Here is a 144,179-nt window from a genome sequence, read left to right as displayed (position 1 = left end):
ATAATTTCCCTGCCGCTTAATAGGGTTGAACCAGAGACATGATGGAGCCAGACTGAACCAGTTCTTTATAGATGACTATGTTATCTCATCCCAATTCTCTGTTCTGTACTGTTTTATTCATAGTCACGGTGGGGGTATTTATACCATGGAAATTGCCTAACAGGGCTTTTTGCAGTGGGGTGGCTAGGGAGCTTGGAATCATGATACTATTGGCTCCTGCTGCTTATCAGACAGATTTTCAATAAACTCTCCAGCTTTTAGCCCCATCTACAACCTCACTTTTAGATTTTGAAATTTCAAGGACTGAATCAGCCTGCTTCTCGGCTGCCGCTCATGTAATTCTCTGTTCTGCTAAGTCTGTTACTACTTGACCATTTGATTTCTAACTTCTCAAAATTTGTTGCCCTTTCCCCATTCTCATTGGTCTTGTGAGTTTATCCCTACATTGTTATCTTAATTGAATATTTAAAAGAAGCATGGATTGAGTGTAAAGTAAACACATATTCATGTCACCATATTTAATTGTAAGTCTCCTTTAGGTTTAAAATGTTTCTTTTGACTCTCTACACACACGCAAATATATGTGGATGACTTGTCCCATCTCTTCGCTCCCTTGGAGCAACTCTGTAGATACTTAAAAGCAGTCATTTTATGTTTTAGTGAAGGAGAGTGTGAAGAATTATGTAATGTAATGGGCTTCTTATGTTTTATTTTTTTTAAGATTTTATTATTTTATTTGACACAGAGAGAGAGAACAAGAGAGGGAACACAAGGAGGGGGAGCACCAGAGGGAGAGGGAAAAACAGGCTTCCCATTGAACAGGGAGCTGGATGTGGGGCTCGATCCCAGGACCCTGGGATCATGACCTAAGCTGAGGGCAGATGCTTAACAGACAGCCACCCAGGTGCCCTGCTTCTTGTGTTTTAAAGAACAAAATGTAACCTACTGACAGGATACTCCAAGATGTGAAATCTTAATTACCTTTGTGAGTGGGAATTTTCTTTTTCTTTTTCTTTTTTTGGACTCTCTATTCTTTCTAATGTATCTACAATAATTCTTCATTTTTTTTTAGAAATGAGAGAAATGTAGGAGTGCCTGGCTGACTCAGTTGGTAGAGCATACAACTCTTGATCTCAGGGATGTGGGTTCAAGCTCCACATTAGGTGCAGAGATTACTTAAAAATAAAATCTTAAAAAAAAAAAAGAAAGAAAGAAGAGAAAAGTAAAGTTCTTTCAAGTTGATTAAAACGCACGCACGCGCACGCGCGTGCGTGCACACACACACACACACACACACCATACCACACATGAACACACCCAAAAGAAACAAAAAACTGTTAACTTAGAATTATTTGGGGTTTACTGAGTTCAGAGAAGCAGATGTAACATTAGAACATAACCTCATTCTACTGCTTAATTCCAAGTCATATTATGGGTTTCTGTCTTGTCCCCTCATTTCTCAAGCCTATGTGTTCTGGGGTTTCTAAAAGCAGAAGATTATTATATAAATAGGGGCAGTAAGTAGAAGGTTGCAAACTCTTGTCACTTTCAGGGTCATATTTATCTGAATAAATTGAGGAAGACGTTGGTCTGCTTTACCAAGTTAGATACTCCATAAATGTTGAGCACACACATGTGCACAGTAACACAAAAACTTTCTGTTTGTCATTATATTCGACAGAGAGAGAAAGAGAGAGCACAAGCAGGGGGAGCAGCAGGTAGATGGAGAGGGAGAAGTAGGCTCCATCGTAAGGAAGGAGACCTATGGGAGATTTGATCCCAGGACTCTGGGATCATCTGAGCTAAAGGTAGTCGCTTAACCAACTGAGCCACCCAAGAGCTCCTTTATTTGTCATTGTAAACTCCTAGGGTGGCAATGACATTTCCCCTTTTTCTGTAAAAGTGTGGGATTTTGAAATTCGGGAGGTTGTTTCTTACCGTGAAGTAAAATTAGGAAGAAACAAAAAATGAAAAGGACCTTGTAGTTTCCCGGTAATTCCAGTATCCTAGCTCCTGACCCTCTCATGGATGCCCGAAGTTTTCACTGAAGTAGAGTTTTCTAGGCATTCCCTACCAGTTCTGGTTCTATGAATAGCTTGTCTGACAGCTTTCTCCTTACTGGCCTGTGTGAAGAGCACTTAATTACAGTCCATTTGAACTGACCAGAGAATGGGTCGCCAAAGCCCATTTGAGTAATAGCTTCCAAATTCTGCCAAAAGTATAAAACCCGGACAGAGAAACAGAAAGGATTTGCAGACATTGAAGAATATAGATCTACATGTCTGCTGTCCCTAGAGGATCCCTAGAAGATCTCCTCTTGAGATCTCCCCAGGAGACTAGTGGTGGACTTCGTTTCTTGACTTCCCTCCTGAAGCCAAATGCCAGGCCATCCACTTCTGGGCAGCACTGGCTGGAAGGGAAGGATGTTTAGAGGAATCAGACAGCTGCCAAGGACTTCACAAGCTGGGAGCTTGACATAAGATAATATTTTTGGTTAAAACTCGTACATCTTTTGTTTAAATGAGAGGTGGTTGAGATGGTTACTTTTATCTTAGCAGATCTCTAAGGAGAGAAAACATTAATTCATAGAATCTAAGTAGAAGAACCAAGTTAAGCTCCATGTGCTATGATTAGGGTCTAAATTATGAGTGGTCTGGCAAAGAAAAAGTAAGCAGAGAGGCTGTGTGATTAAATGGAAGACCTCCATGCTCTGAGTAGAGACCCCAAGCTTATTGGAAGCACAGCTACCATGGGGTGCATGACCTTGAGTGGACAGTGCACATTTGTGTTGTGATTACTAAAGGGCATCAATAAAGATATCAATAAGTGATGCCTGTGTGGCAGAGTCCCTTAAGGGTCTGACTCTTGGTTTCAGGTCATGATCTCAGGGTCCTGAGACTGAGCCCTGTGTTGGGCACTGCGCTTAGCATGGAATGGGCTTAAGACTTTCTCTCACTCTTCCTCTGTCCCTCTTTGCCTTAAGAAAATAAATAAATGTTAACAAACAAACAAAAAAAGGCATCAATATAAAGGCTCCGTGTTACACCAATGAATAGCTGTCCTCTGCCATTCTGATATATGAGGGCTCCTAATCTTAATCTTTTCTCTTTCCTCTGAGCTTTTATATTTCCTCAAAAGTCAATCTTAATCGAACTTCTTAATCAGGCTAGCTTCTCTTCTTTGAAATTACTTCCCTTTGACAATATCTTAATAGTAACTAAGGCATCCATGCAGAAAATTAGAAATGCATTGCCCGCCCACCTCCCATCATCTTCATCCCCCACACAGCATGTGGGCATCGTTGGCTGGAACCCAGGACTTCTAAGAGAAGCAGGGAATGGCTTCAGAAAGAAGAAACCTTTGTACAGTCACTACACCATTCTTGCAATCTATCTCCTCTTCCTCTTCCTCCTCTACCTTTTTTTTCTTCTTCATCACAAATAGATATTAAGAAACTACTGGATGACAGATCCTTTGCTAGGTTTTAGGAATACATACAGAAATCAGAGCAAGATATTATTTCTATTCCAGAAAACACTCAATCTGGTTGAGGAGCTGCTAAGACAGCAATTACAGATTCAAGATTCACAGTCAGAAAAACTGAGTTCCAATCCTGCCTTTTTATATTTTGGCTATAGGCCCTTGGGCAAATTTTATACCCTTACTATGTGTTCTCAGCTGTGAGATGGAGTTGGTAATACCTTTCTCAAACAGTTGTCGTGTAAGGACTAAATGACATAAAGCAGTGTCTGATACACATTAAGCACTTATAAGTATTGGTTATTTTTAGGGGAGAAAAGATAAAGATACAAATCATTTAAATAGTTAAGCATAAAATTAACATGATATAAGTAAAAAATAATGAAAATAAGTGGCTGCAAGAATCACTTAAGAAAAATGTAAGGAAGGCATAAATCCTTAGCATAATAGCAAATAGCATAAATCCTATGAAATTGGTAACTTTTTTGAAATTTATAACTCTTTAGAATTTGCAAAATTCAAAATTAAATTAAGTATCCTAAAAGCTTTTCCAATGAGAGTCAAAAATAATAATATAGTGCTTCATTTCTCTTTTGTTAATGCCAAAACTCAGTGTCATCTTTAATGCTGCCCTATTTGAGGTGAATAGACAGGTAAGTGTCTAAAATAATGTGGATGCTGGGAAAGACAGTAGAATCAGCACAAAGTGAAACATGTCAGAAACTGACACCCATGAGGTGAGCAAGAAACAATCAGGAGGTGTCTTTCTTATAAAACTTGGTGTTGAAATAGTATATGTGATATTACAATGCACAGATACTGGGCAATCAGAAGATTCTGTTCATAATAGAAAACAATGGCCTAGAGTAAGAATATGCCATGTTTTCAGCCTTAAACCAAGAACCCCCGGATTCTGATTCTAATCACCAGCTTCTCTTTATTCCTTATTTAATTTAAAAATATTAGCTCTGAATACCATGTACTCTTGGAAGGAAAGGAACATGTCTCATATTTAGTCATCTCTCCATGGAACCCAATAAGGTGCTGAGCACCTTAGAATCCTGGAAAGAACCTTAGAGAATACTTTGTCCAAAAGATTCCAGGTTAGTCCAAAAGCATTGAGGAAGAAAAAAATCTCCAAAAGATGTAAGACCCAACATTCTTTGTTTTGACGCATAGAGAGTCTCCTGATAGATAATTTGGTAGATTATTCAGTGCATAAAAATAAATTTTGACAATTTGTCCAGGTATATTTTCCAGCATATTTAAAGAAAAAAAATGGAATCTCTTTTATTTGTATCCTGGAGCTCAGTTCACTGGGACTCAGGTAAATAATGAAATTAAGTTTTCTGCCCAACCCATCTGGGAATGGGATCTTAGAGCTGAAATAATCTCATCAAGTCAATAGTCATAATAATTGCTAATATCTATACAATACTTTATAGTTAGTTATCTTCAAAAAAACATTTATTTAGCTATCTGCTATGTTCTGTATTTAGCTACTAGTGTTACAAATAAATCATAAATGTCATATGTTGAGATGTTCTTATGTCTTATATTTTCTTCTGAGCTTAACTATTTATACACATTGGATCCTTACAACAACCTTCCCAGGTGGGCAATATTACCTGCATATTTTAGGCATGAAATTGAGGCATAGAGATGGAAGATCTTTTTCTATTTTTGGTGGAAGACCTGGAGTTTAGAGTAAGTTTGAATGACTTAATCAAAATGATCAGAGTGATAGAGCTAGAATTTGAATACAGGGTTGCCAGGTATCAAAAACTATACCTTCTACAGGTTCATGAAGTACTCAGAGTCTGTTGGGTGCTATGAGATGTTGGGAAGTGTTTACTGAACCTTGTCTGGGAGAGTTCTGGTTGACAAGGTAGCACTTGGACCATGGTTTGCAAGATTAGAAGTCCATTAAGTGAACAAGATGATGGAAGGCATCTCAGGGTGGAGAGCCAGCATGAGCAAACAATCCCGGAGAGAAAAGCAGAATGGGTCTGGGGAAGAGCAAGTCACTTGCTATGACTGTTGACAGTCAGTGGGATGTCTGGTGAGCTCTGATTTCCCACCGTATGAATAAAGCAGCAGCATTGTTCAGAGAAGGAAGAAAATAATATTGACTCTAGGGAAATTAGATAAGATCTCATAGGATTGACACTTGATCTTGAAGAATGAATGAGAATGGGACAGATGAAGACAGAGAGGAAAAAGCATTCTAAATGGCAGGAATCTCATTAGAGAAGGTAAATAAATAGTTTGTGAACAAGAATCATGAATAATCATTCACTTTGATGAGATTCAGGGAAATAAGATTAGAAAAATTTGCTCTGCCAAATCTGGAAAACCTTGACTTCCAGGTAAAGGAATTTTATTTTACTTGTAAGAACCGCTGATGGAGAGACATTATCAAAACAGTGATTTAAGAGCACCTGGGTGGCTCAGTCAGTTGAGCGTCTGTCTGGCTGCTGGTTTCGGCTCATGTCATGATCTCAGGGAGCTGGAATCGAGCCACATGTTGCTCTCCTTGCTCAGTGGAGAGTCTGCTTGGAGATTCTCTCCCTCTGCCTCTCCCCTCCCCATCTCAAATAAATAAATAAAATCTTAAAAACAAAAACTAAAACTAAAACCTATGCTTTAAGAAGTTGGCAGTTGATACAGAATTAATTTTTAAGGCTTTAATAAAAACTATTGTCAGATTAATTTTGGTAAAAATCAACATTATGACAAATAACCAAACCGACTTTTGTATCATGTTTTTCATTTTACAACAAGTTTCAGCTAACAGTTTATTTGGTCTTTCAGCATTCAAGGCAGGAAGATGAGGAAGATCTTGAGAAACAGACTTTAGGAGACGTTCCCAAGAGCACCCTATTCTTACAGACTGCATTGAGATCTTCTGATTGCAGGCTCAAATTTTCTGAGTATCCTCATGGTAAGTCCTGGAATTGTACATTTCTTTGTTTTCTTCCTTAGATCACGTTGTTCATCTCCCACAATGAAACAGATGTCTGTTTCAACATGCATGATAATAGCTAGCATTAATTATTATATATCAGGCACAGTTCTAAGTGTTGCCTATGAATAAAATAAATTAGTGGTAACGATTATCCAAAGTGGGAACCATTACGTTTCACAGATAAAGAAATTAAGGCACAGTTTTCTTCAAGTTCTTGCAGCTGTGACAGAACCCAGATATGAACTCACAAAGTAGTGCATGCATACGTGACAGTGTAACTACCAGGCCTCACCATTTTCTCATGAGCAAGAGCTGTTTTGGAGTTTGGTTAATGTAGATGCAAAATAAGCAGCCTTTTCAAGACAACAGAATTATTTTTGGGTGTGACCAGAAAGCTGTAACAGTGCCTTATAAACGCAATCACAATATAAATCTGTATGTGATTTATTTGAAAATAGCAATTCAAACGTACAGGTTTCCCAGCAGCTATTAAAATGGTCTTTGTAGCGTTTGGATCCTTTTGTGAGTATCTATAGTTGACCTAGAGATGTGCATGGTGAAAGCAAGTCGAAGACAATGAGTTGTAGGATCGACTCTCATTGACTTTCGTCAGCCAGTGTTTTAAATTCCTCACTTATGAAATAAAGCAAGCAAAAATTATCTCCAAGAAACTTTCTGATCGTAAATAAGAACAACCAGTGTTCTCTCTTTGCTTTCTCTTTACATCATTGTATCAATAGGTACATCTACCCACTGATGTGATATTTGCCAGAGGCATCAGATCCAGCCTGTTGAACCATTTTCCTAGAGAGACTTACGTACATCATCAACAGTTCACAAATCACAAGGTCTTATGGTCTGGTCTTGCCCACCAACAAAAAATTAAATTTTGCTAATAGAATACATTTGAGCCATGCCTGAGTGATGGTCTCTAATACATGATTTTAAAAAGATAAACGGAGGCAAATGACCAAGGTGATTTATGGAAATGGATTTGAAAAAAAAAAAATGTGTCAGATCTTGGAAATCTGGGAAAATCCACAGTTTTTGTTTGTGCTTTTTCCTGTTCGTTTTGCATTAGCCAAACCTTATCCCTTTCCCTCTAATCCTTTCCCCTCTGCTTGCCTGCTTTAGTCAAGAAAACCACCAGAGTAGGTCAAGTCCTTTGTAGATATCACAATAGTTAGGACAGGCCAATTTGTACTCAAGAAGCTTAACATCTACCTCTGGAGGGAGAATGCAAGCTTCTGTTTTTCAAAGGCAGCAGTCTCTGGGAAGTAGAGCTTTTTAAATGAAGGTGTTAATAGTCCAGGAAGTCAGGAGTCAGAACTCCAAACAAAGGTGATCTTTGCAACAGCTGGTATCCCATTAAAAAGGAAGGATGGCCTTCTGGGGCTTTTGTCGCCAGTGACTCCTGAACTGTAAATCAGAACAGTCCCCACATGCCGCATGGCTTTTCTTTCATCTATCAAAATGAATACACAATCCCACCCCAGGGGCTCCTCCTTTCTAGGCATCATTTGTTTAGAAGGGTTGAGATTTTGCCTGAATGGAAAATGGTGATATTTTAGGAATTCAGTTTCTGAGAATAAGTACGTGTGTCCTCTGGGTTTGTCCTCTTGCCCAAGAATGAAGAGCTAAATTCACACATTGGAGATTAGCTTCAAGTGTCATGATTTGTGTTGAGGTTAATAGGTTTTATTGTCAAATAAATTCCTATGCTGCTCTTCCCCAGCTTTAAATTGGGCAAGTTGCTAAACCTTGATAACTGTCATTTCTATCTTTAAAAAGAGAGTAAGATTTCTTGGCCTTCAAGATTCCTGTGGAGAATATCTAAGTAGGCTTGGCACAGTGGATAGGATAATGCCTGGTCTACACCTGATTTCCTTCAATGTCCTCTTCCTCAACCCCCTCCCTGCAAATACCAAGTTTCACCATGAAAAATGGGAAAAACTTTAAGATAAAATGAAGTGGTTAAAGTTGTCGGTCTGAGCACAGTGAACACAATTGCATACATATTGTGAACAGTCATTGAAAGAATAACATGTCTATGTATTTGCTTTTTGGGCATTTCTCCTTTCTTTCAAACATCTGTGTTTTATCTGTGAACTATTTGCATTTGTGTTAGGTGTTTGTGAAGACAGAAAGGAGAAGAGAGGTAAATAGTCAATCCAAGGCTTAGAAAACCCACCACATTCTCTTACTCAAACTGGACCGTGTAGTACCGGTTTCTAGAATCAGCCTATGTTCTGGAATGTGAAATCTAGATTGAAGTAGGAAGCTCAAGCGTTAGAGCTGATTGTTCTGACTCAGGGAAGCATGACTTTTTTCTTCCCTGTTGAAGGCAAGCTACCTCACTATCTTTTAAAAGTATTATCCTCATCTTCCTAAATTAACCCACGTGAGTTCTTTGACACTTTTTATAGAATGATTTAAATTGCAGGAAAATTATTTTTTAAAAAAGCATTTTGTTGGGCTTCCCCCCGCCCCCAAAGGGTAGTGTTGATCCAACAAAATGGAGTGGAATGCCAGAATTCTGGTTGTATGTTCCCCCTAGCAAGAAATTTTTGTCCAAAATGTAACCGATCACTTGAAATAGCCCTTCTGGTTTGGAGACTTGGTTCAGTGTTTTTTAGTGAATAAATGTGCTACCGATTGATTTCGGGTGTGCCTGAGTGTCACGAGTTTCTTCTATTCTAGTGTGTAAAACCCAGTGCCAAGCATATGTCAACACATATTTCTAGGTATGTCTCTCCTATTGTAGTTTTTACTTTTATACATAGACGAGAGGGGGAAAGAGTAGAGAGGGATATTTAAAAAACAAAAAATAAAAAACAGAGTGAAGGCATGTTGGCCAGGAGTGGAATTTTTAATATTGTTTTGGTTATTGTAGATATACATACGCCTGTTGAAAACTAGAACTACCAAGTAAAGAGAAGTGCTTGTAAAAAACTTAAAAAAAAAAAAAAAAACCCAATTTTGGGAAACACTCTCCCAGTACATGGGCTCTGTAGCAGAAATGTGTTCTGCCTTCTATAAGAATAATCGACTAAATCTTCAAACGGAATGAAAGTGCTGGAAAGAGACAGGACTTGGATGGAAAAGCCTGGACTGGAGTTCTGGCTTTGCTGACGTATCACAGTGCTTTTCCAGGCGAGGCTCTGGCTCTCTTCTTCACTTATAAATGATTGTGCCTTACCAAATGACCTTTAATATTATTTCTAGCTCCAAAGACTCTATGACCTTAGCCAAGGATTCCTCTCCCAATCCCATGAATAGGGCCTTTTCAGTTCTACGTTTTATGATGCTGAAAGAGGGTCTGACTTCCACTTGACCGCTGTGGAAAAAGAAGAGAGAGGTTTGGAAGGGGGCTGTGTGTAGTTAACCGCTCTACCATGCGGCACAAAGAACAGCTGTCCTAGAAGCATGTCTGCTTCCTAAAAAAAATAAGAGGTTCTAAAGTGGACAAAAAAAGACCAAGTAGTAGTAGGGCAAGAGCCTCTGGAATGTTAGCTTTATTTAGCCCCAAATGATTGGCAGCTGGTTGTGACATTATTACTCAATGTGTCTATGTTGCCATTCAAAACAGTTGTTGCAAGTGCTCAAGAGAAAACAGTAAGCCTGTGTGGCTCTGTTTTTCCTCTTTCCTAGTGGGGGTGGAGTGGAATGCATACACTGCTTGCTTTGAAGAGTATTGGTGGTTAGAATCAAGAGTCTGCTGATGGTCAGTAGAATTTATCTACTTCTCATGTGGTCTCACTTTAAGAAAAATGCTTTCTCCCTTCGGATATATAATACATACTAATTGCGGAATATGCCATAACCTCAACACCAAGATATAACTGCATTTTTGAAAAGTATCTTGTAAGAAATATGTCAATAAGAAGCCAAAGGGGCATGGGAGGTAGGGAATACAGAGGTATGCATATGGAAATAGGCACTGGAGAAGTTAAGAAAACTTGCAATATCTACAGATTCTTTTTACTACCTCACACTTCCTTAGGGGCCCAGCTAACCATTTCAGGAGAGCGAAAGCACTGTTGACATTCAAAAGCTAAAGTAAGGTCTTGGGATAAGGCAATCTTTTTCTATTTCTGAAGGAAGAAAAGAATCACAGTGCACACCAGGATAATGATTTTGGAAGCTCAGTTAATTGTGAAGGTGAGGTTGATCCAGCTTCTGGTTAGATACAAAGGAAATATTGTTCTCTTCCCGTAAATGATTTCCCATATGTAAAGTGGGGCTGATCCTAGCAGGTGACTTCAGATTTGTGGAAACATTTAACCACATATGAATAAATCTTGCAAACACTTTAAAAAAATGCAAAGTATAACCTTTAAAGTAAAATCGCAGCTGTCACATTTTGAGACTGAAAGCTCTAAAAGCAGCGCTTTTATACCAACCACAAAGGCCAGGGACCCGTGGTTTTATTGGATTTCTCATCCCAAGAAAATATTTACACTTGGAGGAAATGATGCGTTTTTTAACTATAAAAGCCAAACAAGGGCATATTTATGAAGAATATTGCAAATAAAAAAATTTTTTTTCCTTAGCCTGGCAAAATTGACAGCTCTGTTTAAGTTACAAAAAAATTGGTAAAATACAAATTCTAGTTCCTATTAAAAAAAAAAGATTTTATTTAGCACAAACAAGGGCTGGGGGAGGGCAGAGGGAAAGTGAGAAGAGAACTCCCCACAGAGCAGTGAGCCAGACCTGGGGCTCAACTGCCTGGGGCTTGATCCCAGGACCCTGAGATCATGATCTGAGCCAAAGGCAGACACTTAACTGACTGAGCCACCTGAGCGTCCCAGATTCTGTTTCTTTTAAATGGGTGCAGCTTTTTATTCTTAGTAGGGATATTGAAGGAAAAAAGGTCTTTGGTGAGTGTCCTGCTTTCTCCTGCTAAAAGGTCCTAGTTATTAGAGTTTTTGGAAACTAAGATCCAGTTATATGAGAAGAGAAAAGAATAGCACAAGAGAAAATGAGGGAAAAAAATTAACGTAGATGCAGCTCAATAGACCAGAGGCAAGATGAAATAAATTAGCATTGTAAGAAAATAAAGGCATTTTGGAGGAAATTTAACAATGTTTGCCATTCAATCATTGACAGTCCACAATTTTTTTTTTTAAAGTTATTGATTTAGGGGTTGATTGGTTTGGGGAAAAAACCCAACCCAAACTAAGTCTTTGTCTCATGTATTAGCCATTATGCCATAAAATAAAGCCCCTGTTTTTAGCTGAAGCCTTCTGGCTTCTAAATAACAGAAGCAGAAATAAAACAAAAGCTGGGTAAAGTGATCTAGAAATGGATGTGGTGACACGCTGGGATTTTCTTCTAACAAAAGTCATATCCAAATGCACTAAAATAGAAGGGGCCAGGTCTCATCCTCATGATTCCCTATATTTTGCTCATTTCCAGTTTCTGATTGCCTCTTTAAAAAATATGTCAATCTCATGACAAAACTACATAAAGAACTTTTTATTAGACTGAAATTTACTTCTAGCATGTATAGGAAATATTGCTTAGAATATAGAAATGAGTGACCCCGAGGATTTAGGATTTTTATAAGTTTATACTGATGTGAAGTAGTGAGACATATCTATATTGGTCTCTGGCCCCTGCCTGACACAGAGCTCCTAAAATCCTTGTCACTTTCAAGATTATAGGAGCAACTTTTGCTTTAGCAAAGGCAACTCTTGGTGGGCTCCTGGATGGGGCTGGTTACAAGAAGGATCCAGCCATGAGGAGGTTTGGAACTTTCAACTCCACCACCCCCGCCCTATTCTCCAGAGAGGGTAGAGGGGCTGGAAGTGGAGTAAGTAATTGATCATACCTCCATGATGAAGCCACCATAAAAATTATAATTGTAGGAGGCTCAAAAGCTTCCAGGTTGGTGAACACATCCAAGTGGGGGATGGAGCACCCCAACTCCAAGGGGACAGAAAGTCCTGCACTAGGGACTCTACTAGATTTCATCTTTGAATGTCTTTATTGGGCTGTGCATCTGTGTCCTTTTTCATATCCTTTATTATATAGCAAACTGATAAACACAAGTGAATGTTTCCCTGGAGTTCTGTGAGCTGTTGTAACAAATTATCAAACAAGGAGTGAGATTTGGGAACCCTGATTTCTAGCTGGTTGGCCGGAAGTACCAGTGATGACTTGGGACTTTTCAATGGCCTCCAAAGTACTACTGAGCATGTAACTTGTGGGATCTGATGCAAACTCTAGGTGGATAATATCGGAACTGAATTCAATGGTAAGACACCCTGCTGGTGTTGGAGAATTGGTCAGTGTGGGTAAAAACTCACACCTCGGGTGTCACAAGTGTTGTGAGTTCCAGGGGTGCCTGGCTGGCTCAATCATTAGAGCATGTGACTCTTGGTTGTGAATTTAAGCCCCATGCTGTGCGTGGAGCTTACTTTAAAAAAAAAAAAAAAAGTGTTGTGAGTATAAGAATATGGAAGACAGTGTGTTTTTTCTGGATAGCTGAGAGATTTATTTTCATAGTGTTTGTTGGATGACACTGAGTCTCAGGTGGAGTAAAAAATGCAAAAGACCACACGTCCAGCAAAAGTGGGGGCGCCTAATACTTCACACTGCACTTTGTTAAGAGTTAGCAGGTTGCGTTTTTTCCATACATGTGACTTTTGTTCTGACTCAGTTCCTTTGTTGGATTTGTCTAAAGAAGAGTAGGTACTTGTAAAAACGGGAGAATGCATGGCAAAGGAGCAGTGTCTACTGAGAGAAGCCATTCCCAAGTGGGAGGCTTGGGAAAACCCTGCTCCCGCACACCCCGTAATTGTCTGCTGTTAACACGTTCTCTGCCTTCCACCTGTTCCCCTTCCACTGCCAGGTGAATCAACTTAGGGAACTGACTTCTTTTAGATGGTCTGTTCTGCAGAAAAGAATTCCTGCCTGAACTTGCAACTGCCCTTACGGTATTCTGAGACTGCTATTTTGAACAAATGCAATGTCTTACCCATGACTGTTTTTGATGAAGTGTATCAGTTGTGGGCCTGGCACTTTCCACAGAGCTTCACATATTACATCTCATTTGATCTGCACAACAAGCCCGTGAACTAAGAGTGAGGATCCCTCCCTTGCAGGAAAACTGTTGTTCAGAGAGGTCAAGAAATGTATTCAGAGGGGTGTCTGGCTGGCTCAGTTGGTGGAGCTTGCAACTCTTCCTCCCAAGGTTGTGGGTTCAAGTCTCACACTGGATATAGAGATTACTTAAAAATATAATTAAAAAAAAATAATAAGAGAAATGCACCCAAACTTCCATATCTAAGAAATGCATCGAAGCTTATCTACAAAAGGCCAAGCTGTGCCTTTCATGGGGCCTGTTGGTTGACACCCAAGCCCACAGGCCTCTTCTAAACTATTCTAGAAAAGAGGTGTCACCTGTAGTTGAAAAATACTCCATATTCCAGTTTCCTTCCCAATAAAAATGTTGAAGGCAAAGCTAGTCAATGTCTTCCTTACTGTTAGAGTACACCTAAGACAGATGGGGAAATGACAGGTTGTATGTGGGTTTAAATGGGGGAAAATAATGATCTAAGACAGGGCTTCCCTGGTTTCAAACGTTGGGTACTGCCTTTATAATTTTTGCTGTCGCTTTGTAATACCTGCATGGCTACTTACTTTACATTGCCCTATATGTTTTTTTATTTATCTATTTTTTTAAACCAAAAATGGATTTATAAATGTATTTATATCATGGCAGTATATAGAAAATTGTTATCTTGTGTTATAAGTAAAAGGTAGCCAGAAATATGTATAATGAGAACATAGCAATTTTATTAAGCTTTGGCTTTCTCTGTTTTTGGATTTTACCTCCTTGTTTTCCAGTCTCCCCTCCTCCATCAGACTTCTTTCCTTGTCTCCCTTCTGGCCAGAGGACAGGGGGGTGTTCTGCTGGAGTTCTATGAGGGGTGTCCTTCTGGTAAAAGCCTTTTAAAAATGGGTCGCACTCTGGTTCACTTCCCTTCTCCGATGGTTTAAATCTTCCCCAGTATCTACCCACCTTTGCATTATCTTCAGTTGTCGATGGTGTTCTATTTAGAGTTTACAATTGGAATTGGTAACAAGATAATTCAGATAGAAGCTATTCTGCCATTATCAGAAGCTAAAGGTCCGTTTTTATCACAGTTATAATTTGATTTTTGTGGGTTTTTTGTTGTTTGTGTGTATGATGTCTGTCTTTTCAATGAAGCTCAAAACACATGAAGTGAATGTTATAAAAAGAGGTTTTCAGGAAAAATTCTCATCTGTCACAAGTGTCTTCTTGCTGGCTTGAACTGTCTCAGCATATTTTGATGACTTCTCCATGATTTCAGGAACAATATCAATGTATTGCTCATGCCTTATACATTTTGATTGTTATATATAAAGATTACAATGCAAGAAATGATTAGAATACAACCACATAAAATGCACACATGAAATGAAAATAATCTTTTATAATTACTGAAAGTGAGCAGACTAAAATTTTAGCTCTAAATGTTATGAACCAAAGCAGAAGTGGAGTGCTAGTGTTATGCCATGCAATACTGTTCAATGCGGGGATTCCCAAATAATGAATTCAGTACAGCCTGCCTATGAAAGACAGGGAGGTGGGGCTCCCTGGCTTGGTGCAGAGGTTGAGAGATGCCTCATACCATTAGTATACCAGATTTGGCAGAAGGATTATTTTTATGCCAACCACTGTAAGACCAGGAAGCTTCACGGATAGGCTTTCTGGTGCAGTGCTCTGAGGAGCCTCCTTATTGTCTGCTTCCTTGGGCCTAAATCCTAAACCCACTTCAGGCAGTGGTCCCAGAGTGTTCCTTTCTCCATCCATGACCCCATAGGCACAATAGCATCCTGTAATTTTTGGTACACTCTCCCTCTTCCCTACCTGTCTCCTTTTACTACTCTGAATCTATAAGGTTGTTGGGGGAGGGGGAAGTGGCAATAATACACTTAGGAAAGCTATCGGTAACTCTCTGCTTAAATTCTTTGATTCTTTCCCGAGTAACTTAGGGTAAAAATACGATGCTATTAAAGCGAAGTTGAAGAACTTTAATTAGCAGATTGGAAGATCATTCAAACCCCGATGCTGCGTTGGTTGGATTAGTTTACCACTTTTCTCCAAGGGTTTAGAATGGTGGCTTCCTCATCGTAAATGCTCATTATCCATTTGGTGAGTGAATTGATGAATTTAGGGAAAAAATTTACCAAATGAGCCTTTCATTCTTAGCTTGCCAGAATAAGGTAAACTCTATTCTTGGAAAGTTATACACCGAGTGGGAAGTCAGACAACTAAACATTTAAAATAAATGTTTTAGAATAAAATGGCCATGAATGTGTGATAAGAAGTCCACAAGGTCTAATGGGAGCATGGGGCAGGGGGACCTAACTGGTTCTGGGGAATAGGTCCTTAAAAAAGTAGCTTAAAGCTGGCCAATGGAAGAGAAGTGAGAGTTAGCCCAGACAAAGGGAGACCATGTTGTCTGCTAAGAATTAATGTTGAGAAAGATGGAGCATGGTAGACTTAAAAAGCTGAAAGAATTAGAAGAGTGTATGAGAGGAACACTGGTGTGGATGCACGTGGAAAGGAAACAGGAACCAGGGCAATGCAGACTTTGCAAGTCTGAACTTCAGAGGCAGGAGACAGCTGAACCATTTGTGTTTTAGAAAGATGGCCCAGCCTACAGTGGACTGTCGAATGGGAACAAAACTGGATGTTGGGACTTAGTACAGTTTGGAACTCCACAGGCTTGAGAAGATCTCTGTGGACTTTGCATAGAGAAGAGGCCACAGGGATGAAGGTGAAGAGATATGTGTGGGACATGTCAGGAGTTGCAGTCAGTGATATTTGGAGGTGGGCTGCATGTGGCAGGAAAAAGGAGGAGGAGGACAGGAGAAGGGTTCCGAAGGGTGTCCGGGCTAGGAGGTAGTCTTGGAGTAAGGACCCAAGAGGCAAAGGACTGGGTAGGATCTCCTAGACCGCCACGTGGTCTACAGAAGGCAGTGCTTGCTCTTTCAATACAATTCACTGCAAGTCATTTTATGATCACTGAAATTGTTCCTTTTCCCTCTTGTCTTACATTTTATTGGGCTTGATTCCACTCGTTTACTCTTCCTTTTCAGATTGTGGGCCTCCGGTGCTTTGCTTTATTCACTGTGGGAAGAAAATGCTTTTGAAATTCTAAACCCCAATCCCTGAAGCAAGATGAATGATCAAAGATACTTTCAAATGTGCAAATGCTCATGGGCCTTGGATACATTAACGACAGTCTAGTCCTGAGCCGCACAGCATAACTGTGCATGTCAACAGACAGTTTAGAAGGAAATCCAGTTCGTGGTCTGTGGCAAGACCCTTGAACCGAGGGATCTGTTTCTGATATTTAACACGAGGACCAGGACGGAGAGTAAGTTCCTCCCTCAGCTGGGGTCCTAGGCACCTCACTTGCTGTACCCTAATTTCAGCTCAGTTTAACACTTCTCCAAATAGTCCATAGGTATATAAAAGGAGTTTAGATTACATTGGTGGTGGAGTTTTTAGGAGGATGATCTGAGTGGCTAAACCCGAGATTGTGGAATAATAATTCTGGTCAATCTGGGCAGAGTCATGGGCAGCTGCACTATAAATAATGTTCTGAAATGCGCTGCTACTAGAATCTGATACCTAAAGCTATGGGTATTTGCTGGAAGGCTCCCAAAAGGTATCCCAAGGGTGCTCTCTGACTGCCTTTTATTCTTAGAGCTTCTAAGCTCAAAGATTGAACTTTGAGTGGTATTGAGTGGTTTTTGTGATTACTTGTATGCCATCATTAGTACCAGCCTGTCAACATCGTAAAGGACAGAGCATCATTTTGTTTGTTTTGGAAATTACTCAGCAGTAATCCTTAATTATATAACAGTATGACTTTTGGAAATGTTGATTGATGCACGGCTGTTGTTTTATATTGCATTCATACTAAATCTTATGGGGTGTATGGCCTCCAATAAATAAATGCAAACAATGTAATTGAATCCCATTTCAGTGTGCCATTAATTATCTCACATATATCTTCATTTCTTGGCTGGGGGTATGAGCCAATATTCAAGATGGCTAGAAAAAAAAATCCCGTAAATTTCCTTTATTTGGAGGGGAATTATACACAGAAACTCATATGAATCATGTATATGTACACACATCTACTTTGCATGTATCTGTGTCTGTACTCGCTTATATACCTCTATGTCTACATCATGCCACATGCATGGATAAATATAGATAAACACATGCATATATGCATTACACACATATACACACATGCATCTATAGGTATGTATACGTGGAGATAGATATAAGCATGCACACACACCCTAAATATATATGTGTACTATATATGAATCTTTTGGTTGCAACTAATAGGAAACCCAACCCAAATAAGCCTAAACCATAAAAGCAATTTATTGGTTCTCAAAGATACAGTTCCTTCCATTTGTCTTCCATATCCCAAAAGTCGTACTCTTTATGTTTTTGAAATGGCTGCCCCAAACTTGCATATTCATATGTAGCAGGAAGAGGAAGTCTGTTCAGGTAGCTTCTGTGGAAGAGTTAAAAAAAAACTTCTTTCTCAGAACCCCTGAAAGTACCTTTTCTCACATATTATTGTTTGATTGGGCTTCAAGCCCACATATAATCCAATCCCTTGGTCAGTGAGAAGTGTGAGGATGGCCTAAAATTAATCCTTAGAGCTGGTGAGTTAGTGGGTGGGGTGCAGTGTCAGCTCTTCTGGGAGAATGTGGGTTGCCCAGAGGAAAACGGATAGTCAAAGGAAAATCACATTCTGTTACTGACAGAAGCCTGAGAGTTGATTGAATCATGGGTGGTCCATATTAATAAATGCCCCTTCCCCCTGTCTCCTACACATGTGTGTTCACACATCATGGTCGTTAGGAATTTCACAATCAAAGTTTCCTTTTATAATGGATTTGCTTTCTGGACTTCATGTTTTGACAGATTCTATCTACTAAGAAACTGAGAGCATTGTTATAACAAATTTGTCTTTGCATTTTCATGTATGAGACACTGGTATTACCATGAGGAGTTCATGTAATTCCAACCTAAAAGTAATAAAATTGATCTTTTAGAAAGACTGGGAGACTCGATAGGAAGTAAATGTACAATTACAATTAGAATTATTGAAATATTAAAAATAGCTTGATGACTCTCAGGAATCAAGGGCTCTGTTTGGAAGCACTCTTGTAAAATGTTTGTCTATATCTTTCTTGACAAATGGAGAAAGTCAAGATGAATAATCCATTGCACAAACAACCTGGGGTAGATTTGCCCTTTGGTGTCTCATACCAGCCCCACCCCCTACACGCTCCCTGTCACTGCCTTTTTCCTCCAGCCATGTGATACCACTGAAGAGTCTCCCTGCAAAAAGAAAAAAAAAAATACTTTGAAGTAAATAGGCTTTTTCCTTGACCTTTTTAAAAACACAGTCATTATTCAGAAAGTGTGTTTATCAGTAACTCCTCAGTCTCAGTGGCTTAGCAAAGTAAACATTTATTTTTCATTCGTACCACAGTCCGAAGTGGGTTGCTCTTGGAGTCTGTAAAGGCCCTGCTCCATGTGGTGATACAGGGAACCAGGCTCCTTCCATCTCAGGAGTTCCTGGGACCTCAGTTTTTCCAGTGGAGCCTGTAGAATGATGGCATGTGGATGAAACACAGATGCTTGTGTGGGCAGATCTCAGCAACCTGGCCTGGAAGAGTTGCACTTTATTTCTGTCCACATGCCTACATGCTACTGGTCAAGACACAGTCCTGTCCTCATGTAACAGTAAGAGAGCTAACAAATGTGGTCTGATCATGTGTCCAGATGGAAAAGCATTTGGCTAATGCATAGGAGTCTTTGTTACAGACAGAAAAATATTTAGGGTGGCTCAGTGGGTTAAAGCCTCTGCCTTCAGCTCCGGTCATGATCTCAGGGTCCTGGAATGAAGCCCTGCATCGGCTTTTCTAGTACTTACTTGGGTGTTTTAAATTGGGAGGGTCATTAGTAATGAGCTAAGCCTTATTGAAGAACAGCTTGTTTTGCAATTAACAAAGAGAAGAGTCTCTGCAAGTTGTATTTTTACCCCAGAGGTCACTGGATATAGTCTCTTGGCCCTCCTAGGACTTCTAGTAAGAGCGTACATTATGGTAGCCATTATTCGAGGAACCATAATGCAAGTAACTAATTTTCTCCAATTGCAAGGTGGGCAGTGGTTTGGAGTACTATTCTGAGGCTGTTCTCCAAGAAGGGGGCAGGATCTCAAAGGAATTACTGTGTGGTTTTGAGGAGGGAAATGAACCTAAGGTCTCAGATTTACACCCATAGAGAGGGGTTTCAGTGCCTCAAGAATGAGAGTAAGTGGACTTGAAGGACCCATGGCAGGCTTGGATAGTGGAGATCTTGGCACTAACCAAAATGGCTCAAAACCAAGAGAGAGCCATGGAGAGCCATGGGAGAATGGAGACACTAAGCGTCTTTAAATTTGATCTTCATATGATCTAAATGCTCTTCAATGGCCCTAAAATGGAATGGAGGGGATCCATAGCATGACAAATTAAAATATGGGCCAGCTTTGCTAGTTAGGGCTATACAATCAGAATTCTTTTTGCATAAAGAAAATAAACAGGATAATCCTTTGTACTCAAGACTGTGGCTGTGTATTTACATGTTTTATAACCATTAAGACTTCGGTGCAGGGAAAGTTAGAGTGAGCCCTCTGTAAAGGCAAAAGAACACAAAGGGACTGTAAGTAGAAAAGCGAGGTACTAAGAGAGAGGAAGGAAGAGAGTGCTAGGAAAGCTATGGACCCTTGGGAGCCCTTGAGACTCTTTTGGAGGTACAAAAGGTCAAAACTATTTTCGTAATACAAAGACATGATTTTCCTTTTTTATTCTCGTCTCTATGAATGCACAGTAGAGTTTTACAGAGGCAACAAATAGAATAAGAAGCAGATATGAATATCCAGCTATTTTCCCTTTAACCAGGCATACAAGAATTTACAAAAATGTAAAACACTCTTCCCATTAAATATTTTTTGTTTTGGATTATATAATTATTTTTCATAAAATATGTTATTTATGTTCCCTGCTATTTATTGCTATGTTAAATAAAGTCATCAGTAGTTTTTTAAGTCACAGTTTTAATTCCTAAAACAGTAAATATTAATGAATATAAACCACATTTTAGAAAGTTCTTTAGGGGCCTCAATTACTTTTAAGAGTGTAAAGAAGTCCCGACACCAAATTGTTTCAGAATGCTATAGTAGAGAATTAGATCAGAGGCGAAAAAAATTAAATTTTGCCATTTGTGGTCAAGTAACCTCCGAGGCTGTGGTGCTAAGAAGGTATATTGTTCTTTCTGGAGGAAAATCCTTAGAAGAGCAGTAGCAATTAACTAGGGGGTGCAGGGGTAGGTGGTCATTGTTGGGATAACTAAATGTTAATAACACTGCATACAGCAAGGTGTATATCTAAAATAATTGCAATACTGCCATCTAGTGTATCATAATGAAAATATTTTAATATTTACTTTTTTCATTCAATTTATGATGATTGCTTCAGAACTGAATGAGCATAGGGACTTATTTGAATAGTATGCCCTGTATTTTTTATGTGTATTTCACCAAGCACGTACCTTTAAATATTTTAAATGTCTTCTCTCATCTCTTTCTATATTTAACCTCTTTTTTTCTTTTTTCTTCTTAGGGTTAGAATAACTGGACAGGGTAGGATTCCCCTCTATTTATATACCATTATCTAGTCTTGTGTTTTTGTCATGACACAGTGTAGGATGATTTAAACACTGTTTTAGGGGAACTGAATAAGTAACTTTACACACCATGATTTTGCCTAACTCCTCTCTCCACAGGAGTTTTAAAAAAAAAAAAGGCTGTTAAATTTGCCCCCATTTTTTTTTTTTTTTTTTTTTACTTTTTAAAGTTTTTACTTTAATCTTTGTTAACATACAGTGTTATATTAGTTTCAGGATCAATTTTAGATGCGCAGAAAGGTTGCAAAAGATAGTACAGAGCATTCTCATGTCCCCCCTTACCTGCTTTCGCCTATTGCCAGCATGCCACATTACTATGGTATATAGGCTGCCTGCCTGGCATGATGGAGGAAAGTCCCACTTCAAGGCACATGGCTGTGAAATTTCAGAAATAGAAGCTTGGGAAGCAGTGAAAGTGGGCTGGGGCACGAAACAAGTTATATATAAAAGATGAAGACTTGGATTGTCATCAAGCTTCTCAAGAGCCAAACCAGAAACCAGAAGGCCATGAACCTATGCCTTTAAAATTCTCAGTGAAAATGACTTCCATCATAGAATCCCAGAGTAGTCAAACTGCATGTCAAGCGCGACATTAGAATAAAGACAATCCCAGAACTACAGAGTTTCCAAAAAGTTACTTTCCGTGCCCCCTTTATCAGAAAGTTATTCAAGGATTTGCTTCTCTAAAAGGGAGAGACAAAGGGGAAGAAAACACAAAGGAGAGGGGATATAAGGTGCAGATTAACTGACGCTCTGTTTGCCTAAAAAACAAACTGCAGAATAAGCAGGGAAACAGAGGCGTTTGGAAGCCAGAGACTTAGAATTCTATTGGACTGTTTGGAGATGAATTAGTGATAGGTATACTGAAAATTCAATACAAAAACCAGACAGTTGATTAACCCCAGAGAAAATAAAAGGTTGCATGTAAGCATGGACTACTATTACACGCCTCAGTGTTGGCCATATGTAGTCATAGTAATGTAAATATAGAGTATTTATTTAAACAACAAAGGGAATCTCATTCTGTTGTGGGAAGAGGAGCGAGAGCAAGAGGGGGGGGGGAGACAGAGAGAGTGAGTTAGATCTTCGACCTCTATATCCAGAATTTAATAGTTATTACCTAAAACTGAAAGCAAATTAAGAAGTAGTAATCTCAGGTTATTCTTTAAATAATGTGGGAGAAAATTCCAGAAGAAACAGTTGCAAATGGTTATCTCTAAGGAGTGGGGATTAAGAATTGGGAGGAATAGATGAAGGGAAAATTCTAGTAAGATTATGTGTCTTTTAAAAACAATGTCCACGCATTTTATTAAAATGGATAAGATTAGATGAATGGATGTCTTGTCAAAGCATCCAGGCTGGTCCAGCTCTGTTAAGAATCTGCAAGTGCCCAGAGAAGAAAGTGGAAATGCTTGCCTTTACAAAGTGTCTTGGATTCATATCAAGGCCATGGCCAGTCAAGTGTGATCATTTAATCTGGCTGCCTTCTTGTTTGCATACACATTTGTATTCCGGACTTTGGTCAGAGTGAGTCCACTGACTGTTTGCACAATTTCTTGGACTCCACTAACTAAAGGGCACACAGCTCCTGTTTGGCTGAATGGTCTAGCTGGCCTTCTTCTGAAAGCATGGCTTTCCCCAAAGGATTTGGATGGGGGGCATCCACGGCAGCTTATCAAGTGGAAGGTAAGAGAAGTTCCTTCGCCTTTTCTAGGGCTGGGATGGAAATGACCTTTTTGGGTCCTCTGTGCCAAGAAAGAGGGTGAGGGTGAGGAAGCCAAAGGAAAAGAAGGAAAGGGATAAATGAGCCCATAACTGTATCAGTGAAACTGTCACCTTACACATAGAAGAAGCTCACCTTCCCTTGTACCTTTCCTTACACAGGAGTGGTGGTAGTGAGGGGTGGACCACCAAGCTGAACCTATAATTTCAGTTTGTTCAAGTTCATCTGAAACATCAGTTTATGTTGGACTAGCTGCCTTTGTTGTTGGTTTCTTGAACACATTTGTCCCAATTCCACCAACAAAAAACATAATTTCCCCTACTGGCTGGAAAAATACTGGGTAAATTTCTTCAAAGAATCCAGGAGACTTGATTGGAGGATGTTCCTCTCTAGGGAATGGTGTCCTGTTCTATTTCTGGTGGCCACAAAGCAGAGCCTAATCTCATGTGCTGTCCCATCTCCTGGGCAGCTGAAGAGTACAACAGCTGCAAGATGGGAGAGAATGGAGCTGGAGGGCTGAGTCTGGTCTCTGTCCTACCACACATGAGCATGTGAGTGCATTCTCTTTCCCGAGTCTCAGCTTCCTCATCTGCAAACTGGGAAGATTAGGCTAGTTTTCCCAAAACCTATATATTTCCCACTTAAGGAATTAAGGGTTGTTCATCTCTATCATGGGAACAATATTTATTTGGTCAAATACATGTGGGCAACCCTGGCTTAAACAAAGCTTGGAGAGTTTCTTGCAGTAGTTTCCTAGAGCAGCTGCGGCAGATCATCATGAACTAGGAAGTTCCTTTCCTCGCTGTTCTGGGGGCCAGCACAAGTCACTGGACTCCCTAGACTTGGGGTCCATCTGTGAACTCTTTACTAGTTCTGTATGACTTTGAGCAAGTTATTCAACCTCTCTGTACTTCCTTATCTGCAAAATGGGGATAATTATGGTATTTATATTATAGTTGCCATGAGGCTTAAATAAGAGGATGTGTATCAAATGCTTGGTGCTTAGTAAGTGCTCAATGCATGGTCTTTATATGGGGATGGTCACAAAAGGATTTCTGAGGATGACTCTGTAGGACTCAGTGGTTAACTTGGCATAAATCTGCAGTCGGTTACATAAGACAATATTGTGGATTTCCAGGTCCTGTTCACTCTGGACTCAGGAATGACCTCATTGGTCCATTCTGAGCTTCTGTCTTCATGGGGTCTCCAGGTTGCCATACTTCTTCTGTCAGTTTGTTTCATGCTTTTCTGCACCAGGCTTGCTGCAGCCTTATTTTAAGATTTTTATTTGTGGCCTCTAACCTGCTATTGTGCTGTTAACTCTATATCAGCAGCTTTGAAGTAGGGAGACTTGATCCAACATGACTTCTCTCTTTGTCAACTCAAAATTTTTTTATGTTTGCTGTTTTCCACCTAAGAGCCCTTATCTAACTTTTTGCTCTGGGTTTGAATCCTAGGTCATGCACTTACTGAGTGACCTCCGCTAATAACTTAAGCCACAGTTCCCTTATTTCTAAAATTAGGAAAATGATTCTGCTCACTTTGTAGGTTTGTTCTGGGGATGACAGAAGTTAACATATGTAACCAGAGGGAGAGAGTGCCTGACACATAGTAACAGCAACGATAATACTATTATCTGTTCTTTCTCCTGGCTGTATTCTCTTCTACTGAGTTACATTGTCTGCAGCACATAGTGGGAATGGTCATTTCTTCTTTGTTCTGCCTGTTGGAATATATTCCCTCTTCACTTCTTCTGGACTGGTTCTACCAGCAGCTTCTGAGAGAGTTCCCATTTAGCTACCCCCCCACTGTTGTGGAGATCACATATGGGGGATGCCAATGGCTTTGTTCTATGGCTTTGTCAAGTCAGTGTGGCCTGGGATTTAAAAGCTGAGGTTGCCCTGTCACTTTGTGATTTTGAGAATCTTTGAACTTTAAGTTTGCCCTGGTCCTGAAAGTCTACAGAACCACTGAAAATCACATACATTCAGAACTGAGGACTAAACATGAATTGTATTTGGAAAAAAAAAAAAAATCTAACAGTTTGGTGATTTGTTATGAAGCATCACCATGTATACCATTTCCCCAGGTTTTCAAAGCACAGTTGTCTGTGTAGGTATCTTTGTTTTCACATATCCTGAGAATCCTGATAGATAACTAGCTCATCTCTCACCTCCCCACTGTCCTGCATACCTATGCCTCACCCCCTCCCCCCAGAAATGGAGATATTTTGGCTCTGTTACTTGGAATAGAAGGCTCCTTAGGGTCTCTGCAGGTGGGGCTGATGGAAAGGGGCAGGGCAGGACTTTCTGATCACCGGGCTTGCTAATATATTGATTACTCGGTTGCCAGTTTCACCGGACCCCAAGGTTCTTTCTTCTTCCTGACCTTGTTTATATCCCTTTTGCCTCCACTCCGGCTACTTCCCCGTTTATGGTTTTTAAGAAGAGTTTAATGAAATGTTTATTATATAAGAGTTGGCTGTGTGGTGCTTCGAGCCTTTTGGAGGAAAGCACAATATAAATCTAATAAATAAATAATAAACAAGTGATATAAGCAGGAGGAAAATTATGTGTTTTAGGTGAGTTGTAAAGAACGTTGTAAAAACTGTAAAATGTATTTGTTAGATGAAGAGGCAGGAAAAAAATGCAGATAATCATCGCTTGTACAGGAGTGAGTCTTATACAATATTTTAAACTACAAAAACAATTCTCATGAGTTTTAACCCTTTGTGGAGCCACCTCTGCCTCTGTTTTCTGCTAGAGGGGATATGAAACAGAAAACAGCAAGTAGCTTAGTAGCATTTTGTTTATTTCCTCGGTCGGCCACGGAGGAGCTATGAAAATGACATTTAGGACCCAATTCTACAGCTCTTATGAGCTTATAACTCCCAGTGATTTCAGGGAAGGCTCTTAAGGGATGAACATGTTCTGCAAAATCCCACAAATCCTAAGCAAAGTCTAAACTACTCCATTAACACTTCCTGGTGGGATCTGAGTCTATGGTTCTTAGAGAAGCAAAGGCCTCAGTTTTATGAATGCCATTTTCAACCTTTGATGCTGCACTGGGTACCAATATAATGTTTGGATTTTGATTTAACTTTGATTTTGGCTTTGTGTTGAAAGAAATTAGGGCTGGGCTCAAACTTTGGCCTTCTGTTTGCCTTTGGATGTTAAAGATGGAATCCTATAGCTAAGAAATGTGGAGTTATTTTTGCATTTATTTTATTTTATTTTTGTAAAGATTTTATTTATTTATTTGACAGAGATCACAAGCAGGCAAAGAGGCAAGTGGAAAGAGAGGAAGGGAAGCAGGCACCCCGCTGAGCAGAGAGCCCGATGAGGTGCTCGATCCTAGTACTCTGGGATCATGACCTGAGCCGAAGGCAGAGGCTTCAACCCACTGAGCCACCCAGCTGACCCTTATTTTTGCATTTAAAAAGTAGGAGAGTAAACAGTGTAGTTGCATTAGTTGGTTTTAGATCCCATTTCTGGTGATTTTATTCAGGCTTAATCTTCTCTAGTCCCTTTTAAAAACTCATCTAATGTACACACCTAAGCTAGAGGTACATTTCTTCTACCTGCTTTAGATGTCAGCACAGGCCCTATATTTCATTAGCTCACTTCCTCCCTCCCCAGTACTAACCAGGCCCGGCCCTGCCTAACTTCCAAGATCAGACTCGCTGGAGTGCCTTCAGGATGGTGTGCCTATAGACTCATTAGGTCACTTCTTGTTTACTTTCTCCACTCAACAAATTTGGCCTGTTTATCTTGGTTCCTGCTTTCTGCTAAAGCCCTTCCATTAAACATCCAAGTTTGGGATGACTGCCTGTAGAAATTTCTAGAAAAGGGCTCACCAGGGATATCTATGCTTTGTCTGGAACACTTAGAAAAGTAGGAGAGAAAATAGACATTGAAGCATGGTTATTCATTTCTTAATACGTAAGGAGAAAGGAAAAACAGAGGGAATCATGTATTCATGAAATTTTTCATAGCTTAAAGGTTGATATGACAGAAACTACCTTTCTTTCCCCCAGGTTCAAATCTGTTGTCCAATAGTCTTAATTAAAGCCCCTGCCTTTAACTTTTATTTAAATTCCAACTAGCTAACATACAGTGTAATACTAGTTTCAGGTGTACAATATAGTGATTAAACACTTTAATACCGTACCCAGGGCTCATCACAAGCAAGCAGACTCCTTAATCTTCATCCCTAATTTAACCCATCCCCCTTTTTTGATCGTACCATGACATTTTGTAGGCATCATTGAAAGAGTATGGGCTTAGGAAGGAATGATATTCAAATATTCATCAACTCCTTCAACACCCAAGCAGATACCAACTGTAAACAACGGGTATAGGCTAGACTGGCACTTGCATTGACTAGTGAGAGTGGATACCAGCCATAAACAACCAGTATGGAACCGTTAAGACCATGAAGAATAGAGCTATAGAAAACTGATATTGACTACGCTGGCATCCACATGAACCAATCAGAATGGATACCAGCTATAAACAAGTATGGGGACCACACTGACATGTACGGATTGAATTTCAGGCTTGGGCTTATCAGTGGGACACATCTGGAGTATATCTGACTCTATTGGTGAACTACTGAAGAATTACGTCACTTAATGTCTCTAAGCCTTAGACTTCTCACCTAAAGAATTTTTCTTTTTCTTTTTTTTTTTTTTTTTTAAGATTTATTTATTTACTTGAAAGAGAGAGCGAGCACATGTGTGTGTGCATACACACAAATTGGGGAAAGGGGTAGACGGAAAGAATCTTCAAGCAGACTCCCCTGTGAGCTCTGAGTTTAATAATGCAGGGCGGGAGCTCATGACACATGAGAAGGATGAAGTGGAACAAAACCAGGCTTTGGGGGGCACCTGGGTGGCTCAGTGGGTTAAGCCGCTGCCTTCGGCTCGGGTCATGATCTCAGGGTCCTGGGATCGAGTCCCGCATCGGGCTCTCTGCTCAGCGGGGAGCCTGCTTCCTCCTCTCTCTCTCTGCCTGCCTCTCTGCCTACTTGTGATCTCTGTCAAATAAAAAAAAAAAAAAACAAAAAAAAAACAAAAAACAGGCTTACTTAACTGACTGAGCTACTCAGGTACCCTTCACCTGTAGAATTTCTCATGCTTATCTCTTTTTTTGAATGTTCACTGGATGAATATGGGAGGAATTTTTCTAACTTTTATGCTTCTTTGGATCTGGGATGATTTCTCAACTTTTTCTTCCAGATTACTAATTTAGACTTTCGCTTCTTTCATTCTATTTTTCAACTCCAATGTTAGATATTTAATTGCGGCAATTACATTTTTAGGTTTTCCAATTATTCCTTGATTGTTTCACTTTTAGGAAGCTGTGTTTTGTTTTTGTTTTCAAATGTTTTTAAGAATGCTAGTTTAAAAAAGGGAGCTCTCTTTCTTGCTTTCTGTCTCTCTCTCTCTCTCTCTTGCTTGCTTTCTGTATCACTTTGAGATTTAGGGGTTATTTGCTTTTTTGGGACCTTATCTTTCATGGTATTTGTTTTTGTCCAAAGTCTGGTGACCCTTGAGAGTCTGTTCATGTTTATGAATGAAAGAGTATGTTGACAATTTTCTTATGGTTTCACTCATATCTGGAATATAAGAAACAGTGCAGAGGATCATCAGGGAAGGGAGGGAAAACTGAATGGGAAGTAACCAGAGAGGGAGACAAACCATGAAAGACTCTTAACTACAGGAAACAAACTGAGGGCTGCTGGAGCCGAAATGGGTGGGGGGAATAGGATAACTTGGTGAGGGGCATTAAGGAGGGTACATCATGTGATGGGCCACTGGGTCTTATGTAAGACTGATGAATTATTGAATTCTGTATCTGAAATTAATGATGTACTGTATGTTGGCTAATTGCATTTAAATAAAATATACAAACAAAAAAATCAGCATCTGAATTAGGTTGTTTTTTAAAGTTAAATAGTTCTATTTAACTGAAACAGGGCTGATTTTGTAAGAAGCAGTGTTCTGTATAAGTGAATGGGTCCTATTGACAGATCTTTTCATAAAAGACTATATATGAGGGGAAAGAGCCAAGATTTAGAGCTCAATAACTGCCAGATTTCAAGGATTTTAAGGAAGAATATTTTTGTTTGCTTTTTTTTTTTAGGATTTTACATTTTTATTAGGTCAATTTTATTGAAATGTCATTGACATACAGTATAAGTTCAAGGTGTGCAGCATAATGATTTGACTTACACATATTGGGAAATGATCACTACAGCAAGGCCAGTTAGCATCATCTCGTATAGGTATCCACCATCCCCTAAAAAAAGGTCTTTTCCTTACGATGAGAAATTTTAGGATCTCCTTCCTTAGCAACTTGCCAGTGCATCATACAGCAGAGTTAGCTATAGTCATCATGTTGTCCGTTGTGTTCCCAGTACTTACTTATCTCATAACTGGAAGTTTGTGCCTAGTGAGCTCCTTCCTCCAACCCCTCCCTACCTCCTGCCTCTGGTTTCTTTTTCTATGAGCTTTGTTTGTTTTAAGATTCCACGCAAGTGAGTTCATACAGTGTTTGTCTTTCCCTGTCTAACTGTTTGCTTGTTACTTTTATGACTCTTGTCCCTCCTCCTTTTTGAGTTCTTGTTTGGCTTGAGTTTGTTCAACTTCTCTTGACTATTTCAGTACTGTTGATAAGGATCCTTCCTAGCACATCTCTCACTTTTATTAAGCATTTTTTAGGATTTCAACATAGGCTAAGGGAGTACCAACTGCTCTGTTTATGCGGGAGAAGAACCAATCAAGCCAGCAGTATGATAGATAATTCTTTAATTAATTATCTTCATGATCTCTCTGAGACCTGCTCTGCTCTCCGCTTGGTTAAAATGGAGATTCCCCAGAGGATCTCCTCTTAATCCTTTAGTTTCTCAGACCATTTAGACAATTCCGTTTTCTTTCTATTATCTGGAAATACTTTAGTAAATGTGGTATTCTATTGGGACAGGTCTTTTTTTTTTTTTCCTTTTGTTTTTAGCTCAGTTGTGAATTTTCTTATTTACTATCATTTCAGTGAGGTTGTAAGGGAGAGAAATTAAATATGTATACTCCATCCCCACCTGGAAGTTGAAATCTGTTAACATGAATTAATATATGGAAGTGCCTCATAAACTATGAAGCATTGTTCCAAGTTAGCAAGTGAATTTCTCTCTTCTTCTTACCATTATCATTTTCCTCCTCATCACTAACGCTTCCAACCTTCAGACATTGTCTAGTCTTGTGCTTTATAGAAAGAAGATGAGATAACGTGGAATTGGTCAAATTTCAGACAATGTAATGGGAGAAAGTGAAATATTCAGACAATGTGAGAAAGGCACAGTGGACGAGGAATACTATGACCTACATGGGCCCCATGTTCAGGCATCTGCTTTTGAGGTCAGCTGCTCTAAGCCATTTGCACTTTGCATCATTTCTTACCTCCTTTTTTTTAAAAGGATTTTATTTATTTATTTGACAGAGATCACAAGTAGGCAGAGAGGCAGGCAGAGAGAGGAGGAAGCAGGCTCCCCGCTGAGCAGAGAGCCCGATGTGGGGCTCAATCCCAGGACCCTGGGATCATGACTTGAGCAGAAGGCAGAGACTTTAACCCACTGATCCACCCAGGTGCCCCCTCTTACCTCTTTTTATTCTCAACACACAGACATTCCATGTACAAAATTTTCCACACCTCCATTGGCTTCATGGACACTGTTGAAAGGTACCCACTGGCATCACTATTGACATATGTGGGTTATGTATAGGTAAGTACCTGCTTACCTGTGTATTCTTTTGTGTCAGCATTGTTCCAAATAGAAATGCCTATCACATATGCCTAGAAAATTTTTTTGTGTGTGTTATGAAAGTAATACAAGATAATTGCAGAACACTTAAAAATCATGTAAATAAGCAAGAAATAAAAGAGTCATTCAGAGAACTGTTTTCAAATTTTGAGTATAGGCTTCTAGCCTTTTTTATATATCCACAGATTTTCATGTACACATACCCTTTTTATATTTTTCATCCTAATAGGAATGTTCTATAAATGGTTTTGGCTTTTTTAATGACCCCTACAACTATCTTGATAAACTATAATATGTCTGCTTCTTTCCTCTTCATGCTGGGCTTTTTCTCTCTTATCTTTCTTTCTGCTTTCTTTTTTTTTTTTTTTTAAGATTTTATTTATTTATTTGACAGACAGAAATCACAAGTAGGCAGAGGGGCAGGCAGAGAGAGAGGGGAAGCAGACTCCCTGCTGGGCAGAGAACCTAATGCGAGGTTCAACCCCAGGACCCTGGGATCATAACCTGAGCTGAAGGCAGAGGCTTTAGCCCACTAATCACCCAGGTACCCCTCTTATCTGTCTTTCTATAGCGGCTTATGGATGTTACATGAAAAGCGAGATGTGAGTTAATATATTTAACCTGGAAAAACAAGAAAAAAATCTGCTGTACTTCAATCATTTGTTTGGAATATGGGTTCCATATATTAGCCTAAATATTTGTACATAAGTTCTTTTGTTTTTGTTAATTAGTCAATTAATTCATCAATTAAGATGGGACATTTGTTTATTTGGATGAGTATGTGCCAGCATTGCACTGGAAAACAAAAAGCATTTCTTGTGCCATTCCTTCTTGGGCCTGCCCATCTGGTAAGGATCGCTTTCCAGTGCATAAAGTCTTTAAAAATTATTAGGCCATTACACAGTGGCCAGGTCAGCACTCTGGAACTCCTGCTAGACTCTCCTCTTTCCTTTATTTAACCAATTATTATTATTATTTTTGATTCTAGCTACTCTCAACCTCTTGGTTACCCCCTCTTCTCCATTATTATTACCTTTCCGTTAGCTCTGGGACTCACTGGCTCTTGTCTTCTTGAAATACCCTACCCTCCTCTATAGTCCTCCAGTCCCTCCAGCACATTGTTTATAGTGTGGTCTGTTAAAATTCTGATGACATCCTTCCATTTCTTGAGAGACGGCAAGAGCTCTGAGCAAAAGGACCAGGTTGGAATCCTGACTCCAGCAATTATCAGCTCTGCGATCTTCGGAGACTCCTGGGCTTTGCCGTCTAAGGTTTCCTCATCTGTAAAATGGGAACAGCGATAATAGTTGTTGCAAACATTTACTGTGTTTATTAACATCAAATGCTTAGAGCAGTCCTGGGCAAACTGTGTTCAGTAAGTTTTAACAATGATTAAAAACACTTTTATTGTCCTCCTACCTTCCATGGAGTAATTTCTGAACTTCTGGCATGGCACAGAAAAACTCTTTGTACTTTCACCTCTGACTACATTCCCAGCTTTACCTCTTGCTCCTTTCTTCATTTGTATCTTCTTCTTGGACCAAGATAAAGCACATGCCATTCTTTAAATGTGCCATGACCTTCATGTCCTGCTGAATGCTGTGTTCCCTCTGCTTGGGTGCACACCTGACTGCTGGCATGAGCAGAAACCAACAGGGGACAAAGATCCAGGCCTCCTACCTTCCAAGCTGGAGTACTTCCTCCTCCCACACACTGTTTCCTTCATCTCTAGCCTTTATATCCCTCTTCTGAGTATGTCACCCATGAACTTGGTAGAGTAAGAGGCGAGGGAGTGGCATGGGGCAAATGGAACACCTAAAAGAGGTTTTAGTACATGTGAAAAGTCCATTCTTACATTAACCGTTTGAAGCAGCATGCCTTTTTACCTAGGGGCATTTGGACATAACTCTATGATTCTTCTTCTTCTTGTTTTTTTTTTTTTTTTTAAGATTTTATTTATATATTTGAGAAAGCAAACAGGAGTCTGGGGTGGGGAGGGAACATAGGCAGAGGGAGAAGCAGACTCGGCACTGAGCAGGGAGGCTGATGTGGGGAGCTCAATCCCAGGACCTCGGGCACGTGACCTGAGCTGAAGGCAGTTGCTTAACTGACTGAGCAACCCAGGGGTCCCGTAACTCCATACTTCTAAAGATGACTTCTCTCATGAGAGGGGTTGGTATAGACACTGTAGCTGTATGTTGGTATTTTGAATGACGTGGGTGGTCATCGTAGGTAGTAGCTGGGGCTCTGTTGTTTTCCTTCTGCTATGCTCCATGGGCCTCTGCCTCGAGATGCTCTGAACTGGCTGAGCACATCTATATTGGCTTTGGATCTTTCTCAAGGTGCCTGTTCTTCCATTCATTAGTGTGGATAATCAGAGTTTGATTGTAAAGTATGCCCAGGCCAAATACAAGGGCTTTTAAAATTGTCTGCTGTTTTAGATTATCCAGGCCACTGATCCCCCTTCCTTAGCATGGATAATTGAGAGTGGACTGGGCTGAAGAATGTTAAGCAGAACCAATTGACAAAATAAATGAGATTTTAAAAATCCTTTACATTTTAATAATAGGAAAAAAAACAAGTTAAGTTTTCTTTTCTTTTTTAATCGAAAAGGGCCTATTTTATATTTTGAAACTATAAATTTATTTGCTTTTCTGTTGACACAAAATAAGAAAATACTTTCTATGGTGTACCCATTTAAAGCCCATTTCAAATGTATGCTAATTATAAGAGGCACTTAATGGATTTAGGGGAAAATTGAAAATATAGAGAAGAGGTTGGACAGTTCCAGAGTCAATGTCAAATCTTTTTATAACTATGTTTATGTTTCAACCAGGTAGCTAGGAGAGGGTAGTAGTCACTTCAAATTCTGAAAATCTCTCTCTTGATAGTAGAGGCTATAATTCTTTGCCCCTAATGAGCAATAATCATGTAGAGAAAGGCATTTTTTGAATGTATATATAAGATTAACAGGGTTTTGATCCCTGTCTGAATGTCTGTGCTCATTCACTTCTCATTTTCATCCCCTTGTCTTTCCCCATGTGCCTCTGAATGCAGGCAGAAATGTATTTACATGTCACTTGACTGGGAATTTAGAGGACATTTTCTCAAAGGAACAATGTTGTAAATAGGGGTAGGTGTCACTGAATACCCTTCAGGTGTGTAATGAGATAAATAGATTTTGGGGGTTGGCCTGGGAATTTGGGACATAATGTAAGAGGCAATAGTGAGTTTCTGGGCAGGTGACTCATAAACAAGGTTTTTGAAACATTACCCATTTTTATGTTGGGAATTGCCAAGCTAAGGCTTAAAGTCTCCCACAACACCCATGAATAATCATTTAAATACAGGCTTTGAGACTTGGGGGGAAAAGAGCATTATTTACTCTAAAGACAATAATCTTCCTTTGGAGTCATTGTAGTCTATCATACAGATGCATACTTGGGGATCTTTGAAAGAGCAACATTTTCTCTTGATGGTCCATTACTTCATATGTTTTATAAATTATTATCCGGGTCTAGATTGCAGGCACAGGTTAGAGATGCACATCAACCACTCTGTAACAGAGTGTGGGAGACTAAGGTTCTTTTACAGGGTGAAATATTGCAAGGGACTTTGGTCATTGCCTAATTTATTTTTTAGTGTGAAGAACAGGGTATGGGAATGGAGGTGATGGAGACCATAATGTATCCTTTGGTTCCCTGCAATGTTGAGAACTTGGGAAATATTGGTACACAACAAATTCTTGATGTTCAACTGACTTGCTAAAGGAAGAGCTGAAAGCTTCTCAAGCATAGATATTGTACAGCTGAGGCCAGACATCTGCCAGGGTCACCCTAGTACACTCTCTGTGGCTCAAATAAAGATAAGGTACAGCCATTCTGAAACTGTGATGTAGTTGGCTTGATGTTGGATGATGACTTGGGAGAGAAAATGTGCCAGAAGAGTCAGAAAAGATCTGTTTCCATGAGGTATTGGAGGACCCAGGTGCCTCACGTGAGTTAATAATTAAATTAAATTGAATGAATATTTATTTGAATCCCTGCTACATAGTTCCTCCCAGTTAGACATTGACTCACTGTATTAGAGCTTCCACTGTAAAATTACTGTAAAAAGGTAATAAAACCATTCGAATCCCACATTTTAGTGAGGGAGAGAAGCAGATGCAGAACCGCGATGTGATGTGATGATCCTAGTGGCAGAACAAACCAAATGTTAGTGGAGCATTGGTGGGAGGGGTGGGGATACAAGAGTAAAATGGGAAGCACTTTATGGGCATTTACATTGGGCTTTTAATAAGAAGCTTGTTTTATTCTGTTTTGTTTTGCTTTGTTTTGTTTTCAGGATGGGCATATCAGCAGAGAAAACATTTTGAGCAAAGGCATGAAATTATGATTATGTAGTTTTTGAGGAATAGTATAGTCACATCTGGTAAAGTAGGTAAGTGGTGTAGGATTCTAACATTTTGGAATCACCTAGAGTTCTTGTTAAAATGTAGGTAAGTGGTGTAGGATTCTAACATTTTGGAATCACCTAGAGTTCTTGTTAAAATGTAGATTTGGGGGGCCTATACAACACCACTATTTATAGATAGGGTCCAGGAATTTACATTTTTTTTTTTTTAAAGTGTTCCATATGATGGCTCATGCTTTGAGAAAGCCGCAACAGTCTGTTTTCTGATGATAGGTAAAAGGCAGGACCTGAAGCTAGAAAGGTAGGATAGGCCCATGTTGTGATGTATATAAGGTACCAGGCTAAGACATTAGTGTTAAGATCATGGGCAATAGGTTCTTGGTAGCCATAAAATATTCTTAAGCAAAAGGAAAAATGTGATTAAGTCTGTATGTTAGAAGGAGATTTGACTGTCGTGTGGAGGCTGAACTGGAGGAAGGAGACATGGGCGCTGGGGAGCAGCCAGTAGGCTCTTGCGGTAGGTGAAGCAGGGGAGAATGAAGGCCTGAATTTGGGTGGAGGGAGCCGAATGGAGGAGAAAGCATAAAAAGACAACAATGAGGGAGAACTGGAAGGATATGTTCATGAATATAATGCAGGGCACGAAAGATGTAGGAGAACAACTAAGGTGATCCTTTGCATTGTACTTGAGGTGACCAGTTGCCTTGTGGCACTATGAATAGAAACACAGTACAGTGGAGGAAGAGCAGGTTTGGACTTGGTGTGGTAGCAGTCAGATGGGTTCAATGTGGGCTTGAGATTCCCTTAGGTTATTTATTTATTAATTAAATATTTTATTTATTTCAGAGAGAGAGAGAGAACAAACACACACAGTGGTGGGGGGGGGGGCAAAGGGAGAGGGAGGAGCAGATTCCCCCCCTAAGCAGGGAGCCCGTGCTAGGGCTTGATCCCAGGACCTTGGGATCACAACCTGAGCCAAAGGCAGATGCTTAATGGACTGAGCCACCCAAGTGATCCCCTCCTTCCCAGAGTATTTAAATGGAAATCCTGGAAGGTGATTGGAAATTCATATCTCCTCTTCAGGTTAGATTTGCTGGTAATCACCGACATGTAGCTGATGGTTGAAGTCATAATGGATGAGAGTACTTGAAATAGTTCTAGAGGGACGTGCAAAGATGAGCAAAGGTTGCAAGGTCTGGATCAAGTGCTATAGAGGAGCTCATAAGCTCAGAAGGAGCCCACATGGAACTGACATTCTCTTAGGAAGTCAGACTGACTAGAAAGAATTGTAGAAACCTTCTAATCCAGTGGTTTTAAAACATATTTTAATGCAGCAGAACTAGGAAGGCCTAACTCAGAACTCTAACAAAAGAGATAGTGATGGAGCTTCTCTGGTTGAAGGGAAGGTGGGTGGACTGTTCCCCCAGCATTTCCTTCTGGAGTGTTTCTTCCCCAAATGGCGACTCTTGACTCCATTCTCGGGAATGTGGTTTTTAAAACATGTTACAGAAGCCAGAGATGGATTGATATGATCAATGTTGCATAATGCCTTAGTGACAGGCGAGGAATATGATGGGATAAGGTCCACAAGAAACAAAGCAACAGAGGCTATGTGGAACTCATGGCCACAATGAGTGGTGCAGACGATATGAGTAAAGGCAGAGGGTTAATGTTCTGCGTTGTGATAGTCAGGGAAGGAGTTGCAGAGGTAGTAGATTCTTTTTTAAAAGATTTTATTTATTTATTTGACAGAGAGAGACCAAGCAGGCAGAGAGGCAGGCAGAGAGAGACAGAGAGCAGGCTCCCTGCTTCCTCCCGAGCCCAATGCGGGACTCGATTCCAGGACCCCGAGATGATGACCTGAGCCGAAGGCAGAGGCTTAACCCACTGAGCCACCCAGGCGCCCCGAGGTAGTAGCTTTTTAGAGGCTAAGAAAGTATTTAGGAATTTAGTTTCTTGCCCATTTAAAAGTCAGAGCTTAAGAGTTGTGTTAGGTTGGAGAAAGTTAAAATGTGAGTCTTTCCAGCTTCTATAAAATCAAGGCAATTGTCAAGCACCTGACATCATAATTATTGCTCAGACCCCTTCCCAGTTCCAACAGAAATGAAAATTCAATGATGGGACAAGCTGAAGAGTCAGAGCAAAGGGCAACAGTAGCTTTCCTCTTTCTCTGTAGAAGGGACTTCGGGAGGGGCAGCTTGTTTGGAAGGCAATGTCTTGGTAACTTAATTTGAAGTTATATTTGCAAGGCAAGCATGCTCTTCTTAGTAGAAGGGATATTGACTTCTGAAGGCTATTTTGGGGGAGTTACCAATGGAATATCCCTTTACACTGCCAATTGACATACTGTGGAAATGTGGCAGCTACAATCAGTCCTTAACATGAAAAGTCTGGAAAACTATTCAGGGAGTTGTTTTGAGACATCGACAGAAATCTGTCAAGACTGAAAACTGACCCAGTGATTCCTGGAGGACCTTGAGGAAAGTCAATTAGTATATGAGTCAAAGAAACCTCAAATTATTCTAAAAGGCATTTGCTGCCATCAGAAAGATCTGTTCTTGAATTAGCAAGCTGCTATGAGTTCCAAGCTGGTTTTCTTTCTTAGAAAGATGCTTATGGGGTATAAATCTTGTTAAGTGCATTTTTTTGGTACCAATTGTTTCATTTAGAAAAAGCCCATTAGTTTGTTATTAAGTGATCTATTTAATAGTGTCAATAAATTCTAAAATTGGAGACTGGGTATTGTTATTTTGGATGTTTTAATGGTCCCAATTGTTTAAATTCTTGGCTTTGACTCATTTGCTTGACCTTTGTTTGTTTTAAGGGTTTGGGAAAACTCTCCCAACTACTCAGAGTTGATGTACTGGCTCTTCATATATGGGATACAGATATGAAAAATGTTTGAATAAGTTAACTAACAGTATCAGAATGATTGGGTCAGGTCTACACAACCAAAGTGAAGTAAATAATTGCAAATTTTTAAGAAATCAAAAATTTTAAATAAAAATTCAATTTCTTACCATAAAAGGTTTAACTTCATGCATTATTATTTTGAGTGTAATGGTAACTGTAATACCTATCCAGAAAAAGGGCTGGAAGATTATACTACAACATATTACTTCAGAAAAGTGATATAATATAGCTGTTGCTAGCACCAGTGCTTCTTTGCTCTACTGGTTGAGGAAGAACATGAGTTCATATTTGACTTTCATGAGCAATGTGATCTTGCTTTTGTTTCTTAACCTTTTTAAGACTTATGTCCTTCAGGTGGGTAATATCTATCTTTTGGAGGTTTTGGGGAATAGTACATGAAGTAATTTAGGCAGCCTCTTAGCACGTGGCCTGGCTTTATTTTTAAGATCAATTTATTTTTTTCTGAGGTGGGGTGGCCAGAGGGAGAGGGAGAGAGAGAGAGAGAAACCTAAGCAGACTCTGCACTGAGCACAGAGCCTACCGTGGGGCTTGATCTCAAGGCCCTGAGATCATGACCTGAGCCAAAACCAAGAGTATGGTGCTTAACCGAGCCACCCAGGTCTGGCATTTTTTTTTTTTTTTAAAGATTTTATTTATTTATTTGACAGAGAGAGATCACAAGTAGGCAGAGAGGCAGGCAGAGAGAGAGGAAGGGAAGCAGGCTACCTGCTGAGCAGAGAGCCCGACGCGGGACTCAATCCCAGGACCGTGAGATCATGACCTGAGCCGAAGGCAACGGCTTAACACACTGAGCCACCCAGGCGCCCCAGGTCTGGCATTTTAAAAAGAACTCAGTAGATGGTAATCCTTATCATTATCTTGACTACTATCAACACCACCGCCATCACCAGCATCTTGATCTTCACCATCATCATCACTGCCATCAGATAGCACATGAGACTGGGTCCTGCAGGGAGCAGAGGCCAGGATGGTGTTAAACATGCAAGAAGTTTGTTCTTCATGACAGAAATGAGTGAGAGTGAGAGAGGTTGGGATGCAGGTCTGATGAGTGAAGGAGAGAATGAAGGAAGAAGGCGGTTTGAGTGAAGCATTTAGACTGCAAGAGAGCAAGGGAGAGCTCTGCCAAGTCTTCAGGGAAGTGCTAAGTCTTCTGTCGGAAAGTCCCACATCTTCCATGGACAGGCTTGTCATAGTAGCCTGGCCATAGTCAGCACAGCCTGGGATCAGCTCGGGAAGGTATGGCCTCGGTGCAAACTGCACCTATGATGGCCCTTCGTCAGCTAGTCAGCTATGCTCCCTGAGGTTGGGCATTTGCAAATGCGTTAACGACCATCATAGTTGTGAGTCATTTATTGTATTTTATTTTTTAAGATTTTAAAATTTATTTGTTAGAGAGAACAGGAGAGAGCATAAGCAGGGGGAGGAGCAGAAGGAGAAGGAGAAGTAGACTTCCACCTGGCAGGGATCTTGACATGGGGCTCCCCGGGACCCTGGGGTCATGACCTGAGCCTATGATAAATACGTAACCTTAACCAACTGAGCCACCCAGGTGCCCCATTGTAAGTGATTCTAAAAATCTTTCCTTTTATTTATTATTTATTTATTTTTTTTGGATATTTTATTGTCTATATTAAACTGCCTTACTTTAACATAAAAGAGCTGTAAAATAACGAATTTAAGGTATTTTCTTTTGCTTGCATAATCTGAAAGTGTTTGAGACTTGCCCAAATCTCACAGTAATTCCTTTTCACTTCACAAAAGCTTTTCACTTTGCTCAAGTATTTTGGTACGGCCGTGCTGTTACTGCAACTGGACTTTCCGTGAAAAGTTTTGGTGTTCTGCTCCAACTTTAATTTCTATTTAGAAACCTGATTTGATTAAAGAGTGAAAGTTTAAGTGTTTGTAACAGAATTCAATTAAAATAGGTCATACTTGGGGCTCTGAAAATGGTAACTGGCCTTGGGCAAATTAGAACAAAAGTTATAAAATTCAATTGGATGCATCACAACATTTAACATCTTTAAGGAGGACGTTTTGCCTAATAGACTCAATTTAGAAATATTTAGTGTAGGTCATCAGCTTAAGCACCTAAAAAATGTGTTTGTTTGTTTTTTTTCTCCCTTTAGTTATAGCTAGGATCAGGACACCTGGACTCTAATCTACAAAATAAACAATTTGTGGTGGGACCTTGAAGAAAGTCAATTAGTTTCTGTGACTTTACCAGTAGGTTAAAGAGGAGATTGTAATATTGGTGAATAATGTGCTTAGAGATGTTTGCATAAAAGATGCTTTGTCATTGTAAAGTGTTATTGAATATTTATGGTCTACCAGACTGAGCCAAATGGCCCAGAGGAAAAAACAGTCAGATTTATGTAAACCTTGTTCAGTGTCCCAGATACTTCAGGATGGGTGCTCTATATATGAATGAATAAATAAATGGTATAAACATTATTTTAAATTTTGAAGGTACATCAATATTATCTGGGGTGTTAGCCAACGTGCCTGACCTCTGACATTGAAAGGAAGTGTCTGCCTCCTGGTAACTATGTCGATCTCATAAATATTTTTAAAGCCTGAGGCATTGATGGCAAGTAATGTTTTCTTAGAGTTTTGTGTCTGCAAATAAAGCTAAATGATATCTTTACCTAAAACCTACAAGAAATTATTTTCTCTCACCCACAGGGTTGCTCTGAGAATTCGCAGACTGAAATCGCGAATCTTATACAAACTTCTTTTTTTCCCTTTTCTTTTAAGAAGTGTTTTACTCACTGTCTGTACAGTAGTTTTCTATCACTTTATGTGAGAAATCTGAGCCTCAAAGAAATTATAATAAAAACAGGAGCCGTAAACACTGCCCAAGGACTTAATGGATCTCACTGAGCCACACAATGCAGATGTATTGGGACATAAATAGGTGTTAAAAGAGAAGAGACACAGAAGCAATGTGTTTGGAGGGGGTCACTGCTCAATCCAAATGCGTCCAGCACAAAGATTCATGAAACGTGACAGTGGGCCAGGAGGAGCTTGCTGTGACATTTCAGATTCCCCTACCTCTTCTAATTAACCATTTCAAGTACATAACAAAACCTAGATCGCATACACATTTAGGAAGACCCGCCGGTACCAAGTGCAGCCCTGTCTGGGGAGGATGGATGGTTCTGCTCTCCTAGGCAATGGACTATGACTCAGTAATACCTCAAGCTGGGCTTTTAATTTCTGAGATACATTGGTTCTGAAGAGCACCTGTCCAAAAGACAAAAACTGTAGCAGAGCTGCTGTATGACCTATCCTGTCATCAGATGCATTTGGGTATATTGCATGAGTCTAAATATACCTTAGCAAGTCTAATGAGATATTTGAAAATATGCAAACCACAGATAGAAAAAAACTGCTATCACAGGAACAACAAGAATAATAACAGTAACAATAATAGCTTCTGTTTAAAATATTTTATTTATTATTTTAGAGACATATTGTATGTGTGCAAATTGGGGGGAGGGGCAGTGGGAGAGGGAGAGGGAGAGAATCCCAAGCAGATGCCACACTGAGTACAGGGTCCCACAGGGATGGAGGACCTCCATCTCATGACCCTGAAATCATGATCTGAGCAGAAACCAAGAGTTAGATGCCTCGCTGACTGAGCCACCCAGATGTCCTCATAGCTGCCTTTCTAAACAGCTACTACTTGCCACCATGGCAGACATTTTACACACTTCCTATATAATTATTCCCTTTTTACAGATGAGGACAACAGACTCAAAGAAGTGAAGTTATCCAGGGTGAGTTAGTGTGTGGGATTTCTGGAACTTATTTTTAATACAGAAAACACCCTCTAAAACCCAACAACCCCAAATTCCTGCTGAGGGCAGTTCTTAGGAATTCTTGTCCTGCTGGTTGGTGGGCTCAGAAATCTTTAGGGTGCTAATATCCGGACACGACCCGCCTCTCTTCAGGTCAGCATCTCCACCTCTATTCACCCCCACGTCTTCCCGCTTGTCTTGGGAGCCAGGACTGAAGGTCCAGAATCCTGCCTCAGTATCTGCAGCATTGTGAGATCCATCAATACTTGTTGGTACGATCTCAAATACCCGACGAATGCTCAAGCCTGTGATTTTCATTAGTCAAAAAAAGGATGCCATTAGCTCATTTTCACAAACACCAGATTTATAGAGGTGTTCTAGAAAACACATTAAAATGGAATTAGTTAAAAGAAGACATTTGTATTTAACTGGCAAACAGAATCAATTTACCTGATGCAATTCATAGAGTAGGTATGGGAAGCTGCCCTCCAACCCTTCCTTTCTGCTCAGTTTTATTGTACAATGAAAATCTCATTGGTGATTGGCAGGAAAACAATGAAAAGCAAATTCGTGTTCATAAAATTTTTGAGTTGATTTGCTACTAGAACCCAGTCAGGCAAACCAGTAAGGGTTGAGGTTTCTAGGGGTATTTCATGCCTACCGTGAGGTCACTAGGAAGTTACAGATTAATAGCACGGTGCTCTTTATAATTTTCATGTAGTAAAGGGAGTAAAGAGTTAAAGGATTTAAACGTTGCAAAGGGTATTTCTTCTGAGCAGGAGAGGCTTGAATGTAGGGCACCTTTTGCATTTTAAGCACAGATGTTTGATCCCTTGTCCCACAGTTATGTAATAAAAGAACTTTATTATTATTTTTAAAGGGAAACAGAAACAGAAAAAGGCCACTGGGAAAAATACTTGTCCCTGGGGGACAACTTTTATAGTACGTGTTGTTCAGGAGCTAGTTCCTCCTGCCCCAAGGTTCTGGAATAGGATGAATGCCCTTCTCAAGGTGCTGAGAGTCCAGAGTGACGACCGAGTACAGGCGTCAGAGGAACTGCGTGGACAGGATTCACTGCATGCCCAACAGGCTTGGATGGTTCCTGGTACAAAGAGCAAATGGGCCAGGCAGTCCAGAAGAGGGAATCTTGAGGAGGCCAGCAAGACAGGGTGGGCTCCGTGAAAGACTAGTTACTCTGAGGTCACTTCTTAGGAGAGCCAGTGTAGTTTGGAGCAGTAGTGGATACAGAAACCATTTATTAACAGCAATCCTACACTGCCTCCCGGAGAGTCATTTCCAAATACATGCACTCCAATAATGCATCCAATACATTTCCTCAACACCACTATCAGGTAGGAAGACTCAGGTGTTACTATCACTGTCCTTTTGCAGATGAAGAGACTGAGGGTACAGAGAGGTTGGGCGAGTTGCTTGAGGTCACAGAGATAGTAAGGCTGGAGAGAGAAACTGACACACGTATAGAGAATATGAATAAGAGCACGGTCTCTATTCAGTGACAGCCGCCTTACAGTTTTACTTTTATCTGGGACCTATGCCCTCCTCCTCAAGGAAACCCCAGATTCTTCCAGTTTAACTGGGGGTGATATCGGCGGTGCAAATTACGGGATGGGGTTTGGGGTACGGTACAATACTTTGGAAGCTGAAGGAGTTTGAGAAAACAGCCCAAGTGAGAAGGTGACTCTAACCTCCCCTGCCCTTCTCCCCTGAAACGGGTCATAAAACACTTATGGGAGAGATGCCTCCCCCTGGAGGAAAGGAGCATCCTTATCTCTGAAGACAGAGGGACGCTGAGCAGAATCTGAGTAAACAGGCCTTGCCAAGTTTTCCCCATTTTCCTCCCCTTACCTTATGCTCTGTGACCAATCATATTCCTCTACAACCCTCCATCGTCATCAAACTTAGCATAAAAATACTCAGGTTTAACCATTTCTTCGGATCTTCATTTTCTTGTGAAGGCTCCCAGGGCAAATAAAACTTAAATAAATCTGTATGCTTTTTGCCTCTTAATCTGTCTTTGTCAGTTTAATTTTCAGCCCCAGCCGGGGACCCCTAAGAGGGTCGAGGAAACGATTTTTCCTTCTCTACACATGTAGAGTGCTTGGCAAAGTGCCCATGCCATCGTAAGGCTTAATAAATGATAGCTATTATTATTATCATGATGCTTTTTCCAGTGTACTGTTCCATCCTTCCAAATGGGGCTCAGATTAGCATAGTGGCAATCAGAAACCGAAGCCAGTTTAGATTACTACAGTGCTCTGATGGATGAAGAGGAGGGCAGAGATTTTTCTTCAAAGACAGAGAAAAGTGTCTTTCACTAGATAGCATGTTTCGATGCATACATGGCTGAACGCGAAGAGACTTAATTGAAAGATAGAAGAATAATTACAGCTGAATAGCAGAGGCGAAGGCAGGGAAGACAAAAAGCTGCATATGTTAAACAGGACTAAAGTAAATGAAAAAAGGTCTGAGAAGCTTCCGTAACTGAGCACATTAAGATCATCAGAAAACAACAACACGACAAGGGCAGGGCTGGAGCCCAAAGGGTCGAGTCCCAGAACCAGGACTGAAATATTTCTTTTCACTATTTATTTCCAGAGGAATTTATCACTTCCCTCAATTACTAAATCAGTAGTTAAATTATATCCACATTCTGTTATACATTACACCGTGCCGTCCACAAGGAGGACACTCGGGGTACACTCTTAGAAAACACTTTGCCTTCGGACTTAATGGGGGTGGCTCTTCCCTTCCCCTCAGAAATCAGCACAGGTGGGCTCAGTGATCTTAAGGCTTACTGTATGCTGGATATTTTCTTTGCCTGTTAGATCTATTCTCCACCTCCTTTGCTCTTAGGCCTGGGCAGCCAATCCAGATTGATGTCATTGTCCTTGGACTTCAGTTTGGATTTGATCAATAGGAAGTATCAGCAGGAGGTCGTAGAGTCAGGTAGGGGAGGAGAGAAGCCAGAATGTTGACTGTTCTGGTTCCCTTCCTGCTGGATTGAGGAGGATTGGCTGTGTCCCTGAGCTATAAAGGCTTTCTCTTCTGCCAGCCAGCCCTTGGCCAGTAACTACTCTCTAAGGTTTTGGAAACTGATTCTACCCCAGTCCCTTCCGGAGTGCTAATGATTTCATGCTTCTGCAAGCCCCGAGGTTCTGCATAGTCCCTTGTTGCTTTCCCCAAGCCCTGCTCACACCACTGTAAATAGTCCTTTATGAAACTCCCCTCAGTTACCCAGTGTGAGTGCCATCTGTTTCCTGCTGGGACCCTGGCTGATACATATGGCCACTCTCGGTTACAAAACACAGTCTCGTCTTGTATTTAGAATTATCAGTCTGTGAAATAGTTAAAACTTCAAATCTGATTTAGGGCTGTCTTGCTCTTAGCTCTATTGGAGGAGAGGGTGTGGTCAATCGTCTTTCCACCCTTGCTTCTCTTATGACTGTTATTACTGCTTGTTCACTCAGCCTTCTGACCTGGATTCCGAATCTGGTTGACCTGGGTGAAGGCAAGGTAATAAAAAGGAAAATTCAGAAGGCGTTTCACGACTTCTGATTTTGGCAGATATTTAGAATAAAGTCTTCTTCTCATGGACATGCTCAGAGTCCTGCCCGTGGCCGTGAAGCTTCCAGTGTCCCGGACGCACAAGAAGCTGTCTGGTCCCGCTCACCACTGGCTCTCTCCAGTCGCGTACCTCAGCTTCCACCTGTTGAGCGGAAGTCTGTTTTAAAGTTTAGCTGCACTGAAGATGTTTATTTTCGGGTTTCTGCCTTTTCCTGACCCAATTATTAAAATTGTGTCACCTTTTTTTTTTTCTCTAAATCATTCTGCTTTTATTTTCTCTTTATTATAAGATTTAGTTAGAATTAAAAAAAAAAAAAAACCAAGTGGACAGACTTATTCTTTTCTTGTTAATCTTTCTCTCCCTCTCTTCATTTTCTCTTCCATTTTTTTCTTTCTTCTTTTTATGTTTATTTGTCAAAGAATGTACTTGTATGAATTCTAATATTTGTGAGTACTTCAAGGTATTTGAAAATAATTTTCTGCTGTTGAGTAGCAATCTATGTCTCTTGTATGTCTGTGTGTATCATGTGTTATATACACATACATGCATATGTACCTATATGCATAAAGTCATACAGAGATATCTGTCCATAAGAGAGTAAGTTTATAAACCATGTTAATTAAAGTCTCTCTTTCTCTGTCATTTTCTGAGAGAGTCCGTCCTGTGTTAGTGGAGTTTTCATTATATCCCTGCCATTTATCACAGGTTTTTCTCTTGTATTTGTCAAAGTTCTATTGTTAGATGCATGAGAGTTCATGATCGCTATATGGTTTTGGTAGGCTTTAACTTTTATTAATATGAGAATATCACTCTGTCCCATTTTAGTGCTTTTTCTTTATATTCATTTTTATATAATTTTTAAAGTTTTATTTATTTATTTAAATAATCTCTCCACCCCTTGTGGGGCTCGAACCCATGACCCTCAGATCGAGTTGCATGATTTTCTGACTGAGCCAGCCAGATGCCTTTTTACATAATATCAATATCCCTAAGTCTACTTTATTTTTATCAGCATTTACATGGTAAATATCTTTTCCTCTTCACCTTTACTTTGTTCAAACAGGACTATTTAGTGGGTTTGTGATTACTAAGGTTTCAGCTTCTTTCTGCCATTATTATTTTATGTTTTCTAATGTGATACTTTCCTTTTGCTTTCCCCTCTTCTTTTCTACCTCCCCCTCCCCCATTATATTTTTCTTTACTCTTTTTCCCATCGAGTATGGTGTTTCCCACCGGAGGTGCTATTGGCATTTGGCTTGGTCATTTCTTGGTTTTGTGTGTGGTCGTCCTGCACTTGGGAGACCCTCGTTATTGGCCTTGCTACTAAATATCAGAGCAGCCCAGTCTCCGGGACAATGGGAAGCATCCTTGCGTAGTCTCACATGCCTCTGTTACTCCACTCCTCACTCTAAACAGGGTTGACTTAGGTCTGTCGTTTCTTTTCTCTTGTGGTTACTTTGATTTTTCTAACTTGATTTTCAATTTTATCTTGGTAACAAGAACATGGTTTAAAAACTCAAATAATACTGTGAGAATTATAACACCCAACAACAAAGAAAGATCTTTTATGTCACATCTCTCAACTTCTTAGTTCCCTAAAGCCAACATATATGAGTCTTTTCACCATTTTTTTCTAGTACTTACTTCTGTGTTTCTAAATAGCATGCATGTATAGTCATTACTTGGTATTCTAGTTGAAAATACAACATATCAACTTCCGACTTTGTAAGGTAAGGTTTTTTTTTTTCAGCCTGCTCTAGCACCATCCTCACAAAACAAACTTTTTCGTCTCCATTTTTTCCCCCATTTGGTTATTTAGCAAATTTTGTTTAAATTTTCATTCAGTTTTTACATCACTGTTTTATGTAGAAATGGTGCACAACTGAACCACCTTAATGTCCTGTGACTGAGTTTCTTTTCTTATAGTTTTTATTTTGCTTGAGAGTTAATGATTGTCTCTTGGTGGTGGCTTCTTCTTCTAGGATTCGTTCACTATTTCATCCCTTTCCTGGCAGCCAGAAATGTAAATTGTTTCTTGACATGTTCAAACACATCAGATGCTTTATCAGTTTCTCTCTCTCTCTCTCTTTTTTTTTTTTTTTTTTTCTTGGAGACATCTTTTCTGGACCCTCCATCCTCCTGTGACACGATATTGAAATGTGTTTCCATAGAATCTAGAGGGTTTTTTTTTTGTCACTTTGGAGGCTCTGTCCCTTCTGAATTAGCTTTGGACACAGTATTGTTAGTAGATCAGGGAATCTTTGCTCACCATAACCTCAAAGTTCCACATAGAATAGTTACATCTAATATATTTGAATGTTAATTGCAAAAATAAACAAATATTTTTTGTCTGAAAGTACACCAGGTCATAACTTATCATAGCAACTACTTGAATTTTTAGCCACATTTAATTTCTCAAATAATTTGCAATAATGTATAAGCATTAAAATAACTTCTGCGTATATCTGTGAAGCGATGAGATAGCAAACATCAATATTTATGTTTTATGCTAAACACACCACTCAGAAACTCTTTTACTCAACACCTACTACAGGTAACCTCCACTTTCCTAAAGTTCATGGTATGCCACTTAACCTGCATTAGTATGGTAATGGCTTTTTTTTCATGAAAGCAAAGTGGCATAATGCTGACCTTAAGGAGAGCAGGGGGTACTCTTTGCTTTACGGCATTTCAGGTTATGAAAGGTTTCCTAAGAACGCTCCACTTTTAGATAGCTGAAAACCTTATTTCCAAACATTATTCATGGTCCTGGGGAAACACAGATAAGAGTGAAACCTGGCCCCCGCCTTGTCAGAGCTCCAAGTGTGAAGGAGGCGAAGATATTTTTAAAGATGACTCAACCCTCTGTGTTAATTGTACCGAGGGTGCACCCAGGAGGGCGTCATTCTGATGGGGAGTCAGAGAATACTTCTAAAAAGGGGTGTCGTGATAATGCCACTTTTGGGTTTTGAAGGAAGAGGCCACACACACGTACATACACACAGGCTCACACACTTACTTACTTTTTATTTGACATGATTTCCTTAGGCAGAGGACTGAGGTCTACATAGATCTCTGTCCTCTCAAAGGGCATTATTGTGGCAAAAGTGAAAATGACATGGTGTGTTTGTGTTGATGACTTCCAAATCAGGAAGCTGAGGGCTCTGCAGACCAAGTCACGCAAGCCTGGATGCTGGATCTTAATCACAGGCAAGTCTGCGAGTATTTTTAGTTAGAGTAATTCTGACATATGCACTATGGCATCAAGAGCAGGCCACCAAGAGAAGGAAAAGAAAGAGCAACTGGTCACTTTTTGGATAGTTAGTGTTTGTTGTGTTGAGTCTGGAAGAGAAGAAACAGCACATTCATTGAGCACACACTTTCCGCTGTGTACCTGGCTAGCATCTTTGCTTTGGCTCAGTTAATTTTTACTAGAACCCCAAGAAGCAGGTCTTATCCTCCCACTTTCTATGTACAGAGACGTGAAGTGAGGGGTAGAGACAAAATTTAAGCTCTCCTATTACTGGATCTAGAGCTTGTGCTGTTTTCCATCATACTTTGTAGCCTTAGAAATTTTTTATTTTAAGTTGGTAAGTAATACCAGTATTTTACGTTTTTGTGGGAATCCCTTCCATGTCCTAACATGGTAAGGACTTCAGGGACTATTTTATATTCCTCCAAATTATTAAAAAAATAAAATATAGAAACCTATCATTTCTTACCAAAAATATTGCAATAACCTGCTGACTGTGGGTCTTTGGGTCCCTAGTGCCTTCTTTTTGCAATTCACCCTGAGCATTGCCACTGAATTATGCATTTGCTTTTCCCTTATCAGGTCCACTGTGAGAACTCCTACTCATTTTTTCAATGCTTGCCTTAAAATGGTTCTCTTGGGCTAGTCTCTCTGACTCTCAATGACAATAGTAATTCAGATGCTTTTCTTGATTCCCCCATACTGTTTTTATGTGATCTTAATGCAACTTTTATCTTGATGTGGTCTTAGAATTTCCTAGTCTGATGTCAACTGGATTGTAAGTTTTACATGTTTTGGATATTACGTAAATGGAAATAGATCATGTATGTTTTTTGCCATTTGCTTTCTCCCTTCCCATATTACATTTGGGAAATTTATGCAGGTGGATCTGAATAGATGTAGTTCATGCACTCTTAGTCCTGTATAGTCTTCACTGTATGATTATTCTCTAGTTTACTTATTCCTCTATTGATTAATTATCCTGACAAAGGAAATTTGGGCTGTTTCCAGTGGGGGTTTTTGCTTTTGTTTGTTGCAATCATGGATATACGCGTTTCTTGGTCTACCTTTGTAGAAACGGGGTATATGGTGCTATGTGAATCATCGGGTTTTGGTTTATGTGCTTCTTCAACTTGACTAAATATTTCCGTATTGCTCTCTTATCGGCAGCATATAAACATTGCTGCCATGCAACAATCTCTCTAATGCTGGATATTGCCCAATTTTTAAATTTGTGCCAACTGTGTGGGTGTAGAATGGTATCTCACTGTGATTTTCATTTGCATTTTCCAGATTTTTAATGTTCTCTTACATTTTTTTAAGTGTTTACTAGCCATGTGTTTCTCCTTCTGTGAAGGAACTGTTTACATCTTTTGTCCATTTTTCTATAGTCTTGTTGGTCTATTTTTAATTGAAATAGCCAAATACAATCATGGATTTTTCTATTTTTGGCAGTTCTATTAGGTTCTGCTTCATGTATTTTGGATCTCTGTTATTAGGCGCATGAACACTTAGGATTGTAAATCTTCTTGATAAATTGACCCCTTTAATTTTGTGAAATGATTTTTCATATACCTAGTAATATTTTTACCCTGAAATCTACATGGGTATTAATACTGCCACTCTATTTGATTAGAATTAGCGTGGTATGTCTTTTTTTCATCCTGATACTTTTAACCTTCTTTTGTCTTTATAGTTAAAGTGGGTTTCTTATAGGCAGTAAATAGTTGAGTTTGATGTTCTTATTCAATCTGATTATCTCTGCCTTTCAATTGTTTAGACTCATTTACATTTAATGATATTGATATGGCTGAGTTTAAATCTGCTATCTTGCTATTTATTTTCTATTTCTTCTATCTGTCTTTTGTTCTCATTTCCCTCTTTTTCTTTCTCAGATAACTTATTTTTAATGACTCTATTATATATTCTTTGCTGGATTACTAACCATAACTCTCTGTTTTATTATTTTAGTGTTTCTTGTAGGATTTATAGTATACATCTTTACCTTGCTACAGTCTACCTTCAAGTGGTATTATACTACTTCATGCATATCTAAAGACTCTTACAACAACACACTTGTTTCTTCCTCCCTGGTCTTTGTGGTATTGTCATCATACATTTCATGTCTATGTATATTATAAAATTTATATTACATTATCATTATTTTTCTTTACCCAATAAATTAACTATTAAAGAGATTTGAATAATAAAAAGGAATCTTATGTATTTACCCATGTAATTACCATTTTTGGTGCTTTTCATTCCATTGTGTAGATCCATACTTTCATCTGGCATCCATTGCTGACTGCCTAAAGGACTTTCTTTAAGGTATTGAGGGTTTGCTGGTGATGAATTCTTTGAGCTTTGGCAAGTCTGGAAAAGTATTTAGCCTTCATTTTTGAGATATTTTGGTGGTATAAAATTTTAGTTACACAGGTTTTTGTCCCTTTCATTTTTTAAAGATGTTACTCCAGGGGTGCCTGGGTGACTCGGTCGTCAAGCATCTGCTTTCAGCTCAGGTCATGATCCCAGAGTCCTGGGTTTGAGCCCTGTATCAGGCTCCCTGCTCAGCGGGAAGCCTGCTTCTCCCACTTCCTCTGCTTGTGTTCCTTCTCTCACTGTGTCTCTGTCAAAATAAATAAAATATTTTTAAAAAATTATATATTAAAAAAAAGATTCTTCTTGCTTGCATTGTTTTTTGACAACAAATCCACTGTTTTGTTATCTTTGTTCCTCTAGACATTATATATCTTTTTCTTCTGGCAGCTTTTAAGATTTTTCTCTTCATGACTGGTTTTGAGCAATTTGCTTATGATTTGGCATAGTTTTCTTCATTTGTCTTGGGCTTGGGTTTCATTGATCTGGGATCTCTAGATTTCATTACATCAAAAAATTTTTTTCAGTCATTATTTCTTCCAAAAATTTGCTTGTCCCCTCCTTTTCCCCCCCCTCCTTTGGAGATTCTGATTACATGTATATTATGCTGACTGAAGTTGTCTCAGACATCATGATCCTTTGTTTACATTTGAGTCCTTTTTTTTTTCATGTTTCATTTTAGAGAGTTTCTGTTGCTATGTCTTCAAATACACTAATCATTTCTTATGCAATGTTTCATCTGCTGTTAATGCCATCTGGTGTATTTTTTGTTTCAGACATTGTAGTTTTTATCTCTTGAAGTTTAATTTAGTTTTTTTTTTTTTTTAATTTCCATGTCTCTACATTTACAACTATGTTTATGAGTGAAATTGGCTTCTAATTTTTCCTTTCATGTACTGTTATTTTCTGGTTTTAGAACCAGGATACTCTAGCCACATAAATTGAGAAATTCTTAAAAAAATATTTTTTGGAATAACTTATACAACAGCAGACATTTTTGGTTTGTTTTTAAATGTTTGATAGAGCTCAATATTAAAACCAACTGGCATGGTATTTTCTTTGGGGAACATTTTAACTACTGACTTAAGTTTTTTTTTTTTTTTTTTTTTAAAGATTTTATTTATTTATTTGACAGAGAGAGGGAACAAAAGCTGGGGAAGTGGGAGAGGGAGAAGCACAGGGAGCCAGATGTGGGGCTCCATTCCAGGACCCAGGGATCATGACCTGAGCCAAAGGCAGACGCTGAACCACCGAGCCACCTAGGTGTCCCACTACTGATTAAATTTTGAAATAGTTAAGATCTTTCAGGTTTTTCACTTTTCCTTGAATCAATTTTGCTAAGAATCAAATTCCTAAAATTTGTCATTTCCAAATAATTTTCAAACATGTTTTAATAAAGTTTTAAAAGTAATACACTATTTTCATCACTATAATCTCTACAGTTTCTGTAGATCTATTCCCCTTTGCATTACTAATACTTTTATCTTCTCCAATTTAAAAAAAATATTTTGCAGGGGTGCTTCTAGCTTATTAGACTTTTCTAAAAATGACTTTTTGCCTCTATTAATCCTTTCTATCCTGGTTTGTTTTCTATTTTCTTATTTTTGATATTACCTTATTTTTTCTTATTTATTTGTCTTTGTTCTCCTCCTCCTCCTTCTCCTCTTCCTCTTTCTCTTTTATACGTTAAAGTGAGATACTTAGCACATTGACTCTGAGGCTTGCATCTTTTCTAATGCATGAATTAAGGCTTTCTCTCTAAATACCACTTAGATATCATAATGTTTTCATATTTATCTTTCTGTTATATAGTTTTTAATATTTTCTGGTGACCACCATTATGCCTTCTTTAAGCCTTAAGTTATTCAGATGTACCTTTTTAGTTTCCTTAACATTAGGAAGTTTTTCTTTCTTTCTTTCTTTTTTTTTTTTTTTTAAGATTTTATTTATTTGAGAGAGAGACACACACAGAAAGAGTACAAGTAGGCGTGGGGCAGACTGAGAGGGAAAAGTAGCCTCCCCACTGAGCACGGAGCCTGACTTGAGACCCCTGAAAGCATGACCTGAGCCGAAGGCAGATGCTTAACGGTCTGAGCCACTTAGGCATCCCCCAACTTTTGGACGTTTCTAATGTTCTTTAGTGTTTGAATTCTAATATAACTGGTGAAAGTTTGTCATCTCTGTTTCTCCAAACTTTTGAAATTTTTGGAGACTTTATCTATGGACTAATTTGTGCTCAATTTTCATAGATTTTGTCTTCTTGACAAAATTGTATTCTTCAGTTGTATTATTCATTGTTGTGCAATGTCATATATATATATATATATATATATATATATACATACATTAGATCAAGATCGCTGATGTCTGCTGTCCTTATTCTCTGTTTTTTCAGTTCTGAGAAAGTTTTTGGTATCAAGGTTATTCTAATCACATAAAATGAATTGAGTAATTTTTTTCTTATTTTCTGGAATAATTTCTGTAGGAGTAGAGTTGTTTTTTTTTTTTTTTTTTGTTAGCTTGTTTTGCTTTTTAGATGTTCGATAGAACTTAGATTTATCAAAATCTCCCATCATGGAAAGGGATTTGTCAATTTAGTTTTTCAGTTTCTTAATTTTTGCTTCACATGTTTGGCAACCAGATTCCTGGGTGCATACATGTTTAAAATAGTGCTGTCGTGTAGTGTCCATGTTATCTCCAGGAATGCTCAGTTACCCACTGAAGTCCTTTGCTTTTTGATGGTGGGGTAAGAGCAGGGATATCTTTTTCCGTATTTTGGCTTTCAAATTTTTCTATATTAAAAAAAAATCTGATCTGGTAATCTTTGTCTTTTATCTGAGGAATAGAGTGCATTGACTTTACTGTTATAAGTGGTAATTTATATCTTGTCATACCATCTTATTTTATGCTTTATGCTTTTATTTTTCTTACAATGCCTATGCTTATTTTTTTCTGATTTTCTTACCCTTCTTTTAGTTCATTTATTTAGTTTCCCCCCTCTAGCCTGCCAGTTAAGAGATTAGTCTCTGGGGCGCCTGGGTGGCTCAGTGGATTAGGCCTCTGCCTTTGGCTCAGGTCATGATCTCAGGGTCCTGGGATCAAGTCCTGCATGGGGCTCTCTGCTCAGCAGGGAGCCTGCTTCCTCTCTCTCTCTGCCTGCCTCTGACTACTTGTGATCTCTCTGTCAAATAAATAAATAAAATCTTTACAAAAAAAAAAAAAAAAGGAGAGAGAGAGATTAGGCTCTGGAATTCTGGGTTAGAATCTCAGCTCTGGTTCATGGTAATCTGAGCAAGTTACTTACTTTCTTCACTCAGTTTCCTTATCTGAAAATGGGGGTGATAACGGCTGTTGTTTCATAATATTTTTGTGAAGGGTTAAGATATATATAAAATGTGTAGAACTGAGCCTGGTACAAAACTTTTGCTAGAGGTGCCCTGACTCTTTTTTTCAAGATTTTATTTATTTATTTGAGAGAGAGAGGGAGAGAGAGAGAGACAGCATGAGAAGGGGGAGGGTCAGAGGGAGAAGCAGACTTCCTGCCAAGTAGAGAGGCCCGATGTGGGACTTGATCCTAGGACTCCAGGATCATGACCCGAGACTGAGGCAGTTGCTTAACCAACTGAGCCACCCAGGCGCCCTGGACTCTTCTTTAAAACAATAAATCCCACTTTGGACCTGAGGATACTTTAACTCTGATTTCTCCCTCCCGTGCTTATATGTTGTTTTTGTCTAGTATTTTAGTTTTATTTAGTTATTCTTAATTCTCACAAAATAGACATTATCCTTTTATATGTTAAGAGCTTGTTTAGATTATCCATATATTTATTAATGTCTTTATTGACCATCCTCTCTCTTAGTGTTTCATTTAATATTATTTCTTAAATTAAGTTTCATGCTAACTCAAGTTTATAAACTAAAACCTTTTAAAGAACCAAAATGAGACTGTTTCAGAAATCATCAATCCCTGGTCCCCTTCCATGTTCCTCTCCCTAGAGGAACCCCTTTAACTATTTTAGTTCATCCTTTTGGCATTGACTATGTAGTTTAAGCATGCTTATATTACTAGTTCTTGATTTTCGTCTTGTTACAGGCATAATTTATTGACTTCTCACTGTGAAAAGTGAGGATTTACCCATTTGTCCACTTTTTTTTCCCTTTACCTTCCTCCTTTCACTGATCCCATGCGTGATTCCAATACCATAAAAAGTGGGGAGTTACCGCTAACTTGATAAAGAGTTTTAGTTTTGCAAGATGAAAAGAGTTCTGGAGATGGATGTGGTGACAGTCTCACAACATGAATGTATTTGATGTTACTGAGCTGTACACTTGGAAGTAGTTAAGCTGGTTATGTTGTATGTATTTTACCACAATTAACAACTACTCTTGTCAGAGCACATACTGCAATGTTTACAGATTGAATGAAGGAGCTTGGGTAGATACAAATGAAACAAGATTGGCATCATATTGAAAACTGCTAAAGCTGAGCCATGTATATACAGCTTTGCTGTATTATTCTGTCTATTTTTGTGCATTCTGTCAATTCCATAATAATTTTTTTTTAATTTAAAATTTATTTGAGAGAGAGTGAGAGAGAGAGAGAGAGAGCATGAGCATGGGGGGAGGAGGGGAGGAGGGAGAAAGAGACAGACTGTCTAGCAGACTCTCCACTGAGCACAAAGGGCCTGTGGGGCTCCTATCATGACCCTGAGATCATGACCTGAGCTGAAATCAAGTGTTGGCTGCTTAACCATCCTAGCCACTCAGGCGCTCCCCCATAATAAATTTTTATAATTACAAAAAAATCATACTAGGGGCCCCTAAGTGGCTCAGTTGGTGTAGCTTCTCTTCTTCCCAGGCTCAGGGTCCTGGGGTCAAGCCCTGCTTTGGGCCCCCTGTTTCGTGGAGAGCCTGTGTCTCTCTCTCCCTTTGTCCCCCTACCCCTGCGACTCATGATCTCTCACTTACACTCTCTTTATCTCAAATAAATAAATAAATCTTAAAAAAATACTATATATTCTATTAGTTCAATCTTCATGAAGAACTATTTCCTACAGCCTGTGATCTGCTTGCATGGACTGGTTAGTACCTACATTTGCTGCACAGTTGTATCCTTGGAGGTCTTCTTTTACCACTAGCTGGAAATTTCTCTTTCTTGATTTTTTTTCTGCTGAATTCCTGTTTCCTGGGTCCTGGATTTTTATCTTTCTTGGTTTGCCTAATTGTTCTGGTGAAACTTACTCTCCTATAATGACCAGTCAGACCAGATTTTTTTTTTTCTCAGTATCCAATGAGAGCTCATATGTCTGATACCTTTTTTTTTTTTTTCCCTTGTCACAATTAATGGCTGGAGGGCTAGATTGTTGTTGCAGGCATTGAGGAGTCATTTCCCCCTTCCACCTAACTTTGTTTCAAGCTGGTTGCTTTGTTGTCTCTTTCTCGGGTAGGGTTTGTTTCTTGTTTATTCTTGTACAGGGTGTAGAGTGTTTGCGTTGCCAGCCTGATGTAAGCATGTTCATGGAGGCTTCCCATCCTTGGTAAGCTTTAGACTTCAGCTCCTTTCTGCCTTGTTCCATAAGGCCATTACAATGGCAGCTCACATCATCTGGGCTTGGCAGATGCGCTCAAGACAGAAGCCAGCATCACTGCTCATTTGTGCCTCTGAATCACCTCTCCCACTTTGTTTTTGAGTTGCCTACCATCCCACCAGATCAATGACACATTTAAAAATGTAGTTCCTATATTTCATCCAGCAATTATAGTTGTTTGAAGGATAGTTTAGGGTATGTCTTCCATCTGGAAATGCTAGTCTTACTCCTCATAAAGGACAATCATATTTTCAGAATATGGACATAATTGCATTTACAGAATATCCCTAATGAACAAGTGAATTATTGATTTCACCAAATTTGCATTAAAATACTAGTGAGTACCAGCCATTATATGTTTTGTTATCAAAATTCCAATTATAATGGTTGATTTTATTTTAAATTTTAGTTTCTTTTGGAAACAGTGTTGCTTAGACATGCTTTGTCTAGCTGGTATACATGTAGAATGAAGTGCTCCACATAAGTATGTCTTCCTAAAAAAAAAAAAGTATATCTTCCTGATAGCTGACATACCCCCCTTAAATTGTCATTGCTTGTTTTAGTCACTTTCAATGGAGTGTTTTCCAAAAGGTATCCTAAATGTGTTATGTACATCTTAGGCTTTATAAATTGAGTAGTATGGGTACTAGTTGACTCTTCCTTCATCACTCATTATTACTAAAAGTAGCATAGTTCATTGAATGGACTTGAACTTCAATATCACATAGATCTGGAAATATACCTTCACTTCCCTACTTACTAGCAGTGTGGTCTTAGACAAGTCACTTATCAGTGATTCAGGAAGCCAGCTTGTACTGTTCACCAGTACCTATTGTTAAGCTTTCAGTAATTTTGTGGCCTGATTCTATTTTTTAAAAAAGATATTATTTATTTATCTATTTATTTATTTAGAGCATGCATGGTTGAGGGGAGGGGCAGAGGGTGAGAGAGACAGAGCATCTCAAGCAGACTCTGCACTAAGTGAGGAACTGACATGGGTTCAATGTTATGACCCTGACCTGAGCCAAAATCAAGACTTGGACGCTTAACCTACTGAACCACCTACTTAACCTACTGAACCACGTGCCCCTTGTTAACTGATTCTTAAACATATCCATTACTAAAAATTAAATTATAGAAACTTATAAGGACATAATTTATATTAAAATGAAAGGTAATTAAGGCTCAAAATCGTTACTTCCTCATTATTTTACTAAATTTCATTTATACCCTATGCTCTTACATATAACCAAAAGTCATTGAAGTTATTCTTTTGTCTATATACTATATAATGGTGTGTTATTGCTCATCTTTTTCCCACTCTGCCTTTAGTACCAACCTATTGGTTGCTTGAAATTGGCCATGGTGGAAGTATTTACACTGGAGAAATGGGCAACTGCTGCAAATCAGTATTTGATTCCTTGTTCTGTTGTTAGGACCTAAGAAAGTGATAGAGAAAATGTTAATAATGCAGGGTAAAATTAAAAGTGTGTCATGTCTATAGTGTCACATTGTGAGTAGGACAAACATTTGAGGAAATATTCTTCTAGTTCAGTGAAGGTGTAGCTCATGTCACTGATGAACAAGTGAAATCCTGGTACAGTGTTATGTTTTCCTTTTATTTTGTCCATTAATTTAAGCAAAAATACTAGTTAACAATGACAAGGATGCCCATTCTCACCACTCTTGTTCAACATAGTATTAGAAGTCCTAGCAACAGCAATCAGACAACAAAGAGAAATAAAAGGTATCCAAATTGGCAATGAAGAAGTCAAACTTTCTATCTTCACAGATGACATGATTCTTTATATGGAAAACCCAAAAGACTCCACCCCCAAACCACTAGAACTCATACAACAATTCAGCAACGTGGTAGGATACAAAGTCAATGTACAGAAATCAGTGGCTTTCTTATACACTAACAATGGAAATACAGAAAGGGAAATTAGAGATTCGATTCCATTTACTATAGCACCAAGAACCATAAGATACCTGGGAATAAACCTAACCAAAGAGGTAAAGGATCTGTACTCAAGGAACTGCAGAACACTCATGAAAGAAATTGAAGAAGATACAAAAAGATGGAAGACCATTCCATGCTCTTGGATTGGAAGAATAAACATTTTTAAAATGTCTATACTGTCTAGAGTAATCTATACTTTTAATGCCATTCTGATCAAAATTCCACCAGTATTTTTCAAAGAGCTGGAGCAAGTAATCCAAAAATTTGTATGGAATTAGAAGAGAACCCGAATCACAAGGAAATGCTGAAGAACAAAAATAAAACTGGGGGCATCACGTTACCTGATTTCAAGCTTTACTACAAAGCTGTGATCACCAAGACAGCATGGTACTGGCATAAAAACAGACACATAGACCAGTGGAACAGAGTAGAGAGCCCAGATATGGACCTTTAACTCTATGGTCAAATAATCTTCGACAAAACAAGAAAAAATATACAATGGAAAAAAGACAGTCTCTTCAATAAATGGTGCTGGGAAACGGGACAGCTATATGTAGAAGAATGAAACTTGACCATTCTCTTACACCGTACACAAAGATAAACTCGAAATGGATAAAAGACCTCAATGTGAGACAGGAATCCATCAGAATCCTAGAGGAGAATATTGGCAGTAGCCTCTTCGATATCAGCCACAGCAGCTTCTTTCAAGATGTGTCTCCAAAGGCAAAGGAAACAAAAGTGAAAATGAACTTTTGGGACTTGATCAAAATCAAATGCTTCTGCACAGCAAAGGAAACAGTCAACAAAGCAAAGAGGCAACCCAGGGAATGGGAGAAGATATTTGCAAATGACAGTACAGACAAAAGGTCGATATCCAGGATCTATAAACTCAAACTCAACACACACAAAACAGATAATCATATCAAAAAATGGGCAGAAGATATGAACAGACACTTCTCCAATGAAGACATACAAATGGCTATCAGACATATGAAAAAATGTTCATCATCATTAGCCCTCAGGGAGATTCAAATTAAAACCACATTGAGATACCACCTTATACCAGTTAGAATGGCCAAAATTAGCAAGACAGGAAACAACATGTGTTGGAGAGGATGTGGAGAAAGGGGAACCCTCTTCCACTGTTGGTGGGAATGCAAGTTGGTGCAGCCTCTTTGGAGAACAGTGTGGAGATTCCTCAAGAAATTAAAAATAGAACTTCCCTATGACCCTGCAATTGCACTCCTGGGTATTTACCCCAAAGATACAGATGTAGTGAAAAGAAGGGTCATCTGTACCCCAATGTTTATAGCAACAATGGCCACGGTCACCAAACTGTGGAAAGAACCAAGATGCCCTTCAACGGACGAATGGATAAGGAAGATGTGGTCCATATACGTTATGGAGTATTATGCCTCCATCAGAAAGGATGAATACCCAACTTTTGTAGCAACATGGATGGGACTGGAAGAGATTATGCTGAATGAAATAAGTCAAGCAGAGAGAGTCAATTATCATATGGCTTCACTTATTTGTGGAGCATAACAAATAGCATGAAAGAGAAGGGGAGTTAGAGAGGAGAAGGGAGTGGAGGGAAATTGGAAGGGAAGGTGAACCATGAGAAACTATGGACTCTGAAAAACAATCTGAGGGTATTGAAGGGGCGGGGGGTGGGAGGTTGGGGGAACCAGGTGGTGGGTATTGGAGAGGGCACGGATTGCATGGAGCACTGGGTGTGGTGCCAAAATAATGAATACTGTTATACTGAAAATAAATTTAAAAAATATACTGGTTAACATTCATGTGAGAACTGCACTCATTTGTTAGATTGCAACCATAGTTTGGTTACCAATATAAGGATTTGACAGAAATCTAAAATAGCATTCTCTGAGAATTTACAGTAAAGAATATTGTATATTCGGGGCGCCTGGGAGGCTCAGTGGGTTAAGCCTCTGCCTTCAGCTCAGGTCATGATCTCAGGATCCTGGGATCGAGTCCCGCATCGGGCTCTCTGCTTGGCAGGGAGCCTGCTTCCTCTCCTCTCTCTCTCTGCCTGCCTCTCTGCCTACTTGTGATCTCTGTCAAATAAATAAATAAAATCTTAAAAAAAAAAAGAATATTGTATATTATTTGGAAATTGTATACTATACAACTGTTATGTAAATAAAATTCCTAATAAACATATGTACACATTTATTTATTTATTTATTTATTTATTCATTTATATTTGTTTAAGTAAGCTCTATGTCCAATGTGGGGCTTGAACTCATGACATCAAGAGTTGTATACTCTACCAACTGAGCCATCCCAGTGCCCCCACATTTTTAAACATATAGCCATTTGTCAATATTTTCTAGAACTGCATTGCTTAAAATCTCTGAGGTTAAGCTTCTTCATCTATTAAATCAATTATCTGATACCATGAGCTCCATCCTTGACTAAAATTCAATTTTAATACTCATACCTATTTCATTCTAAGATTGAATATCAGTATTCTTTTCCCCCATCCTTCTAAATCCCATATACAGACATAAACTGAGAGCCATTGGGATGTATGAAACCTTTTGCCTCTAAATTATGACTCCAGAATACAATCATTTTTTAATGTTCATGATTTCTTTGTATGGATACTTAGTATCCTACCCTGATTTCAACTGTCATTTTTGCTTTTGTTGGAGTTCCTCCTTTTACCTGTCTCTCCTGTCTTCCCATGATCCCCTCTTATATTTTATAGTCTATGCTGTCCTCTTGTTGGTCTAAAAACTAGTACCTAATTCAGTTTAAATTGTGCCCAAAATACAAGTAAGTAGATGCTAAATTAGGACCTGAAAGACCTTCCTGTAATTGTTTTAATTTACTCTGTGACCTTCTTCCTTATATAAAAATCATTATGAAATATTTTAAGCACATAAAAAAGGCTGTGTAATAAACAGCTCCCCAAATACCCCTAGCCCCTTTTAAGGAATAAAACATAAGAGATGCAGTCAAACTCCTTTTTTGTTCTATTACCCTTTTTTTCTCCCTGAAGGTAACCACTAGTCTGAATTGATCATTTACAGGCATGTTGTATTTTTATCTCATATGTACATGTTCAGAATATACATGGATTATTTTACATATTTAAAATATACAAGACAGGATAAACATATTATATATATTCTTTAAAAATTGGTAGACTTTATATTTTAGAATAATTTTAGGTTTACAGAAAAATTGAGCAGAACCTACTAAGAGTTTCCAAATACCCAATTCCCCAGTTTCCACTACAAGTAACAGCTTGCATTCCTGTGAGACAATTATTACAATTGATGAATGAATATCAATATAAAACTATTAAATGAAATTCATAGTTTATAAGTTTATAGGTTTTGATAATATATCCACCATTACAATATCATGTAGAACATTTTTACTGCCCTAAAAATCTAAATTCCACCCCTTTGTCCCTGGATACATTCTAATACTCATAAACTGGATGGCTTATAAACAACAAATATATTTATTTCTCACAATTCTGAAGGCTGCAAATCTGAGATGAGAACATTGGCATGGCTGGTTGAGGATCCTCTTGTGCATCAAAAACGTCTGCATTTTCACATGGCCCAAGGGACTGGGGAACTCTGGGGGGTCTTTTATAAGGGCACTAACTCATTCCTGGGGGCTCCACCCTCATGATGTAACACCTGCCAAAGACCCCACTTCCTCATACCATCACATTGGCATTAAGATTTCAACATAAATTTGGGGGAACACTATAGTGGAGGGTTATTGATGCTCTGATTCATTCCCTTTAACTACTGATTTGTGTTTCATCTGTATGCTTCTACCTCAAATTATCTCTTCTACTGTTGATAGAATGTGAGTTGTTTCCAAGAGTTTGTTATTACAGATGTTTCTGTCTCAATGATCTCCTATAATTTCTTTGTGAAACTACATGTGCATTTCTTCAGGGTATGTACCTAGAAGTGAAATGAGGAAGTCATGAGATTTTTAAAACTACTCCTTTTACCATAAAATGGATTCTAACTACATTTTAAGCAAGATCTCTATGTGTACAGATATTCCAACTGTAATGTAACTTTTACTCTCTTCTAATGTGCAACACTCTCTCTTTCTTGTGGGCTTATTTGGATCCTAGCTTCTCTTTTTTTTCTATTTTATTCCCACTCCCACCTCCCAGCAATTCACCTTGATGACCCAATTTTTCCTTGAGGTGTCTGTCTAAAAGTCATTTCTCTAAGAGACCTCCAACTCTAGCTCACATCTGGATAAATGCCCCATCCTTGGTTTTCTGACAAGTCTTTTACCTTGGCTGTTTTACAGTTACCCATAGCTAAGTTCTCCAAAGACAGGAAGCAGAGCAGAGTGCACCAGGTTAACTTCTGTGCTCAGCGTAGATCCCGACATGTAACATTTGTGGAATTAATGGAGGGATGCATGAATGAAGGTAGGATACTAATACGTTAACAGTAGCAGAGACTAGTGCCCTCCCCACAATAATTGACTGGACCATTGCAGGCTCCATTGTTAGTTAGCAGGAGAATAGAGTTCAAGTGTAGAGGGCCAAAGACAAGGTTCTGAGACTCTGTCAGGCACAATAAGGACAAGGCTTGTCAGTCATGGCCAGGAGGAGGTATCTGCAACTCAGACATTCATAAGCTGGGGGCTGCCTCTGTTTACCAGCTGGGAAATCTTCAGAAAATGAACCATGAAAGCCTGCTATGCGGCAGCACTATGAAATAATTTTTCATTTGCCACCAGTCAGCTTCAGGGATCAAGGACAGCTAAACACATAATTCACTCATGCATGCTATTTTAAAGGCATGTTTTAAAGTTATAAATATGGTACATTGAGTTAATGAGGTATGTTCTTTTGGCGACAAATATTTACATTCCACATATGCCTCTTGATGTCAAGAGTGTAACTGTTTCATTTTCTTCTTTTTTCTCAGGAGGCTGGGATGCAGATGGAAAAGGCCCTAGTGTCTGGGACACATTCACCCATCAGGGAGGAGAGAGAGTTTTCAAGAACCAGACTGGCGATGTAGCTTGTGGCAGCTACACTCTGTGGGAGGAAGATTTGAAATGTATCAAACAGCTTGGATTGACTCATTACCGCTTCTCTCTTTCCTGGTCACGTCTGTTACCTGATGGGACGACAGGTTTCATCAACCAGAAAGGCAAGTGTTTCTTAAAAATAGAAGGTTGCAGCTTTAATTCAAGGTTACTGCTGCAGTCTGGCATAATTAATCCAGTATGCTATTCTGCAGTGGAGCTTTGAAATTGCAAGTTTTTAGGGTGATTATAGGATAAATTTTTTGAAATGGGTTTGCATTAGCTTTCTTAATAATATTCTGTTCTCCCTGAATTGGTGATATGTGTTGAAAGGGGACAATAGATGGGCAGGAAAGGGGCGGGAATAAGAGTTTTACTTATGGAAGATATTATTGAGCGTTAACCTGAAGCTGAGTTTCCAAAAGTTATGTATTAAACTATTTTCAGTTGTGTTATGCTGTGAAAAGTGATGAAAAGCCCTGTAGAACTTGAGAAGATTTTGAGCATTTCAAATGGAGCTGAATTAGTAGAGCGAATTAACTAGGGCAGAGATTAGTGCCGAGGCATCTGGAATCTGCTTAACTTGGGATGCAAGGCCAGCTGTATCACTTACTATCTGGAGAAGCATCTCTTGGGCATTTTTTCATGCCTCAGTTTCTCCACAAGTAGAAAAGAATACTCAAATAGTTCCTAGTTCGAGAGCTATTGGAAAATTAAATGAAATAATTTTTGCAAAGTGCTTTACACAATAGCTGGTATATACAAAAGCATTCAAAAAGTGTTAGCTATTATTCATATTAAGTTTTGTAATTAAAAAGACTATGTCCTATTTGAATGCCTGTTATTTATGAGTCATTTTACATACATTTTCTCTAATCCCCACAATCAGTGAAGGAGGTGTAATTAGTTACATTTTACAGTGGTGCGTGTCCAAATCCAGATATTTTGTAAATGGTGGATCTAGAATGTAAACCCAGGGTCTGGCTAGTTCCTTCCATACACCAGAGTTGGCAAACTATGACCCAAGGGCCAAATCTGACTGTTATTTTTGTAAATAAAGTTTTATTGCAGCGCAGTCATACCCATTCGTTACATTTAGTCTGTGGTTGCTTTTCCACCACCATGGCAGAATTGAGTTGTTGGGGCAGAGACCAGAGAACCTGCAGAGCCTAAAACACTCACTACCTGGTACTTTGCGAGAGAAGTTCTATGACCCCTGTACTACAACATAAAGGTTTCTTTCTTTCTTTCTTTTTTTTTTTTTTAAAGATTTTATTTTATTTATTTGATAGAGAGAGATCACAAGTAGGCAGAGAGGTAGAGAGAGAGAGGAGGAAGCAGGCTCCCTGCTGAGCAGAGAACCTGATGTGGGACTCGATCCCAAGACCCCAAGATCATGACCTGAGCCGAAGGCAGCTGCTTAACCCACTGAGCCACCCAGGCGCCCCAACATAAAGGTTTCTTCATAAAGAACCTTTATAGGTACTTTGTCCTGGAAAATATTTCACACTCCTCCTACGGTTGGGACTTGGTGAGGCAAATGATGTGCCTAAGATGCAAAATTTAAGGAGACGTTGACTCTCAGGGTCTTGTAAATGCAAGACGGACACTTGCAGAATCCTGAGGGAGGGTACCTGCTTGCTCACCCTGCTTTCAGGGGCGGTGACTTCCCTAATCCTCAGGGATTCCATTTGAGTAAATCATCTGATTTCCTACATAGTAAGAACAGCCAGTGATAACAACTGCTTAGGTGAGCTTGTGTCCTTGCAATGCTCATTTTCTGTGAGGTGGGGTAAGCTGGACATTGTGGAATGTAGCTGCAACTTATGTGTCCCCCAGATGGGGACAACACAAGATTACCAGGTCCATTGCTTGTTTCTAAAGGCATTAGCTCCCCTGACTAACTGCTGCTGGTTGAATATCTACTTTCTTGATATATTACTGGCCAGTTTTTGTTTTTCTGACTTTGAACAGAAGTTCATTAGTTGTTCAGTGTAAAAGTGAATTAATAATTTCCCACCTTCCTCATCCATAATCTATACCTTCTCTTTTCTCCAGGCCCATCACACCCCCAAGGACTAAAAACTAAGAGTAATCTTTGAATCTCCTCTTTTCTTTGTTTCCTACATCTAACTGGTTGCTAACTATGATCCGTTCCACTTAGGTCTCTTTCACTTCTCCCTCCTGGCCATTTTTTCTGCCTCTGCCCTGCTTTAGAGTTTTATCATTCTCATCAAGGACTTTTTGATATACCCTTGCTGGGTCTACCTATTTTCACTCATTCTCTGTCCATTAATTCCTTGTACAAAATGCTACCCCAGCAATTTGTCTAAAGCTTTGCCTCAGTTCTGTTGGCTTGCATCATCTCCTGTTAAAAACAAAGTAAGATAAAAAAATTTTTTTTTAAAACATCTATTTATTTGAAAAGGGAGGAACGAGGGAGAAGGAGAGAGGAAAAAAAAAGTCCCAAGCAGACTCCCTGCTGAGCATAGAGCCTGAAGTGAGGCTTGATTTCATGACGCCAAGATCATGACCTGAGCCAAAACCAAGAGTTGGTCACTCAAATGATTGAGCCACCCAAGCACCCCTATAAAAAATTTATTTAATCATCCCAAGACTCAATATATAGTGTTCACTCCTTCATATATCATTCCAGGTTTTATTTGACTTAGTTTTAATTCATCTCTGAAGCACTACAGGCTGAAATTCCCCCATGCAATTGCTCCATTTAATTCCCTAAACACATAGCCCACTACATACTAAACATACTATGCAATTTCCCACCTCTGTAAGAATTTTCTTAAGCTCTTTCTTCTGCCTGGAATGGCCTTTCCTTAGCTGTATTCACTGAGTATCTACCCTCCTGATTCTAGGAGTGTGAAGTTTTCACTGAGTTTCCATTTGGATGGTACACAATGAAAAAATTTGAAAAAACAACACAAAACAACCACCCCCTTGCCAACTTATAATATAGGTTCATAACTTCTTATCTGAAATTCTAAAGTCCAAAAGCTTTGAATACTGAATCCTTTTTAGCAATTTTAGGTCTAAAACTAATGTGGCAACAAAAGCTAACCTCAATTGATGGGACAGGTTTTTCTTAAATTGAAGAACAATTGACATACAATATTGTATTAATTTCAGGTATAGAACATAGTGATTTGCTTTTTATATTTATTACTTAATGACCACCACAATAAGTCTGGTTACCATACTAATTAGGTACTGTAATCATACAAAGTTGTTACTATATTATCAATACTGTTCCCTAAACTGCACATCACATCCCCACGACTTATTTATTTTATAATTGGAAGACTGTACCTCTTAATTCCCTCCACCTGTTTTGCTCATCCTCTCTCCTCTATTCTCTCTAGCAACCAGCAGTTTGTTCTCTGTATCTACGAGACAGTTTCTATTTTGTTTTGTTTGTTTATTTGTTTTTTAGATTCCACTTGTAAGTGAAGTCATATAGTCGTTGACTTATTTCATTTAGCATTAATATGCTCTAGGTCCACCATGATGTTGCAAATGGAAAGATTTGATTCCTTCTTGTGGCTGAGTAATATTCCGTGACACACACACACACACACACACACACACACACACACACACCATATCTTCTCTATCCCTTCATCCATTAATAGATATTTAGGTTGCTTTCATATCTTGGCTGTTGTTAATAATGTAGCAATGAACTCAGTGGTTCATACGTCTTCTCAAATTAGTGTTTTTGTTTTCATCAGGTAAATACCTAGAAGTGGAATTGTTGGATTATACAGTAGTTCTATTTTTATTTTTTTGAGGAATCTCCATTATGTTTTCCATAGTGGCTATACCAGTTTATATTCCCACTAACATTGTGTGAGGGTTCCTATCCTCACTAACACTTGTTATTTCTTGATAATAGCCATTCTGACAGGTGTGAGGTGATATCTCATTGTGGTTTTGATTTGCATCTCCCTGATGGTTAGTGACATTGAGAATTTTTTTCATGTGCCTGTTGGCCATCTGTGTGTCTTCTTTGGAAAAGTGTCCATTCAGGTTCTTTGCCTATTTTTTAATCAGGCTGTGTTTTGATATTGAACTTTATTGGCTCTTTAGATTGTGTTTGATATTAAGCCTTACGGGTTCTTTATATATTTTGGATGTTAAACCCTTGTGAAAATTTTTTTATAATCTCAGGTGATTTCACTGGTAAAGAATATTTACATATTTTACTACAGAAATATTAAGGAAGGCTGACCCACACCCACTGGGAGTGTTAACTGAATATATGGTATTTGCTTTGTATTTCCTCTCTAAAAATTCAAAAATTCTGAATACATCTGCCCCCAAGATTTTACCACTATATCAACATATCAAGCTATTTAAAATGAACCTGAGATCACTATAGCACACTGTAGATCAGCAACCTAGGAGCAGAGCAGCAGAAAAGCTGAAGGGTGGTGGTGGGGAGATACTGGGGCCACATGAAAAATGTGGGAAGATCACTCATGCACACGTGGGGATCATGTGCCTCAGCACTGAGCTTTTCATGTTTGGTCCCAGCTTTTGTAAAGTCATAGCTGATTAATATTACAGACTTTTCCATGAACGAGAGGGCACTGGAGGTGCTTCCAGGAGGCAGAATTTCAATAAGGAGTTGCTCACTCTTGTGCAGTGATCTGTTGAAGCAACTGGAACTGTTTTAACTCAGAAAGGCCATCATTTGTTTTTTCTGTCTAAACATTTTCTCAAAGAGCATGTGAAGAATTGGATAACCTTGTCACAATCCTTTACAAGGTACCCCCATTTTCTGTGTGTGTGTGTGTGTGTGTGTGTGTTCAACACTCTATTTTAAAAGCTTGATTAGCGGTTGTTTGGAAACTTGTAAAATTCTGTGTTCCCAAACTGGAAGAATACTTTACGAAGTGGAATTGTTACACAGCTTTTCTCTTTCAAATGTCAAGTTTTCAAGGTTTAACAAGAAGAGATTGAGCTGGCAACTGAAGTCACATTTTTCTGTAGTTCTCAACTGTTCAACTGAATTTTCCTATCTGCAACAAATGCAAGTTTCAGATGATTAATAGGGAACCCAAGTATTGGAAATAAAAAAAAAAAAGGAAAGTTTATGCAGAATTTCTTATTCACTTTAGTATTTAAAATATGAGCCTAGTTAGCAGGAATGGTAAAGTAAATAACTAAAGAAACATTTATTAACCTCCTACTCCATATGGGGCAGTGTATTAGGCTGAATAATAGCTCCCCAAAGATGTTCCTCCTAATTCTTAAAACTGTGAACAAATTTTCTTACATGGTAAAAGAGACTTTATAGCTATTACACTAAAAATCTTGAGATGGGGAGATTAACCTGGATTATCTGGATGGTCCCCTTATAATTACAGGAGCCCTACAAGATGAAGGCAAGATGATTGGAATCAGGGAGAAGATAGAGGAACTGAAACAGAGGTCAGAGATGAGAGAAGATGTGACACTATTGGCTTTGAAGATAAAGGAAAGGGGCGATGAGCTAAGGAATGCAGGCAGCCTCTGGAAGCTGCAAGAAGCAAAGCAATGGGTTCTCCTTAAGAGCCTCCAGAAGGAAGTTAGCCATGCTGCTGTGTTGATTTTAGTTCAACGAGTATCATTTTGGATATCTGATGCCCAGAACTATAAGATAATAAATAACTTATTTTGGTTTAGGCCATTAAGTTTGTGGTAATTTGTTACAGCAGCAATAGGAGACTAATACAGGCATTGTTCTAAAAGAATGTAGGGCAATTAAATAAATTAATTGGTGGTATGAGTCTAGAGGGGAGTGACCAAACTTATTTTGGTTTAGGCCATTAAGTTTGTGGTAATTTGTTACAGCAGCAATAGGAGACTAATACAGGCATTGTTCTAAAAGAATGTAGGGCAATTAAAGAAATTAATTGGTGGTATGAGTCTAGAGGGGAGTGACCTCATTATCATGTATGATACATGATAGACCCTTGACCAAAGTCAATTCTACATGAAGACATTTATGGTTTGACTAGTGAGATTCCAGTTCAGTTATTTTCTGTACTGAAACATCATCTTTGCAAATCCTAGTAATGTCCTCTTCTAAGGGAATTTCTCATTTCTCTGTTCTACATAAACCTGCTCTGCTCCTGGCCATTGCTGACCAAACAAGAGAAAGACCTCTTTCCTTGTGATGTATTATTGTTAACCTCATGGAAAAAGAGAATCTTGCCCAATTGTCTTCACATCTCAGGGATGTTTGGAATCCAGGAGTTGAGAGTCTGAGTTGGTTCGTTTGGAAACAGGACTATAAGGTAGCTTTTCGGCAGATGGGATGGCCATTTTGAGACCACAGCAAATTGGGTGCTAAGAAAATAGGTTCTGGGAGAAGGAGAGGAATGGAGTAGATGTGTTGAGTGAAACTGAAAGGATGAGACTAGTCTTTCTTGAGAGGCAAAGACTTTCTCAGTCCCAATCCCCAATTTTAGTTGCAATTTTCTGTTGAGTATCTGATAGCTGTCTACCATTTCAAATAATGCCCGTATATCCCACACCATCCACCCACTTGCCCTTCATCCTACCTTTATATTTGAGTTAATCTGAGTGGGTTACTTTTCTATATACCTAAAAGAGCTTTAACTCAAATTGCTTTATAATTCTAAAGATCAAACAAGAAGAAATGGGCTTAATTAAATCAGAGAAAGTGGTAGTAACTATGGAAGAAGGCAATTGAAGTTTTAATACTTAAAGTAATCAGTTACGTCTTAAATATCCAAAAGCAAAACAGAGTTCAAATATTCTGTCAGTTTCAAGATCCCTAGATTGGTAACAAATGATCATTTAAAAATATACATTTGTTCAGAGAATTAGTTACCACCAAATTGTGTTGATAAACTAAAGAACTCTTTCATGATTTGTTCTCATTTGATACTTGAAACACTCATGAGGTGGCAGATTAGGCATAGAAGGCCAAGTGATTTGTCCATGATTCCATGATTCTTTGGTGGAACTGTTTGACGCTGGAGCTCTGCTCTTAAAAACCCAACTTCACTGCTTCATGGTAGAATTGCATTAGAGCACCAAACCAGAATTGCTCTGTACAAACCAGAAGTACTCGATTTGGGGATGTTAAATATTAACTATGCAATGCTTTGTTGCTCTGCCAAGCTGATGAGTGAGAAAAAAGTCTTATTTAAAAATTTTTAAATCTTCAATTCAACTAAAGATTATCATGTTGTTGGAATTACATTGATTGCCATCATTAATGATTGCGCCATATCTAATGATGTTTACAAGAGATAAATCACTGATTCCTGTAAAACTTTTTTTAAGAAAAGGATCTGATATTATGATTCAGCTCCAAAATAAGTGATTGTGAAGACTAGTAAAGCAGTCACCATGTTTCTGATTCTGAAACATTTATGGGAAGTTGAATGTCATGGTAGGACAGGTTCAGGCTTTGTAGTGAGATAGAGTGGGTTATTGGGCTTAAATGCTGGGAGTGCCACATGACAACATTATCACTTAAGTCTGGTATTCACTTTCTCTGAATCTTAGTTTTCTTAGATGCTTAGCGAGGATAAAAATGCCCACTTCTTGGGTTTAGGGCTAGGAGTAAACAAAATCTGTGGCATTTGGTACATACAGTATGAATGCAATAAATGGAAGCTGATATTATTTTTATATTCAGAGCCAATGGAAGGAATTGGCTATGAAAACTCCAAAATGATTCCATCATACCATTTTTGGATATTACATTTTACAAGTGAGGACATGTGGGCTTGCCAAGGCTCAGAGATGGGATGGTGGAATGTTCTTTCATTGCAAGAGATAAGAAAAGCTTTATAAATGTTGGTGAATGTATTAGTTTTCTGTTGCTGCTGCAACAAATTATCATAAGCTTAGCTGCTTAAAAAAGCACAGAATTTACACCTGAAAGTAATATAACTTTTTATATAGATTATATCTCAATAAAACCTCACAAATTTATTACCTTAGAGATATGGATATCAGAAGTCTCTAGGCTAAAACTAAGATGCCTCCAGTGTCACATTTGTTTCCAAAGGATCTAGAGACAGTCTTTCTTGGCTCATTCAGATTGCTGGAAGAATTCAGTTTCTTATGATTGTAGAACTGAAGTCCTCATTTCCTTGATGGTTATCAACTGAGGGCCATTTTCAGTTTCTAGAAGCCATCAGATTCCTTGGCAGGTGGCCCCCTCCTTCCACCCTCACAGCTGGCAATAGTGGGTTGAGTCCTTCTTATGCTGCTACTTCCCCTACCTCTTCTTCTATGTTACATATTTTTGATCCACTCCTCTGCTCTACTGTTTCACTTCTAAGGACTTGGGTAGTTACACTGGGCTTATTTGAACCATCTAGAGAAATCTTCCCGACTCAAGATCCTTAAACTTAATCACGTCTGGAAATCCTTTTTGCTATGTAAAGTAGCATATTCACAGGTTGCATGGAGTAGGGCATGGATATCTTCTTGGGGCTGGGATATTCTGTCTATCAAGTGAAAATGGCATACAAATAGTTCTTCCAAGAATGGAGTTTTTAATGTATGATTCACATTATGTTCTGGTTTGCAAAACAAGTGAGCTGTTGTTAAAAATATCCACTCTTCCAGATAGGTAGACAAAATATGACCTTGCATAATTTGGCTTCTGCTTACCCTACTTCTCTCTCACCATTCTTATGCTTTCTCTGCTCAGCTATACATTCTCATTATGCTTAACTTAGAGTTCCCAGACATAGCCATACTTGGCTAAATTACAGTAGACAAGCAAAACAATGGCCAGTCCATATGATAATGAGACTCTGATCTACAAAAGAAACCCAGGGAGCCAAACTACAACCGCTATAGCCATTGGTCCACAATAGTCAGAACTTGATCAACATCTGCCAACTTTGCTGGTTTTTTTTGTTCTTTGTTTTTTTGTTTTTGTTTTTGTTATTGTTGGTTTGTTTCCCTGCTCCCTGCTTCCAACTTAGGACCAACCAGAGATAGCCAAATAAGCAACCCAAAGCAATCTCTTGGGATGTCTGACTTCTAGTTAGCACAGCCTCCCTGTGCCAACAACTTCCATTCAGAAGGTAACTGAAGCCTTCTCCTTCCCTTTTTTTCCCTTACCATAAAAACTTCCCTCTTCTCTGACAGCCTTCGAGTATCTGTCAAAAGCAAGTGATGATGGCTGACTCCCTTGCTATAGCAAGGGAGTAGAATTCAGCAAGTCTGAATAAATAGACTGCTTACATTTAGGTGATCTTTGCTTATTTTCACAACTCTTTTACTCTTTCACATATTTGTTTCCCTTTTTTCTCTTCTTGGATCACCTGTTCTTCCTTGCCTTATATGAGTAATTCATATTCAGCATTTGACTGTCAGCTTAGATGCCACTAATGACAACAATAACAATAATTACTAAAATGATAGGTAACCTGTACTGAGCCCTTACCTTATGCCAAGAGCTGTTCTAACCACGTTCAATTTATCAACTCTTAAAATTCTTGCAATAAATTATTGAAGTAGTTTTCTATTATTGTCCACATTTTATTTTGTCCATCTTATTTTACAGACAGGGAACGATGATTTCAGAGAGAGAAAGTAACTTGCCTAAGGTCACGGAAATAGGTGAACGAATTGGGGTAGAATTTACGTAGCCTGTTGCTGTAGTTTGCTTTTGAAATCATAATGCTATACTGTTTTCCAAATAGATTTTCATAAGTTCTCAGTTTGTAGTGGGTACTTTTTATCATATGCTTAAATGGAATTCTGTACTTGATCTTCACCAATGATACTGTATTATAATTGTTTATGAATTTATCTGTAATCCCTACTAAAATAGAAACTCCCTTAGACCAAGGACAGTATTTATCTTATACATGTCTGGAAGTCCAGCATATAGTAGCTTCTCCATACATGTGCATTTGAGGGATGAATAAATTAATAATTAAATGAAACAAATTTAAAAATCTGATTTATTATTTAATCAGAGGATACTAAGTTTAAAAAAAGAAAGAGAAAAGGACCCTACTTCTAGACAAACTTTGAAAGCAACACAATTCTACATATGAATTTATAATTATTATCCAGGAAATAACCGCAAACTAAGATAGCTTCTCTCTCCTGAGCTTAGGTGTTTCTTCTATAATCTTAGACATAAAATCACATGAAGCCCTAATACTGGTCTCCCCCAGTAAGTCTCTTCCTATTAGGAGTCATTATTAGGTTGGACCCAACATCTTCTTGGCATTGGTTTCTGAGGCAGAGTATCTCTAAGTTAATAACATTTTTCTGAACTCTGCCTCAATCCTAACAATTCTCCCACACACTTGCAGTGCTGGAGTATTAGTTGCAAGCAAGGGGTGGCTATGCATTCTCACAGGACTATGTCAGGATCTTAGAGCAAAGTCCCCGACCATGTTCCTTAACATGTCAAGCCTCTGGCCAACTGTCTTTGTAACCCATGTTCTGGGAGCTCTTATTCATGCTCAATTGGTCTCCTTTTCTGACTTATAAGACTGATATATCTGGAGAAGCACTGAGGCAGCCATCAATTCTTTTACTTAATATTTGATACCACTGAGAACCAGTCATTCATTAAATGAATATTATTGAGTATCTATTGAATTCCTGGTATTGTTCCAGGATTTGGGGAACCAGAAGTGAATTAGATAAGATCCCAGCTATTATGAAGCTTGAATTTTAGTGAGGTTAAGAGACAAATCAAACATACAAACAAATAAAATAATTTCAGTAATGTGGTAGCAACTTGTCCAGAACATCTGTGCTTCATGTCTTCCATCATACCCCCAACTTCCCAATCAGCCATTCTTCCTTGGAATTTTTAAAGGTTCCTCCAAAACTTTACTTGATGATATGTAGGAACTAACAAATCTTATTTGGGGTAAAAGTTATTTAGGAAATTATTCCTGATTCTTTCCTGATCTTTACTTATTGTCAGTGTTCTAAAAATAACTTTTCTTCTTATGCTTCCTTTTTGTTTTTCTCCTAGGAATTGACTATTACAACAAGATCATTGATGATTTGTTAACTAATGGGGTTACACCCATAGTGACCCTTTACCACTATGATTTGCCTCAGGCCTTAGAAGACAAAAGAGGCTGGTTGTCAGAGGCAATCATTGAATCCTTCGATAAATACGCCCGGTTTTGCTTCAGTACTTTTGGAGATCGAGTCAAGCATTGGATCACCATAAATGAGCCTAATGTTTTTGCCCTGCTGGCCTATGATTTTGGAATATATCCTCCTGGTGTACCTCACTTTGGAACTGGAGGTTATCAGGCAGCTCATAATTTGATTAAAGCTCACGCCAGATCCTGGCACAGCTACGATTCCTTATTCCGAAAAGAGCAGAAGGGCGTGGTGTCTCTAGCAATTTTTGCTACCTGGGTGGAACCTGCAGATCCCAATTCAGTGTCCGACAGGGAAGCTGCTAAAAGAGCCATTGCTTTCTGCTTGGATTTCTTTGCTAAGCCCATATTTACTGATGGTGATTATCCGGAAGTCGTCAAGTCCCAGGTTGCCTTCATGAGTAAAAAGCAAGGCTATCCATCATCAAGGCTTCCAGAATTTACAGAAGAAGAGAAGAGAATGATTAAAGGCACTGCTGATTTCTTTGCTGTGCATTATTATACAACTCGCTTAGTAAAGTACCAGGAGAATAAGAAAGGAGAACTGGGTTTTTTCCAGGATGTGGAGATTCAAGTTTTTCCAGACCCATCTTGGATAAAAAGTTTGGATTGGATCTACGTGGTGCCATGGGGAATACGTAAAGTACTGAAATACATTAAGGTAAAACACAGTGTTTCTATTCATGTATACCCAAATATGTAGAAGTGGGAAGACAGATGTATGTGTGAACTTGGAAAAAGGATGATTTTAGGCAGTAGGTTACACATTTGTTGGCTTGGAAAGAGAGATTAGGTGTTCAGCTGGTGAGGAGTAACTAGCTGATAAGGGGCTTTGATACACTGGTTAAAGTTGGACTTCTCTGTTAAAGGCAGTTGTGGGCATAGGAGTAGCTTGGACATATTTTCCAGGCTGATGTCACAACTGTAATTACTAAAAGGCATATTAAGGGCTGAAATAGCTGGATCCTTTTTTGGGTCTCTGTTATCTCGATGGAGTCCAGGTAGCTGAAATTAAAATTTTAAGTTAATGATTTTTAGGACCCTTGCTCTGGGGGGATAGAGAGTGTAGCCATTGGTGGGACCAAGGGGTTAAAGTGTAGTGACAATCAGCAGATACTGATGAAAGGAAGATACTTCTGTCTTCTCATTATGATAAGAGTCATTTGACCATCTTCATGGACATTTGCACAGTTTTGCTTTTCCATTGTTAGTCATAAAAGGTCAGTGTGTGGAAAATTAATTTAATAGGGTCAGTGCAATTTGATGAAAACTAGTTTTGGGTTGTAGCTTAGAGAAGATAGAGGGTAAAACACCTGATTTTATGAGTCTTTTTTTTTTTCTTGTTACATCTCTTTGGAATAAAACTTCAGTTCTCTTGTTCTAGGATATGTATAATAACCCTGTAATTTACATCACTGAGAATGGGTTTCCCCAGGGTGACCCTGCATCTCTTGATGACCCTCAGCGCTGGGAGTATTTCAGACAGACATTTCAGGAACTGTTCAAAGGTACTATTTGAAATGATGAAAGATCAATTGTGCAAACTTAATATAATTTTCCCATGTGCCTGTTTTCATTTAGCAAAGACCAATGATTTTGAAAGCTGAAATTCATGTAAATCAGTGTAAAGCCATGTAATTAAGAGAGAGGAGAAAAAGTATTTAGTAAAGAGGAAGGTGAGGGTTTTGGCCTAGCTTCAACCTCCCAAAATTTAATCAAGTAAAAGTGACTGTCTTCTGCATTTTGTGTGACTCCTGGGTGAAGGTGACATGAACAGAAGGGTGGTGGCTGGTGAAAGAGAACTTTAGTTGTTACAAAAAGATTAGCACTGATCAACTACATCATGCCTATTTGCATATTTTAATATCCCAGGTACCAAGACATGAACTGACAGAATTTTTGAAGGATCAAAATTAAGCATTTACGCAATAAACATTTAAATGGGCTTCGATGAGTTTTGGCCTAAAATGAGTCTTACATCACTATATGTTTCATTTCAGCTGTAATCAAACAGCCCCATTTAGGAACGTGTTTTTGTCATATAGGATCTGTGAATTTTATTTCTAGACAAGATTATTATTCTGGAAACTGCTCTTTCCCCCATGAAATTCTTTTCATATTTGAAAACAAATGTGAAAGAATAATCTTTAACTGGTAACACACATTTCGACACCAGTTAATTTCCCCATTTCAGCATTTACATGGAACACTGTTGCTTTGTAAATTTAATTTCTCCTCCATATAAAGGAATCATATCACAGAAACAAAAAATCCAATGCAAAAATGCGACTTTCAATTTCCTTTCTTACCAGGATAGGCACACTTCTCTCTCATCATTCTATTTGAAAGGTCCAAAATTATTCTATCCAAAATTAATCAGTAATATGCTGAAATCAGCCAGAAGGAATTCTGGAAAGTAACACAAGATGGTCTCTTTCCCAAACCTAAAATATATTGTACTTAATCCCTCACTCTGGCTTGGAGTTTATCGGCATAAGGCAATTTGATTTGAGCCCAGTGAAATAATTATTTTGTATCACATGCAAAACAGACTCTTTCTCTAGGTAAGAAAAAAGGAAATGTCTAGTTTACTGAGATTCCACTCCCCCTTCTCTCCGTAAATGGCCCTATTCATAGTTAATCCATTGATGTTCCCAGCTTCATTCTGAGAGGAAAGTAAGCTGGTTACCAAGAGGCAGATTTATGGATGGTTTGAGGACCACAAATGACTTCTCCAAAATTGTCTGTGTATTTTTGGGAAAAAGAGAGAAAAATAGAAATTGACTTTGTTCATTTCCAGCTTGGTACTCTGTTTAGTTCTAACATGTAAGGGAGTTTCATTGTTCTTTGAAATAGTTTCAAGTACTTTAATACAGTCCCTTAGATCTTTAACACTAAAAACTTGATAGTAGACCCCAAAACTAAGACAATTTAAGCGAGTAGTAAAGTAACTGAAAGTTAAAGTGGAAAATGTGAGAAGATTTGGGTTTCTGAGGGGCAGGGGAGGAGATAGGATTAGAAACAAAATTCTGTTTTTCTACTTGTTGAATTTCAATTGTTTTTTTTTTTAAGATTTTATTTATTTATTTGACAGAGAGAGAGAGATCACAAATAGGCAGAGAGGAAGGGGGAAGCAGGCTCCCTGCTGAGCAGAGAGCCTGATGTGGGGCTCAACACAGGCACCCCAACAGATGGAAAAGATACCAGGCACTTAAAACATTAATTGTTCACAGTATGTGTGTTCTCTTCTGATTTTTAATATTAGAGGATCTATACTTATTGTAATTAACATGTAATATATTTGTTTTACATTTAAAAAATGTAGCCTTGGGGCACCTGGGTAGTTCTGTGGGTTGAGCCTTTGCCTTTGGCTAAGGTCATGATCCCAGGGTTCTGGGATGGAGCCCTGCATTGGGCTCTCTGCTCAGCAGGGAGCCCGCTTCCCCCCTTTCCCCCTGCCTGCTGCTCTGCTTACTTGTGTTCTCCATCTCTGTCAAATGAATAAATAAAATCTTTTAAAAAATGTAGCCTTTCAAATGTGCAGAAATCTACTTATTGACAAAAAAAGACACGTTATCTCTTCTGGAATGGATATAGTGATAGCTATTTCTTATATATTGTTGTAGTAGATACCAATTATTTAATCTTGGTGAAACTCTTATAGTAATCACTCCCTTTTCTTCTATGAAATATCCACCTCTTCTTATCCTCAGGGTTACCATAGGGACAATCCCAGTTCTTCCCTGAGATTTAGAATTTGGGCCAATCACTTAGTTTTTTAGCCTAGACTGGGCAGGGGAATGTAGCCTTGTGAGCCTTTGGTGACTATGTCCCGCCTCAGAAGCTAAGGAGTAGTAAGTACAAAGGGGAGCTGTCTGTGCATCGAGGGAAGGGAAAACAAGAAACCGGGAAAGCTTAGAGTGATTCTTAAGCCTCTAATTCCAGTACTCCTCAGATGCATGCATGATCTTGAGAGACATTACTTTTACTTACAATGAAATGCTTTTTCTGCTTACCTGAACCTGATTGGTTTTCTATCACTTGGAACAAAAAGAGTGTTAACTGATACCATCATATCATTTCATTTTTAAAACAGTGAGACGAGGTCATTGCTCCTATTACACAGATGAGAATACTAAGCTTCAAAGAAGCTAGCTAAGTCATTTGTTTAAGATCACTAAGTGACTAAGTACTATTTCCTGGAACGTAGCAGAATGCATGCATTATTATTACTGCTGCTACTACTATTTTGGTGTTTGATGAGGTCTGTGAATTTAGGGCTTTCTGACCCAAAGTGGTTGCTTGTCCATATCACACAGAACATTTTCCTCATCTTGGGTACTCGGAACTTGCATAGTGTCTTCGAAAGGGCTCCATGCTGTCCCTGCAGGAGCCAATAGGTCCGACGACCTTGGACTCCACTCAGACATCCACCTTACCCTGCATCTCATCAGGGGAGTGGAGCTTAATTTATAATCGATTTCCTGAGACTCCTTTGAGGTAGTGCTGATGATCTCGATTGGCAAGAACTCTACTAGTAAGAAGCACCCCGTGAGCAATTAAAAATAATAACTGGCCAAGAAAGACTTTCGTGGGAAGTGCTGCAGGTGAGAGCTGGTCAGAACCCAGGGAGTCAGATGGATGATGGCTTTGTGGTCCCCATAAACAAAGCTTCCTCTCTAACATCACACATATGGACAGGCACAGAATGACACTATAGTGGGATCAATGACATCTGCCTGGAGGTCTCACTGATCTCTTCAGGTAAAATCCCACAGCAATTAATTGAGCAGTAAAAAGTAAGCTAATGTTTCTGTTTCCTATTGGGAAAGGAAAAAAAAAAAAAAAAGAAAAATGTCATTTCAAGAAAAAAAAAGAGAAATTAGCTAATGCCTTTTTAATCATTGCATTATTTAAATGCCTTTAAATAGGTTGTATTTTAATTAATGTAGATATAGATAAGAGAAAAGCAACACAGGAGAGACACAAAAAACTTGCAATAACATAACTGGCTTACATTTCAGCTCTGCAAATTATTCAATGAGAGGCCTTTGGCAAATTATTCAACCTCCCAAACTCTTAGTTTGTTCATCTGTAAAAATGGATTAACACTTTCCCCTGACAGGGTTCTTATAAAGATTCCATTTAATGAGCTAATATGTAATTACCCTTAACCAGCAATTGCCTCGCACACAGTAGGTCCTCAACCAATGGTAATAATAATAATTATTATTAAATGTGTACTCTTAATTTATCACCCCAGTTATTTAACTTGTTGTTTTACACATGTCATCCCAAGACTTTTTTTTTTTTTTTCCACCAAGTTTTTAAGTTATAGGAGAATTTTCCTACATGTTTGCAGGTTTCTCTATTTTTCTTTTTGGGATGAATGAATGTTGTAACTTTGGCCCTCTGGCTATCTACAGTTGACTCCTGTGGAGTAGAAAGCAACAACCGCCTCCCTCCATTCATTACTTCCATCAGAGAGGTTGCCAGATTAGGTGAAAAATTAAATCATTTGCAGCAGAAATAACCATATGCAACAGGGTAGCTGGAATTGCTCAACCACATGAAGTTTTTGCATAAGTTCAGAAAGCACTGATCTTCAAACAGTTAAGCCTTTCTCATCTCATATGAATCTCCATTATATTCATAAAAATTTTCACCAGTCCTTGCTGCTCCAGAAGACAAGTTTAAGTTCATCTGTAAATATACACAAATGGATGCCTCAATAACCTGAATGTTGCCAGGGAGGTGAGGAAGTGTGTGAAATAGGGGAGGTTACTCCCAATGTGTAATACTCCAGCCATGACCTAAATCCTCCTGAAAGGGGATGTGAGCCTGTGTTCTGCCCAAATCCTGTTGTTTGGAGTACGTGAACTTGCTGGAAGTCAGACAAGACATGGGTTTCAAACCTGGTTCTGGCACTCACAAGCTCAGTAATTTTCAGCCCTCTAATCTTCAGGATGGGGATAATAAGACATCTCTCTTGTAAAGAGTGGTGAAAAGTGAGCAAAGTAATCCTTATAAAGCCTAAATACAGAATCTGACACATTATAAAGCATCTGTAGACGGTGGCTAATTTTTGAAGAGGGTTGTGGACACTCCGTTCTGGAGCTGTGTCTTTTTATGATTATATCATCAGACCTGACTCCCCTTCTGGCATGTAGTAGTGTTCTACACATTTGTTGAATTTGGTAATGTCTATCAGAGAAGAGTTAGCCAATGTGTAATGAGAAATAAATGATTAAATAATTGGGAACTGTATTTTCTTTCCCTAAAGAAATATACCCCATAGAGGGGAGGGAAAAAAAGAAAGAAATAAAGAAAGCAGCTGACTTCTGGAAAGTTTCTGAGCCAGCCCAACTTTCCAGTCAGATCCATGCCTGACTTAGCACAGCAGTAGATGATTGCAGAGAAGGTTTGTTAATGACCAGCTTTAGGCTTTTAATGACAAAACCCCTCAGCAAGATGTCATCGAAGTTATTGAAGACTTCACTGAAAGTGTTGAAGCTGATGCATTGTAACAAGAAGGTTATAAATCTTGCAGTTTGGGTATACCACCAAGACAAGATGCTGAGCACAGAATCACCCTGCTGTTGTCTGTCAGCATCCTCCCTCCCCTTCCCTCTTCTCCTTCCCATGGAGAGCCAGTAAAGGAGAAATACATCCATTTCCCGAAGTAGAGCAGACCTGGCAGCCACCTGCCTATGTCAATTTCAGATCACAGAGGCCCATTTAACTGGACAAAATGTGTTAAGCACCTGTGTTTTTCTCAATGTGCATTTAAAAAATCCCAAGAATTAAGGAAAGATCTCAAAGGTTAATACATTGACCTTTTAGAAAAACTAACCAATTAAAAATCCATTGCAAGCTCAGAACAGAGACCCAAGTACCTACATATAGGTTTCCACTCCCTATCTATTGCTTTATTGCTTCTTAAAGTAAATGTTTGTCAACTTAGCCCCAATGAAGCAGTTCATCTCAGAGCTCACCGATAGCCCACAGTTTTGGATATTTGTGGGGTGGGATATCAGGTCCACTGGGTACTATTGCTCCTGGATGAACTGGATGACAGCTACTCAAGGTCGGAGTAGAGAAGAAAGAACAAGATTAGAAGGCTGTGCACAAGAATTGTTAGTGTGTGCTAGTATATAGACTTGTGGAATTTGAAAAGTCATGAAGAAAACAATTTCCAATGTATTTGTGGTCCACCAGCCTGCATACAGAGACCACAAACCCAGACAGTCAGATATTATAAAGTTCACCTTAAACAGAGTGATGGCCAATGACCTTCCCTGTTTTTTTTCTCCCCTACTTCCATTCAGTGGCACACTTACCTTACTTTCTGTTCATGTAAAGCATGACAAAGTAAAGAGTCTGCAGGGCTTGGAGAGGGAAGACAGACTAAGTCCTCTGTTTGAGTGATGTGCCTTTGGGTCAGTTATCATTAGGACTCTGAATGTTATCTTCCTCACCTGTTAAATGGGACTACTGCTAATTACTATTCTGCCTAACCCAAAGTCAGTTGTGAAATAAAATGAGATGATTTATGTCCCTATGTACTCAAATACCTTAAAATATTAGCTATTATATTCAAATTGACACATTTATTTACACTTGTAAGGACATCTGTCACTCTGGCCAAAATCCAAAATCTGGACCTCAGTATTCTCCACTGTAAGAGAAGGGATTGGTGCTCATTATCCAGTTGCTTCCAAAATCTGCAATTCCCAGATTCTATGGTTTTATTTTCCTGCAAATTGCTAAACTGCTGTGATGATTTGATCTGTGTAGGGGTTTTAGAGAACATGTGCTATGACCAAATGACTTGTGTAGAGCTTGGTAACACTCAGAAACACACACATGTACACAAACACACACACACGGGTGGTGGTTGCTAAGCTCCTTGGCCAGGATTACCTGGGTGAAGCACATGTTGATATGATTAGGGACATAGACCATTTAGCAGACACACCCTCTGAGAAAAAGAACCTGGTGCACCTGCTTCATGGGAATAGGATTCATGGGGCTGCCCAAGTGAGAAGCAGCTCAACCACACCTCAGAGAATCTGCCCTTGTGTTTTTTGACTGAAAACCACTCTTCATCTTCTCCTTCAGTAACATTCTAATACTTACGCTGTGCCCCTACAGATGGACATTCCTTTGAGCTTCTTTTTAATTCAGCTCCACCATGTCTGAGGAATAATTACTTAAGGTTCTCTACTACCTCAAGCCCGGTGAATTTTAAGACTACTCTAGAGCCTTCTAAAAAAAATAGTCAGATTATCTCAAACTTACCCTCTCCACTTTTTATAACAATCTGTCCAGTAGTTTTTGTGTGATGTGGCAGCAAACAGAAGCTCAGTTTCATTTTTATAACTGTAAAAGAGACCTGTAAAATAATTGAGGCATAATTTATCTGGAGAAAATGTACTCTTCCTATATGAAGAGTAGACCTAGTGGAATCTTGAAAAAGGTGAAAAAAGAGGATGTATCTGGTAATGATTTTTAAATGAGATGTATTTGACATATAACATTTTGTAAGTTTGACGTTACAACATGTTAATTTGATATATTTATATATTGTAATATGGTTACCACCCTGGTGTTAGCTATAATGTACATAATTATTATTTCTTTCTTTCTTTCTTTTTTTTTTTTTTTTTTGCTAGGGATAATTGAGATTTTGTTCCTTAGCAACTCTGAAGTTTATAATACAGTATTATTGGCTATAATCACTACGATGTGCATTAGCTCTCCAGAACTTATTTATTATTAGTTCCCAGTTTGTACCTTTAAACAATGTATCCCCAATTCCCTCATCCCTCAGCCACTGATGACCACCATTCTGTTCTGTTTTTTAAGTTTGGCCTTTTTTGATTCCACGTATAAATGATATCATACAGTAGTTCTCTTTCTCTGTCTGGTTTATTTCACTTAGCATAATTCCCTTGAGTGCCATCCCTGTTGTTGCGGATGACAAGATTTGCCTTTTACTTATGGCAGAATAGTATTTCATTGTACACACACACACACACACACATACCACAACCCCTTTATCCATTCTTCTGTTGCGGGGCACTTAGATTGTGTCTATATCTTAGGTTATTGGGAATAATGCTGCAATAAACATAGGAGTGCATATCTCTAGCTATCATCTTGGCAAAGATGTAGAGATAAGAGAACTCTTACCCACTGTTGGCAGCAACATAAGTTGGTTCAGGCATTATGGAAAATAGTAGCGAGGTTCCTCAAAAAATTACAAACAGAACTAACATATGATCAAGCAATTTCACTTCTGGGTATATATTCAAAGGAAATAAAAACATGGGTCTAAAGAGATAATGATTTTTTTAAACTTGTTTCAGGAGAGCACAATGATGGAATATTCATGTGGTAAGGTAACTGTTGGAATTGAGAGAAGGTGAACTTCTGAGGTCTTCTCCTGGGCCAAGGTGAAGTGGTCCTCAAGCATCTGCTTACATTAGCTCTTATTTCCAAATCTCCAAAATAACTTGATTAGTACCTGATTATTACCCACCTTAAGTTATCTTGAGAATGAAAAGGCACTGCTTTGGAATAAAGCTAGTAAAATTTATCTTAGTGTGATTGGCAGGGGAGTTAATAAAGTTAATAATGGTGTTAATAAAGATTCTATTGGATCCATGTGGGTTCATGGAAAGAATAGAGAGAAGTGGATGCCCAGGTGTTAGCCATTCCTACTCAGGAAGCTTAACATAAGTTTCCCAGTGCTTGGAAAGGAATATTCTCCATTATAAAATAATACATCGACATTATGTTTTGTAAATCTAGGTCTTGTGAGTTCATCAGTGGGAATTAACTCTGGGTGCACAAAAGAAATGAGTGTCTGCATTTGCAGTGTTGGTAATTAGATTATAAGCAGTGCTAATATCGCAGCTTTATAGCCTTCCTTTCTTTTTCTTATCTTACCTGTTTATAACTTTGACATGACTTGTGCTGGTCAGTTGCTCTATACTGACATAAATGTTGTGTCTGTCAGCTCTTCCAGATTCGTAATCGGGTGAGTAACTGGTTAACTGCATCCTATATTAGTTTTTCAATAGCAGGCCTGCCACCATGTAGAAGAAAATCAGCAATGTTATGAATAAGGACATTAAAAATTTGGTGCCATCACTGATTCATGGGCTCCTTGTGCAATTGCAGCCTTGTTGCAATTAAGCACATGTTGAATAACACAGTTGAATAGATGGGAGTTGAGAGACACTTTGAGTCTTGAAGACCCATTATAATCCATGGAAGTAAGGAAGAAAGCCATCAGAAGAAATGGAAATTATTAAAAGGTACAAGCGCTCATAGGCAGGATCAGTGTGTATAAAGATTTTATTTACCATTTTTTAAATGACAAAATTTGACCAGAATTAAATTTTTCGAGCTATATACTTAGCATTCAGTGGCCGGTCAGTAAATTTCCTAATGGCCGATTAGGAATTTGAGTCTAAATAAGCAGAAAAACAGAATCACTCCCGGGAATTTGAACCAAATATTAGATTTATACCACCATTTTGCTTCTTTAAAGAAATAGAGGATTGTTTTTGCTATTATGAGAATAATTTTCATGCTTTGGGATTATGCATAGCTGCTAATTATACCCTTTTGATATTAAATTTGTTTTTGCTGTGACAATAATTGAAATCTATGCTGAAGGTTTTTAAACTCTTTATATAAATACACAACTCCTCTGAGCCTCAGGTCCTTCATTAGAAAAAGAAAAGGGTTGAACTAGTTTTTCTTTTGGGATCCTTCCAGTTTAAGAATTTTGTGACCCTCTAAATATCCTTTCAACTCAGGTGTGTCAAGGATCATATTTTATTGGAACTCTCAATAATTTCTTAGGCTATAAAATTAAGTCTAAGGAATTATAATTAACATCTTTTTTTTTTTTAACTTTCTTCATTCTTCTCATTTAGCTCCTTAATTTGAAATGTGAACACCTTTCTTAGTTGAACATAAAATAAGACCTTGCTCTTCAATGAACTGTTTCTATTGCTTTTGATTCAGGTTACAGGTAACATTTTCTTGACCTTCAATTTGGGAGTTTCCTCTTCTCTTCAGTCATATTGAAAATGAACCTTACTTTTCCTTCCCTGAGAAAGTTATCCCTTGGAGTTCAGAGTTAGAAGGGTCACCTCAGATTCAAGTTTAACAAAGTTACTGTAGAGAATATAAAATCTCAGGGAGAAGTAGAATGAACAAATCAGTCCAGAGAATTAGAATAAAATCCCCAGCTGATCAAGTGCATGGCAGTTACAATCACAAGTAGTAGAATCACCTTTCAAAACATGATCATGCCAAGCCCCACCTAATCTATCAAGTTTTAAGACAGTTCAGTATGATTTCCAAGCTTTGCCATAACTGCATAATATAATTCAGTTAGGCAGTGATTTTCACTTTCCTCAAATTTGGCTTGAGCATGAAACTTTTGTGTCTGGGCAAGATCCTGACTTAGAAAGAGAATAAGGCTGCAGCCATTTTCAAAATTACCTTCCCACCATGATTCTGTGGAGACTTCATAGCTGGGAAATCTCTTCTATTTGGAACTTTTAAGCACAGAGTTTACTCTAGTCAGGGTTTCTTTTACCCCAAGTTACTGTTTAGGTGAAATTTTCTTCAATACAATGAAAATATCAGCCTGGTGCTGGAGATGAAAGTAGTTTCTTTCAGAATTGAAAGAAATTCTTAAGGCTTATCTGGAAATGCTATGTGAAGAGGAGGGGGAGGGAGGCCTGTCTCCCTGAATAGGGTCATCTCAGCAACAGCGAAGTCTCCTGTGTGTGAATGAGATTAGCTAATGAAACAGTATCATGGCCGGAGATTACTTTGTACCTCTCTAAAGTTCAGCCACATTCCCCCCCCCCCCTTGTTTGTGAAATTCCATTATAGGAATCACTGCCTGCTTCAGAGATAAGTGAAACCATTATGGGTGGAGGAAGAAAAGGCATTTGAACCTTGAAGAATTGTAATTGGTGCTGGTGAGTGAAGGTGAACAAGAAGCCATAAATGTTTCAAGTGAAAACATTAATGAGCTTGGGGCTAAATGTAGATGATGGGGGGAGGGATGCCTCACATCTGTTGATGCAGTAACTTTTTCTCCCTTAACAAGTGGATTCATTTCTTTAGTAGTATTAAACCCAGCCTATAATGTTTGAAAAATTTAAATGTTTAAATTATTTAAATTTAAATTTAAATGTTTAAATGTTTAAATTTTGTTTCTTGACTAATAACTGAGTCAAATAGGTTTTATAGTTAAAAATAAGCAAAATAACACAAAAATTAGATCACTGCATGAAATGGGGGCACGTGAGTGCGTATGAAGTGTGTATACCTTTATTGGTAGATCATTTTGTTCCATGACTGAGGCTATGCTGGCTTAGTCTTCTTCAAATATTTTTCTTCCAAGAATGTTCAGACTGTGTTGTTGATCCTTTGAATGAACAGTTGGCCTTCCATTTACAAAGAAACTTCAAAAATATTTCATGGCCAAAGTTTGCTGCCCTCATGAATGTATGATAATAATGTCAAGAGTGTCTCAGAAATATCTTTCAGCATTTCTGGAAGAACAAACAGCATGACCCATTGTGGGTAGTGTTGTACAGACAGGCAGCACTTTGTATGAATACTTCTACACAACAAGGATTAGTATATATGACACAGCAAAAGAACATAGTCTTTAAAGACAAATGGTTCTGCATTCAAAACCTGGCTCTGACACCCTTTTGTGCTGTGTGACCTTGGACTTGTTATCCTGACTCTATGAATATCAGTTCATCATTTGTGAAATTTTATTTTTGGTGAGGATTGATGACATACTTCAGATTCTAGAAAAATGTCTAGCACATAAACCCCCCAAATGATAACGATTGCAGTGAATTCTTTGTTACCCAGCGTCTATTAAGTAGGATTTTAGAAAAACTGTGACTTCCTGCACAGTCATCAAGCACTGATAATTTATGCTTCTCTTGATGACCCTGAAATGCATTCTGAATAATTAGAGAAAGATTAAATTATAATCAGTTTAGTTTCAGTGTTAAGTGTATTTTAATTTATTCTCATTCTTTAAAAAATTTGTAACCCTACTGCATGTGGTAACAATTAACAAAAAATATTTGATTAGCTGGAGCACTCTGCTTCCTGACTGTCAGACTAATGAAGAGTTTATTGTATATTGTTGGAACTCAAACTCTGCCCTACAGATTAAACTGGGCATTTGCTGGATAGATTCGCTTCACACGGGTCTGATATTCATTCTCAGACCCAACGTGTTGACTTATTGTCTGTAGGGAAGTTCTGGAATTAGTCCTCCAATATCCTTAAACAATACTCTATAGAACACCCTGTTTTCATTTTTTTTTTTATCACAAGGTCATAATTCTGGTCATCCAGTCTGATTTTGTGCACATGAGTAACTAAATCTGGCCTTGAGGGTTGTCTGTTCTTTTCCTACAGATTTCTAGAGATGAACATCACAACTGACATTAGTAATCAATCTAGCTTGGTGTTTCATCAACCTTTACTCTTATCCAATCATGTTTTAGACTTATTTTTATTGGGCTTTTTAGGCGATATAACCTTCCTGATGAAAACTTCACAGGCATTTTATCATTTCTGTGGTCTTTTGAACTTCCCACATTCTCTCCCCCTCATCTCCACACCCCCCCAACCACCCCACATAAGGTCATATGCTACTTTAAAAGATGGCTTAACAACTGACTTGAGTTAAAAATAGTCTCCTCAAAAAATTATCTCTATTATTGTCCCTTTGTGGTGATCTCAGTTAATAAGGTTCATTTTCAGGCAAGCAGATTGATTTTAGTTATTTAATTGATCACCATAAGACATAGTATTCATTGGTTTCTCTCTGTCCTCATTCTACCTGTCTTTAAATTCCTTCCTTGCCCTGAAATCCCTCTTCCAACACAACCAGTCTTTTCTTCCATAATGTCTTTCACATCCTCAGTACTTATTTACATGAGTTCAACAGTGGCAGTAGAAGGAGGCTGATTGTCTGCCTTAAAGGGAGAGCAAAGCTAACAGAAAAATAGCTGGTGAAGATCTCATTTTGCTTTCCAAGATCGGGCAACTCTTGGCCCTGGAGTGAAGGCAGGATTAGCAAGGTACTTCTTTCAAAATGTCGATGTCTCCCTTGGTAATGTCAGGGCGAGCACTAGGATCCAGAAGCCTGGATCCATAGCCAGAAAGCAACAATTAGCGTCCTACTGTAATCCTGTGATTTCTCTGAGACTCAACTCACTAGGTAGCTGTCCTTCAGTTGGTAAGGTAAGTTTCATGTTATTGTGTGTAATTTCACCCCAAAGTGATTTTTTTTTCCTCATTATATAGACATATATTAAAAGCCAGCAACTCAATGGTATCACCATCACTGCTTCTTTAGCTATACTGAACTTTTATCTCTTTAACTACCACAAACATGTTTCATGTTTGACAGACCATATTTGCATTATAGGGCTATTTTGAATCTTTTGGGAACGATGGGTTTGAACTTTGGTATATCAGAGTGGCTAATTGCAATGTTTTATTAAATAGGCTTTTGTAACAAAATGTGACATTTTCCCAAGTATAGTGTAAGACCACTTGGCAGAACAAATGAATATATGTTAATATAAATGTAATGCTAAAACTTAAGAACATTCACAACATTGAAGTTTAAATATCTTTACTAGCTTTCCACACCAATAAACCTTTAGTCACAAAAATGTCATATTAAATATTTGTGGTGGTCAGTAGTTGAAAGGTGTTTATTTGATGTATCTTATTTTTTTGACTTTTGACATTCCTAATGGTCTTATAAATATGTGTAATTGTATTCACCTGAAGTCTTTTATTACTTTCCTTTTATTTAAGGGAGATTGCTTCTTGAAAAAATTATCGTTAACACGAGCAACGTTAAATTTGTTGTTGAGAATAATGGTAGGAAGAACAGTTAAGTAATGCCAGTTTAAGCTTGTTGTTAATGCCAGTTTAAGTATTAATTTTGGTCAGTTATTGAAGATTGGCCATTTTATTATATTCAGGCTCTAGATAAAAAGAAATACTAGCTCGTAAAGGTGAAGGAGGGAAAAGAAGAGGGAATGCAAACATTCTGCTCATAGATTGTTGACATAAAGGTTGGAAACTAGCTTGTAGTGTCCTGACAGCCAGGTCAAAGAGGACTTAGCATTAGTTACCTTAATTTCAAGTTGTGCTCTGTGGAGTCTCGGGTTCCATGGATATATCTTTGGGGACTGTTAGTTTGTACAGAGGGAGGGTGAGAAAATGGGGCTCCAGGGCACCTCAGCTTTTATTGGTTGTATATATTAGGAATCCATAAAAATTTTAATTTGAAAGGAAAACTCTGTTGCTAAAAAAAGAAAAATTGGAAAGCCGCTGAATAATAGGGAGCTCATTATCAGAGGGGAAGCAACATAGTAGCTCCTTTGGGGAAATGAAGCTTAACTGCCTTTCTCTTTCACTTAAAAAAAAATTATTTCAAACTTACAGAAAAATACAGGTAACTGTGACCCAGTGTAACTGTGTAACTGTGACCCAGATTTAACAAGTGTTCATATTTTGCCACATGTATTTTACATTAAAAAATTAATAAAATCGACCCTGATGAAACCCCTTCGTACCCCTCTTGTCCAGATCTCCTTTGCTCCCTCCCTGACCTTAGATAACCCAGATCCTGAGGCTGATGAGTGTCTGTGTGGGCACAAGATACACATCTGGCTACAAATGTATGTTTCCATAACCCATTTGTATATTGTTTTGTGCGTTATACCATTGACACAATAGCTTCACACTATACATACCCGTTTTCAACAGTACATTCTTGAAGACTTACTGTGTTTATAATTTTAGCTTTAACTCATTATTTTTAATGGATCTATGGTATTCTGATCTATGAACATACCACATTTATTTATTCATCTCTGGCTGGAGGATATTTGGAGTCTAAATGATGGACATTTTTGTTTTGTTTTGTTTTTTGTTTCACAAACAGTATTGCACTGAATATCCTTGAGAAGTTCATGTTTGAAAGGCATTTCTTACATGGGAGTTTATGAAGCAGACCTGCTAGCCCACCTGGTGTCTTTGTACCATATAGAATGAGGTTCCCTTTCCTTGAAACACTTTACATTTCCTGGGAAATGGTCTCAAAGACTAAGCAAATGTGTAATCACTTCATTTTGAGGGTGTCCTCCCTACTTTCGCAAAGTAGAACTTGCATGATCATAGCAATCACCCTGTATGCAGGGGAACCCATACTAAGGAAACCCGCAGAATATAGAGTTTGGGAGGACGAGTGTGCTTAACACGTCGGCAACTGTGATCTAAATCAAAGATTTATGCTTAGTATTTACATGAGATCTTTAACAGCCGAAGTCAGGGGCTGGGAAAAATTGTATTTCCCTCAGAGATAATACGTTGCAAATGAGGAGCCCAGGGAAGATATATAGGCTTCCTCTCTTTTCCAGGTCACAGAGGACCAGCAGCAGGGTCAAGTGATATTGTATAGAGGTGTTATTGTCCAGAACACTGCCCTCAGGCCCCTCCTATGTAGACACATATACAACACAGGCTCCTACCAGGCTTCTTCTGCTAACTCAACACTATGGTATAAGAGAAGGCAAGCTCTCCAGGGAAGGCTTAGATGTCTTTGCTCTGGGAAAGAAGTTTGGATTGTATTGGACTGAGGTGCCATCATGTGAGACTCCCACAGAGGCTGGAGGTACAAGTGCCAGTACACTGAAATGCATTCATGGAAAGTAACTCACTGGCTGGCTTTGCTGGAGGGGAAAACAATCCCACAAGAGGCAGTGCAGTGTGCCCTCTATTGTTTATGAGAGTTTAGGAGGGACAGACTCTGCCCTGCTTTTGAAATCTTAAAAGCATATTTGCTTTGCAAGGTCCTTGTAACTAGACGTTGCATAACAGTCTAGCAGGAAACTCTTATCTGCCTGAAGTTCCCTTCGTCTTGACCCTGTCCCAGGCAACGATGAAATCATTTCATCAATGATTTGGGTAACGAGTTGAGGGAATGCATTTCCAGTTTGCTGATGACAAAAAGTTCATTAGGGAAGAGAGCAAAAACAAGCTTGCTGCTACTTTTATGGTGGTTTGTTCATTTTCATCAAACAGGTCTTAGCTTAAATTTCACCTCTTCACAGACGCTTTCCCTGAGGAGCCAACTAATGTATGACCTTCATTTCCAATCAGTTTCTACCTGTTTTCTTTATCCAAAATAGTATTTCTTAGTTGTTTAATGGTTTCCTGACACATCTCCATAGACTATAAGCTTGATGAGAGAAGGGACCATGCTTCCCTGATGGTTTCTGCGCCCCCATGCCCAGGACATAGTATAGTTCCTGGCACATAATAGGAACTTAATAAATCTTTTTTTGATTGAATGAAAGTCATGGGAATCATTGAAGAATATTAGGCAAGGAAGTATCATGATCATATTCCTGGTTCAGAAATGAAATCTGGAGGAATAAAAGCCTAGTATGCATTATTGAAAATGCTTTATGGAAGAAAACATGTGTGTTGTAATTTTTTAAAATATTTACTCTACTTGTATTCGTGGTATCAGATCTCCTGATTATAAGGTATAATAACATCACTCTTAATTTTGCCTGGAATATTATCTTCCATCCTTGGCACCGTTGAACATTGACATTAATATTAACAACCCAAGTCATACCCGGAAGATATTGTCTAAGATGATCTCCTAATAGGGCAAGGGCTTTTATTTTTTTTTTTTAAATTCTTAAAGAACTATCAGGTATGAGACTAAAAAGATTCATTTTGTGTTTCTGGGGAGGGCAGAACTCAGGCCAGTGGGGGCCCATTCATGAAAGCAAGTTTCAGTTTAACATAAGACACAGCTTTCGAACAATTAGTGGGGCTGAATAAGGGAATGCATGTCCTCAGGAGATCATTAGATACTTGTCAATAGATGGCATGAAAGCAGATGCCAGATGCCCATCTGTCAAAGACGCTGTTGAGAGGACGTCTGCCCCATGTGGGAGGGTCATTCCACAAGTGTGTGCAATTGCCTCATATTTATTGGGTATCCACAGTGCTCTTGCTTCCATGGAGGATACAGAAATATATAAGGCACAGCTGCTGTCTGGACATGATCACCTTCCAATCCTAAATTCTGTGAATTTCAGGCAGTTTTAGCCAAGGACCTAATGGAATTTTCACATCCTCCACATTAGAGCAGTCTGAAGTTATGAAATCCCCAAACATCGCTAACCTACTGGTCACACTTAACCTTATGGCAGCAGGATGAACATGGTGCAGAATACCACTCCATAGCCAAGTCCTGCTTGTGTGCCCCAGCTGAAGCCCTGGCTTTGCTTTTGTGACAGTAAAGATTCTAGCAAATGAAAGTTAGTTTCTTTTCTTTGGTTCACTTCTCTTCTGGTTTTGAAAGTTTAATATGAGTTCAGAGCTCAGGATGACATGTGTTGGCTTTATTTAATCAAACTTTGTCAAGATAAATATTTTTGCATTAGAATTGGATCTCTGTGATTCTCACCAATGACAAAAACATGAATTATAAAGTAGAGACTTTACTGAATTATAAGTAAGCACACTTAATTCTTTAAAGTCATATCTGCCCCAATCAATCACAAAGTGTTTGACTTGGAAACTTCCTTCTGCACAGTAGAGAACATTAATAAATAAACGTCTGGATGGAACAGTTTGGGGGGTTAGATCTGGATATGGTAATGACCTAACATTTTGGTTTGAATTCTTTGGTCTCTGTCAATGACATGAAGTTGGCTGTTGATGTGGGAAACAAAGGCAGAAGAAAAATTATTAAATTTCCTTACTATCTACAGCCCACTGACAAGTCTTTGAAACAGGCAGAGTGACATTGCTCTAGGGACTTAGCAGCCTCAGTGTTAATACTTTGCTAAGGGCACGAGGCAATCCTGGCCCAACCCCCAGAATCCTGTAAGCCTACTTTAACATATAAAAATTCCTGAGGCACCTGGGTGGCTCAGTCAGTTAAGTGTCTGCCTTCGGCTTGGGTCCTGGAACAGAGACCTGCATTGGGTTTCCTGCTCAGCAGGGAGCCTGCTTCTCCCTCTCCTTCTGCCTGCAGCTCCCTCTGCTTGTGTGCTTTCTCTCTCTCTCTCTGCCTCTCTCTTTCTCTCTCTTTGTGTCAAATAAATAAATAAAAATATTTTTAAAAATTTTAAAAATTTAACATATAAAAATTCCTTTGGAAACTTTATTTCTACCCCCTAAGATACATGTTGGCAATCATTCCCCAAACATATGACCCAACAATATGCAGTTGAAGGATCTCATGACTGAATTTTTATTAAGCAGCAATAAATGACCTTTCCTAACAATAGCTAGCCCCCTCAGGATCCTGGAAACCTTGTTTCCAATATACCTAGGTGGGATGGGGGTGCTTATAGTATCCTTAACCCCTTCCCAACTTGCAGGTATATAAATGGGCCACTCCTCATGAACCCAGTGCAGCACTTTCTGCCCACACTTCCTGTCCACGCGCTTTACTAAAACCAGCTTTTTGCAAGAATTCTTTCTTGGACATCAGGTTTGAACCCTAACGTCTTCTCCTACATCAGCTGTCACATGGATGTAGCCTCTCTCTCTTTTACACACTTCAGAAATAAGTGTCTTGGAACCTCATTAATGTAGGTAATATCTGCCATAGTTACTGAGTCACATGTCATCACAGATCTGAGGGATTAATATGCTTCCTTTGGCTATTTAACAGAACCTTGACCCTGAGTAGATTCATAGCCCCAGATACTTAATGTTTGATTTCATACTATGTTTGTTAGTAAATATACAAGGCTTTCATGAACAGTCCTTAAAAAATATTCCTTTGCTATATATTCTGGAGACTTAGTTATTTCCTCCATTGGCCAAAGTCTCTTTATCTGTGCTTACTTTTCATTTGTTGACCTTGAAGTTAATCCAGATTAAAATTACGTTCTCCAAATGTAGTTCAGATTAACATATTCTGAGTAAAGGATATAGTACAGAAGGAGCTCTTAAGGGAGACAGCCTTCCCAAGCCATTGCTTTGAAGTCTCTAAGAATGATTTGCCAGAAGGGCCTCGAGTGTCCATTTAATATTTATGCAAAGACTTTTAAAGGATCTTAGCTGGAAAAGCAAAAAAAAAAAAAAAAAAAAAAAGGGAATTAAAAATATTAAAAAAGAAGTTTGTATATTCTCAGCAGGAAGAAAACATTGCTCCTACATTGCTACCCCACTTTTTGTAAAAAAATTTTATTTATTTTTTGAGAGAGAGCAAGAGAGCACAGGTTGTGGGTGGGAAGGGGAGGAGGAAAGAGGGAGAGGGAGCAGCAGACTCCATTGAGTGGGGAGCTCCATCCCAGGACCCTGAGACCCTGAGATCAGGACCTGAGTTGAAGGCAGATGCTTAGCTGACTGAGCCACCCAGGAACCCCTACATTACTCCTTTTTAATAGTCTAGTTTTGGCTCACTTTAGAGCAAAGTTTTGGAGCACTCCTTCTTAATCTTGGCCCTAACACTGGGGAGATTAAACAAATACACTTGAATTCCACCTCCAGTCGGGGGTGGGGAATATATGTGTGTTTGTGTACATATATATATATATATATATATTTTTTTTTTTTTTTTTAATTAACATCATCATCTCATGTAGTGATTCTTTTTTTTTTTTTTTTCTTTGAATTGATTTATTTGACAGAGATCACAAGTAGGCAGAGAGGCAGCAGAGAGAAAGAAGAGGAAGCAGACTCCCTGCTAAGCAGAGAACCTGATGCGGGCCTGGATCCCAGGACCCTGGGACCACGACCTGAGCCAAAGGCAGAGGCTTTAACCCACTGAGCCACCCAGGCACCCCTCATATAGTGATTCTAATTTAGTTCAGACTTTATTGAGATGTAATTGATGTATAACATTGTATAATTATAAGGTATACAAGGTGATGGTTAGATGTATGTATATATTATGAAATGATCACCACAGTAGAGTTAATGAACACCTCCATTAACTCATGTAATTACCTTTTTTTTTTTTTTTTTTTTTTGAGGTGAGAACATTTAGGTTCTACTCTTTGGAACTTTCAAGTATGTAATATAGTATTGTTTATTGTGGTCATCATGCTGTACATTAGATCCCTAGAACCTACTCATCTTGTAACTACAGGTTTGTGCCCTCTGACCAACATCTACCCACTCCCTTCACCTGACATGTCCTGGCAACCATCATTCTATTGTTTCTATGAATTTGGCTTTTTTTTTTAAGTTTCCACATATAAATGAGATCATACAGTATTTATTTTTCTTTGTCTGACTTATCTCACTTAGCATAATGCCCTGAAGTGCATCCATGTTGTTGTAGTTGGCAGGATTTCATTTTTTCTCAGAGCTGAATGATATGTGATTGTATATGTATACCACATCTTTATCCATTCATCTATGGATGGGCATTTAGGTTGGTTCCATGTCTTGGCTATTATGAATAATGCTGCAATGGACAAGAAAATGAAAAACAGAAATTCTAATTTAGTGTCTGGGGTGTTGTCTGGGCATTTGGGACTTTACAAGTTCCCCAGGAGATTCTAATGTACAGAGAATGCTGAGAATCACTATATATATTTTTTGAAATATTCTATATGAATATGAGAATTGGGAGAATTAGATACATGTGCTCACACTGACAGTTTACCTAAAATCATGAGAAATCTTTGGAGAATACCTTTAATTTTAATTTAATTTAGCTTATTTATTTATTGGAGAATATCTTTTAGATGCAGCTTCTGTTTACGTCCTTAGGATGCAGTTCTAGATGGAAAATTACTGGGTCAAAATTTTGCCCTTTAATGTGTTTAGATATATCTTTTCAAATTGATTTGTAGAAAATAACTTTTTTTCCTTAATTCTTGTTAAGATACCTGTTTAGCCATGTCTTCAACAATACTGAGTGCTGTCTTTAAAACAGACACATACATGCAACATACACTTTGCTAATTTGACATTCTATTTGCATGTATGTTTTCATTTATATTTAATTTCAAAGAAGACCAAATGTTTTATTATTAGTTATTTGAATTTCTTGTCTGAGGTGTCTGTTCATGTTACTTGAACATCCTGTTGTGGTTTTCATGTTTAGCATGTGTTTTAAGAAAATAATAGCCATTATAATAAGTGAATGTCATTTCCCCTGTCCATCCCCAGAAAGTACTTAGAAACAATACTGATTCCAATATATGGGGTAAAGTCTTCAATTCTATTTATATCTTTAAACATCTGACTTATTTATTATAATCTTAGATGCAGTTTTACAGATTTTTAAAAGCTAAAATGAAAATTTGAGGTGTCATTAAGTAAATGACCTCATACGGAGCTTTCTAAAGGAGGATGAAGTGAGAGAGAAAGGAACTGGGATGCTCTGGTTCCATGAAGCATGGTTTAAAATCCAAAGTTTAGAGCTTTTCCTTTCCTCTTCATGCTAATGGAACACTTTGTTACCATTTCATTGTAACTTTATTTGCCTCCAACATCAGCAAATCAAGTGGCCCATAGCTGCCTACTGCTGCAGAGATATATACATTCTGGAAGCCCATTATAAATTTAGTAATGGTGATGAAGAAAAACACACTGCTTGTTACATCCTAATTAAGCCCAAAGTTGTTTTTATGATTCCTTAAATGTAGGCCAAATTTTGCTTTAATCTCACAGACATATCCCAAATCAGAGGCAAACATAACTATATTGCATTATCTTTTTCTGGCTATACATGATTTATGTCCTCTCCGGGTGAAAATATGTTCCCATGATTTTGCTATTGTGATAAATTGAAGGTGTGATATTACAAACTAGGATTGGGAACAAGAAAGACTATGAAAATTAAAGTTTCTGTTTACATACAGTATTCTTTTTTAGTTGTCACTGATTTTTTTTGGTCAATAATCAAGGTGTCTCTGTATAAAAAATGCTGCAACATGACAATTTTCCAAACCTTCGTTTTATTTCCTTTGCTTATTTTATGATGATGCCTTTACTTCCTTGATGTGCCTTTTCCTTTTCTTCATTTACTCTTCTGTGTTCACTGCTATTTTTTTTTTTTTTTTTACCTTAATGCCCTTTCCATTTTAAAATGGGCAAAGTATAAGGCTTGAGGCTCAATTCAGCCTGGCTTGGAATAGCTTTGTATAAATAAGAGAATTGTGTTTTATGCTATTCAATCTTAAGGAGTAAAAATGACTTTCACTTTAGTGAAGAGAAGCATCACCATGTTTTAAAATTATAGGCTTTTAGGGCTGAGAGGAACCATGGAAATCATTGAGTCCATCCTTCTTGTTTTATGGATTAAAAGTGATCATGCAATCACTCTGTCATAGGTAAACTGTTCCCTGTACTCACGGGCATGCTTCATATATCCTGCCCACCTTTCTCAGATTAAGTTGAGCCAGAGGTAGTCTGAAATATATTAGTTAAGAGTGTAAGTTTGAGGTTAGACAGACATGAGTTCAAACCAGTTCTCTATCTCTCACCTTCTAGATCTAGGACAAGTCATTTTACTTCGCTGAGTTTTAGTTTTTTTTCAGTAAAATAAGGCTAATTGTATCAACCACATCAAGTCATTATATGGACAGAATTATGTGGTGTGTGCAGACTATTTTATTCAGTGCCTGGTACAAAGTGAGCATATAAGAAATGGAACTTGCTTTTATTAATATCCTGCTTTTTGTCCGTCTCTTTGTCTCGACTGTGAGTTCTCAGCCCTGTTCATCACCATGTCCTGTTCATCCTCTGTATGTACGTCCTTTAAATTGGCACAGAATCTTATTCCATAGCAACTCCTTACTAATAATGACTTGAGGCTGAAATCTTGGGGTTATTCGTCTTTTCTCTTTCTTTTGTCTCTCCCTTCTCTTTTATCTAGAAATACCTAGGTATGAGGGGCCGATATTTTCCTGGACTAATGACATAGGCTCTTAACTGGTTCCCCATTTCTCTGTCTTACAGCAGCAGAAGTTATCCTCTAAAACGTAAGTCAGATCATATAAATATCCTGCTTAGAGCTCTTTAATGGTTTTCTATTTCACATAGCATAATAGTGAAAACCTTTCTTTTTCAAACTCTTGAATCTTCTCTGCTATTATTCTCTCTGCCTCATTCCACTCCAGCAATACTTGCCTTCTTACTAGCTGTTCCTCAACTCTCCTAGCACATGACTGCCTCGAGTGAAGATTTTTAAAGAAAGGTCATTGAAGTCCGTCCACATATTTTAGACTCTGTCTACTTACTTTCATATAGGAATAGATGTGGCTTAAAACAAAGTTAACATAGTCAATTAGATGGTTTAGTAACAAAGGCGTCACACTAAAGGAAGTTGACTCTTTAGGCATCTGAGCTGGGAAACCGATTAAGACACTCACAATGTAGATGTAAGATTGCTTAACTGAATTCACAGGACTTTTGTCCTGGTTAGCCCCTTTCTTCTTTAGATTTCAGTCTTTAGCTAACGTGTTTCCCTCCTATTTTATTGTCTGTGGTTTCTTTCTTAGCCCAATACACTATTTGTTCTAGTTTTCTGGCTGTTTATCTTGCTGAGATTTTAGTTAGTTCATCCCAGATGCAGCATAGGTTACCCATTACCGGACTCTCGATCATCTCTGTATAGTTTCTTCTTGGGCAGCTCTGCCTGAGGGTGGCTTGAGCCCCACATGGCTGGCTCAGAGTGAAGCATGCAAATATCCCAAAACATACCTAGAATAATTCCTGTGACTGAGCATTACATTTACTGTTGAGTCACTCATCAGCCAGGACGAAAAAGGAAAATACCATGGGCTGTATAATTTTCTTTACCCAACAAAAGCATACATGCCAGTTCTTCAAGAACCCAAACAGTATAATCTCCTCATACCAAAATTAACACTTGACTGTCTGGACATTATCAGCAACTTACTGTGTGTCATGTAAAAATGAGAACTCAAGTTAAGTTGACAATTTATTAAATTAGTATTTCACTTTCTCTACATTGAAATTCTATGTGAAATCTTAGGATCATTGTAATAAGGAAATGGAAGACCCATCAGGGTAACTATAATTTGATTACAAATTAGAGCATTTTACCTTTGAAATGCAATGAAAAATGTCTACAATTTATGGTGGAGGGAGGACATCAGCTGGAATTGGCTATATTTACAAATTTAGTTCACTTAATAACAACCGTGGAGGCGAAAGATGACTTTTTGTGGATATAGTGATAACTTTGATGGTCTTTTGGGACCATTGTGGTGCAATAGAAAGAAACTGAGATTTAAACCAAGAATCCTGGGTCCTGTTTTTGTCAAAAACATGTGACCATAAATGAGTCACTTGATTTCTTTGAGATTCTTTGTCATCACTTGTACAATGAGGACTCACTACAGCTCTTAAGTTCCATATGATGTTTTGACTTTTGACTACTTTCAAAGAAGGGACCCTCAAATTTCAACACATAAACACATCTCCCAAGCTTCTAATTGGAGTGGAGGCTAATCCTTTACAATGAAGTTGACTTTCCTGACTACCATACATTGTTGTTGTGGTTTGAAGGCATGAGCAAAAGGGACAACACCTAGAGAGTCCATCCAGACAGCTGGGAAGGACCCTTCAGAGGACATTATCTTAGCCAGAGATGGCTCTGCTCCTCCACAGTACTTGTTCAGAAAATGAAGTGTTGGGGTGCCTGGGTGGCTCAGTGGGTTAGGCCACTGCCTTCGGCTCGGGTCATGATCTCAGGGTCCTGGGATCAAGTCCCACATCGGGCTCTCCGCTCAGTGGGGAGCCTGCTTCCTCCTCTCTCTCTCTCTCTCTGCCTGCCTCTCTGCCTACTTGTGATCACTCTCTGTCAAATAAATAAATAAAATCTTAAAAAAAAAAAAAGAAAATGAAGTGTTTGTTGTCAGTATTCCCAGAGTATATCAGTTTTTCATGTAATAGACCCATATTTAGCAACTTGCAAGACACTGATAGATAAAACCAAATGCCAATTTATTAATTTATGACTTGAAATACAACTGTCAAGGACACAAGATAGCAATTAATCAACACATTCTCTTTCAGGAAGAAAGCTGTAAGTGAAACAAAGAAAAGCTTAAAAGCTGGCTAGGTGATCAAGGTATAGCAAGGACTAAAAGCATCTTGTAGCCTGATGCACCCATCTCTAATATGATGCTATTCCTCCAAGGTTGGGGATGGGGGTGGAGAGGCACAAAAAACTGTACTAGTTAGTTGTCTAGGGCTTCTAGTCCCTGAATGTGCTGAGCACACATTTGATCCCAAATTCTGCCCAATTCCTATGTTTTCATGACTGAACTTCTTTCTCTTGCTATATCTCCTCTTTAGGTATAACCACACCTTCATTTTGACTCTGGTCAGCTTTGTTCTGTACTGGGGGACAGGGGGACTCTGTTGCTTAAGACCATCTCTGCAGTTGTCTGCTATCACCCATTTTAATACAGCAAGGCTCTTCCGATTCACTGAGCACTGGGCATGCCTTTTGTTCCCTTGTGTTCCACCCACATTGTACTGCATGATTCTCCCTCCTGTGTATTTTGGCAGTAACAAAAGGAATTCTCTCCAGGATCTGCATTCCCAGGATGTGAGCTATCTCTGGGCTAAATGCTAGGGGAGGGTAGAGGAGGATTAGAAGGATGGAGGTGGAGCAAAGTGTGAGGGGAGTGGCTACTCCCAAAGCCAGATCTTTTGTCTTTGCTTTGTCCTTGCTGGGCTCCAGCCAGGGAGAAGGAATGTTTGGTATTTAGCAACACTCACAGTAGTCTGGAGCTCTCTTTTTTGCAGACCTTGAATATTTCTCCCCTTCCCCCAGGGAAAACAGGATTCTCAAGAGTAAAATGAATTATCTCCTTGGCTAATTAGCTAGGATATAACAAAATTCTCTGGAGGATCATCCCATCTGAGAATTTCTATAATGTATGCTTGTTTTTGCAGAAACTCTCTCTTTTCATTCTGTAGCCTGCCCATCCTACAGCTCATTCCTCCCAGAGAAGGCAAAGTTGTCAAGTAGGCAAAAGCTCGTCCTCTTTCTTGAACTTCTCTGCTTTCCTCCTATTTCTCCGCCTTATAACTTTTGATACTCAGGGGTGACCTAAGGCACTGAGTCCCCTCAGGTCGTCCCAATTCTTGCATATGCCTGCTCTACTGATTCTCACTTCAGGAGATGAAAGGCCACCCCCCCAACACCCACCCTCATTAACATCCTCTGCACACTCTCCTCATTGTCTTGTATCAGGCGAGGTGCCACACTTAGCAATCAGTGGAGAGACCAATACCCCAATTAGAAACCCCAAATGGTTTTATACCTTACTCTTTTCCAGTGGACATGTGGTAGCTTTTCTAACATTGTCCCACATTTCCTCCAAGCAATTCATTTGGTCCCCATTTCAGCCACCTAATTTCAGCGAGAATGGCTCCATTATTAGTTTCAAAGAGGAGCTCTTAATTTGTCCAAGTCAATCAGAGAATCCCGTTCTTGAGACACTGTGATTGGGACATAGAAAATAGGTATAACCTAATTAGAGATAAAGAGATGCAAGAAATCATTTGTTGGCATTTCCACAAAGATTATTTTTCTCCCTTCCATTAGAACTATGAAAGGAGATGCTTGGTCTTCCTCATGTGGTATGGGAAAGAAAAGTCTGAGCCTCTGGCCACTATGTTACCTTCACTTAGGGAGAGCCTGGAGCTTCAGGGGCTCTGAGGGAATCCGGAGACTGAAGCAGGTATAAAGAATTCAGAACAGATAGATGGAAAGAACCTGGATTCTTGGTGAGACCATCTGAGCTGCTTGATCAAACCTTACCTTAGGCTGACTTGTCTCTCAACTTAGGTCTATATATTCCCTTCATTTTCTAGGTCTGGGTCTTTGTTAGTTACAAAAGAAAGAGTTCTAGAAAATACTCTGTTGTAATTTTAAAAGGTTTAGTGGAATATAGTAATACCATAATTCATAGATTTCATTTTTAATATTGGAATTACATGCATTATAACAGATTTTCTAGGATCCCTCAGCTCAAAATATGTAGATTATATAAAGGTTAGCTCTGATCACAAGGAGTAAATCCTATAAAGCATATGTCCATTAGCCCCTATATACAACAAGTATACACCAAAACTACTAATTTCTGTCTTTGAGAAGGCTCTAACTCATATGGGAGTCTTATCTCTAAACTCATTCCAGATTCATATTTATGTAATATCCATATTATCCATAGCTGAAACTGAACCCAAGTCCAATACACAGCAAACCAACCACAGAGACATCAGACATACAGCAAGGAAACCATTTGACAGGCAACCAAATGAGAAGATGGAAGGGCAAGCCTCAAATCTGCATCCTCAAGGGGAAGAGAATAAGTTTTGTATAACCATAAGGGTTGAGATTACATACATCTTGATAAAAGGCTAGGGAAATTTAAGATTATTCATGAGGGAATTTGGGGAGAACCTGTATTGAGCAAGCATGTATGTACCATGCATCTCATGTTCACATTAGTGTGGAGACTTAACATCAGAATGAGGCAAAATTCAATCCCTGATATCGGAAGACTATTTTAGGACAAGGGGAGGGGGCTGTGGGCATGCACCAAGAGCTGGAAGAGAATGCATGGGGTCTTGGGCTTGTTAACTCTGGTAAGGATTGCAGGGCCTTGCTTGTTTCTAGGCTGGAACCACATCAGTTGACCTTGAGTCCAGGCTTCTGCAGAGACAGCTAGTGGATTTGTGAGGGGGGTCTGAAAAAGGCACAGTAGCTGATTAGGGGGGGAATCAGTTCTCTGAAAAACAAGCTTTAAACTACCTGTGAGTTTCAACCTCATTAACCTGTGGGGCCCAGTTTCCCAATAGATGATCAGCGATAGCATGGAGTAGTGGAGACCTAGATTTTGAAAGAAGATGTGAATTTTCTCATTTGCTGTGTTGCCTAATCTCTTCTAAAAAGCTGTACCACATTTGTATAAAGGGAACCATGTCAAATTCACAAAATCATTAGGCAATTAAATGAAACAATGGGCAAAAAGTGTGTGCTGGCATGCACACACACATACACACACACACACACACACACCCCTTCTCCGCAAAACAGTGAGAGTCTAGTTGAGTGATGAAGGGTGTAGTGTTAGAGTAGGATTGCCTAGCTTCATACCCTGGTCACTCTGTTTTGGGGATTAATGGGCAAGGGCAAGATAATTATACCATTTAATCCTCAGTCTCTTCATCTATAAAATGGGGGTAATAACAACACTTTCTCCCTGGGACTACTGAGAGGATAGATAAAGTGGAGTGGGAACATGGGGGCCAGAGATGCTGGGAGCAGAGTGACACTGGGAGTGGTGGTGAAGGCTGGTTGCAACGTAAATCTCACTCAGGAGGGGTTGTTTGAGGATTGACTCAGAGGAAATGAGAGTGGAACAGTGCTCCTAGGTGGAAGGAAGCACCAGGACAGAATCTATGAATTGGGATCTGATCTGATATGGCCCAGAGATAGCAGGGAGGGGCAGAATAGCTGGAAAGGCATGGATGAGGGAAAAGTCATTGAGAAAGAAAGGGAACCTGTGTGAACAGATCCCATAGGTCAGGGCAGGCCTTTAATGATATTGGCTTCTACCTTGACTGCAGTCGGAGTCATTGGAAAGTTTTGTACAGAGGACGGCAGTGTTAGATGTGTGTTCTCAGTGAACACCTGGATATTCCACCGGGAAGAGATTTAGGGTGTGTTTTAGTCTGTCAGAACTATCACTCCACAGACTGCGTGACTTAAACAGCAGAAATTTATTTATTTATTTATTTTACATGTCTATAGGCTAGCATCCAAGATCAAAGTGCTAATAGGGATAATTTCTTGTGCGGCATTTCACCTTGGCTTTTCGATGGCTGCCTTCTTGCTGTGTGCTCACATAGCCTTTCCTCTGTGTGCATGGGGGAGAGAAAAAGAGAGAGGACCCTGGTGTCTCCTTCTCCTCTTATTGGGATAGCAGTCTTATAGGATTAGGGACCCACCCTTATGACCTCATATAACCTTAATTACTTCCTTGAAGGCTGAATTTCCAAATACAGTCACAGGTTTAGGGCTTCAACATAAGAATTTGGGTGGAACAAAATTTAGTCCATAACTTAACTACCCTGTGATGGTTAATTTTATGTGTTAACTTGGTAGGCTGCAGTGGCCAGAAATTTGATCAAACACCAATCTAGGTGTTACTATGAAGATATCTTTTAGTTGTGATGACCATAAGTAGACTTTGAGTAAAGCATATTACCTTCTATAATGTGGATGGGGCTAATCCAATCTGTTGAAAGCGTTAAGAGAAAAAGATTGAGGTTCTTCAAAAAAGAAGAAATGTGCCTTCAGACTGTCTTTGTATTTGAGTTGCAATATTAACTCTTTCCTGAGTTCCTAGCCTGCTCAGTAGACTTTGTACTTCTGGTTTTCACAATCATGCAAGCTGATTTCTTAATTCTCTTTTTTTTTGCAGCTTCCTTCATTGGTTCTGTAAGTCTGTCTCAGGCATCCCCTGAATAAAAGCAGTAGCAGGGGTGGAATTAAGAACATAAATCAGGGGCACCTGGGTGGCTCAGTGGGCCTTTGGCTCAGATCATGATCCCAGGGTCCTGGGATCAAGCTCCAGGTCCAGCTCTCTGCTCAGCAGGGAGCCAGCTTCCCTTCCTCTCTCTCTGCCTGCCTCTCTGCCTACTTGTGATCTCTGTGAAATAAATAAATAAAATCTTAAAAAAAAAAAAAGAACATAAATCAGACAGCCATTGTAGGGGTTCATCTTGGAGTCAGATGTGATGTCTTAGAGTATCAGGCTCTTAGAGTTAATTTGTATGATTTTCTACGTATAATAATATTATATCTGGATTTGTATTAAACTACCATAACTTATAGTATTATGCAATTATAATATTGCGGTGTGCATATCGTATTATAGTTTGGGTTATTTACATCCTCTCTATAAGATATTACATAATATGCATACTATATTCTACAAAGGAACTTGGAAACCAACATGAAAGAAACAAAATGGCCCATTTTGCCAAGTGTGGCATATATGGGCTTATCAATATTTTGTCTTGAACTTTGTCCCTTTTGGGAAGCTTTAAAAGCATAAAAAATTTAGTGGATTGTACTTACAGGTTAGAATTACACACTGAGCTCATAGTAGGTGTTCAATTCATATTATAAAACATAAATGGTGGGAGCAAACACTGACTAGAAAGAAATTTCGGGGGACTCTCAGGGTAAGGACAGTTGACATGTTGTTTCTTCTAGGCAGCAGGGGATCTAGTTTATTTTAAAGTTATGAGTTCCCCAACATATATCATTCAATCTCTTTCTAGTCCCTGTATTCAGGATAACTTTATTCTTCAAGTAATTGTGTTGCAAAAGCCTTATCACTTAGCTGTTTTGAAGAAAGAGACAGAATTCCAGGTCCTTTATTCCTTACAGTGAGAATTTGGACCAGTAGCCTCTCCTCTCTAAGACTGAATTTCTCATTTTAAAAATGTAGATGAGGGGCGCCTGGGTGGCTCAGTTGGTTAAAGGTCTGCCATTGGTTCAGGTCATGATCCCCGGGTCCTGGGGTTAAGCCCTGTGTCTCTGTGGGGAGCGTGCTTCTCTCTCTCCCTCTCTCTACCTCTCTGCCCCTCCCCACTGCTCATTCTCTTTCTCTCTCTCTCTCTCTTTCTCTCTCTCAAATAAGTAAATAAATAATCTTTAAAAATGTAGATAGAGACAGAATACTGATTGGTCCTTGCCAGGGACTGAGAGGAGGGGAGAATGAGGAGCAATTGAATAATGAATATGAGGTTTCCTTAGGTTGATGAAAACATTTTGAAATCAGATAGAGATAGTGATTACGCAATATTGTAAATGTACTAAATGTTTATTCACTTTAAAATGGTTAGGTTTATGTTATGCCAAGTTCACCTCAACAGAAAGAAGTGGGGATGAAAACAGTATCTACCTCATAGGGTTATAAGGAGACTTACGGCCATTAAATGCCTAACACAGTGGCTAATATTTAGCACAAGGCTACCAGTCAAAGAATGCCATTCTCTTCTTCCTCTTCCTCCTCTTCATCTTTGTCCTCTTTGTAGTCATTGTTGTGAGCATTTTCATAGCCATTGTAGAATAAATTCCTTCTCAGATAAAAATGCTAACCTGGATTGATGTCACCCAAAGGGGAATACTGGGGGGTAAGGCAAGGAAATTAGGTTGGTATTAGTTTATGCCAACCGAAGAGATCCAGTATGTATTGAGGAGGCAGCAGAGGACCCCTGGAGATGCTTGAACTGGACAATGAAGTGAGTCATACTGTGTTTTGAATCAATTAGTCTCAGGAACATGTGGAGGGGATGAGGCTGAGAGAGGGGGACATAGTTAGCAAGTCACTCTCAACAGGGTCCTCAGACTGCACTTTCTTATTTCCTCCTCAATCACCTTGGATTTGGCTGCCTACATAGCAAACACTTAATAAATACTTGTAGATTAGTTATTTTACACTTGTTTAATGCCTTCCTTTGAAGTACTTCCAGTTGAGATTACTTCTACAAATCACATAATGCAAGATAAAATGCCCTATATATCTGTCAGTTTTCTCTAAGACTGTTTTCTAAGTATTATATGTGCTCAGTTCATGGACTGGGTGTTCAGTTGCTGGAAAAATAGAAATCACCCCATTAGTCATACCTCTGCAAATTTCACATTTTATATTCCAAGTTTTGTGGCGGGTGATATTTAAAGCCTATTTTTTCTTTTTTTTTTGCTGGCTATTGTATCACTACAACTGTATATTACTCATGGACATTTTGTGATCTCAGATCTAAGGAAAATGATGATGTTCCATTTGTTATCACTTTGAGGGAAGCACAGAAAGACCTTACAGTGAGAAACACAGCTTAATTAGCACGTTGCTGATTTATATTACCCAGTGTGAAATCTCCACTGGCACCAAAGGAAGGATCAAAACAAAAGGCATCTTTTGGATTTAAATTTTTTTTTTTTTTTTTTTTTGGTCTTACTCAGAATTCACAACCTTATTTCCGTGTCTCTAATCTGCAAAGCCCACAATGTAACATCATTGTCTCAAAGTTACCACATTTCACAATATCAGGCAAAGGTACACAGCTACTTATTGATTAATTTTGATTAATCTCTGTAGACAAACATCCCCTGTACCATTTTGCGCACAGGTGTATACCTTGATTTATGTAATACAAAGACTTTTAAACATCATAAGATCTTAAAACCTAAAGGACTGTTGGGATTTTCTGACTATACCTTTGCTAGAGATTGCTATAGATTTCTAATAAAAATTAGAAAACTTTTACACTGATTTATATTTTATTTGGCATATTATTTACATATTTTATAGAAATATTTGTATATCTATATTAATCTGAATACATTTTTAAATTCGTAGACCATGTGTATCAGACACATCTCTCTCAGGTACAAAAAATGTAACAGAAACTGGTTTTAGTTACAAAAACCAGAAATAAGGAATTTTATTTGTTCAAGTGACAGATCCAAGGATAGTTCTTCGTAATTGGACTTAATAGTTGAAAGAGATCTAGTTCTTCTCCATATTCTGATTCTGCTTTTATGTGGATTTTCTTCAACCCTCAGACTCTTTCTTTGTGATTGTTGCTGGCAGATTTAGGCTTTTCTCTTCTAGGATCGAGATTCTGATCTCGAAGAGATCAAAAGAGAATAAGTTCCTCTTACTTCTCTGGGCAGTGCTTGACTTAGCTTGATTAGACAGCTTGAATCAGGAGATCGTCCTTGAACCAATCAGTGTGACTTTAGTTTCGGAAAATATTGATTGAACAGAAATAGTTTTTGTGTTAACAACTGGATTCACGGGATATGTCCAGTCCCATCCAGACCATGTATACTGAGTGTAGGCAGTATGATTTCGCCATAAAAATTGGGGTGCTCTTATTAGTGGTTGGTGGGAGGTAAATGCAAGGTAGGCAAAACTGAGAGATGCCCATGAGGACTTCACAGGTGGGCTCCAGGATACGGTGCAGTAATAAAAGGATGTTAGGTGATATTAAGAGGAACCCCTCCCCAGAGGACTGTAGGACTGCAGATTAGGAACACTTTCTACCTTGCAGCTCTTCCATGAGGACATAGTCACTACAAGTGAAGTGACTTACTCATCAAATCATAGTTAAAAACGAAGAGGCAGCCTAGAACCATTCCAGTGCTTTTCCTATAGATGAGAATATTTCTTAGGTTAATCATACATGATTTTAAAAACAGTTCGTTTTTTGAAACTGTTATTTTTGCCTTTTAAAAATTTGGAGAACCCCCAAGAACAAGTGAATATGACTCTGTGAGAAAACTGTTCAAACTTTCTGTGTTGAATTGTTTTCAATTTAATTCTGTAAAAGGTGAATCATGTAAGCTCTGTTTAATCATTCCCTCACTATGGCTTTTTTTTTTTTTTTTTTTTTTTAATGTAGAAGATATTCACTGGGGTGTTTTCACAATTTAAACTGTAGGCCGAGAAAGCTGTATTTGCAAATTCCTCAGTGAGATCTCTCTAGAATGCTGTTATCACATAAGAAGCAATGGTAGGGTAAGGGGCTTTTCAGGATTTCTCGGAGCCCTTTAGTCTGCCTTCGTTTTATCAACTGGTTGTCACCGTTCTGTGGGGCAGGGCCCCAAAGAGTGACCTCTTAAGTGTGCTCATGGGAATGCTCTCTTCATACGTGCCCTACCCAGTATACTGGTCCAGGAGACCTGGCTCAGTGCCCACGTCTTCCTGGCAGCTTCAGCCCACACCATGGCAGGCCACTCACTCTGAGGCCCCTTGCTTTAGGATCCTCTCCTTCATTGAATGACCCTTCTGGAAGCGCTTAAATCCTTCTGTTTTCTGGCACTTGTTCACAAAGAGGGGTTTTCTCAATCTTTGCTCTGGTAAACCATAAAACCGTATGCATACAGGCTGCCCCACAACACTGCCTATCATTCCTTGGTCATCTTGTTCTTGCCCTTGGTCCCACTGCCACACTGGGAACTCGGAGGATCCCATTGCTCAGGACTTCAGGCAAGAAATGATCACAGTCCCTGACTTTGCAGAGGTGGGGAGGACATTTGAGTCCCTTTAATATTACAGAAAGAGATGATGGAGAAGTCTAAGAAGAGAGGATGCTTGCTGCTCTACACACTCGTAAGGTGAGCGCTCTCTCCTCCTGGTTTTGCTTAGATCTACTGGGTTGGGTGTAGGTACTGGTAGTGGCTGTGGTAGCAGGTGATGAGCTGAGGTCTTGAAAGAAACAAGTTCTTAGTGGCTGCTACCAATTAATGGCAATTCCCCGAAGTACTCTTTGCTTGCTCCCTGGTGCCCCACTCTTTCCACATCAGCCAGATCAGACTATGCCACTTCTTTGCTCAGAGCATTCTAATGACTTTCCATCTCACTCTGCATGCAGTGCACAGACCTTACTGTGGCCCAGAAGATCCTACCTGATCTCATCTAAACATCCCACTTACTCCTGCTCTACTACTCTCTTCTTTCATTCAAATCCAGCCTGGCCTCCTTGTTGTTCCCTGCACGTGTCAAAAATGGTTTTACCTGCTGCTTCCCCTGCCTGGAATGCTTAGCTTGTATATTCTCAAGATTTGCTCCCTTTCTCTTGTAAATCTTGTCTCGAGTGACACTTTATCAGTGAGGTCTGCCTTGACCATTCTACATAAAATAGCATCTTCTGACAATCTTGACTCTCACCCTGATTTCTTTTCTCTATATCATTCACCAATACCTGATATATATGTGTCTGCACTTGTTTATTGATCATCTCCTCCCAGAGACTTTTCTCTTGCTTGGTTCATTGCTATACCCCAGCAGTGAGGGCCATGCCTGTTACTTGGTAGCTCTCCGTAAACATTTATTGACTTAATAAGTGAATGTGTAATGAATTCATTAGGAAGCATATGGTAAAATTAAGGCAAAACAAAGAAACTCACTTTGATGTTTCAGTGGACTGGTTTTAACTAAACGCAAATTTCAAATCTCCAGCTGAAAAGCTGGGGAGAACAACCAGGTACCTGCACAAACCCTGAGAAGCCCCACAGGCATTTGGCACCATGTGTTCATTTCTTCTTTGCCAGAGGGAAATCTTTTTGCCTCCTGCATTTCCACTCGCACACTCCCATGTGATGGAAGCTCTAAGACCAGACTAGGTTACCGGTAAGGTCTCTTTTTGCTTTAAAATGTGCACCCTATGCATTTCTTTTCCTTCCATTCCACTTTGTATGCGCTTTAGAGCAGACATTGTTCCTTTTGCCTCCTCTGTATTGTTCATCTGCTCATAACTTGTAGATGAGGCTATTGTGGTACATGATTTGGAAGACTGGTCTCGACTATGTCTTTCAAATACGAACTAATGGAGGCTGCAGAGGCTGCTAATTTAGGAACATGATTCAGGTAGTGTGGATGATGCAGTTATTGTTCAGGTTAGGGCCCTACTTGAGGCTATCAGTTTTCATCTGTAGAGCTCTGTGTAGTTCAGGGCTTCAGAAACCATTAAAGATGGCTTCTTTCCCACTAGTTAAGTACATTTCCTAAGGTGATTTTACAATTAGTTTCCAAAGCACTGTTGACAAGGAACAAGGGGACACAGCTTTTTCTATAAACATTTCTCACCAGAATTTTTCTAGCCTCTCATTCTTGGTATAGGATTTTAGTCCCACTTTTGCCTAAAATCAATACGGTTAAATTTGTCTGGGTCTGGTAAGGTTGTGTGTGTGTGTGTGTGTGTATTTGTTTTTTGTTTCTGTTTTCTTCTCTCTTTTTAATTCACATAGGGTGGAAGAAAAAGGATTTTGTGGCTAGACTGACAGAATGTTTATGTTAAGTACATTTCCAATGAAGAATAGAATAAAAACAAAAGCCCTTGTTTGGAATAAAGTTTGTTTAGAACTGGAATTAACCTGTCTTGAACATGATAAATGCCATACTTTTCAAAGGTTTGTTATAGAATTGATTTCTTTCTGTATGGTTCTGGTGGTTTAATTTGATTGGCATAGCAAAATATTGCTATTTGACATAGGAAAAGTTACTTTTAATGCATAGGACTATAGATGTAAATTTCATTTGTGTTAATAATACTGAATAAACTGCTTTTATGTGTTGAGTTTATTTCTGGTTACTGTAGTACTACATAATTTGATTGTCCAGTGTTCAGACATGGATTTAAATCTTTATGCAGCTGGGAATTAGCTAGTCACATTGTATTTGCTTCTGCTTGTGAAATCAGGAAAAGGACCATGCTAAAGAAAGGAAGCCATTTCAGTGTTTTCTTTTCTTTCCTTTTTTTTTTTTAAAGTACAAAATTATTTCCGTAGAAGCCTGATAATGAAGAGTAACTTAACTCTTTACCTAAGTCTGTTTGAATGATAGGTCTCTTTACCTAAGTCTTTCCATTCAGCTGTTGCCTATGCTTAATGAAAGATGTGACAAGTTTTTTCTTATTTTTCTTTTAAACAATTAACATATTATTTTTATACCTTTAAAGATGAAATTTAAAAAGATTAGATAGAGTTGGGTATTACCACATTACAAAGTTATTATTTCTGATATTTACCTTGAAAACTATAACTTCTAATAAATCATCATCAAGTACTTAAACCCATACAATGGCTGTTGGCTTAATGTAGTTTCAATAATATGCAAGCACATTATTTTTATGAATACTAAAATGGTCTTGACATTTATCAGACAATAGGATTGTTTGACTGAGTTTGCACAACTTCAATGACAGTAACAGTTAATTTAGGCAGAACTTCAATTGAGTTTCCAGAGTCTATTCTACTTCTTAGGCTAATTGTTGCCCAGCTGGAGGGGAGTTAAGACCATGAAAGCTTTAGTATTCATCTACTTTAACTTTGTAAAGTCCTCTTAAATTAAACAACTATGATTCATGAGTAGAATAAGTTTTTGCCTTAGTTTATTTTATTACTGTTTTGCCCTATGGATTTGACTGTATGTATGTCTAATTTGACACCAAATCATGAATAGAGATTACATTTATTGGAAAATTTCAATCTCGAAGAATTAAGTATTTTGTAGTCGGTAGTAACACACCAATATTCACTTCAGCTGACTTTCATCAGGAATGACAATTTACTCAAGGACATCAATAATAAACGAATATCTACTTAATGTTTGGATGGTACTGGGAGGCATGTAGGTACCTGGAATCTGTCTTCAAGAGCATGAAATTGAACTGATGAGGTAATTAATGCTTAGGTGTATGAAAAGTCACTTAGTGACACAGTAATGCAAACTAACAATACATTATGTCTTAATTGCCAAATGAGGAGGATAGCAGACATCACAGATACCCTGAGTAAATATATTACTAAAACTTGAGTAATCAAACCTGAGTGAATTTATATGGATTCCTCTCGGCTTTTTACATTACATTCTTTGGAATAAGGTGGGTTGTTCTACATAAATAAGCAAGGGCAGAAAACAATTCCAGATAACATTTACTGAATAGTTCCTATGTGCTGGGCACAGGTGTATTACTTCATCTGAGCCTTCCAAATCCCATGAACGAGGCCCTATAATCCTCATTTCACAGAGGAGGAAACTGAGGCCAGAATAACTTGCTGATGTCCACATAGCTGGTAAGTACCAGCTGTACCACCAATGGCTGTATCACTCACTGATCCATTCTGCCTCTCCAGGACCCTCATTCTGAGGTGCACCAGAGAGGAATATGGCCACAGAGAGCTAGCTTCTCACTGCAAATTTACTTTTACAGGGCCCCAATTAGTACACAGAAAGAGCTCATTTACTAAACGGGCTCTGAGTAATTGGCTAATGGGCTTTTGGTGAGTAGTGTCCTCCAGAGGGCTGTTTCCACAGCCTGATGCATTGGGCAGTCAAGCCTAAGGTTGTTTATCCCGCTCCAGGACAGCACAGCCCAGCACAGTAATGCTGCTGGAAAATGGTTCCCTACTGAAAACTCAAACTGGATCAACAGAGACTGGTTCTAGCTTCCAAAAAGCAACACTAGCAGCCCATCTAAGAGGTGCTGGATATCCTTGCCTATAAACTCAAGGAATTGGGGGTGCGGGGGGAATGGTTCTCTTTCATATATGGGTTAAAACAATGAGGACCTGGGTCTGGATTCCCCTAGACCACAGGCTCAGAAAGAAACCTGATGTCTGGTGAAGAATGCAAGAAGAAGAAGAAGTCAAGTCATTGACTTATGGCTCCGTGGTTCTGCTTGCCATGGCACTTCGATCTGCCACACAGGGAAAATGGTAATAGGTATAACCCAGCTGATACAGCTCACTGCTGTATCATCTCCTTGTGCCCTATTAGCTTCTGCTGTGAAATGGAGACAACAATGCCCACCGAGCATGGTTGTGGTGAGGAATCACTGGGCTGATAAATATAAAGTTCTTGGAATAGAACCTGGGCCCCACATACATTTGCTATCATCATTACTATTCTGCTACTATTGTTATGTGTGTTGGATTATATAGTGGAAAGAAAATGGGATTTAGAAAGGGTTTAAGTTCTAGTTCTTCCCTCTACTACTTGTAGGAGCTTAAACAAGTCACTTGACCTCTCTGCTAAGGGCTCCCATCTGAGATGAGGATAACCCTCAGAGGGATGTTTAAAGCACTAATAAAATTGTATCTGTCAATTTCATTTGTAAACTGTAAAGTCCCTTGTTCATTCTTATTCATGCCCCAAACCTGATTCTTCTATTAAATTCTCTCTCCTATTATCACAGTAGACATAGCTATAAATGTGGAAGTCATATTACACTCTTCCAATTAGTTGGCAATAAGATTTGATTCTTAATATCTCTGGTATCTGGTCCCTCCTTATCCCACTGCAATTTTCTTGAATAGAAGGCTCTAGAAGCCTCCTAACTGGCCTCCCTGACTCTAGTCTTCAGTTCTGGAAGACTGTTCTAAAATGCAAACTCAGTCTTCTTATTCCCCTTCTTAAAACTTCCTAGTGGTTTCTCATTGCCTTCAGCATCAAATTGCAATTTATTAGCACATGGCAAGGAAAGTCTCCCATGACATGGCTTTTTACACACTTTTGACACACTTCCTCAGGGTTACCCTCGCCCTTTTGCCTTTATCAATGCTTGTGTCATACCAAATTAGATATAGTTCTCAGAACATGTCTTTTTCTTGTACTTTCTGGCCCTTTCTTCCTCATTATCTTCTATCTGCCCTTTAAGATTGTTCTAGCATTATCTACACTAAAGAAGGTCTGATGTTTCCTTTCCCCAGTACCCTTGCTGAGTCAGGAGTTTCCCTTCTGTGCTCCATGACATGCAGTATTTATTCTGATTGCATTGTTTTATAACTACTTTTTTTATGTATTTTTTTTTTCTTTATAAGACAGAGGAACTCTTTGAGATTTTGATCTCATCCTACTTGTTTCCATATTTTTGGTGTCTTGGAAAAAAAAAAGCTTGATTGACTGAAAGAATAAATATTATATTCAATATAAAATTATAAAAATATCCAATAGAAATAAGATGATGTAGTTATCCTTCCAGAATCATTTCCAAGTTACTAAAGCACTCTGCTCCAGAAGAAGTTTACAAAGGAGACCATATTTGAGATGTATTATCACATGCGTGACCTTGGGTAAATGACACAGCCTCCCTAAGTCTCATTTTCCCTCTGCTTTAAGATGAGTATAACAAGAGTATCTACCCTGTTGTTGAAAAGGGCAAAAAAGATATGCATATAAAGCTTTTAAAACAGTGCTTGGTAGCCAGTAAGCATGAAGTAAATGTAAATTACTACTTTCTTATTAGCTTCAAAGTAGGAGTAAATTTACCCCATCTTTCATTCATGAAAGTTGTTCTTCATGGTGGTCAATCAAAAATTGTGTGAGGGAGGTGGTCTGTAGCTTTTCTGAACCTCAATGAAGTAACTCATAAATAGATTCATTAAAATTCTAATAAAGTCAATATTTATCAAGAAAAATAATGGAGTTCAAGGAACATAGAGTTCTACCATAAGCCAGAGGAAAACCAAAAAATCTGTTGACTCCATTCTCTCTTTGAATGATGGTTTTTTTTCTGTCTATAGTTCATAGAAAAACAAAACTTTTCAGTTCTCTACTCTCTCTCCCTTTCTGCTGACACCTGTTAGGAATATTTTTGTCTTTTTAATTCTCAAACCAGAAAAGACTAACTGATATACGACAGACAGTGAGGTCAAATAAAAAGAGACAACTTGTTGGACCTGCACCTGTCAGTGACATGCTCAGTGTCAGGATACCTGTTCAGAATTCCTTTGGCACTTCATGGGCTATGGCCACCTACATGGCTGTGATCAACAGTCTTTCAAAGCATAGGTAGGACAGGGACAAAAATGGCTAATCTCTACCTCCTGTGCAGGGGTTTCAGGAAGATGACTTAGGAAGAGGGTAAAATAGGGTCTTGAAAAGAGCATGGACTTTGGAGGCAGATTACTGGGTCTTCATCCTTTCTCTGACGACTGTTTTCTTGCTCACCTTGAACACACTTAACTTTGAACTTTATTTTCTTTATCCATATAATGGACATAATAACATCAGTCTTGCAGGGTTGCTGTGAACAACATGGTGTTTAGCAATATATCATAGCTGTCCCTTTTTCTGTGCGCCTGGCAGTATCAGGTGCCATCTTTGTACTCCTCTGTTGTTCTCCTTGAATCTAAAAAGCCTTGAGAGATAATGCCCTGGCTACATACTATGATTCATTGTTGAGAGCCTGGAGATAAAAACAGTTTAGGGACACTGTTGTTATAGTAAGTGAATGTTTCTCTGCCTTCCTCCCTCCCTTACCCTCTCCCCCTGACTTCTTCTGAACTCCTCTTTCCCTCTTTGCTTCCTCTTTCCTTTATTCCCCCTCCCCTCCCTCACTGTCTCTTTTCTGTTTCTCTCTTTTATTATCTCAATGCAGCTGTCAAATAACGACCTGTGGTCAAAAACAAACAAACAAAAAACTCATCTTCTTGCATATTACTGATGGCATCATCAGCACCTCTAGGAAGCAGCAGTTACTTTTTTTCATCTGTCTCTAGGTATACATGTAATTTCGCAGTCAAAGTCTTTATTTCATCTATCATTATTGGTCCTGTATTCCTGAAGGCTGAGTCTGATGTAATCCTATAATACGATCCAAAGTCTCTTTTGATGCAAGACTATAGGTTCAAGGGGAATAAGAGGATCTTGGCATAAGACTCAGCCACTCCCTCACACTGCATAATGATCAGGCTAAGCTATCTTGTGTAAAATCTACTTCTAAATCCCAAGATATATCACTGTGCACTGTTTCGGGGTAGAGAAATAAAAAAGGTCCAAATTTCATGTAGACTCTTAGTTCAGAGAGAACCTTAGAAGGATTCTAGTGCCAATAGATCTGTAAAGAACTTCGGTTCTCAACCCATCATTGGATCATACGAACAATCTCAGAGACACATGTCTTGTTAATGCTTAAGAGGATTAGAGGCAAGGATAGAAACAGAACTCACGGCCCCAAATGGTACCACAGTGCTTGTAGCCTTGGGACAGGCCATTAAAAGTGATGTGTGGGTAGAGTTCCCACACTGATATGGCTCATACTTTCTCTTACTTAACTAGCTAGTGAATTATTACCTTTCAAGTTTTGACTCAAATGCCTATTTCCCCGGAAAGCTGTACCTGAAGTTCCCAGGAGAGTTAAGTGACCCCATTTTTTTGTTCCTTTAATGTCTTTTTGTATTTCCAAATCAGTTTGTTTTGAGTCTGTCTTCCCAATGAGACCATCAACTCCCGAAGACAGAAATTATGTGTTGTTTGTTGCTGATTCACCACACCTCGCTTGGGGAGTCTATACAGAGTCTACATAATTGCTGCTCAGTGAATATTTGTTGAGTGAATAATGAACAGACTGTGCATCTCAAATATTTGGACTGGATGTAGAGTCACAGTCCTCACTTATAAAGGGAAACTGTTCATGCTCCCTTCTACCCCTGCCACTGCTGATGAATGAAGCCCAGCCTAAATTCATGTCAAATGCTCTCCTGTCTTTGCAGGGCTGCATGATTGAGCTGCTGCTATTCCTTTCGGGCATATTGGAAGGTTCTTTATGCAATAATGTTGGAGTCCCTAAAATTTAGGAGGAGAGATATTTCATGACCCTCATGCTGAGGTCTATAAAGAGTTTTATTTTCTGAATAAGTATTGATCGCAGCTTACAAAATACTGCAAACCTATATAATTAAAAAGAATGAGACCAGTCATTGGTGGGCAGTGCATAGCTAAGTGTAAGAGAAGACAAATTCTTCAGGTGCCTGCGATTTTATAATTGTACTTGCTTGGGAAGCTTATTAAAGCTTTGCAGGTGCAATGTTTCATCACAGAGTAGTGAACCTTTGAAAGATATGCATAATAAACAGAGTTTGAAATATGTTTTTATTCCAGGCCATATGGTCCTGTCTGGAGCTTTCCTGGATCTTTGGGTCAGTTCATTGTTGAAAGATGGGCTTGCAAGGATCCACCTCTCAGAGCAGCTGTCAGAGCCCTATCAGAACGAATCTGCTTTTGCATGATTATTTATTTTATGTGGGTCTCTGAAATGAGCCCAGCCTTGCTCAGTAGCTGAAATGTGCTGAGCAAAGTCTCTTCCCTGAACAGCTTGTGGCCACATCACCAAGCAGTGTCCTTCCTTGTCCTTAAAAAGCAGACTAGCGAGACTTGTACAATAGGCCAGGACAGGCAGTCTGGGTGAGGTGTACCCACCTGGGCTTGAACTTGGTGCCAGCAATATGAACAGTTACACAGGAGCATTTTAAAGAGATGCCATTGCTTTTTCTTCTCTATTACTTACTTTCCTGTATCTCCTGACTTTAGGCCGTTTTAGTGGCCACTGTATGCAAACACTTAAGTATTTTTGTGGTGTTAACTGTGGTGAGGATAATGCTAAGGCTTGCTTCCTCTTGTTTTGTCATTAGCAAAAGGTGGCATTGACTCCTCTGAAGATAGCTTTTTTGAGGGGTATTTAATATAATTTATTCAACATTTATTATATATGTATAAGAATTTCAGTAACTGACGAGAGATGGTCCTTGTGATGACACAAAAATATTCTAGAGTACAAAATGAGCAGTAATTTGATCAGAGTGGAAGAAGAACTTTCTTCTTATTTGGATAAGATGAATTTAGAGCGGAGTTTTGTTACTGTGACCAAGAAAATAATCTCACCTTCTTGAGAGCTACCCTTTCTCTGTTCTTATACTGGTGACATTATATTCAGTATTCTATATTCATTTGTAGCATTCATACCTTTAAACAATATTCTATTAAACACCTACCCTTCACCAGGATAAGATCCATGAGCTTAATGCCCTCATGGAGTTTAAAGTCTGGAGTAGAAGACAGAAAATGAACAAATAGTTTCATGTCTTACTGATGTTACAACAGGGAAGTTAAGGGTGTTGACTGAGTGTGCAAATCAGAGAAAATATGTGGGGGTTTTTCTCTTCTACTTGACTACTTGACCTTGAGGATAAGGTCTACATCAGAATTTCCTTTCCTCTATAAGAATGACTCTGCCTATAACAATAACTTGCATTTAGTAGATGCTTAATAAAATATTTTGTGGCTGTAAGGGAGGAATTAAAGAAAGAACTAAGAAGGAAGTGTTAATATTAGTCTATATGTTCAAGATTTGGTTTAAAAAATTATAGTTATAAAGCCCTAAATCAGTTTCAGAACAAAAGTACACATGATTTATTTATTTGTGTCCTCACAGGCAGTTATACTACTTTTAATCAGCCATAATGCTTATTTTTCCACTTTTAAAACCATAGAACCTAGAACTTAGCCTTTCACCTGTGTATGGAAAACCGGAACTCTGATAATTCTATTTGGAGCACCAGTCACTTTCTTTGAGGGCTATTCTTAGGTGGCTATAGTTATTAGAAATGGAATATTTCTATATACAAATAGATCAATATATTTTTTTAAGATTTTATTTATTTATTTGACAGATAGAGATCACAAGTAGGCAGAGAGGCAGGCACAGAGAGAGAGAGAGAGAGAGAGAGAGAGAGGAGGAAGCAGGTTCCCTGCTGAGCAGAGAGCCCAATGTAGGGCTCCATCCCAGGACCCTGGGATCATGACCAGAGCTGAAGGCAGAGGCTTTAACCCACTGAGCCACCCAGGTGCCCCAATAGATCGATATTGTTATGGACTAAAAGAAAAATGATGTTATTCTAAAGCACATGCCTCAGGCCTACAGATAAGGTCATGAGGTGGGAGATGTTTTCTCCTAGGGCTCCACTCTGGTTCCCTAGGGGATTTCTGGGACCAAGGGCCATCATTCAAGCTCCTACTATGTCCAGGAGAGTGGAGTGATATTGCTTAAGAAGGTTGAGAGTTCCAGAGTTCTCAAGAAGGGAAAACACTCTAGGGGACTATGCCAGACATGCAGCTAAGGGCCAAATAAAGAGTTCTTTGAGGAATATTAGGAATTAGAGGTGAAGTGTGGTAACAGCAGGTGAGATAGTGGAGAAGCTTTTGGGGAATGTCAGAGAGTAAGAGGATAATGGAAAGTGATGACGAATCTCAGGTCTGAGTGGATGGAGACTTGGAATCAACAGTTTGGGACTGGAAGCTGAGGCTCGATAGAAACAGTGTAGTAACAGAGATTCAGATTTTGGGTGTGGATTTGGAATCAATACCCACTGAATCTTGGTTGTTCAACCTAAAGATGTTATGATTCAAATATCCAGATGATAATAGTGAGACCAGAGTCTTATTAAGATCCTATTAATATGACTCCTTTCCCCCTTCATTTGTTCATTTGTTCATTCATTCCTTCCTTCTTTCCTCTCTTCCTTCCATATATTGTCCTCCCCTTCATTCCTTCAACAAGTGTTTATTTAGCATCTAATATGTGCTAAGTACTGTTCTCAGGATTGGGCATATTGAAAGCAATAGACAGATGTCCCTTTCTTATGGGATTTTCAGTCTTCTGGGTAAGACAGACAATAAAAAATAAGTAAATACATGAATAAGACATTTTCACTTAATGATAAGGGACACAGAGAAAATAGTACAGGATGATATAAGAGACAATGGGTTGGTTGGGAATAAAACTTTAAGTTGGGGCATCAGACAAGATAGCTTATGGAGAGGAATTTAAATTAAGACCTATTGGCAATAAAGAGCCATAAAGTGAGGACCTAGAGTAGTGATCCAAGCAGAATGAAAGTAAGGGTAAAGATCATGGAATGGAAAAGAGCTAAGCAAGTTTCAAGAGGAGAAAGAAGCCCAGTGTGTCTGGACAGTGGAGGTAGAAGACAGCAACGAGAAGACAGAAGGGAGCCAGGCAAGGCCAGATCTTAAAGAGCCTTAAAGATCATATAAAGATGTCAAATTTTGCACTAAGTAAGATAGGAAACCATTGAGTGGAGGAGTTAAGCAGGAAGGACATCAGTTAAATTGGTTTTTCAAAAATTTACACTTTCTGGCTACATTGTATGTAGGAGTTGTGGCAGGTGACTGGTAAGGAAGCTACTGTGGCAGTGTAGAGGGATAGAGAGGTGGATGGAGGCAGAGCCAGTTACAGATTGGCAGTTGGACAGCATACAGCAAAGGGAGAATCAAGGGTGACCTCTAGGTGCCTGGTGTCAAGAATTAGATAGATGGTGCCATTTGCTAGGATTAGAAAATCTGGGTTGGCAGTAATTGCACTACTGTGTATTTACCCTAAGGATACAAACATAGGGGTCCAAAGGGCACGTGCACCTGAATGTGTATAGCAGCAATGTCTACAATAGCCAAACTATGGGAAGAATCTAGATGTCCATCAACAGATGAATGGAGATACACACACACACACACACACACACACACACACACACACAATGGAATACTATGCAGCCATCAGAAGAAATGAAATCTTGCCATTTGCGATGATGTGGATGGAACTAGAGGGTATTATGCTTAGCGAAATAAGTCAATCAGAGAAAGGCAATTATCATATGATCTCCCTGATATGAGGAAGTTGAGAGGCAACATGGGAGATTTGGGGGGTAGCAAAGGAATAAATGAAACAAGATGGAATTGGCGGGGTGACAAACCACGAGACTCTTAATCTCACAAAACAAACAGGGTTGCTGGGGGGAAGGGGGTAGGGAAAGGGTGGTTGAGTTATGGACATTGGGGAAGGTATGTGCTATGATGAGTGCTGTGAGGTGTAAACCTGGAAATTCACAGACCTGTACCCCTGAGGCTAAAAATACTTCGTATGTTAAAAAAAAAAAAAAAAAAAAAAAAAAAGGAAAGAAAGAAAAGAAAATCTGGTTGGGAAGGGGGGAGGGCATAGTTTTGAGGAATGAGTTAAAAATCAAGACTTCTATTTTATACGTATTAAATTGTGTATTTATTTAAATCGATTTAAAATCAGTTTTTAAAATTTCAAAATTAAAACTCATAAAAATAAAATATACCATTTTAACTATTTTCAGGTGTATAGGTCAGAGGCACTAAGTACATTCGTGTTGTGTAACCATCACCTGCATCCATCTCTAGAACATTTTCATCTTTCCCAAACTAAAACTGGGTCCATTAAACAATAAATCCCCATTGCTTCCTTCCCTCCATCCCTGGAAACAACTATTGTCCTTTGTCCCTGTGAATTTGACATTGTACGTACCTCATATAAATGGGATCATACAATATGTGTCTTCCATGTTTAGTTTATTTCACTTAGCGTAATGCCTTCAAGGGTCATCCATATTGTAGAATGTATCAAATTTTATTCTTTTTTAAATACCGAATAATATTCTATTGTAGGTGTATAGCACATTTTGTTTAACCATTCATCCAGTGATGGAGGTTTGGGTTATTTCCATCTTTTGGCTATTGTGAATAATGATGATTTGAACATTAATGTACAAATATGTATGTTAAAGTTTAAATGTCATTTTGAATGAAGGGGGGAAGTCAATTAGTCAGTTATATAGAGATCTTGCAGGTAAGGGAGATGCAAGAGCTGAAGGTATAAATTTTGGAGTTGCCATATGATATTTGACAAGAGGACCCATGGTCTAACTTGGGTCATGGCCCTTCATTCTCTTCAGAAGTTTAGTGAGTGAGGCTGAATCATGTGGCATAGGTTTTTTTTTTTTTTTTTTAATTTGTTTATTTGACAGACAGATCACAAGTGGGCGGAGAGGCAGACAGAGACAGAGAGAGGGGGAAGCAGGCTTCCCGCTGAGCAGAGAGCCTGATGAGGGGCTCCATCCCAGAACTCTGGGATCATGACCTGAGCTGAAGGCAGAGGCTTTAACCCACTGAGCCACCCAGGTGACCCATAGTTTTTTTATTTTATTTTATTTTTTTCCCCAGGTCTTAGAGATAGGTTAGTCTAAAGCCCAGAGTTAAAACAGGCTAAAAACCCACAATTTTTCTTAGAATAATCTTAGGATCTCTGAATTTATCCTTCTAATAGGATAAAAACCAACACCACTATATCATACCCTAGGAAATAGGACCAGAGCAGCAGATAACAGGAGAGGGTGCAACCCTCCCCACCACCACCTGCTTCTGTCCTGGGCCTAAGTAAGTCAAGAAGCTCTAGGCCTGCTGTCAAATAGGATAAAGAGAGATTGACAACAAAGTACATGCCTTGGCAAAGTGTGTTCCAAAGGGAAAGAATCCATGCTATCCTAATCACTCTAACTTCAGGAGTGCATGAAAGGGAGACCCCTACCTATGTAGGTCATAGCTTCATAACCTGGTCCCCCAGCAAAACCTGGGTCAATTACTGTCCTCTAAAATTGAGTGCTACTGTTTCTTACTGGGGACAAGTTGTTTTTTTTTTTAATTAAATTAATTTATTTATTTTCAGAAAAACAGTATTCATTATTTTTTCACCACACCCAGTGCTCCATGATATCCATGCCCTCTATAATACCCACCACCTGGTACCCCAACCTCCTACCCCCCTGCCCCTTCAAAACCCTCAGATTGTTTTTCAGAGTCCATAGTCTCTCATGATTCACCTCCCCTTCCAATTTACCCTAACCCCCTTCTCTCTAACTTCCCATGTCCTCCATGCTTTTTGTTATGCTCCACAAGTAAGTGAAACCATATGATAATTGACTCTCTCTGCTTGACTTATTTCACTCAGCATAATCTCTTCCAATCCCTTACATGTTACTACAAAAGTTGGGTATTCGTCCTTTCTGATGGAGGCATAATACTCCATAGTGTATATGGACCACATCTTCCTTATCCATTCATCCATTGAAGGGCATGTTGGTTCTTTCCAGTTTGGCCACCGTGGCCATTGCTGCTATAAACATTGGGGTACAGATGACCCTTCTTTTTACTACATCTATATCTTTGGGGTAAATACCCAGGAGTGCAATTGCAGGGTCATAGGGAAGTTCTATTTTTAATTTCTTGAGGAATCTCCACACTGTTCTCCAAAGAGGCTGCACCAACTTGCATTCCCACCAATAGTGTAAGAGGGTTCCCCTTTCTCCACATCCTCTTCAACACATGTTGTTTCCTGTTTTGTTAATTTTGGCCATTGCTCCAGCTCTTTGAAGAATACCGGTGGAATTTTGATCAGAATGGCATTAGAAGTATATATTGCTCTAGGCAGTATAGACATTTTAACAATGCTTATTCTTCCAATCCAAGAGCATGGAATGGTTTTCCATCTTTTTACGTCTTCTTCAATTTCTTTCATGAGTGTTCTGTAGTTCCTCAAGTACAGATCCTTTACCTCTTTGGTTAGGTTTATTCCCCGGTATCTTATGGTTCTTGGTGCTATAGTTAATGGAATCGATTCTCTAATTGCCCTGTCTATGTTTACATTGTTAGTGTAATTTCTGTACATTGACTTTGTATCCTACCACGTTGCTGAATTGCTGTATGAGTGCTAGTAGTTTGGGGGTTGAGATATCACCTTACACCAGTTAGAAGTTTTTTGGTTTTGATCCTGAATCTTTCCTGTAGTAATAGAAGGGGATTTTGAAAGGGGTGGAGAGGACTTGAGAAATTTCCTTACACTGTAAGTACTAGATTTTTGCTGTTAGGGTATTGCTTTAGGGTATTGATGTTATAGGTGCTTATCCAGTTCATGCTCTCCATGGTCTGATTATGTTCCCATTGTGGCTTTGAGCCTTGCATGTCACCTACAGTCTTGGTTTACAATCTTTCCATTCCATTCTGATAGAAGGATTGTGGACTTTGGAGTCAGACTGCCTTAGTGTTCATTTCCAAATTTTCCCTCTTCAGCTGTGTGATTTTGGTCAAATTATGTCTACAGAAAGTATCATCTATGGTTGTATCAGGTCAAGGATATAGAATATTTCTGGTCCTCCTGCTCAATTTCCCTTTCCAGCTTATTTTTAAATATTTGACTACCACAAGGCTTGTGCCAATCTCTTATTTTCTTAGTCTCCAAATTGTGTTTGACAACCATGATTTCAATTACCTCTTTTACTTGATGACTCCAAAATTCACATTTCCATTTCAGACTTTACTCTGACTTTTTACAATTTTTCATTTGGAGATTAAAAAAAAAAAAAACCCAAAAAACCCCTAAAGTCATCACAACCAAAGCTTGATTCATTATCTTCTCTGCCTTTCCTCCAAAACTTGTCTATGCCCAGTATACCTGAACTCAGAGACTGATAATGATATCCTTTAAATCGTGTTATCTTTGCTACCTTATCTCCTTCCCCACTGAGCTCCAGTGAATTGTTCAATCCAGTTGATTTTATCTGAATATCTATTTAATCCATCTAATTCTCTCTTGTCTTCACTACTCACACCACCTCAGACCAAGCTCCCATCATCTCCCTCATGCTTTACTGCAATCACTCTTAAATACTCTCTTGGATTCCATTCTTGCTACACTCAAATTTATTCTCCACAGAGGTCACAGTCTTCTAAAAATGCAAATTAGCTAAAGTCACTTCCTTGCTTAAACTCCCTCAATGACTTTTAATGTGGTTGGGATAAAGATCAAAATCCTTGAAATCTTTATAAGGAACTACATGTCCCCTGCCTTATGGCTCTCTCTCCTCTCTCTCCATTATTTTTTTTTTTCCCTTCAGCTTTTTTGAGATATAATTAAAATATAATATGGTGTAAGTTTAAGGTAAACAGTGTGTTGTTTTGATACATTTATATATTGTGAAATGATTCCCCTTGTAACATTAGCTAACACCCTCCGTCACCTCACATAGCTGTTTATTTTTTTGTGGTGAGACGATTTAAAATCTACTCTCTTAGCAACTTTCAAAGTTCATAATATAGTATAATTGTCAAACTAACTATAAATACCACATAGTACATTAGATCCCCCAAATTATTCATCTTATAACTGAAAGTTTGTGCCCTTTGAGTAATCTCTCCCCAGACCTTGGTAACCACTGTTCTATTCTCTATTTCTATGAATTCTTGATAAGTCTCTATGATCCATTGAACCACCTTCCGGGAGTTCCTTAAATATGCTGTGAAGTTTCCCATGTCTGATCTTGCACATACGTGGTTCATTTTTCTTGGGTTTCTCTTGTCCTTGTTCATCTAGTGAAGTGGACAGCTGTCATGTTTTCTGGCTGCCTAGCACCTGTTGAACACCCTGGCTACATCTGAGAGTTTTGTCTGGCCCAGGTAAAGAACGATTTTCTCCAGGTTTTGTCAGGGCAGGGCACACACATGTGATCTAGTCTCTGCCCATCAGACTTATCCACGTGAGAAGATAATATGAAAGTGAACAGCTTGAGGCAGGCAGAACCTATCGTGCTGGTGAGCAAAGCAGCATGGGTATCCCCCTTTTGAGAATGACTGGTTATAAGGTGCAGCTTCTGGTGCAGAAGCTTCTGGCTGGTCGGCTTGCAGGAAGTTAGTTCTTGGCAGCAGTATTCTGCAGGACTTGGTGCCCATTGTGTCAGTAGCCATTAAGGAACTTTCTTCCTTCCACCAGTTCTGTGTTGTGTTTTTGGCTGGTCCTGAAAGCTTTGTTTGAGTCTGCTTTTCCAACTTGACCCTTCTATGCTTCATCAGGCAAGGTCAGTTTCTGTCATTTACGGTTATGAGAGAACCCTGGCTGATGGCAGTAGATAACCCCAATGAATGCTGAGCTCTCAGCTCTAGTTTGCTCCAGGAGATGGCTCCATTCCCCTTCTTCTCCCACCCTTGCTGACTGAGCTAGATCGTCCCACTACAGGGGTCAGGACTCAATGGAGTATTGTGGCTCAGCATGCAGCCTCTGGTTATCTCTCTTGGATTCCGACCCCAACTCTTTCCCTTACTTGCTGTATGAATCTTGTAAATCTTACCTCACCTCTCCATGCATTAATTCCCTTATCTGTAAAATGGGGACAATAATAGTATCTATCTCATAGGTTTATGGTAAAGAGGAAATGAGTTCAGCGTACACAAAATGCTGGAATCAGTACCTAAATGCTCAATAAATGTGAGCTGATACGTTGTTCTTTCTCACAGTTCCCAAGTCTTTCCTTCCATAATACTCTTCACAGATTGTAATTAAAGGCTCACGGGGTGGTAATTGGATTAAGATATGTCTTCCACATGCGCTGTTAAGCTCTATAAAAAGAGGGGTTGTTTATTTTGCTCTCCATTATATTCCCAATTGCTAGCACAATATATATTTATTTAATAAGTGTGGGGTGGCTGTTGTAGGATCCTGGAAACACTGAGCGATGTGGTCCCCACCTCGTCCCCACCTCCCAGCACACTGAGGCCAGGAGGCTTCTGCAGCATGCGGTGTTCCCGGTGGTCCGCCCCCCTCCCCCAAGGTCCTTGTCTTTAGTGATTTATTTTTTGTGACCCACAATTGACCCTTTCCCACAGAGCACAAACCCTGGCCCAGATGCTGCTCTTTCCCTTGATGCCCTGATTTCTCTGGTTCTCAGCACTGAACATTTTTTGCTGACTCTACACCCTCTGAAAGCTGTTTGAAGCCAGATGGGAGGCAGAGATAAAACAGGTTTCAGTCATTGCCCTTCCAGAGAGAAGAAACAACCGTACCATACCAACAAGTAGAATGTGTTGAGTGTTGACTATAAACTTAGTATTATTCACAGGTTTATATGTATTAATTTATTTAATACCATAATCCTCATAAAAAGATTTTGTTAGCCCCATTTTACAGAAGGGGAAAGTCCTGGAAGGAAAGTAAGAAGGGGTGGAAGGAAGAGGGAAAAGGAGAAGGAAGGAAGATTTTCTGGTAGAAGAGAGTTTCTTTCTTTCTTTCTTTCTTTCCTTCCTTCTTTCTTTCTTTCTTTCTTTTAAAATTTTATTTGAGAGAGACTGAGTGGAGGAGGGGTAGAGGGAGAAGCAGGCTCCTACTGAGCAGGGAGCCAGACGCAGGGCTCGATTCCAGTCCCAGGACCCTGGGATCATGACCTGACCTGAAGGCAGATGCCTAACCGACTGAGCCACCAGGCACCCCTAGAAGAGAGTTTCACTTGCTCAGAACTTTGGGTTTCATAAGAACTTATCTATTTCACATAGGTAACTGTGAAAGTAATACTGATGGAGACATTATAGAAGGTGACACTGAGTGTATATCTATCCTCAGATCAGTTTTATAGCTAAATAAAAATATATTTTTTAATATCTTTCAACTGCTTGCTGTTTGTGGCCTTTTTTTCTCCCAAATCTAATGTAAGTAACAGGAACAATACAGATAATTAAGAAATCCTTACAGTGTATTTCTGGTTAATTGGCATTTTCCTATAAAATATTTAAAACTTAGCTTTTGGTTTTCAGGTTCTTTTTTCAGAGAGTCATAGGTTTTGTTACTAGGAGTTCCTATGTGCAGGTGGGACCTCCTGTGTTGGGATTATTTGGGCCTTTTCACAGATGCTGTCTAGCCATTGATACTCACCTGGAGTTGGGGGGGGGGCTTAGTGTGCATTTTCTATGTTTAGAACTTCCTGGTGTTGTTCTACCTTATTTTATTTATTTATTTATTTTTCCGAAGAAAGGGAAAGACAGTGAGCCAGTTTCCTTGCAGGCACTCTTATCCTGCTAAAGCTGTCCTCCAGTTATGGGGCTCTGTGCAATTCATCCAAGCTCAGAGAAACACATTTGCAAGGTTGGTGGGGGCAATTGCCAGATAATCTGCTTCAAACTGTGTCCTGGGAAGGATTTCTCTCTCTTTGGCCTTGAGAAAAGGTTCTCACAAGCTCTCAGCAAGATCAGGTGGGTGGTTTGGGACTTGGAACCCCGTTGGCAACTACTCTACAAAGAGTATGGTACTTGATCTGGTGCTGCTGTAACAAATTACTATAAACGTGCCTTAAAACAACATTTATTCTCTCACAGTCCTGGAGGCCAGAAATCTAAAATTAAGGTGCCAGTAGGACTGGTTCCTTCTGGAGGCTCTGAGAGAGAATCTGTGCCATGCTTGTCCACCAACTTCTGGTGGCTGTCTTGACATTCTTTGGTTTCCAGACTTATCACTCTAATCTCTGCCTGTTTCTTCACATTACCTTCTTCCCTGTGTGTCTTCTTCCCTTCTCTTCTCTTCTAAGGACATTGGTCATTGCATTTTGGACTCAACATTATCTAGGATGATCTCATCATGAGATCCTTTTCTCTTTTTTTAAAGTTTTATTTATTTAACTAATCTCCACATTCAATGTGGGGCTCTAACTTAACCTAGAGATCAAGAGTTGCATGCTTTTCTGACTGAGGCAGCCAGGCATCCCTCTCATCTCGAGATCATTTTTAACTACATTTACAAAGTCCCTTTTTCCAAGTAAGTTCACATTCATGGGTTTTGTATGGATAGATCTTCACGGGGAGACACCAGTCAACCAGTTACACATAGTGAATTGGGAAGGTGTCTCATGATCCACTTGACTAAGGTGAGGCTTTGATTAAGTGGTGATGACAGGCATTTGGCACTCTTGAACTTGCAGGATTCCCACCTTGATCTCTCAGTGGTCTCCTATTTCTGAAAGGTAGGGTGGCCTGGCCTGCACACTGTGGTGTCTTTTGGCATAGGGCATCTCTGGCTATGAGTGTTGAGGGGCTGAGGGAGTCATCTACATTTATAACCTTGAGAGGGATACCTCTGTTCAAAAAATTGTAGTGGACTATTAGAGCTTATTCTAGGCTTAGTAGTCTCAAACCTGAACTGTTTGAAAAAATGTAACAATCACTCAGGTTGTTTATTAAAACAGAAATTCTCAGATCTCAACCTAGTTTGCTCAGAGCTGCCATAAGAAAATGCCACCAACCAAGTGGCTTAAACAACAGTGATTTATTTTCTTGCAGATCTCTAGAAGCTGGAAGTGTAGGAGTGAGGTGTCAGCAAGTTTGATTTCTCCTGAGCTTTCTCCTTTTGGCTTTCAGATAACCTGTTTCTCACTGTGTCCTCATTGGTCTTTCTCTGTTCATACATACCTCTGGTGACTTCTCTCTTCTTAGAAGGACACCAGTCCCATTGGATTAGGGCCCACCCTAACAACTTCATTTTAACATAATCACCTATTTATTTATTTATATTTTTCCAGTGTTCCAATATTCATTGTTTATGCACCACACCCAGTGTACCACGCAGTACGTGCCCTCCTTAACACCCACCACCAGGCTCACCCCATCTCCCACCTTCTCCCCTCCAAAACCCTTAGTTTGTTTCTCAGAGTCCACTCTCTGGTTTGTCTCCCCCTCCAATTTAACTTAATCACCTCTTTAAAATCTTTATGTCCACATAAGGTCATATGCTGAAGTACTAGGGGCTGGGGCTTCAACAATATGGATGTTGGGGCTATAATTAGCTGTATTTATTGGGGCTATATGAGCTATAATTAGCTCATAACACTACCCAAGTGATCTGATTTTTAGTTGGTCTGTTGTGGGGTTAACACATTTTTTTTTTTAGCTACGCCCTAGGTAATTCCAAGTGGTTCAGGTGGTCAGAGTCAACACTGAGAAACAATGCCCTGCTGGATTAGTAATTATACTGATGATTGCTTTGACTCCATATTTTTTCATCAGCCCAGTTCTTCTATGTGCTACATATTCAGCAATAAGTTAATGTAAATAGAAAATACTTCATGACCCTTTGCAGACACTCCTCAAGAGTGCTCTGCAACTTCTGTCTTTGTCTTTGATCTGTTCCCATTCTATGTCAGAGACTTCGAATCTGAGCTTGTTTTGCGTCCTACCTTTTGGACTTGTTACGATATTGACTTAGCCACATACTACTTAAGGTTTTTGACTCAGGCCTATGCTATTAGTATTTTCCATATCTGGGATCAGATTTGCTACCCAAAATAAATCCCAGGATGTACCTGTTCAACTAACATCTTAAAAGTTTAAGAGCTTGGAAACCTGAAATTCAGGGTTGTAGGGGTCTCTGAACTGCTTCCTGGGATGCAGGAAAGCAGGAAGCCGCAGTGACCTTGGGATGTCACCCTGGAGAAAGAAAGGAGTTTCTTAACTAATGTAAGAAGCCCTGTTCTCAGATTTATACAGTCAATCTATGCCTCTCCCTTTGTCCTTACACTTTCTTAGACTTAAGTTTGTCCTTCTGACTCCTCTTCCCCTTTTACATTATCCCAGATACTCATTTAAACCCAGTTTTGATTTCATCAAAGTATCTGGATTGGTGGAGAGAGGGCACATCAAAATATATTTTTACTTTGGGTTCTGTATTCTCCTAAGGGCTGGCCAGAGAAGAAAAGGACTTGGTGAGGTATTGTGCTCATTTAATCTTTATAGCAGCCCTAGGAGTAGATATTCGTGTCTAGATTGTACTCATGAGAAACTGGAGGTTCCCTCTGCATCTCAGATTCAAACCCAAGTGATGGTTTCCTTACTCAAATTTGCCACATCATTTTTTATGGGTTCCTGAACCTTGAAGATATTTCAAGTTTATCTCTACAATATAAACATAGTGACATGGATATTTTATAGCCTGTCTGACAGTTCTAATAACTGATTTCTTTGTGGGTCTGTTTCTGTTGTCTGTTGAGTTTGCTGGTTTTCTAATTGTCATTGTTTTTCCATGCCTTTCTGGTTATTTTTGTTTTGTTTTGTTTTTTAAAGATTTCATTTATTTATTTATTTATTTTGAGAGAAAGAGAGAGAGAGAGTGAAAGAGTGGGATAGTGGGGGAGGCAAAGGGAGAGGAAGAAGGAGAAGTAGACTTCCCACTCAGTGCGGAGCCTGATCAGGCTCATTCCTTGGACAGTGAGGTCATGACCTGAGCTGAAGTCAGATTCTTAACTGACTGAGCCACCCAGGTACCCCTGTTTCTGTTGTCTGTTGATTTTGTTGGTTTTCCAGTTGTCATTGTTTTCCCATGTCTTTCTGGTTATATTGGATAATGAGCTGATGATTATACTTAAACATATTTGTGCTAATGGTTGAAGGTTTAGAATATGGGTATTTCCTTTCAGAAAGTATTTAAATGTGCATCTTCCAGGCACCTGGGTGACCCCAGACCCCCTCTATCCGACTTCTGGACTTTACATTTTCTGAACCCTCAGATGGCTTGAGACTTTCAGTGACTTCTTTTCTTCTGGCTCACCCTTCCCCTGAGGGATTAGTCTTTGGAGATCTTAGTTTTATCTGTGTGGGGTCTCAGATTTCCTGTTACGTATCTCTGGGCTTTGACACTTAGCCTCACATCCCGGGAAATAGGAAAAGATTTGGATTTCCTAAGGCCGGAAAACTCCATGAAGTGAAAGTAGCTGCCATGCCTAGCAATCTTCATTTCTTCATTTTGCTTTGGCCTAGTAATTCCCTATGAAATTGTCAGCTTTTCATTGTTTTGAAGGTCTGCTTTTAAAATTCTATGCATCATGCTTACTTGTTTTCATTATGAGGACTTGCTCAAATAATGTCATCTGCCATTACCAGAACATAGAAATCTAGGTGCTTCTATTTTTTCTTCTCACTCCTTCCTGGGGTTTTCTCTCCGTCATTTTTCTACTGTGGGACTGCTGCCTAGAACACTGTTTGGAACCTTTCCACTGGTTCTCACCACAGCAGCTTAGGTCTGTAGATGAGTCATTTGTTTGATAGTTGAACTATTTTGCCATAGTCATGTATGTCTTATACAGTCCTAGGTAATTCTGAAAACAAAGGCTATCTCTGTTTATAAATTGTTGGGAAAAAAATCCCAGTGAAGCCAAGTGCCCAATTTTTAGTCTTTTGTAATGTGACAAACACTGGCAAAACATAGCACTTCATAAAGCAATAATATGAGAAGATTCTGCTCAGCATCATGAAATGATGAGCTTCTAAAATAGGTGTATATATCTGTGTATGTGTACATGTGTGTGTAGTAAAGAATTGGGTTTTGTCCAAATAACAACTTGGTCTTTGTCCTCAGCTTTTGGGGGGAAAATCTATGTCATACCTGAAGGAATGTTCTTGTTAAGGGTGGGGGCTATTAACATCAGAAAGACCAACAATATGATTGAAGGTGGGGTTTGAGGTAACATGGTATCACTTGGCTTGGAGTCTAAGTTCATTCACATGGACAACCAAGTAATCCATCATGCCAGTGTAAGTAAGTCACCATAAAAACTCTGGACACTGAAGCTCAGGTAAACTTCTCTGCTTGGCAGTGCTCTGTGCATATTGCCACATGTCCATCCCAGGACTCCTCGGCGAGGCGATGATGGAAACTTCATGTTTGGAGTGCTCCTCCCCACCCCCACCATCTCTGACCTAGCATCTCTTCCTTTGGCTGATGTAAACTTGTAACCTTCGCCATAATAAGCCACTGTGAGTATAGTGGGTTTCAGAGAGGTTTGCGAGTTCTTCTAGTGAATTATTGAAACTGAAGATGGTTTGGGGACCCCCATGACCTTGTAGTTTTGCCAGAAATGAGGGTGGTCTGATGAAAGGCTATTCCCTCAACCTTCTCAGTTTGGCTAAAACTGGGCAGTGTGTGTGTGTGTGTGTGTGTGTGTGTAGAACAACTCTGGCACAGGGTTCTTCTAATTAGAACAGACTTTACTATATTAGCAAGTCTTAGACATTTTTGCCTTGCATCTTTTATGCAACATGCTGACTGTGAGGCTTTTCCCACTGGCCTTTGTGTCCCAAACCAAACTCTGGCTCTGTATGTTTTTAATTTTTATCCCAGTGTGTTTGTACCCACCCATAGTCCCTGCCAGTCTGTGTATACTTCGCCTGCTACTCTGGTTCAAGATAGAAAGTGAACACGCAGAAGTTATTTTTCCCTTCTCAGATGTGGGACCTCGTAAATCACACTGACAAGAATTGTGATGATGGTCTCTTTCTGTTCTTGAGGAGATTGGAAGAGGAGAGGCATGTAGGCTCTAGCATGGTTTTGTCATTTTTCCCTGTGGTAGCACAACAAGAAGGATTCCAGCCGGCCAGCTCCTCAGCCCTAACCACGTAATTCTCTATTTGAATGTTCTGCAATGAAAACGCAGAGACACCCACAGTGTCACTGGGGCAGTTTAGTACCTGCCGCTGAACTCCTGGCAGTTAACAATGAACTTGTCAGCGTCTCCCTTTTGTTCCCTTGCAAGCAGGCTAGGCATCATTTTTATCCCCTGGTTGAGCATATGAATCAATCCTTTGTGCGTGTTCCGCGGTACTGTGCATGTTTGCAGAAGCTGTCTGGCTTTCTACCTGGCAGGCTTTTGTGTTGGGCAGTAGTTCTGCAAATGAGAAAAAAGCTATGCAAGATTCTCCCATGTCTCCACACTGAATTCTAAGGCAGTCAAAGGAGATAGTTGTTTTCTGACCTGGTACTTGGTTTTGGTTATTTTAATTCTGAGATATATGCCATGTCAAACTCAAGTTAGTTATAAAATTATTTTTAAGAATTGGTATTTTGCGGGGCACCGGGGTGGCTCAGTGGGTTAAGTCTCTGCCTATGGCTCAGGTCATGATCTCAGGGTCCTGGGATCAAGCCCCACATAAGGCTCTCTGCTCAGCAGGGAGTCTGCTTCCTCCACTCTCTGCCTTCCTCTCTGCCTACTTGTGATCTCTGTCTGTCAAATAAATAAGTAAAATAAAAAAAAAAAAGAATTGGTATTTTGCAATTGTGGTTGACAGAGAGGGGAGGAGACACAAGTGGAAATGTGGACCAATAGAAGAAGGAGTATCTAGGGGCGCCTGGGAGGCTCAGTGGGTTAAAGCCTCTGCCTTCTGCTTGGGTCATGATCCCGGGTCCTGGGATCGAGCCCTGCATTAGGCTCTCTGCTCAGCAGGGAGCCTGCTTCCTCCTCTTTCTCTGCCTGCCTCTCCACCGACTTGCAATTTCTGTCAAATAAATAAATAAAATCTTAAATAAATAAATAAATAAATAAATCTTTAAAAAAAAAAAGGAAGAAGGAGTATCTATACAGGGTTTAATTCCTACAAAGCTTGATGTGCTCGAATGTTATATGTTTCATTTTCCAATCATACTTTATTTAAAAAGAGCCAATCTAGTTTGGCTGAATTCCTGCCTTGAGGCCATTCATAAGGCACTCTCTAAGTACAGCATTTTGCATGCCTCCATGCACAAAGGTAGAGGGATTAGGCACCAATTAACTGCTCAGGAAACTTTTGTCTATGGAGTATCAGTAGTTAAATAAATAAATAAATAAATAAATAAATTCCAAAATGATTCAGAATGTACACATGTGTCATGGTTTATGGATATAGTTCCTCTAAGAGATCCCCAAAGTACAGATGTACAAAGAAAAAGGTAGAGTGGATCTTGCTTTGCTAATGCTAGAGGAGTCATTGTGGTTGAGAGCGACCCCTAATACTGTTAAAATTTAGTATATCATACGAAGGCTCATTTTCACCCAATTTATTTAGGAGTATGTCTATCTTATAAGGGAAACTTGTCTTTTTATTTAATTTCTGTATTGGGAAATAGATTTTAGTGCATCCCATATATGGAGTTTACTTATTCTGGTTTTAAAAGAAATGTTCAATGCAACAATTCATGCGACCCCAGAGGTTTTTCTTTCCTCCCCCCACCAACTTGAAATATTAAATTAAAATACTAATTAATAAATATTAATGCAAAAGTAATATTAGTAAAGTGCTTAAAATACTAAAAAATGAGTTAAATTTCCTACCATGATAGAAATCAGTGTAAAGCCACTTAGAAAATTCTCCATATTTTGACATCTTACTATAGGAGTTCCTGGATGAGATTTAGGGTATCCACAGTTCCATTCATGTCATTAAATGGTAAGATTGCATTTTTTTGGTGGCTGTGTAATATTCCATTGTGTGTGTATGTGTGTGTGTGTGAGTGTGTGTATGTGTGAGTATGTGTATGTGTATATACCATGTTTTTTTTTTTTATCCATTCATCTGTTGGTGGACATCTGGGCTCTTTCCATAGTTAGGCTATTGTGGACATTGCAACTATGAATATTGGGGTACATGTGGCCCTTCTTTTCACTACATCTGTATCTTTGGGGTAAATACCCAGTAGTGCAATTGCCAGGTCATAGGGAAAGTCTGTTTTTCACTTTTCGAGGAACCTCCATACTGTTTTCCAGAGTGGCTGCACAAGCTTGCATTCCCACCAGCAGTGTAAAAGGGTTCCCCTTTCTCTGCATCCTGGTCAGCATTTGTTGTTTCCTGTCTTGTTAATTTTAGCCATTTTGACTGTTGTAGTGTAGTAGTTTTGTAGTTTTGTAGTTTTGATTTGTATTTCCCTGATGCCTAGTGATGTTGAACATTTTTCTATGCTTCTGTTGGCCATTTGTATGACTTCTTTGGAGAAATATATTTTCATGTTTTCTGCCCATTTCTTGACGGGATTATTTGTTTTTGGGGTGTGGAGTTTGATAAATTCTTTGTAGATCTTGGATACTAGTCTGATAAGACATTTACAAATAACTTCTCTATTTCTGTAAGTTGTCTTTTGGTTTTGTGGACTATTTCCTTTGATGTGCAAAAACTTTTTATCTAGATGAAGTCCCCAAACTTCATTTTTGCTTTTGTCTCCCTTGCCTTTTGTCTCGCTTGGAGACCTGTTTAGCAAGAAGGTGCTGCAGCTGAGGTCACAGAGGTTGCTGTCTATGTTCTCCCCGAGGATTTTGATGGATTCCTGTCTCACATTTAGGTCTTTCATCTATTTTGAGCGTCTTTTTTTGTATGGTTCAAAAAATGGTCCAGTTTCATTCTTCTGCATGTGGCTATCCAATTTTCCCAACACCATTTGTTAAAGAGGCTGTTTTTTTCCCCATTGGATATTCTTTCCTGTGTTGTCAAAGATTAGTGGACTATAGAGTTGAGTGCCCATTTCTAGGTTCTCTAGTCTGTTCCATGAATCTATGTGTCTGTTTTTGTGCTGGTACCATACTGTCTTGATGATTACAGCTTTGTAATATAGCTTGAAGTCCAGAACTGTGATGCCACCAACTTTGGCTTTCTTTTTCAACATTCCTCTGGCTATTTGGGATCTTTTCTTACAAATTTTAGGATTAATTGTTCTAGACCTGTGAAAAAAGTTGATGGTATTTTGAGAGGGATTGCTTTGAATATATTGATTGCTCTAGGTAACATAGCATTTTCACAATATTTGTTTTCCCAATCCATGAATATGGAGTGTTTTTCTATCTCTTTGTGTCTTCCTCAATTTTTTTCACGAGTGTTCTATAATTTTCAGAGTACAAATCCTTTTCCTCTTTGGTGAGGTTTATTCCTAGTATCTTATGGTTTTTGCTGCAATTGTAATTGGGATAGATACCTTAGTTTTTCTATCTTCTGTTTCATTCATTGTTAGTGTATGTAATGCAATTGATTTCTATGCTTTGATTTTATATCCTGCCACATTGCTGAATTCTTGTATGAGATCCGGCAATTTTGGGGTGGAGCCTTTTGTGTTTTCCACACAGCATATCACGTCATCTGTGAAGAGTGAGAGCTGAGCAGTGTCTTTAATGAATATAATTCTAGGTACTAGGGAGAAACTCTATGTGTGTATGTGTTTCTTTGTGTATGAAAAGTAGTAGATATTGAAAAAGACATTTATTGAGTAAATGAATGGATGAATAAAATATTCATCAAATGAATGAATAACCAAACAATTAGAATGATATGTAATTTAACTTCTTGAATGGAACCCCTACTTGGTGAAAAGAGAAAATTGGAAAAGAGAATTGAGAATTTTTTTTTCTCCTGTGATCCTCTGCAAGAGAAAGATCTAGTTGTCAGCAATTTTGTATGTTCACGAAAACTTCCCAAAGATATAATTTTTCTCCTTTTTTTTCTTTCCTTTTCTCTCATTTTTTTTTTTAATTAGCTATCCAGCTTGATAAAGTCAATTGCAAAATATATTGTGTATGGTCTCTTCTGGATAATTTTGAGTGGATCCAAGGGTATAGCAGCCGGTTTGGTCTCTTCCATGTTGATTTTGAGGATCCTGCTAGACCCCGAGTGCCTTATACATCTGCCAAGGAGTATGCCAAGATCATCCAAAACAATGGACTAGAGGGAACATCCATAAAAGATGGCTGACCCACATCTCCTGGAGAAGAGGACTCTGGTTTTGGAAAAGAAATCCGCTTTGGTGATCTTTTAGACAATCTCAAATTGCCTTTGTAATCATCTCCTACCAGCTGATCCGTGATTATGAAGTCTGAGTATGGAATGCCTGGGGATGTATTTAATGATAGCCTTTACTCTATTTGCATTTGGATCAATGAGGCTTAAAAAAAAAAAAAACCAGAATAAAAAAACCACTGAAATTGATTTTTATATTAAGAAATCAGATAGACTTGAAAACTTCAATTTAAATCCTTAGAATTTTTCTAGAAAAAAATAATGCAAAATTCATAAATATAGTGTGTTCATGATTTGCAGCTCTAATAGCAAGATCACATATAAGAATACTTATTTATGAGTCTAGCTTTTCTGGTTATGTCAGCTTTGTTTTGCAGATCCATTTTCATGTGGTCCAAAATTCTTCTACTGTTTAATCTAGTATAAAAAATCAAAATTAAATGTTAGTCACATTATATAGTTATGCATTCTATTCAACAAAGGGATTAATTGATGGCACGTTTAATAAAATGGATTTGTTGATGTATTTGGCACATATTTTCTCTATGCATGAGCAAGTATATCTTTCTCTTGCCTGATGAATTATTTTTGAAAAATAATATATTAATAAAACAAATTAGACTCTGAATGAAAGAAAAAGTATTTGAGTGGATATTTAGCAAAAACAGGATTCCTACTCCAGAGTGACACCAAATGAAAGGCAAAATAATAAGTAGGGCATGGTCTCTACTTTTGGGTATTTTTTTAAAGTTTAAGATCTATAACAACATTGATGACTCCCAGGAAATACATGCATAGCTTGAAAGACCTACATGAGTGTGAGATGTCTGCACATATCTGAGATGTATATGGGGTTAGATTGGAGTTGAATATTTTATTGAGCTTCCTCAGTTGGGGTCAGTAGTAAATGTAGGGTTTCCTCTGGACGTAATGTGTCTACACCAGGAAACCTTTCACAATCATATTTGGACCCTTACCTCCATATTGGAGTAGCATTTACTCAACATTCATTTGTGTATCATCTGTGAACCTAAGAGATAAATATTATCACCCCCATTTTGCATAATGAGAAACTGAGGATGCACTGATGTGAATTTTCCTCAGGTCATGTAGTCGGTACTTGTTTCCCAAACCCAGAATTTCTTTGGCATCAGCTCTGTGCTCCAGCACACTGTAGGTCCAGATATGTGTAGAAATCTTTTCTCCTTCTTTTGAATACAGGAGCCAAAGAACAACAATAGCAAGAGTGTGGGGTTGCCTTAATCAGGAGGAAGTGGGGAAGTATTTTTCCGTGTTCTCATTTTGTTTCCTTGAGGAAATTACCCATACTTTGCCATTCCCTAAGGCCTTTGGCCCTGAGCAGACACTAGGTCATTTTTAAAAAGCACTGTGGTCAAATTCTAGATCATTTTCGTGTTCATAATCAGGGAATTATTTGCAGCAAAGAACACTGTCTTGGTACCTTTGGACAGAGTGAGAAGGAAATGGTCGTAGTAGTTCAGTAATCGTGGAGGCACTAGGGAAAATTATATTAAGATTAAAATGGTGTACACAGGAAATTCTATTACATCTTTGCCACTGTTTTGTTATTTTTATTGTTCAGTGAGACATTATCTCACAATTTGTGTTCATTTAAAAAGCACATTTCCAAATCTTATTTCATTCCCCTCCTATCCAGTCTGTCTTTTTCATTTTTACCATGTATCTTACTTACAATTTATGTACCCTCCTTACATTATCTTGCAAGACAACTGAGTTTTCCTTTTAATTAGGATGTTGTTTGGATATTATTTATCCTACGGGGCATATTTACAAGTTTTACAACAATACAAATGAGCACTGTATTTTCGTTACCAAAACCAGAAAATTAATATTCGTGCTGTAAATAAAGTGATCTGTCACGTTTGGTCTACTAGGTGTGCGATAAGCATCGTGGCTTCTGTAGGCCCGGGATTCCTCACAGACCAGGCGATTTCTGCAGCTCTCAGCTGGGTTTCAAGGGCCAGCTCTTCCTCCCAGAAATGGATCAAACCAAGGGTGCTTCCTCAATTCGACCCGCAAATTAGAATCCTCATGAGTTTCAGTGAAGAAAAAAAGCTCTACCACCCACGCTCTAACAGCTCCTGTAGTATTTTAATTAATGTTATTTGTAATTGCATGTATTAGCATTTGGAAACAAGATTGATTGGCTTTTGCCTGTCAAGGAAACAGAACCCCGATTCTTTAAATGGAAAAACAGAAGTCGTTAATTATACTTAAAAATCCATAGATATCTGTACTCAGATGTCTTAAAGGTCATCTGAGGCTTGTAAAGTACATGTTTTATGTCTGTTTTATCTAAGGAGAAACTTGGCTATCACAATGATGGACTGGATCTACTTGTATTTCCTTCTACCTTCCTTCCTTGCTTTATTCTTTCTTTCTTTATTTAGTTTTATTTTAAGAGAATGTGAACACATGTTATTAGCATCCTGGGCATCGCTTCTAAAGAATTCTGGGATTTTGTTTTGGAGGGGGGTAGTTTTTATTTTAGGGTAAGTTATTTCTGAATTGCTAAGAACATACAGAAAATAACAGAAGCCCATTTTCATTTTGATGTGTAGGGCTTTAGTTTTATAACTCCTGTGAACACTAGCAGGAAATGTCCACCTAAGCCCTTTATTGAATGAGAAGGTATGAGTTCTCATTAAGAAACCCGTAAACTAAGAAGCTGGCAACCTTGGTATTTGGCGGTGGCCTGCCAGTCAGGCTTTTGTGCTCTGGGAATTTGTGTTCGGCCGTAGCTTTTAATTATTTTTATGAACGAGGGAATAATGAATACATTTGTAATATACTGAAAAAATTCCCCAACACTGACTGACCAAGAAGTAGATTTATATGATAATCCTTAAACACCAATTCTATTGCTCAGTGCTAGGCAGAGAGAAAATAGAATACTGAGCTTCATTACTGAGAGAGCAGAATAAATCAAAGCTGATGGAATTAATACTGTTTAATTACTAGCAATACACCTTACCTGGAGAACACATATTCATCACTGATGACAATATTTTAGGCTCTAGTTGTCCTGGGAGGGATATAGTACTTAGCACAAAGCATGATGAGCCTTAAAGAATGAAATTAGAAGAAAATTTGACATAGAGACACTTTATGGTGGCCTTCATGAAGTGAGAATACACCTTATTAATTGTGGCAGCGGTGAGAGGGGGAGATGTTGTAGAAGCACTGGGTTAGGGTCATTGGAAAGAGTGGTCCCTAATGGTGAGAGGTAATGAGTGCTTCTTGTAGAGAGTGAATGTCCTATTGTCTTAGGTTTTCCCAGAGTTTCACCTGACACATGACTGGCTTATGTGACCTTGCCCAAGAGGCTACTGGTAACTGGTATGAGGTAAATGTAGTGTAGGTATTAACAATGTGGGCTCTGGAGCTGGTTCATCTGGATTTAAATCCTGGCTCTGACATTTACTAATCAAGGCACTTACTGAACTTCCCTGTACCTCAGTTTTTCTACCTGTAACATGGGTTCCTCTTAAAACTATTGGGAGACACGAGTAATCTGATAAATCTAACATGCTTAGACAGTTCCCAGAACATAGTAAGGGCACAGTTAGTGTGGGCCATTGTTTTTTACTTTCTGATTCGTTCACACTGATCCTCCAGCAATTTGTCAATTACAGTTTAGGTTTTTCTTACTCTGGTTCTACCTCCGTGTCCTGCAGACGTTTCTGCTCTGGTCAGTTGAGATTCACTGTCACTCTGATTTTCTCTCCCTCCAGTTGTTGTGGCAGTGGTTTTCCTTGTGACCTCAATTCTTTTTTTTTTTTTTTTTTTTTTTTTGTGACCTCAATTCTTGTACTGATCTAAGAAGAATGGCTAATTTTCAGTTTGTTTGGCTTTTTTCTTGTTAGGAAAGGAGCAGTAACTTCCAAGCTCCTTACATATTGGGCCAGAAACAGAAAATTGCCATTATTTTTGTAATCATTAGAATTGAAGGTTTCTAGCAGCCCAATCAGAACATATTTATTAAACTAAACTGTGTAATAGGTTGTGGAGATACAGAGCTGCACACAAGACAGAGCTTCTTCCCCAGAGAAGTTCACGGTTGGGTTGGAGGACTAGAACGGAGACATGAAACGGTAACAGATGATGCCAGGAGAATTTTCTAGACAGTAGGAGTAGGACGAACTCTCTGCTAGATGGGCAAATATGGCTTCCTGGACAAGGGAAATAATATAATATTAAAAGCAGGGGTGCCTGGCTGGCTCAGATGGAAAAATATGTGGCTCTTGATCTCAGGGTCCTGAGTTCAAGCCTCATGCTGGGTGTAGATTACTTAAAAATAAATAAATATTTTAAACGTTAAAAATATTAAAAACAATATGATAATATAAATAATGCAAGTTAAAACATGGAAGTGGAAAGCACGAAGCCCTGGGTATGGAAGGCAGTGCCCAGGCCAGTTCACCTTAGGGAAGGGAATGAGAAGGTTGGATGTGGACAGTCTGATGTTCTTGGTCTTGGTTTTCTCTTGGAACAAGATGAAGATTTTTGAGCAGGATGGTGAAGATTTAAAAGCAATATTTTGAAAGATGGCAAAGAAACTAAGGTGTAGGAACCAGTTGGAAAACTGCTTATAGCAGAATATAGTTGATGTGTTCAGGGCTTTATTTAAGGTAGGAAGTACATATATGAAAAGTTAATATATAATTTTAATTAATGTAAGGATAGTATACAGGATCTTAAATGCAACATGGTCTCTTGGATCAGATCCTAGAACAGAAAAAGAGATTAGTGGAAAAACTGGGAAATTCACATAAAGTCTTTAGTTTAACTAATGGTGCTTTGCCATTGTTAACTCCTTAGGTGAATAAATAAAGCATGGTCAAGTAAGATGCTAATGTTAGAGAAAGCTGGGTGAAGAATGCATGAAATACTCTGTACTCCTTTTGCAACTCTTCTGAGTTTAGAACAAATCTAAAATTGTTTCTCCCAAAAGCCTGGAAAAATGTACATGGAAGAGTTAATAATATATTCAGCGAATATATTAGGTATAAGAATATATTATAACCTACATATACCAAGATAAATGACAGCTTGCTTTTATAACCACTATTATAACCACTGTTAATGCCCTGATATGTCCTTTTTTTCTCTCTCTTGGAGTTGTCCTATTATGGTTAATTTTTTTCTTCCCTATAATTTACTCTTAAAATTTTGTTAGCTTCTGTTTTCTTTTATTATTAGAAAAAAATTTTTCCCCTAAAGATTTTATTTATTTATTTGAGAGAGCAAAAGTGAGAGAGATCACGGAGGGAGAGAGAGAAGCAGACTCATTAGTGAGCAGAGAGACACAGGGCTTGATCCCAGGACTCTGAGATCACCCCCTGAGCTGAAGGCAGACACTTAACTGATTGAGCCACCCAGGTGACCACAACTTGAGGTCTTATGTATCTTAATATTTCCAGTTCCTTGCATGATATCTGGCAATTCTCTGCAATTTATAAATGTGTATTAAATAACTAATCCGTGGTTGTTAGGTAGTCAAATTCTTATTTGCAATGGAAACCCAAGATACAGATTGACTTGCTTAATCCTTACAAGAGCCATATGAGGTAAATTCTATAGCTA

At 38.8% G+C, this 144,179-nt stretch overlaps 1 protein-coding gene across 4 annotated transcripts; it reads left to right on the top strand.

Moving 5' to 3' along the window:
* The first annotated feature begins 22,763 nt into the window (after positions 1–22,763).
* Positions 22,764–139,077, top strand: LOC309863228 (cytosolic beta-glucosidase). Of its 4 annotated transcripts, XR_014310938.1 has the most exons (6): positions 22,764–22,943; positions 63,664–63,891; positions 74,772–75,571; positions 76,295–76,418; positions 86,836–86,924; positions 138,292–138,393. XR_014310938.1 is itself a non-coding variant. In XM_082727742.1 (5 exons), the coding sequence occupies exons 1-5, from the start codon at positions 22,886–22,888 to the stop codon at positions 138,504–138,506; spliced, it is 1,425 nt and encodes a 474-aa protein (XP_082583868.1). In that variant the 5' UTR covers positions 22,764–22,885; the 3' UTR covers positions 138,507–139,077. The 4 variants fall into 4 exon arrangements, 3 of the variants coding, with proteins under 3 accessions (XP_082583868.1, XP_082583869.1, XP_082583870.1); XM_082727742.1 differs by lacking the exon at positions 86,836–86,924 and having other exon boundaries at positions 138,292–139,077; XM_082727743.1 differs by lacking the exons at positions 86,836–86,924; positions 138,292–138,393 and adding an exon at positions 95,679–97,867.
* The last annotated feature ends 5,102 nt before the right edge of the window (positions 139,078–144,179 follow it).

The sequence above is a fragment of the Mustela nivalis genome, assembly GCF_964662115.1.
Source record: "Mustela nivalis genome assembly, chromosome: 4".
Classification (NCBI taxonomy): domain Eukaryota; kingdom Metazoa; phylum Chordata; class Mammalia; order Carnivora; family Mustelidae; genus Mustela; species Mustela nivalis.
The sequence above is the reverse complement of the archived record's forward strand: the minus strand, read 5'-3'. Positions and strand labels throughout refer to the sequence as shown.

Bases quoted from the DNA above. Each gene is read 5' to 3' on its own strand.
- LOC309863228 (XM_082727742.1), top strand. From the start codon at position 22,886: ATGGCTTTCCCCAAAGGATTTGGATGGGGGGCATCCACGGCAGCTTAT. The intron at 63,892-74,771 runs GCAAGTGTTTCT...TTTTTCTCCTAG, and splicing joins AGGTTTCATCAACCAGAAAG to GAATTGACTATTACAACAAG. The intron at 76,419-138,291 runs GTACTATTTGAA...TTTTTTAATTAG, and splicing joins ATTTCAGGAACTGTTCAAAG to CTATCCAGCTTGATAAAGTC.